The sequence below is a fragment of the Pseudorca crassidens genome, chromosome 3 (assembly GCF_039906515.1).
Source record: "Pseudorca crassidens isolate mPseCra1 chromosome 3, mPseCra1.hap1, whole genome shotgun sequence".
In the NCBI taxonomy this organism is placed as follows: domain Eukaryota; kingdom Metazoa; phylum Chordata; class Mammalia; order Artiodactyla; family Delphinidae; genus Pseudorca; species Pseudorca crassidens.
This window is the reverse complement of record NC_090298.1, coordinates 135,464,368-135,600,195: the sequence shown is the minus strand read 5'-3', so window position 1 is coordinate 135,600,195 and position 135,828 is coordinate 135,464,368. Positions and strand designations below refer to the sequence as shown.

General features: G+C 45.6%; 3 protein-coding genes and 2 non-coding genes across 16 annotated transcripts; 2 read left to right on the top strand and 3 right to left on the bottom strand.

Moving 5' to 3' along the window:
* Positions 1 to 30,285: 30,285 nt before the first annotated feature.
* Positions 30,286 to 30,357, bottom strand: TRNAE-CUC (transfer RNA glutamic acid (anticodon CUC)). The gene has a single exon. It is a non-coding gene; the product is annotated as a tRNA-Glu (tRNA).
* Positions 30,358 to 30,663: 306 nt separating this feature from the next.
* TRNAL-CAA (transfer RNA leucine (anticodon CAA)) lies at positions 30,664 to 30,769 on the bottom strand. The gene is made up of 2 exons: positions 30,732 to 30,769; positions 30,664 to 30,709 (listed from the first exon to the last, which is right to left on the bottom strand). It is a non-coding gene; the product is annotated as a tRNA-Leu (tRNA).
* Positions 30,770 to 53,563: 22,794 nt separating this feature from the next.
* Positions 53,564 to 62,123, top strand: ZNF692 (zinc finger protein 692). Of its 8 annotated transcripts, none has more exons than XM_067732433.1 (12): positions 53,564 to 53,698; positions 54,375 to 54,562; positions 54,845 to 54,876; positions 55,220 to 55,483; positions 56,025 to 56,073; positions 56,166 to 56,291; positions 56,634 to 56,855; positions 56,943 to 57,020; positions 57,118 to 57,196; positions 58,652 to 58,766; positions 61,407 to 61,506; positions 61,649 to 62,123. In XM_067732433.1, the coding sequence occupies exons 2-12, from the start codon at positions 54,387 to 54,389 to the stop codon at positions 61,944 to 61,946; spliced, it is 1,539 nt and encodes a 512-aa protein (XP_067588534.1). In that variant the 5' UTR covers positions 53,564 to 53,698; positions 54,375 to 54,386; the 3' UTR covers positions 61,947 to 62,123. The 8 variants fall into 8 exon arrangements, with proteins under 8 accessions (XP_067588534.1, XP_067588533.1, XP_067588531.1 ...); XM_067732432.1 differs by having other exon boundaries at positions 53,588 to 53,791; positions 56,637 to 56,855; XM_067732430.1 differs by having other exon boundaries at positions 53,589 to 53,791.
* A 494-nt stretch (positions 62,124 to 62,617) lies between these two features.
* ZNF672 (zinc finger protein 672) lies at positions 62,618 to 71,308 on the bottom strand. 4 transcript variants are annotated; one of them, XM_067732441.1, is made up of 5 exons: positions 71,101 to 71,303; positions 68,005 to 68,189; positions 67,295 to 67,450; positions 66,478 to 66,581; positions 62,618 to 65,188 (listed from the first exon to the last, which is right to left on the bottom strand). In XM_067732441.1, the coding sequence occupies exon 5, from the start codon at positions 64,948 to 64,950 to the stop codon at positions 63,550 to 63,552; it is 1,401 nt and encodes a 466-aa protein (XP_067588542.1). In that variant the 5' UTR covers positions 64,951 to 65,188; positions 66,478 to 66,581; positions 67,295 to 67,450; positions 68,005 to 68,189; positions 71,101 to 71,303; the 3' UTR covers positions 62,618 to 63,549. The 4 variants fall into 4 exon arrangements, with proteins under 4 accessions (XP_067588542.1, XP_067588543.1, XP_067588541.1 ...); XM_067732442.1 differs by lacking the exons at positions 67,295 to 67,450; positions 68,005 to 68,189 and adding an exon at positions 67,140 to 67,211 and having other exon boundaries at positions 71,101 to 71,308; XM_067732440.1 differs by lacking the exon at positions 68,005 to 68,189 and having other exon boundaries at positions 67,140 to 67,450; positions 71,101 to 71,295.
* An 8,835-nt stretch (positions 71,309 to 80,143) lies between these two features.
* On the top strand, positions 80,144 to 98,293 carry SH3BP5L (SH3 binding domain protein 5 like). Of its 2 annotated transcripts, none has more exons than XM_067732429.1 (7): positions 80,144 to 80,268; positions 80,724 to 81,338; positions 86,367 to 86,429; positions 86,599 to 86,727; positions 88,217 to 88,378; positions 89,848 to 90,021; positions 90,588 to 98,293. In XM_067732429.1, the coding sequence occupies exons 2-7, from the start codon at positions 81,156 to 81,158 to the stop codon at positions 91,032 to 91,034; spliced, it is 1,158 nt and encodes a 385-aa protein (XP_067588530.1). In that variant the 5' UTR covers positions 80,144 to 80,268; positions 80,724 to 81,155; the 3' UTR covers positions 91,035 to 98,293. The 2 variants fall into 2 exon arrangements, with proteins under 2 accessions (XP_067588530.1, XP_067588529.1); XM_067732428.1 differs by having other exon boundaries at positions 80,146 to 80,278.
* Positions 98,294 to 135,828: the final 37,535 nt, after the last annotated feature.

Sequence of the window (135,828 nt, the reverse complement as noted above, 5' to 3'; positions counted from 1 at the left end):
TTGTTTTTAAAAGACATATCTATGTTTCCACGAGTTTAACAGGACATTTAAATAAATAATAAAGTAAATTATTTTAAATTTAAAAAATAGAATAAAATACACTTAAAAATTTAAAAAGTAAATAGTGAGGGAAAATATTGGTAGAAAAGTCAGTAGGAAGCAGGACGTCAAGGTAAAGTATTAAGCATGGGAGACACTTGATGCCAGTTTAGTAGTTCTCAGCTAAGTGTAGAGACAAGCCTGTTGCCCAAGGCCCATGGATGAAGCTCTGGGCAGGGCAGAAGTGGCCTGGCCATCATTCTCCCTGGATTGAAGGCAGTGAGGGTGACAGGACTGAGCACAGAGTGCAGAGCTGGAAAGAGACCTTATCAATCATCTTGCCCAGAATCTCCAGACTCAGTGCTGCTGGGGACTCATAAGCCCCAAACATTCTTCAGCAAAGGTAGGAGGAGTGAGGAAGAAGGGAGCAGGGAAGACCCACACGAGCCTGGGTGCCACTGAGACGGGCCCACAGGGCACACAGTGGGCAAAAGAGCCCTCTCCTGTCTGAGGTCTGGAGGTGAATAACACTGACCAAACGAGAGATCAAGGAAGCAGCCCAGCCAAGGAGCGTACAGCTGCCGAAATCGCCACGGTTCAGGGTTCTATTGCTGGAGCCACATGAGGAGTAAGCAGGTCGGTCCACCTTCCCACCTCTCTGGGGCCTCTCCTCCCTCACCCTCTTCTTCCCCCAGAACCAAGGGGACCCCAGAGACCCCTTGACTGGCAACAATTCACCCTAAAGTGTTAGCTGCCCCTGACCTGTGAGTCACTGTGGGCCATCTCCTTCCCTCACACACTCCTACTGATGCTGGGAGCCAGAATGACAAAGAGAGTGACCAGGAACCAGGCTCTGCTGTCTCCACTGTTTCTAGCTGTGTGGTGTGGCCTTGCAGGTTACTTGGTGTCTCTGAGCCTTGCTTTCATCATCTGTAAAATGGAAGAAATAGAACTGTACTGTTAAGTGAATCACAGTGTGTAAAGCGCAGAACCTGGCTCAGAAAGAGTGGTCAACCACTGTGACTATTCGCACTGGAGCCAAAGCCCTGGGCACCCAGTTCACTTGCCTCTCGCACAGCTGTGAGCCAGCTCTGCCCCTCCCTGAGCCAGGCCAGGCCAGGCCCTGCCCTCACTTTTCCCCTTCTCCACTGCCCAGCACCACCCCTCCCTGAATCTTCTGCTCCCCAGGACCCCCAGAACACAGAAGGGACAATGGGCTTACTCAAGAAGATGACTGGAGAGACAAGAGGTGTTATTTACTTGAAAGTTTGTGTCTCTGCTGAATTCATTATGTCAAAGCCCTAACCCCCAATGTGATGGTGCTTGGAGGTGGAGCCTTCGGAAGGTAGTTAGGTTTAGATGAGATCGTGACGGAGGAGCCCCCTTGATGGGAATAGTGCCCTTAGAAGGAGAGGAAGAAACCAGAGCCTTCTCTTGCTCCACCATGTGAGGACACTGCAAGAAGGTGGCCATCTGCAAGTCAGGGAGAAACTGATGGTCCTGAGGACCCAAAACTCAACAGAGCCAGAACAGACCCCAGACCTTCCCTTCCAAACCCAGCCTCTGCCACATGCCTCAGGCCTTAGCAATGCAGATCTCAGAGGAGGACTATCTTCACTTCTTGATTTGGAATTCAGTTCAACACTTCCCATATGAGCCTTCTGAGCCAGACACCAGGCTAGGGGCTGGAGCTTCAACAACAAATGTGAGCTTTGTTGACCTGAAATAAATAGACTGCCAGATGTTTCTTGAGCAAAGATGGGTTCATTTGGGATCAGCAGAGAATTACAATTCGGAGTCTGCAACCATGTGCAAGTCTTCTGCACAGCAAGGGAAGGAGAATGCTTTTATTGAGGGGAAAAAAGAAGTTGGGTGGGCTATAGTAAACAAAGAGTCCACGGCTTTTTGTTAGCTGCATCCTTACCAGAAAATGAGTCTCTTCATCCTGTTGGGCTCTGCTATCATTGCAAGGTCTGAGAGCTCCCCCTTCTGCTCTCCCAACTCTCTTTAACTGAGGTTTCTGATGATTAATTTTTTAATATTTCCTCCTTTGAAGCAAGATCTTGCTCTGAAAGCATAACTGATCAAGAGTCAGGTTTTCTAGTCAGCGACTTTTTGTCTCGATGTCAAGAAAAACCTTTCCTGGGTATAGTGTCTCACGTTGGAGAGAAAGTGCACCGATTGGAGACCTATTAATGTCACATTCAAGTAACAAGGAGAGGTAGGAGAGAGATGTCTCACTTTTTACCTAAAGTTCAAGATCATAGACATCGAAGATCATCTGAAGTGTTACGTATCATCAAAGGTTTGGTGACAAACTTGCAACAGTCCTGGTCCAGATTCTTGGGAAAGTTGTCTCATCAGATGTCATCTGCTTCAGTTTAAGGAAATTTTTATTTTAAGGTCACCAGATGACGTGCAGGTCCAGTCAAGGTTTGGAACTTTTTTAGCTGTATCATGTGAATCTAAGAGTCTATTCCTTGGAGTTTGGCAGCACAAGGTTGGTTAGCAGTACCTGATAGGAGTCTTTTCAGTGAGGTTAAAGAGAGTTCTTCTGGAGGTGAATTTTCCAATATGAAATATCTAGGTTGCAAGGTATGATGCTTAAGGCTTTCATCTCCCAAGAGCACACTGTGAAAAGACTGCTTTACCAAGCAATGGTTACTTTTAATAGAAGCAATTAGGTCTTTGCAATATTGAAGCATATCTCCTTTTATCATCTGTGGGTCAAAAGAAGCAGGAGACAAGTGCATCGGGCATCCTGTGACTATCTCAAAGGATGAGAGTTTATGGGTTACAAAAAGAGTGATCTTGAGACTTAGAAGGACCAATGGTAATGCTTTTGGCAAAGGATTTGGAGGGCTTCTACGAATTTTTGCTGATTGAGTTTTTTATAAATATATTTATTTATTTTTGGCTGCATTGGGTTTTCGTTGCTGCGCATGTGCTTTCTCTAGTTGCCGTGAGCGGGGGCCACTCCTTGTTGTGGTGCAGGGGTCTCTCATTGCAGTAGCTTCCCTTGTCGCAGAGCACAGGCTCTAGGCACACAGGCTTCAGTAGTGGTGGCATGTGGGCTCAGTAATTGTGGCTCGTGGAGCACAGGCTCAGTAGCTGTGGCGCACAGATTTAGTTGCTCCGTGGCATGTGGAATCTTCCAGGACCAGGGATCGAACGTGTGTCCCTTGCATTGGCAGGCGGACTCTTAACCACTGCTCCACTAGAGAAGTCCCTGACTGAGTTTTAATAATGCCATTAGTGCATTCAACTAAACCAGAGGATTGAGGGTAATAAACACAGTGGAATTGTAAAACCTGCCAAATAGCACCGTTTATTAAAGTACTTACCCAGCAAATCAGGTCTTACCCCTCAATCACTATGAAGTTTGAAAGGAGTTTCTGAGGTAAGGGTAACTTTTTCCTGATGGAATTTAGCCACAGAAGAGGCAGTAGTCTCCAAGAGAAGGCTTCAGTCCAGTGTGAAAACACACAGACCATGACTAAAACATACTTATATCCATGAGATGAAGGAAGTTGAATGAAATCCATTTGCCAGACCTTGAATTGTCCATTGGGCCAATTAAGATGTCCTGGGTCAGGTACTTCCCTGCAGTCCAGTGATTAAGACTTTGACTCCCAGTGCAGGGGGTACAGGTTTGAACCCTGATCAGGGAGCTAAGATCCCATATGCCTCGTGGCCAAAAAACATAAAACAGAAACAATGTTGTAACAAAATTCAATAAAGACTTGAAAAATGGTCCAGGGCTTCCCTGGTGGCGCAGTGGTTGAGAATCCACCTGCCGATTCAAGGGACACGGGTTCGTGCCCCGGTCCGGGAAGATCCCACATGCTGCAGGGCGGCTGGGCCAGTGAACCATGGCCGCTGAGCCTGCGCGTCCGGAGCCTGTGCTCCGCAACGGGAGAGGCCACAACAGTGAGAGGCCCGTGTACCACAAAAAAAAATAGGCTTCCCTGGGTTGTACTTTATGTAAGTGGGGCAGTGTGGTAGGTAATTTTGTGGCCTTGTTAATTTTTCCCCACCAACATTGATTAATGAATGCTACCATTTTGTCAGTAGACCAGTGGCTTAATGCATGTACAGTGGTGAGGAGTGGGAATTTTAGAGTCTCTGGTAGGAAGGGGTTATTATGTGTTCTGAACCAGAGTTTTCTCTTTTTATCAAATCAACAATTTTGTTGAATTTCCAATCTTGTTTTTTCCTTCCTGAGGCCAATTGTTAAGTTTCTCTAGCCAGTTTTTCTAAGTTATCATTTGGGGAGATATTCCTTTGGCCCATGACAGAGGTTTGGCTGCTGTTGGCCCCTTTAAGGGCAACATTCCTTGCCAAAATGTCAGCAAGGTGATTTCCCTTAGCTTCCAGAAAGTCAAGTTTAGAATGCCCCAGAATCTTAATAATAGTTAAAGTGGCAGGTTAAAATATTGCATCTAATAATTCCTGCACATGGGGACCATTATAAATTTTATTTTCACTGGAAGAAAGGAAGCCACACTGCTTTTACAACATTCCAAAATCATGAGCTACACAGAAAGCATGTCTACTATCAGTATAACATTGGCGGTTTTGTCCTTGACTGAAGTACAAACCTGTGTAAGAACCTCTAACTCAGCCTGTTGGACTGAGGTAGCCATGGTAAAGATGCTGCCTAAACAACATCAAAAGGAGTTGCATCTGTATATCCAGTACAATATTTACCATTGTCACCTTTTAAATAGGAACCATCGGTGAACAGTGAGAAGTCACTGTTACTCAAAGAAATTTTCTGCAAATCATCATGAGGAATCAGAAAGTGATCCATCAGCATTCAACAGTCAGGAGGGACATCAGATGGAGGGAGGAGAGTAGCATGGGTAAGGATATTAGAACATAAAAGAGTTACATAAACAGCGTTAACCAAAGGACTTCATAGGAGGTGAGGCAGCTGACTGAGAAGTGTTGACTGTGATGAGGATTCTAGAGAGCTTCTATTACATGAGATACAAAAATGGTTAAAGGGGATCCCACAGTGATTTTCTCAGTGGTCTTAACCAAAATGGCTGTACCCGTAATGACACTAAGGCAAGGGGGGTATCCCTGTGCCATTGGGTCCAGTTGCTGGCTTATAATACCCTATAGGTTGCTGGTAGTCCCCGTATAGTTGGATGAACAGTCCAAGGGCATTCCCTTCCTTTTCAAAGACAAAAAAAGGTAAAAGGGAATCTGATAATTGGGATGCCTAAGGGGCAGGTGAGTTTATCAAACTCTTCTTTAAGGCCTTGGAAGCTCTGTTGTCAGGTTCTTCCTATAAAATTGGGACAGGGGTGCTATTCTTTAGTGAAATATGCAGAGGTTTGGTCATGAGAGAAATTTGGAATCCAGTTTCAGCAATAAACAACTAGACTGAGAAAACTTCCCAGTTGGTGCTTAGTTTTGGGTTTTGGGAAATGTAGGACACTATGAAATCTCTCTGGATCTAGGTTTAGCTCTTGTTCTGATATCAGATACTCTAAATACCAAACCTGGGTTTGCTTCATCCCCCAACACTGAAATCTGGTGAGTAAAAGGGGCCTCTGATGACCACCAGCCTCGTAAAGTGACAAATGTGAGGCAAGGGAGGTACAGGGTGAGTTGGGAGCGGACTAAGGCCTATCATAGACAGACTAGTCACAGGAGGCCCGTCCAATAGACTGCAAATTCCGAAAGTGATTAATGTAGGGCACAATATATATTCTTCATAAATATGTGTATTTAGGATATATTATACTTAAGGAATATTAGAATAGCCTCACTAGCTTTCAAATATTTTATCATCACCCAGTGAAAGAAGAAATATATCTTACATCTTTACCCAGTACCCAAGAGGTACCTATCCATTGATGTAACTGTATACCCAGCTACATCTAAGTTTTTAACGGAAACAAAAGTTCCACAAATAAATAAATAAAATATAAAATACTTAGTTTTAAGGGTGGTCACTCTAATTTTCTACTCAAATGTACTCCATTTTATTTAATTTAAAAGATAGCTGAGAATATATATAAAATCTTTAAAAATTAATAAAAAGACAAACCTGAACTCGTAGGTACAAAGAACAGATTGGTGGTAGCCAGAGGCAAGCAGTGAGGGGTGGGTAAAATGGGTGAAGGTGGTCAAAAGGTACAAACTTCCACTTATAAGATAAACAAGTCATGAGGATGTAATGTAAAACACCACATAGTGACTGAAGTTAACAATACTGCATTGTATATTTGAAAGTTGCTAAAAGAGTAGATCTTAAATGTTCTCCTCACAAGAAAAAAAATGTGTAACTATGTTTGGTGATGCATGTTGACTAGACTTATTGTAGTGATCATTTTGCAATAATACAAATATTGAATCATTATGTTGTATGCCTGATATGAATATAATGTTATACGTCAATTATAACTCAATTTCAAAAAACATTCTGAGTGTGTCTGTGAGTGTGTTTCTGGATGAAATAAAAATAAATAAATCCATTTAGTCATTCATTCATTAAAAGATTATGACTCTTCAATTCAAATTGATTTCAAAACTGAATGGTGTTGCAATATTTTACAAGTGTTGATCTAAATTACTTTGTCCAAGAGACAATAAATAAGCAAACTGATAAACTGAATAATCACCTAGTGTGCTAATTTCCTACATTTTTATCTTCGTACGTTAGCTGTAAATAGAATACATCTGCATGTTATATGATGAGAAAGAGAGAAAGAGAGGTTGGGATTGTTACTGAGTCCAAGCTCGCTCTGCTCACGGCATGACAGGCCAATAAATCAGAGACGAGGTGTTGAGGCAAGGAATACAACTTTATTCAGAAAGCTGGCAGACCGAGAGGATGGCAGACTAATGTCTCAAAAGAACCATCTTATTAGGGTTTGGATACCAGTTTCTTTTATAGAATAGAGAGGGCGAGGAGATGAGGAAGTAAAGTAAAAAGGCCATTAGGTTTTGCAAATGTCCCCTGGAATGGCCAGCCTCAGAGGGGATGTGTTAATTTCTTCTTTCTTGCAGCCATCCACAGGTGGACAGGGTCAGGATGCTTCCCTGAACAAAGGCACTTTTGTTTAACATTCAGGCAGAGGGGCAAGGTTCCCCAAGGCAGGCCATTATGTATAGACAGTATTCTTTTAGTGAACAAAAGCAGCAGAAAGCAAAGGTTTTAACCTTTAGTAAGAGAAACAGATCCAACATGTAGTCAAATTTGTCTCTTCCCTGTTACAGAAGGAGAGGGAGCGACTCTCCTTTGCCTGGAGTTCTCTGTGGTCCGGACAAATCTCCAAAACTCTGGGCTCGTACAGCAGAATTTAGCGGGGTGCATCCTACACTTGTGCACTCATGTGTATGTCCCATGACCCACATATAGTCTTAGAGATTAAAGGGAGGCACAGGCCCCCGGGTGTAAACATGAGACACCCACAAACATAATCACCTCCACAGTGGCTCCACATACACTCCCACATACCATCACACAGACAGAGCCTGCCATCTCTTCATTCAACACAAAATACACAATAATTGCCTCTAGCAATGTACACTTACAGCCACACTCAAGCACACAATGGGGAGACAATACTACCCCTGCTCACCCGAGAGATATAACCACCTACCGCCCCCTCTCTTCACCACCCACACCTAGCCAAACAGAGCTGCTAATTAAGAACCAGAGATACTCAAGTGCCTGGCCTCCAAGGAGGGGGCCCTGTGATGGGAAAGGGGGACACTACATGCTGAACACCTTGTGTTTTGGTAATTCCAAGGGGGCACCAGCAGCCTGGCCAGAGATGGATGGGCCAAACTGGAGCAACTGTAGTGCAGCCTCCTGCTGGAGGAGAGTCCCAGGTGGGGAAGGTCCCTGAGAAATGGGAAGGTCCCCACAACTCAGCTCCCTCTGTCCTAAAGATTCTGAAAAAAAAAAAGCTACTCTGCTGTCTCAAATTTAATGAATATTTTGAGCTCCCCGTTCAATAGATATTTATTGAGCACTTACTATGGGTCAAGAACTGGGATACAGCAGTGACCAAAATGGCATTCCCTGACCTTGTGGAGTTTCCATTTTCTGTAGAGGGAGACTATAAATATATAGGCTATTAGAAGATGACAAGTATTATAGAGAAAATAAAGCAGGAGGCAGGTGAAGCGTGGGGCAGGTGTGTGGTCATAGAAGGTATGACTGGGAAGGTAGCATTTAAGCAAAGGCTGTAGAAGGTGAGGGCCACTGAGAAACCTAGGGAAGACCATTCCAGGCAAAGAAAACAGCTCATTCAAAGGATTAGGCTGGAGCCAGCCTGCACTGTTCAGTGACCTGCAGGAGGTCAGTGTGCTTGAAGCCAAAGGCAAAAGGGGGAAAGAGTATGGACCAGGTGGAAGAGTACTGGGGGCAGAGCTTGGTGGGCACTTGGAGGGCTCTGCAGGCCCTCGGCTTTTCCTCTGATCAAAATGAAGAGGCATGGGGTTAGGGAGACAAGCAGAGTGGGCCCTTTTCTGACATATTTGAAAAGATCCCTCTGGCAGTCCTAAGGCTTAAAATCAATACGGACCCCATCCGGCCAGGTGTCCTGCAGGTCGACGAGCCTGAGGAGAAAACTGACCACTGGAGCAGCAGGCAGGAAGGTGGGAAAAATGGCCTCGGGTTCATCTCAGGCTTGGACGGACAGCACCATAGGTCACTGATTCAGGATGGGACCACCACCAGAGGCACCAGGAAGGATGCTTGTTGCACGGACACCCCAGTACCACAAACAACACCTCCACTACCACACCTCTCCAGTCTGCACAGCTCCATCACACATTCCTCCACCACACACAGCTCTACTGTACACACCTCCTCCACCATCCACCCACACACACCTCCATCACTCTGCATCTCCACTACATACACCACCACACACTCCAGATAGCCACCCAGGATTGCTACTTCACCTAAAACTGGAACCACTCCAATCACTTCTTGTCCCTTCCTTTGCTGTTTTAACCCTTGGCACTATCATCACCTAACAATGGAAGGTACATTTTACTCTTTCATTTTGTCTGTCCTTAGATTGTAAATTCCGTAGGACCCTTGATGTTTGCCTGCCTTATTCACCACCGTATACTCGGGGCCTGTACGCCACAGGTACACAGGCGTATTTGAGAGTGACAAAAATGAAGGAATGTGAATAGTGGAGTTATTGTTCAGTACAGCTGTTTACTGTATGCAGACAGGAATTACTCGAAGGCAGGGATTATTTTCTTGATCTTTTCAGTGATTTAATAAACGCTGTTATGTGCCTGCTCTTTGACCCCATGTGTCCAAATCCGGAAAGTACTTGGCATCCATCTTGCCATTTTTTCCCTCTTTCCCTCCCTTCTTTTTCCCTTCCCTCCCTTCTCATTTCCTCGCTTCCTCCCTCCTCCTGACCCTCCCTCTCTCTCTCCCCCTCTTCCCTTTCTCCTTTCCTGACTCTCTTCCTCCCTCCCTCTGGCCCTCCTTCACTTCCCTGTCCCTCCATCTCCCTCTCCCAGCCTTCCCTACCGTGCTGCATCCCTGTGCACAGAGCACCTCATAGGACAGAGGCACAGCCTTGCTTCTGAGCACCTCAGGGTCAGAAGCACCACTCTACATGGGACAGATGGAATTTGAGGATCAGTGGAGCCAGGATAAACCTCACTGAGCAAGTAGAAAATCTGTGCCAAATATATAAGCTGGTTCATAGGCAATGATAGTTCACTGGCAGCTTTTAATAGAAGTTCAGATTGTGGGGGGACATGAATCTTCTCATGTCAGGGCAAAGTGGGGTTCAGAAACAACAGACTGGACATGTGTGACGAGCCAAACACACAGCAAACCCAGGCAGAGAGCCAAGAAAGACAACGGGCAGGTGTTCCAGCCACCTCCTCCACAGCCCCACCCATCATGGGGAGGACAACACTGACCCCAGACGTGCAGGTGGGGTGAAAGGGTGGGAGAAATGGGTTTCCAGGAGGAAGAGAGCAGCTTGGAGACACACAGGCAAGGGCAGAGTGCAGTCTGGGCCACAGGCACCACTCAACTTGTGGACCTTCCACTGTGCTGCCTCATCCCTCAAAGGGGCACCTAAAGGCTGCTGGTCAAACCAGAACTTTTCCTCCATGTGCAGTTCTTGAGAGAAGGAAGACCAGGTTTCAAGATGGAGAGCTAAGCCATGCATGGGGCCACCCCAACCTACTCCCGGCAGAATTTGCTGGGAAACGAGCACAGGAGCTAGGTGGAGGGAGGTGGTGAGAAGAAGAAACCAAGGGTCAGCCCCACCCACCCAGCCTCAGGTGGCCTGGTCCTGCTGGGTCATTGATTGGTACTCTCTTGCACATGCTCCTGTTGCATCAGAAGGACTTCTTCCTAGACGTCTGCTGAGGGAAGGAAAACAAGCCTTAGCATTTTGTTTTGGCTAACAGCCCTGAAATCCCACCCTTTTCTCCTTGTACTCCAGCAGGGCCTGTCAGTGGAGATCTGAAAAGCAGGAGGAAGTGAGACCAGGAAGCCCAGCCACAAGGGGACAGGAACACAATGGGTACGTCCTTGCCCTGGACTCTGAACTCCTCCCACTCTCCCAGATGCTGATGGCTAGGCTCAAGCCCTGACCTTGTGCCCATGCCCCACCTCTAAGCAGGCACTTGGGCATGAGGCCCCTCACCTCCTCTCACAGCACAGCCTTTCAGGATGAACTTGGCAGACCCTGTAAGTAACCCCTCCTCTAACCAGCCTGCCACCCCTGAAGAGGGTGTGTTCACCTACCCTTGACCTGAGGCCTGGTCTTCTTTCATCTGGACCAGCACCCTTCCCTGGGACTGGCTTCTTGGTGAGCTGGTACAAGGGCTGGGGTGGGATGGGACATCTGTGACCAAAGGAGGGATGCCTCTCCCTGCATCCTGTCATTTCATCTTCTCATAAGGGTAAGATGGTCTTGGGGTGGCCCCAAGGACAATCTGTCTCCCTTTTTCCTGGGAGCTGATGTAGGCAGAGGAGGACGTGTCTCAGGGGCAGGTTCTACATGACTTGTGGGTGAGTCAGCCTCCATGGGGGTGAGGCAGGTGGGTCTGGAGCTATACAAAGTCAGGGTTTGTGTGTGTGCCACCCCCTCCTCCTGGTTCCATGTTCATTCTCCCCTCTCCCTACCCTTCATGCTCCACCCTTTCAAAGGCCTCCATGCAGTTTGTGAGGTTCTGCATTATGCTTGCAGAGGAGAGTGGGGAGGTGCAAGGCCCACGTAGCCCACCCACCATGTCTGTTTCACTCTACTTGACACCTGTACCAAGAGGAGGACACAAGGGCAGGGCTCAGTGATAATCTACTGTGTGGGATGCAGACAGCATGAGCAGGCCGGGCTCCAGAGGGCTCTCACACCCCAAGCCATGGGTGTGGAGGAGGAGCTGAGCAGGTGCAAAAAGAGGAGGGCAAAGGGCAGGGGGTGAAGGCCAGGGACAGGCCCTGTAGGACTGCAGGCAGGGCACCTACCCAGGGTCTCACCCTGCCTGTCTCAACGTCTTCCTCCTTCTAGTTATCGGAGCCTCCATGACCTGCTCGTATCTCCTCCCAGCCTCCAGCAGCCCTACCCTCAGTGAGCAGGTTAATCCCCAGGGGACTATGGAACAAATCATGTTCAACCCACCCTTCGAGGGGCCCCTTCCCTGAGTTCTGTCTCATCCCAGCAGATGGCAAGTAGGAAAGGCCCTCCCAGCACAGGCCCCTCAAGAACAGAGTCCCTCAGCACAGGTCCCCCAGTATGGCTCCCCCAGGATAGACCTCCCAGGATAGACTCTCCCAGTACAGATTCCTCTAGCACAGACCTCCTCCCAGAACAGGCCCCTCTCCAGGACTGACTCTCCCAGGACACATTCCCCCAGCACAGGCCTGAGGTCTTGCTAAACCCTCCCTTGACCAATGTCTTCATATTCAGGCACCCTGAAGACCCTCCTCTCTTCTGGCTCTGAGTAAATTGGAGAACAGGTCCAGGATGCTTGATGAGGCAGGGGCTGGGGGAACCCCCAAGCAGAGCTCACTCTGCAACCAAGGCACAAGTACCTGGGAAGCTGGCAGCCCTAGCCCACATAGTCAGGTCCCAGTTCTAGGAACATGGGTCCCAAGACACACCTGGGAAGCCCGGACCCCACCATCTTGAAGGGGTGTCCACCTCTCAGGACTGGGGTTCTGTGGCAGCCCTGATGCAGCACTGCCCACCCTTGAGAGCTAATCTGCTTGCTGGGTCTCTGGTGTGCTCCTCTGTGTGCACATCTGTTCTGTCAATGACGTACCAGGGCTTGAGTCAGATGTTGGTCACATTTTTTTCAGTCTAGACCTGCAAGAGTTCCCCCCAGGAAGAACAGCTCAGGGCATACTCAGAAGCCGGGCAGAGATGGACTCACCCTCAGCTCAGACACATGCATGCAAATATGACCAGGCCTCAGTAAGTCCCTGACTCCTTCCCATGAGCCTTGGCCTCCTCATGGGGAAACAGCAGTAGTAAGAGGACCGGCCTCCAGGTGTATGGGTGGGGAGTGAGTGAAATAACATCAGAGCTGGATTAGCAGGAGTGATGTCATACCTACACCCTGGGCCCTGGCAACACGGGGCACTCCTCCAAAAAGAATGAGGGTTCCCCAACAGTTCAATAGTGGATATTTTTTAAACATAAACCAGAATTTTGTTGTCCTCTCTTCTGTTGCAGTTTGGCAATGTTTTACTGAGAATTTCGCTTGTCAGTACTTGGGGTATCTAAAGCCTTAATTGGGTCTCAGAAGCGGTGCAGGTGGGCTGTGGGACAGGGAGGTCCTCAGCAGACATCAGCCTGAATCCCCACCAGCCTCACACCTGACTGCCTGCTCCCCCTTTCCCTCTGGGCTCCAGCCCTCCCCAGGTCTCCTCATGCCCTGTGCCCTCCTGTCTTTCTCCAGAATGCTTTTTGCCACCTGACATACTATTCACAGTTTTGTTTACTTTCTCTCTCCTGCACTGTTATCTCCTTCCTCCCTTTTTTTAATTTAGAAAAAAGCAATTTTAATTTTAGCATGTGGGTACTTTTTATGATTTAGAATTTGTTTTTACATTTTTACTAGGGTATAATTTATATATAGCATAGTGCAGATATCTTAATCGATGAAGTTGTGTATATTCACACACTCGAGTGACAACTACCCAGATGACAATATAAAACATTTCTATCACCCTAGAAGTGCTCCTTTCCAGTCAATACCCTCAAGAGGTAATCCCTACTGTTACTTTTATCCCCAGCGGTTAGTTCTGCATGTTTTTAAACATCATGTATGAAATAATATAGTATGTTTCTTTTGCTCAAATTTATGCCTGTGACATTCACCCATGTTGGTTGAGAAGTGTTATCAGTAAATAGTTTTGTTTTCTTTGCTTAATTGCTTTTTTTCTGCTGGGTAGTGTTGTATGAATATATACTTTATATATATTGTTTATCTATGTGAGTTTGAGTTTGGGGCCATTATGACACAACATTCCTGTCTGTGTCTTTGGTGGACATATACACTCATTTGTGGATATATACTAAGGGAGTGGAATTTCCAGATCATAGGGTGTACATATATGTAGCATTAGTAGATAGTGACACACGGTTTTCCAAAGTGACGGTACCAAGTTACACGCCCACCAACGCTGTATGAGAGTTCCAGTTGCTCCACATGCCGGCCAGTACTTCCTACTGTCAGTCTTTTAATTTCATCCATCTCTAATGGCTAATGGATGTTAAGAGGAATCTCACTGGGGTTTTCGTCTACCTTTCCCTGATGAGTAATGATGATGCCTGTTCATTTGCATATCCTCTAGTGGAAGTCCTGTGTGGTTTTTTCCTAAGGGATCCCAGGCACTTTAGTAGGGTGTGCAGTTAAGATGTGCTGAATGAATGAGTAATAAATGAATCAACAAATGAGTAAGAGCCATCAGAATAAGAGGCTTAGCCTCACCCCTGGCTGACACTATGCCTATCTCCAAAGATCTCCAGCACTTTGTACATTTGTCTCCTTTGGTTACTGTGCATGAGAGGTGTGGCAGAGTGGGGGCCCTTTGGGAGGTGATTAGAAAGGTCTGAAACAGGATGCCAGCATCCCTGCTGAACAGCTTGGCTAGTACCTTGCTAAGCACTGCCAAGCTTGAGGCCCCCTTCCATGGCTCTTGGTTTCAGAGAGCAGAGAGCAAGGTGTGCCAGGAGCAGGTGCTGACACATTTACACATTTACTACCACTTCCTACCCAGTCAAATCCCACCCTTTCTCTGCAGCCTAGGCTGCACCTGGCCTTTGTGCTCCACCACATCCTGGGCAACCCCAAATCCCCACCACTCAGCAAAGGGCGGGACAGAAGAGGGTGGCAGTTCTCAGAATGAGAGGACTACAGGAACTATAGCAGACTTGAGTCCCAGAAGTGGGAGGTGTGCGTGGAAAACAAAAATACACTGGGAACCCAGAAGAGGAGGAAGTGCAGGGCTCGCAACCAGAGGTAAACCCCAGGTGGGGAAATCTAACCTGAAAATCCTGAAGCACAGCAGTAGGGGGTGACCAGGAAGCCCTTGTGGGAGGATCCAAGTCTAAGCAGAGGTGAAAAGAGCAAGGGCACAGCCTGAATTCAGAGAAGTGGCATGGAATCATCCTCTGGCCTCGCTGCTGGCCGAGACGGGCACACAGCCCCACACCTCATTCCTGCATTCACTGCTAAAGCACTCTTTGAGCACCACTGCGTACCCACGCTTCACTAAGCACCCTGATACCACGTAGTTCACCTGCCAGCCGAATAGATAAAGGCATAATCATGCAAAATTAGAGCTTTAGTAGAAATAAAGGCAAAGTATACCAGAGGCCGGGCAGGGTTAAATTAAGGGGTTGCCATAACCTGACTTGCATTTTTAGAACTGTCCTTCTGGTGGTAGCCAAGGTAGAGAAGGGGAGAGCCTGAGGCAGTGACCATTGTGAGGGATGTGGAGAGGGTGTCTTGGCCAGTTTGGGGAGGGAGCCTTAGCAAAGAAGTTGTGGGGGCTAGTGAGAGGCCCTGGGGAGGCAGAGCTGAGGGGGCTGGAAACCTGGAGGCGAAGACCCTGGAGAAGGAGGACTCAAATCTACTTCAGGGTTTCTAGCCAAGGAAACTGGAGGGGCAAGTGTTCACTCAATCCAGGTAGGGAGAGGCAAGGAGAAGCAGGTCTGGCGGCAGGTGGAGAAGAGGAGAGCACTGGATTCTACCTGCTTATCCCCCCTTCAGTCTCCCCTCTCCAGCACCTCCCCCAGGCCCTAGAGCTGATGCAATTAAAAGGGTGGGAGCTGGGAAGTTCAAGGCAGGAGAGAATACAGCTCCTAACTCTGCCCACATCTCTCAGACAGACCTGAGCCCCAGCGGGACCAGCCTGGGGGCAGTGAGCTCTCTCCTGGGGGCCCGAGAACCATGCTGAGAGTCTGTGAGTACCCACAGCTATCCTGCCAGGCCACGGCTCTAAGCTGGGCCTCCCCTACTGCCCTGCCCCTGGGCCTAGGGCGACTCTACTTTCCAAACCAATAATGGAAACATATCATCTGACACGTGTATTTTGGAGGGGACAAAGGGAAAAAATTTCTTAAAGACCTAGGATGGGTGGTTTCCATATCTACACTGTCGACTAAAAAAATAGTCACAACCTCAAAGTTGAGAGTTATGTTTTATTTGGCGGGAATTTTTAGGACTTCAAGTCCATGAGGCAGCATCTCAAGGAACCCTGAGAGAACTGCTCCAAGGAGGTGAGGGAGAGAGCCAGGGTATATAGAAGTCTTGCAGTGAAATGGCAGGTAGTCTGACCATCAAAAGATTATTGTTAATTAAAGAAAACCAGATATCCCAAGATAAGGAATTTAGGGCTTTTCTGTGTATGGGAAAATGCAAGAGTCTGGGCTCACTGAAGTCATTCCTTTGATATGTGCCTCAGCTATCGGCCAGTATCCTGTGTTTTCACATCCCGAGTTTCCTCAGGGCTCACTGTAGGAGTGGCTGCAGTCTGATGGCTGCTAGAAGGCAGGTATTCTTTCCTTCCTGAGTTTCCTCAGGGCTCACCAGCTCATGTTGGAGGACTGCATTCACTGATGACTGTGACATTCTTTGTTTACTGATATGGCTGGCAATATTCTGTTTATCAACACCTCACTTACATTTATTCATTTATACAGCAAATAGTCACAGTGGAGCTATAGCTGTGCCAGGTGTGGGGCCTCACTGGAGTGGACAAGGCAGACCTGGTCTCTGGCTCTCAGGGCAGGCATCCGGGCTGCTCAGTGGTGTCTCCACCCCAGCGATAAGATGCAGCAGCTCTTTAAGGCAGTGGTTGATTAGTTCAGGAGGGTAAAGAGTGGATTGAGGGCTGTGGGTCTGGTGTCAACTTACCTTGGCAAATAATGAATACCTCTGTGGCACCAGGGCCAACACAGATTCCCTGGTTTGGTTTCTGCTGGGTGAAATCAGAGCTCAGCTGGATAATTTGGGCAGCTCCTTTAGCTCAAAGATGTGTTGTTCTGCTCTCCTCTTTAGCTGGGGAGCCCTCTGCCCAAAGGGACTGACTTTCCAGGACCAAGCAGCAGATGGGAAAGTGTAACTCCACGCAAATTTCCTCCACTCAAAGAACTTGTGTTTCCTAGAAGGCCCAGCTGTGCATCTTCTTGTTTCTTAATGGCTGAGCAAGATGCTGTAATTGCTTACAATATTAAACACTGCTTTCCAGCAATACAGCTCTGTGGTTAAAATATAAATATCACAAGCGGTAAGGAGACAAAGAGACAAAACTCACGACTTCAGGATGGGTCAGATTCCATTTCTCACCTCAAGGAAGGGAGAAGGGATAAGCCCCAGTCTTGTTCCTTGAAGAAAAGGTGGATGGCTGAGGGTGGAGGAAGGCTGAATTCTGAAATGTATGTGCGTGAAAGAAATTATAAAGTGAAAGTAATGATAAGTAAAAGAAATTATAAAGTCAGGCACATGGGTTCTCAGAGGGAGACTGAAGAAGCAAAGGAGGCCCTCAAGAGAGTGGGAGAGGCAGGGCAAATAGAGTCAACCTTTAGACTGGTAGACTAAAGGACAGACAGTCTGGGCTGAGCACTGTCCCCAAGCTTGAAATCTGTAATGAAATGCAGAGGGCAGAGGGAGGCATTGTAGGAAGCCCCAGAGGGTTTGCCCATGCACCCTTTCTTTCCTCTGTCCACCCATCTGTTCATTTATGTGTCTACCCATTTTTTCATCCATTTGTCTGTCCATCTGACCATCCGTCCACCCCTGCATTCCACGAATATGTCAAGTGCCCACTATGAGCCAGGCTATATGCAAAAGGGATTGATTTCTGGTCCAAAATGGAGAAGATAGGAGATTGGGCAACTGCCTCACATCTTGCTCTGTGCAGGAATAGAAGGAATCGCAGAAAACTGTTGATGGTGATAAATGGAACCCGGTGGGAAAGCGAGGCAGTGGGGGTACAAACGATTTGCCCCTCTATATTTTCTTTTTCTGTAATGTCACTATACCATCACAAACGAAGGGGGAAAGGTGGCCCGAATTAAACATAAATCCTGAGATTGGAATCAAGGATACTTTCACACATTGCTCGCGTGGATCCTTATATAAAAAAATGAATGCACATGTTAAAGGTATATGGTGGTGAGTCTGACCTGACAGCCAGAACCAGACCCTCACTTCTCCCTACCCTCGGGAAAGATACAGAGGGAAACTCGGTTACAAACTGTATCAGTCTGCTCAGGCCACAACCACAAAATACTACAGATTGGGTGGCAGAAGCAACAGAAATTTCTCACAGTTCTGGAGGCTGGAAGTCCAAGATCAAGGTGTCAGCAGAGTTGGTTCCCCCTGAGGCCTCTCTCCTTGCCTTGTACATCACTGCCTTCTCCCTGTGTCTTCACATGGCCTTTGCTCTGTGCCCACATCCCTGGTGTCTCTCTGTGTGTCAAAATGTCCTCTTCTTACGAGGACACTAGTCACACTGCATAGGGCCCACCTTAACAGTCTCATTTTAACTTAATCACCTCATTAAAGGCCCTGTCTCCAAATACAGTCACATTCTGAGGTACTAGGGGTTAAGATTTCAACACATGACTTGGTGGGGAGGTACAATTCAGCCCAGAACACAGATAATAATTTCAACAAGGACAACAATAAGAAAATGACAGTCACAAAACACACACCTTTCATAGGCTCCTAGAGGGAACGTATGAGCCAGAATTAATGGAACCCTGTCCAAGGCAGATGTGGAAATGCAGGCTTACAATTGGGCAAAGTCTTTAACTTCAGTGAGCCTTGGTCACCTCTGGGAAACGACCTCACGATGTCTCTCTGGGGCTTGGGAAGCTGGTACACTGCCATGCACATCTCAGAAACTGTTAACATTATTAAATGATGCCTTTATACTCTCTATCCTCACCCTATCCTTCCACAGCCAGTGAGTTAGGTCTTTTCACTGCAACAAATATTCTATCAACTCCAAGGGGGAAATGGGGCACCCAATGTGGTGGAAAGGTCCACCTCACCTGTCCCTCATTGGACTGAGGGCTTGGTCTCATGGATGGAAGTCCAGATGGCCAAGGGCAGGCACCTTGGGCAAGGCTCCATCCTGCATCATTCCTTGAGAGTGGGCGGCAAGGTGGCAGTGCTGACCATCTGGGGCGCTGGGGGCAGCTTGGCAGTCCTGGTGACTAAGACACCCTCTAGTAGGGAAGGAAGGGAATGGGAGTGCCGGGATGCTGCATCACAGGTCTAGCGATATAACCACTCCTCAAAGCAAGTGTTAAGACCAGCAGGACTTCTGGGTCCTCAGTCATTTGCTTGACATCTACACAGCCATGTGCACAGGCTGGCTGGCTCTCACCCTCCTGTCTGTGCTGAGCCTGGGTACCCAGGCCTTCAACAGCTGGCTTGTCAAGTGCTTTGAGGACCCCCAGTATGAAGAGATGCTGTGGCTGGCCCAAGACAGGCTGGGGCAGACAGCAGGAAGGAAACAGATAGTGGTGATTGGGCGGGCATGGTAGGGCTCACCGCTGCCAAGACCCTGCAGGACGCTGGCCACCAGGTACATGATAGGGTGTGGGAGGGTCCTGCATGGGGAACCTGGGAGAGAGGGAAGTGGACAGCCTCAGAGAGCTGGGGCAGGGGACTGGGTCTAGGGCTCTAGGTGGGGGTAGAAGGGCTAGGAGAACTGGGTGGTCTGACTGTATAACAAAGAGAGACCTGGGGAAGAGGCAGGAGGGCTGTGGGAGCTAGGTCTGCTAGGAGGGGATGTGTCCAGCCTCACTGATGTCAGGAAAGTGCTGTCTTTCTAGGTGACTGTCCTGGAGGCCTCAGGGCATGTGTGGGTGGCAGAATAGAGACCCACAGAATGCCTGGAGCACAATGGTATGTGGAGCTGGGAGCCATGAGGATTCCCACCAACCACAGGTACGGTCGGGGAAAGTGGGCGTGGGTAGGGAAGGCTGGGGTGTGGGCAGTTGTCTCATTTGTACTCTCGGGATTTTAGTTTATGGAGGTGATGAGTAGCCATGGAGAGGTTAATGCCCCTGTAAGAATTTATTACTTACATTTCCAGAGAGAAGGAGACAAACCACACCACACAGGGCCCTGGGGATACATTGGGATGGTCAGGAGGCAGAAGACAGGAGCAAAGAGAAGGCACAGACCGTGGTCTTTATTGGAGTTTCTGAGGGAAAGGAAACGTGGGACGAAGTAAACAGCTTAGGTTTGGCTGGTTTGAATAATTACAGTGGGCCCTGGGCTGTAGGAGTGGTCTCTAGTTGCCTGGTACCTGGCCCTGGGTGAGTTAGGGCAGGGGAGATATTTACTTGGTGTGTGGGTGGGAACATGGCCTTGGATCAGCCAGTCTGCTCACTGAAAGGAGAGCTCTAGGCAAGCTGACATGCAGGAGAGATGTGGTTCGGCCCTGTGATTCATGAGTATCAAATAGACAGAATCTAAGAAGACACAAAACACACAGTTAGAACACACGATTAGAACAGCAGTCAACACCAAGGCCAAGACAAAGAGCAATGAGTGGCCGTCTTTTCCTGGAAGTCAGCAGGCCTGGGTCTGCCCCAACTCACAGCCTCAATGTTTTAATGTATATACTGTGCATAATGGCACCTGCCCTGCCTGCTTAGAAGCCAATGTGGAGGATCCCAAAAGATAATTAGGATGGGAGAGCACCTTGAAAAGTCAAAAGTGGCCTGCTAGGTTTGCTAACAATGGGAATAATGAGTGTCCATCGAGGAGGGTGTGGTGTCTGGTGGGAGCCCTGGCAGAAACTAGCATCGGGTGACCTCATAGAGGGTCATTCTGAAGGGGGGCCCTGCTCCATGGAGAATGCAGGGTGGTGGAGGATGCTTCCTGGAGGCTTGGGAAGGATGCACGTGGCCTCCAGGGAAGATAAGCCCAGAGGACCCTGACACTGCTCTTCATGCAACCTCCTGGACCTTGAGGCCAGAGGTCTCAGACAAAATGACAGAGATCGTGGCCAGAACGGAGGACAAGCCTGGTGTGATGTGGCCACAAGAATGGTGGCCCTGTTCCCTCGTGGCCCTGCCGCCATTAGTGTAGTGACAAGGGGGTCTGTAGTTCTGTCTTTGGATAGAGGCCAGTAGCCCCAATAAATCTTTGGGGAGCAAAGAGCAGAGCCCCTGCAGCAGGGACGGCTGGCAGCTTCCTTGTCCCTGCTGAGCCGTCTCTGATTCACACCACAGGCTCTCTCATGAGCTCATCAGGAAGTCTGGGCTAAAGCTCAGTAAGTTCCGCACCTCCAACAACCAGAGCTGGGTGCTGGTCAACGGGGTGCCCAGCGCGTGGGGGAGGTACAGGCCTACCCGCGTCCGCTGGGCTATCAGGTCAGGGCAAGTGAGGAGTGGAAGACGGCAGAACAGCTCTTCCTAGAATCACTGCCGGGGAGTATGAACATACCAAACTCTCGGACCCCGCCCAGCCTCACTCTGCCACGGTGGCGCCAGGTTTCCCGCTTTGTCCGTACTATTCACAGTGGCCTCGTAGGCCTACAGAAATGTGTCCAATACCAACAAGGAGGTAGACTTCCCACCTCTGTAACTCCCAGGTTGGTGGGGGAGCTCTGGCCCCTAACTTTACAGCCCCGTAATCTGTCCAATAGTTAAGTGTCCACCTTCGGGACATTCAGACTAGTTGTGGGACAAAGTCCTTGAACCCAGGAGAGAACATATATAAACCAACCTTTGACGTACACACAAGTAGAAGCATGAGTGAGGGAGTGGGAACATCGGGGGCTGGACCAGGCTGAGGTGAGTGCCTGTGTGGGGTGGGGTTTTGTTCTCACTGAATGCCCCTCCTTCCTCCATGCCCAGGTGGTGGAGGAGCTGAAAAGCAGTAGCTGCAGCCAGGTGCTGGAGAAGTACGACTCCTTCTCCATCAGGGTCAGTCCTGGGACCCACTTCCTGCTGCCCACAGCCCACCCTGTCACAATCTATGGAAACCACGGCAGGACCACCCACCCTCTTTCCAGCTTGTAGCAGGAGAAACATGTTAACCCTTGACCCACCCTCCCCAGCAGGCAGCCAGAGGGAGCCTGTGCACAGACCCTGCCCCTGGGCATAGTCCCGTCTGTGGCTCAGGGCTGCCCAAGATGGAGAGGGGGTCTTTCCTCACCCACCTACTCCAACCTCTTGCTTTTTCGTACTCAGCCAAGCACACCCTCAAGGCCTTGGCATTGGCCGTTCCCTCTGCCTGGAATGCTCTTCCTGCAGATATCACACGGCTTGCCCCTCAACCTTCTTCAGGTCATGGCTCAAGTGTCCACTTTGAACTGAGGTTCCTCCCATCTGGCACCCTCCCATCTTCTTTTCTCTGCAATATTTTCCACCCTAATGCTTATCACACTGTAGTGAATATTTTACTTGTTTAATTTGTTTATGGTCTGCTTCCCCTGCTAGAATGTAAGCTCCTGGACGACAATGGTGGTGGGAGGGAGGGGAAGGAAGGGGGGGAAGGGAAACAGGGTGGGGGAGGGAAGGAAAAAGGGAGGAGAGGTACAGGGCTTGGAGAATAAGTCAAGCTAGAGAAGATTCTCAGTTGCCCACCCCTACCCCCCACCTTCCACACATCCCATGCACAGAGGTAGGGAACCTACCACCCTCTCTGGATTCTGGTTGTCTTCACTGCAGATCTTGAAGCGTGCCTCCGGGAACTTTGTGATGTTGTTTTTCCTGGGATGGTGGGGCCCTGCCGCCTTGTCTCTGGTTTAAACATGCATTTTTTTTTTTTTGTTTCTTTTTGCGGTACATGGGCCTCTCACTGTTGTGGACTCTCTTGTTGCGGAGCGCAGGCTCAGCGGCCATGGCTCACGGGCCTAGCCGCTCCGCGGCATGTGGGATCTTCCCAGACCGGGGCACGAACCCGTGTCCCCTGCATCGGCAGGCGGACTCTCAATCACTGCGCCACCAGGGAAGCCCTAAACATGCATGTTTGATAGAGGTTTTTGCCCAGGTTAAGGCGAGACCAGCCATGCCCTGTCATCCTGGCAGTCCCTGTCAGGACTGCCCCCCGAGTGCCCAGCCTCCAGGGCTGCTGCACTGGTGACAAGGGTACCAGATCATCCCTGGACACCCCTCAGCCCTCGGCAAGCTGAACAGTTGGTCACCCTAACAGGTGAAGCCCTCCTGGCCAGTTCTGTTGTGTGAACTCTGGCCTTGCTTGGGAGAAAGGAGCAGGGATGAAGCATAGGGCACAATCCTCAATGGGCACTTCCACAGGGAGAACTTCAGGGTCGCTTGCTGGTGGGCTAGCCAGGACCACAGTGTGATGGTGGGGGATGAGGGCAGGGTGAGAAAAATTACTCAGTACCTAGATTCCTCCAGATCAGTGTAAGCAGCCCAACATACTTGCAGTTGACAGGAAGACTGGGCCTCAGTTCCCCCACCTGTAAAACAGGGATAATAAGCTACTTCTTAGGATTATGTGAGGCTCGTACAAGTGAAGGGCTCATCAGAGGGTGTGTATGTGGGAAGTAGCACTGAAAGTTAGCTGTTTTCCTGTTATTAGGACAAAGGAGAGCATTTTGAGACTGTCAGAGCCTAGTACAAGTAGACCCATGGCAGCCCCAAGGGGCCCGGCCTTTCCACTCTGTCTAATTCTGTTTCTGCCTGTCCCTGGACGCAAAGCAAGGGTTCTCATGTTGGCTTCCAGACGATCTGACTCCCCTGCCTTCTCTCCTTGCACGTGGTCGGCTGGTTGCAGGGATACCTGATTAAGGCAGGGAACCTGAGCCAGGGGGCCGTGCAGATGACTGGGGACCTGCCGAATGCAGATGTTGGCTACTACGAGGCCTTCTTGGAGACCCTGCATGCCATCATCTCCCTCTTCCAGGAGCCTCAGTGGGAAATGGGGTGGAGAAATGGGAAAATGGGCATGGGTTAGCCAATTACTAACCAGGACAGTGGTCGAAAGAAAGTTCAGATAAATCTGGTGGAAAATCCCAAAAGAAATGGGGAAGAGGGGAAAGCAGGGGTTTCCAAACTCCAATGAGCCTCAGAATCAGTAGGGGTCTTGTTAAACACAGAAGGTTGAGCCCCACTCTGAGTCTCTGATTCAGTAGATCTGGGCTAGGACCAGAGAACATGCATTTCTGACATGTTTCAAGGTCTGCTGCTGCTTTCTGTCTTTCTGTCTAGGATCCCCACTTTAAGAACCTCTGGCTAAGAGGCAGTCACATCAGGAAGCTACAGATCTACTTTGCTCTGGGCCTCACCTGCTCTCTGGTTACAGAGATGAAGGTCCTTACAAGGGCTCTCACTGTCTTTCATCCCAGGAAGATGTATCAGGGGTGCTAACTCCAGACCCCAACCACCAAACCCCTGGTGGCTGTCAGGATGGTCTGGGGCCACAAAGATAAAATAGACCGGAATTCACTCTCCCTCAGGGTTCTGTGACCCAATTCCTGCCAAAAAAGGCTACAGATATTCGCGAGAGGGCAACAGACCCTGCAAGCCTTCAGTGGCCAAGGGGACTGGCTCAGTTATTTGAGCATCCGGTCTTCTTCTTTTCCCAATAACATCTTCTCCCTTCCTCCCAGAATTTTTTTCAGGGTAAATACATTTATATTCAGGCCAGGGACTGTCCTAAAGGGAAAATGGAAGGAAGAGGAGGGTCTAAGGCAGGCCGAGTGGGGTGACCACTTGAGGAGGCGGGGGGTGGGGTGTGTGTGTGACTGCGAGCCAGGCATGATGCATGTTTCAAGCCTGAGGCTATGGCAAGGGGCTGTACCTGCCCAGAGGGAATGCATTTTTCTGATTTGTCAGCCCCAAAATCACACCTATCTCTAGTTCCCTGGAGCTAAGAGCCACGCTACCCGGCATGCCCTCCTTCTGCCAATGGCTTACCTCCCTAGCACACAGGCTAGAGCAGGTCCATTAGCGGGCTCAGCCTCTGTACAGTCCAAATGGCCCATCCTCTGCCTGGCCTTGTCCATCAACCTGCTTCCCTGTCTCTCCCTTGCCTGCTCACTCTCAGGTTTGATGAAATCGCTGGGGGCTTTGACCAGCTCCCCCAGGCCCCGCATGCTGCCCTCTTGCCCGGGACGGTCCAGCTCCACTCGTCAGCAGAGGAGGTTGAGTCGTACGGAGACCACATCCACATCACCTACCGAATGCCTGACCCTCTGCAGACCAGGGCACGTCTGACCGCCAATTACCTGATTTTAGCCACCACAGCCAAGGCTGCCTGACTCCTCTGTTTCAGGCCACCTGTCTCCCATGGCAACTAGGACGCACTGCGATCCGTCCACTACAGCAGTGCCAGCAAAGTGATCCTGACCTGCACGCAGCATTTCTGGGAGCACAAAGGCATCTTAGGGGGAAAGTCCAGCACCGACCAGCCTTCTCTTCATCTTCTATGCCAACCACATCTTCCCCAACGGAACAGGGGTCATCCTGGCCTCCTATACCCTGGACGATGACTCCTATTTCTTCGCTGTCATGGACGTGCCCGGGCAATTGATATTGTCCTGGACGACCTGGCAGTAGTCCATGATCTCCCCAAGGAGGAGGTGTGGGCCCTGTGCCCCTATTCCACGGTCAAGCATTGGAGCCAGGACCCCTACTCCATGGGCGGCTTTGCCTCCTTCACTCCCCACCAATATGTGAACTATGCCCAGGAACTCTGCAAGCCAGAAGGACAGGTCCACTTTGCTGGGGAGCACGCAACCCCGCCCCCCAGCTGGATTGACACAGCAATCAAATCAGGGCTCAGGGCAGCACAGAACATCCAAGAGGCTGTGGGCATGGCTTTGACCAAGGACCCCAGAGACCCAAAAGAACCCCACTCCAAAATGGGGCTATAGCTACACCTGAAACACAATACCGTAAATCAACGATACTTCAATTAAAAAGAAAATGGAGCTATAGCCAACTTTACGACAGCAGGAATTGGAGTAACTCTGGTCACCATGGTCCATCAGGAAAAGTCTCAAAATCCACTCTCTCACTTTATCTCCACCTTTTTCCAAAGACGCCAACCAAGATGTGCCACATAAGGCCAAGGAACAGAGTCCATCTAATATTTGGCCACCATGACCTTGGATTTATTGGCAATGTCTCAACAACAACAACGTGTGATATAGTGATTAAAACAGTAAAGCATTCGTTAAGTTTAAGGCTATCACTAAGTGTTTTACCTACATTCTGGGTGGCATCTAAATAATTATAGAATTGAGTGCTGAGAGTTAGGGAGGGCTTTGATTGCCAAGGACCTTGTCTGGGGTCCTTGGCTCCTCTGTTATTCCTTTAATCTGAGTCTAGTCCTACCTCCCCTCCCCATGTCTACTCCTCCATCTCCCATGACTGTGAATTTTAAGAGAAGTTGGGAACTTAGATGGAGGCAACCTTGTGGCCAGCAACATGCTCAATGCTTTTCCACGTTATTAAAGCAAACCCCAGTGTACATATTCTAGTATTACTCCATTTTACAGATGAGGAAAACTGATTTTTCCAAGAGGTTAAATAACTTGCCTGTGGTCACAAATGCTGGTCCAGAGGGATCAAAACCTAAGTCATCTAACCCCAAATCTTCTTGCTTCTACACTCAGTGGCTCTGTCTTATTCTCTTTTTGTATTCCTGAAACAACAATTCACATTGTTGACATTCAGCAATGAATATGTTGAATGCTCGAGTGATAGAAGTTCTCAGAATGCACAGCATCAAACTGCATGGTCTGTCCTCCATCCTTTTCCTATCCCCCTGGATCTTCTTTGCCTGGCAGCGCTGAGGGGTGAGGAGGCGACAGATGGAGTCAATACTGATGAGAACTTTCAGGCAGACAGATGCATGAGGTCTAAAGAGGCCCATGATTTGGCAGTGACCTGGCCTGAATTATGTCCCTAAAGGACCTCTTGGAGGTATGAGTAATCACCCAGAGGGTCACAAGAAGGGGCCAGGTGACTATGAGGTTAAAGGACAGTTCATCACCAAAGGCAAAAAGGTACCTTCAGAACCAGCTGAGAAAGTGCCATTCTCTTTAGAGTCTGAGGCTAGGACAGAACAACACAGTTTCCAAGAACCCTCCTCCAGCTGGGAGGGTCTGGGATCTTATCCTACTTGTAAGCTAACAAGTTAGCTTGCCACAGTTTCATGGATGCTGGCAGAAGACTCATGGGTCAGAGGCAAAGGATTTTATTACTCATGCACAGCAAGTAGCATGAGCACCCCAAGCCACCAAGTCCCAATGGGGGCAATGCAGAGGTACCCAGGTAGACACCATGCATTGAGTGGCGTTGCACTGCAGCTGAGGAACACTGAACTCAGAAAATTGACCAGTTGTATAGAAAGCAGTAAGCATTTGTGGGCGGTGAGTAGGAGGTGGGGGAGGAGGCATTATCTCATCCCTCAACGTTGCTCACTAAAACACAGCTCTGAGAAACAGCCCGAGCAAAGAGCAGTCAGGGCCTTGCATTTTAAGCATATCCAACAGGAATGTGCAGAGACACTCAGGCCTCATTGGTGATTGACTTTCCCAACATTGACGGACCCATACCTCAACCACTTCCCTACATAGTGTGGCTTCTATCTCCTTCCTCGTGTTCACCTCCATAGGGGCTGGCACCCCCACTCTCACTGAGTCCCCAGTCTATCTCACTGCACACATGAAGTTCACATGGATTAAACAACCACTCTGACAGTGGCTCTGAAATCTGGTGAATCAGACCCAAATCCTGCCTTTGGTGAACTTGGAGACAAGCTTAGGGACTGTCTTATTCCATAAGGGCTGCTATAACAAAAATATAATAAACTGAGTGGCTTATAAACAACAGATATTTATTTCTTATAATCTTGGAGTCTAGAAAATCCAAGATTAAGGTGCCAGCAGATTCAGCAGATTTGGGCCTGCCTACTGGGAGCCCAGTTTCTTGCTGTGTCCTCACACAGTGGCAGGAGCAAGGGAGTTCTCTGGGGTCTCTTTTATAAGGGCACTAATGACATTCATGAGGGCTCAACCCTCATGAACTAATCACCTCCCAAATCGCCACCTCTGACTATCATCATATTGGGGATTAGGTTTCAACATAAGAATTTGGCGGGGCAACAAAAACGTTCAGTCCATAGCAGGGACTATGACACATGTTCAAATAAGTGTGACAAGTGACAGATGATGGTTTGTCAGAAATAAAATAGGAAAAACCTTGGGATTCCAGAGGTGGGCTTCTTCCTGGATTATATCTGCTGAAGGCTGATGTCATCCATTATGTAGGGAGCATGTAACAATCAAGATACAGAGCTATTTCATCAACACAAAGATCTCCCTCTTGCTATGCCTCTGTAGTCACCTCCACCCCACTCCCTACCCCCCAATAAACACAATCCCTAGCAACAACTAATCTGTTTTCAGTCACTATAATTTTATCATTTATAGAATCTTATATAAATAGAATCATGCAGTATGTGACCTTTTGAGATTGACTTTTTCACTCTACATAATTCCCTGAGGTATATCCAAGTTGTATCTTGCATCGATAGTTTATTTGTTGTTAGTGCTGAGTAGCATTCTGTGGTATGGTGGTACCACCATTTGTTTAACCATTCACCTATTGAAGGGCATTTCAGTTGTTCCCTGTTTCCCTGTCTTTTGGCTGTTACAAATAAGGGTGCCAAGAACATTTGTGTACAGGTTTTTCTGTGAATATCAGCTTTCACTGCTCTGGGATAAAGGCCTAAGTATGTAATTGTTGGGTCATATGGTAAGTTCATGTTTAGTTTTGTAAAATATTGCCAGACTCTTTCCTAAATGGCTATACCATTTACATTCCCACTAACAATGAATAAGTGACCTACTTTCTCTTCATCATCGCTAGCACTTGGTGTTATCACTGCTTTTTATTTTAGCTATTCTGAAAAGTTTGTGGTGATATCTCGTTGTGATTTTAATTTGCACTTCAATAACGTTGAACATAAATGTCTTGTCATGTCATTGGCTCATTTTCTAATTGGATTGTTTGCTTTTTTACCATTGAGTTTTGAGAGTTCTCTATTATATCCTAGATATAAGCCCTTTGTCAGATATGTCGTTTGCAAATTTTTTTTCCTGTTTGTTGCTTGTCTTTACATCCTCTTAACAAGGTCTTTTGCAGAATAAGTTTTTCATTTTGATGAGGTCCAATTTAATATTTTCTTTTGTGGATCATGTTTTTATTGTCATTTCTAAGAACTCTTCACTAAGCCCTAGGTCCTAAACGTTTTCTCTTGTTTTCTTATAAAGTTTTTATAGTTTTATGTGTTACATTTAAATCTATGACTCATTTTGAGTTGATTTTTGTGTAAGGTGTGAGCAATTTTTCAAATAAGTTGTATTATTCTTCTACTAATAAGTTTTATATACTCATGGTAGAAAAATCAGCAAATGCATGACATTACAGCAAAGAAAATTTAAATTTTTCATAATCCTACCACGTACAGAAAATCAGTTACATTTAGATGTATGTCTTCCCAGCTTTTAAAAAATCCTTTGTTTTTTATTTTTAGATTCCTTCCCATTCCTTTTGAAGATGAGGGAAGATTTCAAAATGAAACTTAAAGGTTAGATGGATTTTCATTCTCTTTCGTCTTCATCCTTTGATTGGCCAGTTTTATAGATGAGAAAACTAAAGCTTAGAGAGGATAGACATCTTGCCTTCTGAAAAGTCCAGTCAGAACTTGAACTCAGCTCAACCTGACCACCAGCCATCATTCACCATGCTATACTCCACACAAGGCTAGATTACAAAAAAAGCCATCTGTAGCACACAGAAAAGCAGAGGCAAAATTATTTGTCCAAGGCCTGGGGTCGTTTGGCAAGCCCGCTTGTAACTAATATGGAGGTAGAATATATCCTAACAGCTCTGGCCTGGAGGGCTAAAAAAGGTACCCAGGGAGAAATGAATACTTTGAAAAACAACAAATTAAGCATAGAGGGTCAAAATATTATACAACTATTAAGATAGAACTTAAGTGTGACCAGTGTTTTTATTATTAAAATAGATTATTTTCCGCAGGTGTCACAATAGAAAAATGGGCAGTGAAAATTTCTAGAATAAAAACGTTTAAAAAGCAGCTATAAAAGATATTTTGGGAACAATTAGGGGAAATTTGCACGTGCACTGGTATCTGATGATGACAAGTTAACGTTAATTTTCTCAGGTGTGACATGGAGTAGTGTAATACTGTCTGCAACTTTCAAATGGGTGGGAGGCTGGGGAAGCTCTATCTGTCTAGAGAGAAAGAGAAAATGTGGCAAAATATTAACCTATGTCGTATGTAGGTAGAAAGAACACCGGTGTTCGTTGGGTCATTGTTTTAATTATTTCAATTTACTTTCAAAATAAAAAGGTAGATGTTGGGGTGGGAGAGAATCTCCTGACTTCTTTTCATAGCAAAACTTGTCTGAGCCATTGTGAGGAGCTAAGACCTTCCTGAGTCCCCCTCTAGGTGACATCTGCCATTCTAATGGTAGTTTGGGCATTCGGGGAGATTTTTTTTAACCCTGGGCATTGGAAGACTGGCACTTGTGGCAGCACCAGTGTTTTCTTTTGGGATCATTTAGTGCTGTCCACAATGTTCTTCCCTTCCTAATTAAGGTATCGTAGGTATAGGACAATGATTCACACACAGCTAGCACCCGTTAACCAGAGTAACTCTCACCTCTGGTAATTCCTTTCTCCCAAAATGAAAGCAAATACTGTATCTTTGAGGTTTAGTTGAAACAAAAACAGAGCCTTCCCTGACCGGGAATCGAACCCGGGCCGCGGCGGTGAGAGCGCCGAATCCTAACCACTAGACCACCAGGGAGCACATGAGAGCTGCTTCTACATCGAGCTAGACTAAGTGTAGAAGGTGTGACGTAAACTGGGTTCGTGACTATGATTACATGAACCTCGGGTACTTACACCGCCTCCCTCTTCCACCTAGACAGTCTCTCGGCCACTGTAAATCCGAGAAAACAGGCAGTGGAGAACAGCAGGAACGGTAAAGTCTGAATATGGCCGCCTTCTCAGAAAACAGGAAAAAAAAAAAAAAAAAAAACCACGCCAGTAGCACGGGGTAAATGCGCTTACGTATGTTAGCCAGCTTAGCCAAAAGTAGTAAAAGAACGCCTGTCAGAAGTGGGATTCGAACCCACGCCTCCATTCGGAGACCAGAATGCCCACAGGGAAGGTACACACCTTGAGTCTGGCGCCTTAGACCACTCGGCCATCCTGACACGCTGTAAGCTGTTTACTCGTAGAGAGCCTGCTTCCTGCGGCAGTCTGCTGCGCGGCTCCGGCTCACGGTCCGGGCGGGCTGTTGCTGGATCCGCCCGGCCAGGGCGAAGGAGAACCGCCCGCTGGGCGCCGGCCGCCAGCCGCGGAGCTCTTTGAGGACACCGAGCACTCTGGAGTGCCCAACCTCGCTCTCCCGAGTGCCCAACCTCGCTCTCCCGGGCGAAGCCAGAAATCGAGCCGGATCTCCAGAAGCAAGGACAATCCCTCTAGAAAACCAGAGGGGTTAGTGACCACCCGGCCCAGCAAAGGAGGGAAACTATAGCAGCAAAGACAAAGAGAAAGCGCCAGGATGCAGCCCACCCGGGCTACCCGCCACTGCCAGATCCCGGGTTCCCGCCGCACATTCCTGGCCCTAGCTTCGAAAACTGGCTAGACGAGTGAATACAAAGAAAGCACTGGAATTGCCACAGAGTAAGCGACAGTGATTACTGTTGTTATTTCAAAATTATTAGGGCTTTCTGCCTTATTGTCCCTGGCATACCCATCCTCTTAAGGTGCACCCCTCTTCCTCTGCCAAGTCCCCCAGCCGTGGTTAGAGATAATGGGGAGATCAGTGTTCAAGAAAAAAAAATTCATTCATGACACTTGTCAAAGCACTGTAAGGAAGACTTTATTCAAGGGGGGAGTTAGCAAGATATGTGTAGGTACCACTGCACCAGGGTCTTGCAGTAGGGGAGGAGAGATTAGACTCAGCTCTGAGTACAACAAGAGAGAGTGGAAATTTATAGCCAAAGAGAGAGGTTGGGAGGGCGTCATTGGATGGAAAATTACTAAGGGGGGGATTCTGTACAAACCGATCTAACAGGGTTCTTGCTGAAGGTAGGCCAGAATATCAGATATCACCTGGCAGATGGTAGAGGACAAGGAGCCCCATTATATATTCAGGGTGATCATATATCAAGGATGGGGCATTCTGGTTAAACATATTTAGCAGGATTCTTGCTAAAAATGGACATTGTAGAGAGAACATGGAAGTCCGAAAGACAGGCCTAGTTTAAAAAGAGTTCAGGGGAGCAGTCAACAAAAGAGTGCAAAGATAACAAGAGTGCTTTAACATCAAATGGAAAGACCCTACTCCTGTGCTCCAGACCACATACCATTCACTCACTCACTCATTCATTTGTTCATTGAGTCGTTATTGATATAGCAGGGAACGAAGTCCCTGCCCTGGCAAGCTGACTGCCGGTGAAGGGCACAGTCAGCACAAACAAACATACAGGCTGTAAGGACAAAACAAAAGCAGGGCAATGAGATGGTGGAGGTCTATTTTTAGACCGGCTTGATCAAGTAAGACCTCACTGCAGTGACTTTTTCTAAAAATAATTTTCGAAAAGTAAAACACATGACTCCCATGCAAATATATGAATGATGCCCATGTATCAAGATTTTACTCAACTCATTAACGAGGGGCTCTGTAAGATGCTATAACCAATTCAAAGGATATTTTGAAGACATCATTTTTTTTAATTTTTTTTATGGCTGCGCTGGGTCTTCGTTGCTGCACGCAGGCTTCCTCTAGTTGCAGTGAGCAGGGGCTACTCTTCGTTGCATTGCGCTGGCCTCTAATTGCAGTGACCTCTCCCGTTGGGGAGCACGGGCTCTAGGCGTATGGGCTTCAGCAGTTGTGGCTCGTGGGCTCAGTAGCTGTGGCTCATGGGTTCTAGAGCGCAGGCTCAGCAGTTGTGGCGCACGGCCTAGTTGCTCGGCGGCATGTGGGATCCTCCCAGACCAGTGCTCGAACCCGTGTCCCCTCATATTGGCAGGCAGACTCCCAACCACTGTGCCACCAGGGAAGTCCCCATTATTCTTTTAATAGTCAGCCAAAGGAATGTTGAAAAGAGATTGCTAACTGATGGAAGATAGGTTAATATATTAAGGGTATAATAAACTGTGATGTTTAAGGTATGGTCACTACTTTGGGGTTGTTTTTTTCCACCAGAGATAAATCAGGTGCATCTCTTGACAAATTTTATTTGTATTGCTATAAATAGGAATCTTTGGCCTTGCACTCAGACAGAAACCATTTGCATTACTATCGGTTTTCTACAAGTTAATTTCTACCCATATGGAATTGTGAAATAAAGTCAGTAGAAGCCAATCAAAGGTGCACATGGAATCAGATAATCCCCAAAAGATCTGCTAGACAATGCTAAGCTGTAAGGACACCTAGTATCCAAGAGAATCAGAGCTGAATAACAGTTAAAGCATTAAAAACATATTTTATCCAGGAACTATTGCAATAGGGGAAAAGAGACCTTATATAATAGAACTGGGCTCAATTCCAAATACAGCAAGGAAAAGTGGGGATTTCTGGCTAAGGAGCACGGTGGGGTCTCTGGATGGAAAATGGCTGAGAAGAGACATCAAGAGTAGAGAGATTCTTGCTAAACTGATTTAATAGGATTCCTGCAGGCCTGGGTTATCAGATATCACCTGGAGAATGGTGGGGATGAGGAATTTGATTAGCTGTGGAGGGTGATCAGGTATCAAAGGTGGGGGGATCCTCACTAGACTAACTAGCAGGATTCTTATTAAAACTAGACTCTACAAGGCAGGACATGGAAGCGCAAGATCAAGGCCTAGTTGAAAAGAGGGCTCAGAGGAGCCTGACTAAATTTTGGTCAAAGAGGGAACTTTTGTCACACTAATAATCTCTTTTCTACTTTCAAGTTTTAGATAATCATTTCTTTCACATTGGAGCCTTAACTGAAGGGAGGACATAAGCACTGAGAGAAGGGGAGGGATATTTTCCCTCCCCTGACAATAATATCCTAATTTCTCTGGTGGTCTACTTGGCCTTCAGGAACGTCTGACCAGCCTGACCTTACCTCACAGTATCCCATGTACCCCAGTGAGCTAGCTGCTTTTTCCTCAACATGCTTGATCTGCCTTCATTCCTTCTAGCTCACCCAGAAAATCCTCTGAGACCCTGGAGGGCAAGGACCAGGGATACACCAGAGAAGAAAACAAAATGTCTGAGCTCAAGAAGCTCACATTCCAGCAAAGAAAGATGGAAAATAAACAAAATAATTATATGTGGGGAGTGATAAGTACCGTGAAGAAAAATAGAGAAAGAAGGGTAGAGAGAGATGTAAGTGGTTCAGAAGGCCTCTCAGGATGTGGCTTTTGAGCAGACATTTGAAGAGAGTCAGGGAGCAACCAGATAGAATATCTGTGGAGAGAGAGAACAGATGCAAAGGCCAGAAAGGAGTGCAAAACAGACAATGTGGCTGGAACTGAATGAGAGGGCCTGGTGCCAGGCTGAGTGAAGAGGAGAGCTGAGGTTTGGTAAGATATGGCCTGCTTTCCAAGGATCCTCTGCCTGCTATATGGAGAGTGGACCGCAGAGTGCATGAATGAAGCAGGGAGAAGAGTTGAGAGGCTAGTGCAAACTCCCTCGGATGGACGAGGGGAACAGCAGGCCAGATGGTGAGAGATAGTTGAATTCTGGATATATTTCTAAGATGGAGCCAATAAGATTTGTTGATGCACAAGAAGTAAAGAAGTGGCGTGTACCTAGAGGAATTTGGGCCTGAGCAATTGGCTAATAGGGAAGGCAGGGAGGAGGCAGACTGTGGAGGAGGGAGAGTATTGATTTTGATCTTCAAGTTTAAGATGCCTGTTAGTCATCACTAATCATTAGAGAAATGCAAATCAAAACTACAATGAGGTATCACCTCACACCAGTTAGAATGGGCATCATCAGAAAATCTACAAACAACAAATGCTGGAGAGGGTGTAGAGAAAAGGGAACCCTCTTGCACTGTTGGTGGGAATGTAAATTGATACAGCCACTATGGAGAACAGTATGGAGGTTCCTTAAAAATCCAAAAATAGATCTACCATATGACCCAGCAATCCCACTACTGGGCATATACCCTAAGAAAACCATAATTCAAAAAGACCCATGCACCCCAATGTTCATTGCAGCACTATTTACAAGAGCCAGGACATGGAAGCAACCTAAGTGTCCATCGACAGACAGATGGATAAAGAAGATGTGGTACATATATATACAATGGAATATTACTCAGCCATAAAAAGGAACGAAATTGGGTCATTTGTAGAGACATGGATGGATCTAGAGAGTGTCATACAGAGTGAAGTAAGTCAGAAAGAGAAAAACAAATATCGTATATTAATGCATATATGTGGAACCTAGAAAAATGGTGCAGATGAACTGGTTTGCAGGGCAGAAATAGAGACACAGATGTAGAGAACAAATGTATGAACACCAAGGGGGGAAAGTGGCAGGGGGTGGGCAGGTGGTGTGATGAATTGGGAGATTGGGATTGACATTTATACACTAATATGCATAAAATGGATAACTAATAAAAACCTGCTGTATAAAAAAATAAATAAAATTAAATTAAAAAAAATTTTAAATGCCTGTTAGAGGAGTCAAGTAGCAGATAGATACAAGCATCTGGAGTACAGTGGGAGATATGAAGTGGAAGGTCATTGGCCAATAAATTGTATTTACTTGTATCCCTGCCATAAAACAGGGAATTCGCTGGCAGTCCAGTGGTTAGGACACCGCTCTCCCACTTCAGGGGACACGGGTTCGATCCCTGGTCGGGGAAATAAGGTCCCGCGTGCCGCCTGGGGCAAAAAAAAAAAAAAAGGCATAAAACAGGATGAGCTCACCTAGAAAGTGGGTATAGAGGCCAAAGACTGAGCCCTGGGACATTCCAATAAGTTGAGAAAGAGGAGGAAGCAGCATAGAAGGCTGAGAAAGAATGGCCAGTCGGAAAGAAAGAAGAAGAGAAGACTGTGGTGTTGTAGAAACCATGTGGAGAAAGAGGGTAGAGGAAAAGAAAAGTGATCAACCGTCCAATGCTGCTGAGGAGAGTAACTTGAGAACCCAGTGGAGCAGGGTTCTGGTGAGCTTGGAGGACAGACTGGAGGTGATGACAGTACATATTGATGCCCTTTGGGAGGTGCTCTGCCCTAAATGGCATCAGCAATACGGAATGCTAGCTGCAGGAGACCACAGAATCAAGGTTTGGGTTTGTTTGAAAACAGACATTACATGATGTGTTGTATTGATGGCAATGATCCTGTGTTGTTATACTTCTTAGCATTCTCTGGACCCCTCTGGCCGTGTGGTGAAGACTACTTCTCATGGTTTTTGTTTGTTTAAAAAAAAAAACTGAGGAGGGACTTCCCTGGTGGCACAGTGGTTAAGAATCCACCTACCAATGCAGGGCACATGGGTTCAAGCCCTGGTCTGGGAAGATCCCACATGCAGCGGAGCAACTAAGCCCCTGAGCCTGTGCTCTAGAGCCCACGAGCCACAACTACTGAAGCCAGCGCACCACAACTACTGAAGCCCATGTGCCTAGAGCCCGAGCTCCGCAAGAAGAGAAGTCACTGCAATGAAAAGCCTGCACTCCGCAACGAAGAGTAGTCCCCACTCGCCGCAACTAGAGAGAGCCCGCGCACAGCAACGAAGACCCAACACAGCCAAAAATAAATAAATACATTTATTTAAAAAAAACTGAGGAGAAATTGATATAACATAAAATTAACTATTCAAAGTAGCATTTAGTACATTCACTATGTTGTACAACCACTATCTCCAAAATATTTTCATTATCACAAAAGCATACCTTGTACCTGTTAAGCAGTTACTCCCTGTCTTAGTCAGCTTGGGCTCCTGTAATAAGATGCCATAGACTGGACGGCTTAATAAAAATTTATGTTCTCATGGTTCTGAGGGCCCCACCCTCATGAACTTGTCTTAACCTAATTAGCTCCCAAAGTCCCCATCTTAAAATACCATCGCATTGGGGAGTAGGGCTTCAACATGTAAATTTGGGGTGGCACAATTCAGTGGCCAGCACTCCCCATTCCTGCCTTCCTCTAGCCCCTGGCAACCACCAATCTTCTTTATATCTCTGTGAATATACCTATTCTGGACATTTCATATAAATGGAATATTATATACAATCTTCTGTGCAGGGCTTCTTTCACTTAGCTCACACACCAAGTAAGTGTGCCTCCATATTGTAGCATGTATCACTACTTCATTCCTTTTCATGGCTGAATAATATTTCATTGTATGGATATATCACAATTTGTCCATTGATAGACATTTGGGCAATTTTAGCTATTATGAATAGTGCTCCTATAAACTGATGTGTACATGTGTTTAAGTACCTGGTTTCAATTCTTTGGGTAAATACCTAGGAATAGAATTGCTGGGTTATTGGTAATTCTATTTTGGGTCATTAGAATCTATTTTCCACAGTTGTTGAACAATTTACATTCCCACTGACCATGTATGAGGATTCCAGTTTCTCCTATTCTCTCCCCAGCTGTTTTTTTTTTTTTTTTTTTTTTTTTTTTTGATTATAGCCACCCTCCTGGGTGACTCACTGTGGTTTTAATTTGCACTTCCCTAAAGACTAATATATTTTCATGTGTTTCTTGGCCATTTGTATGTATTCTTTGGAGAAATGGCTATTTCTTTGTCCATTTAAAAACTTGGGGTGTTTTTTTGTTATTCAGTTGTAAGAGTTCTTTGTATATTCTGGATACTAGACCTTTATTAGCTATATGACTTGCAAATATTTTTTCCATTCTGTAGGCTGTATTTTCATTCTTTTTTTTTTTTTTTTTTTTTTTTGTGGTACACGGGCCTCTCACTGTTGTGGCCTCTCCTGTTGCGGAGCACAGGCTCCGGGCGCGCAAGCTCAGCGGCCATGGCTCACGGGCCCAGCTGCTCCGCGGCATGTGGGATCTTCCCAGACCGGGGCACGAACCTGTGTCCCCTGCATTGGCAGGCGGACTCTCAACCACTGCGCCACCAGGGAAGCCCTTCATTCTTCATAATGTCCTTGATGCACAAATTTTTAAAATTTTGATTACGTGTAATTTATCTAGTTTCCTTTTGTTGCTCATGCTTTTGGTACCCTAAGAATCCATTCCCAAATTGGAGGTCATAAAGATTTATCCCTATTTTTCCTAATAGTTTTATTATTTTATCTCTTATATTTATGCTGTTGATCTATTTTGAGTTAATTTTTGTGTGTGGTATGAGGTAGGGGTCCAACTTCATTCTCTGCATGTGGATATCCAGCTGTCTTAACACCATTTGTTTAAGAGACTATTCTTTCCTCATCATTCAAAATCCATTGACCCTAGATATATGGGCTTATTTCTGGGCTCTCAAATCCATTCTAGTGGTCTATATGTCTATCTTTATTCTAGTAACACACTGTCTTGATAACTTTTTTTATAGTTTTGTAATAAGTTTTGAAATCAGGAAGTGTGAGTCCTCCAATTTTGTTCTTTTCTTCAAGATTGTTGAGGCTATTTGAGGGCCCTTGTAATTATAGATGCATTTGAGTATTGGCTTTTCCATTTCTGAAAAAAAAAAGCCATTGTAATTTTGTTACAGATTACATCACTTTGGGTAGTTTTGACTCTTAACAATATTGTGTTCCAGGCAATGAATATGGGGTATATTTCCATTTATTTATGTCTTTAATTTATTTCAGTAATGTTTTTTAGTTTTCAATGTAGAAATCTTTCACCTTTCTGGTTAAATTTATGCATAGGGGGCTTCCCTGGTGGTGCAGTGGTTGAGAGTCCGCCTGCCGATGCAGGGGACACGGGTTCGTGCCCCGGGCCCGTGAGCCATGGCCGCTGAGCCTGCAGGTCCGGAGCCTGTGCTCTGCAACGGAAGAGGCCACAACAGTGAGAGGCCCGAGTACCGCAAAAAAAAAAAAAAAATTATGCATAAGTATTTTATTCTGTGGGGGCTATTGTAAATGGAATTTTCTATTGTAAATGGAATTGCTGGTGTATAGAAACACAACTGAATTTTGTGTTTTGATCTTGTACTCTACAATTTTGCCAAACTAAACTTGTTTGTTAGTTCTAATTGTGTGTGTGTGTGTGTGTGTGTGTGTATTCATTGGGATTTTTAATATATAGGATCATGTCATCTGTGATGACAGAAAGTTTTACTTCTTCCTTTCCAATTTTGATACCTTCTCTTTCTTTATCTTGTCTAACTGCTTTGGCAAGAATTTCTTAGCACAATATTGAATAACAGTGGTGAAAGTGGACATTTTGTCTTGTTTCTGATCTTAGAGGGAAAACTTTCAGTCTTTCCCCATTGGCTATGCTGTTAGCTGTGGGGTTTTCATACATGCCCTTTATCATGTCACGGAAGTTCCTTCACAATGCTTTTATATTTTATTTTTCTTTTTCTGGCTGTGTTGGGTCTTCATTGCTACACGTGGGCTTTCTCTAGTTGCGGCGAGTGAGGGGCTACTCTCCGTTGCAGTGCATGGGCTTCTCATTGCGGTGGCTTCTCTTGTTGCAGAGCACGGGTTCTAGGCACACAAGCTTCAGTAGTTGCAGCACACAGGCTCAGTATCTTGTGGCTCATGGGCTCTAGAGTGCAGGCTCAGTAGTTGTGGTACACGGGCTTAGTTGTTCCGCCACATGTGGGATCTTCCCAGACCAGGGATCCAACCAGTGTTCCCTGCATTGGCAGGCAGATTCTTAATTACTGCACCACCAGGGAAGTCCCCCTCACAACGTTTTTAAATACATAAGACAAAATACATAGAGTTACAAAGGAAACTAATTATGTTGAAATTGTTATCAAAATACTAAAATTAATTTGTGCTATAGTAATATGTGTGCTTATTTATTAACACATTAAATAACGAGATATAGTAGCATTTTGAGTTAGTGATAAATATAACTGACATTCTGAAATATCTGCAACAACTGTAACATGGTATGAAAATATCTATGATTTTTATTTGTGACAGTAGGTCCTGCTAATACTACTGTAGTTTGTTGTCTCCATTGTTAATGGAAAGAGATGCTCAATTTTAGCTAGAGTTTAGTGAAGATAAAGATGTAAATTGTTTCCCATCCAAATTCATGGGCCCCTGAATTCTACCCACTGGAATCCCAAGTTAAGAACCTCTCAAGTTGGGAGAAAATTGGCGATAGAAAAGATGGACATGATTGGGATGGAGGTGTGGGGAAGCAGCAAGCTGTTGTGCCCAGGAAAGTATTGGCCTCAGATTTCCACATAAATGTTACAGGGACAGTAGCAAAGATTTCTTGCCAAGGGATTAAGACACAAGGAGAGGGGGCAAGGACATAAGGGTGAGCACTAGGGGAGTGACTACAATGGTAGAACCTGGACTGGAAGCTGGGCAAAGTGAGGAGGGAGGACAGAGGTGGAGTGGGTCAGTAACAAGGTGGCAGGCTGGAGTTCCAGTGGGGTCAAGAGTGGACCAGAGCAGCCCAGCGCAGCCCACCTGCCCACGCATGTGCCCGCCAGACCTGCAAACTTGTGCCACTGGCTGTGCCCGTCCCCGGGGAGCCCGAGTGCCCGCAGCCCGTGCCTCCCACCCATCTCCAGCCATGGCCATGTGGCTGACAGTGTCTTGGTGCTCTGGCCAGGTGTCAGGCCTGAGCCTCTGAGGTGGGAGAGCCGAGTTCAGGACATTGGTCCACCAGAGACCTCCTGGCCCCATGTAATATCAAAGAGCAAAAGCTCTCCCAGAGATCCCCATCTCAACGCTAAGACCCAGCTCTACTCAACGACCAGCAAGCTACAGTGCTGGACACCCTATGCCAAACAACTAGCAAGAGAGGAACACAACACCACCCATTAGCAGAGAGGCTGCCTAAAATCAAAATAAGTTCACAGACACCCCAAAACACACCACTGGACGTGGTCCTGCCTACCAGAAAGACAAGATCCAGCCTCATCCACCAGAACTCAGGCACTAGTCCCCTCCACCAGGAAGCCTACACAACCCAGTGAACCAACCTTAGCCACTGGGGGCAGACACCAAAAACAACGGGGACTACAAACCTGCAGCCTGCGAAACAGAGATCCCAAACACAGTAAGTTAAGCAAAAAGAGAAGACAGAAAAAAAACAGCAGATGAAGAAGCAAGGTAAAAACCCACCAGACCAGACAAAGGAAGAGGAAATAGGCAGTCTAACTGAAAAAGAATTCAGAGTAATGATAGTAAAAATGATCCAAAATCTTGGAAATAGAATGGACAAAATGCAAGAAACATTTAACAAGGACCTAGAAGAACTAAAGATGAAACAAACAATGATGAACAACACAATAAATGAAATGAAAAAGACTCTGGATGGGATCAATAGCAGAATAACTGAGGGAGAAGAATGAATGAGTGACCTGGAAGGTAAAACAATGGAAATAACTACCGCAGAGCAGAATAAAGAAAAAAGAATGAAAAGAATTGAGGACAGTCTCACAGACCTCTGGGACAATATTAAACACACCAGCATTCGAATTATAGGGGTCCAAGAAGAAGAAGAGAAAACAAAAGGGACTGAGAAAATACTTGAAGAGATTATAGTTGAAAATTTCCCTAATATGGGTAAGGAAATAGTCAATCAAGTCCAGGAAGCGCAGAGAGTCCCATACAGGATAAATCCAAGGAGAAACATGCCAAGACACATATTAAAAAAACTGTCAAAAATTAAATACAAAGAAAAAATATTAAAAGCAGCAAGGGCAAAGCAACAATTTACACAAAAGGGAATCTCCATAAGGTTAACAGCTGATCGTTCAGCAGAAACTCTGCAAGCCAGAAGGGAATGGCAGAACATACATAAAGTGATGAAAGGGAAAAACCTACAACCAAGATTACTCTACCCAGCAAGGATATCATTCAGATTCAAAACTAAAACCTTTACAGAGGAGCAAAAGCTAAGAAAATTCAGCAGCACCAAACCAGCTCTACAACAAAGGTTAAAGGAACTTCTCTAGACAGGAAACACAAGAGAAGGAAAAGACTTACAATAACAAACGCAAAACAATTAAGAAAATGGTAATAGGAACATACATATCAATAACTATTTTAAATGTAAATATATTAAAGGCTCCAAGCAAAAGACATGGACTGGCTGAATGGACACACAAACAAGACCTGTACATATGCTGTCTACAAGAGACCCACTTCAGACCTAGGGACACATACAGACTGAAAGTGAGGGGATGGAAAAAGATATTCCATGCAAATGGAAATCAAAAGAAAGCTGGAGTAGCAATTCTCATATGATACTAAATAGACTTTAAAATAAAGACTATTAAAAGAGACAAAGAAGGACACTACATAACGATCAAGGGGTCAAACGAAGAAGAAGATATAACAATTGTAAACATTTATGCACTCAACATAGGAGCACCGCAATACATAAGTAAATGCTAAGAGCCATAAAAGGGGAAATTGACAGTAACACAATATTAGTGGGGGACTTTAACACCCCACTTTCACCAATGGACTGATAATCCAAAGTGAAAATAAATAAGGAAACACAAGCTTTGAATGATACATTAAACAAGATGGACTTAATTGATATTTATAAGACATTCCATCCAAAAACATCAGATTACACTTTCTTGTCAAGTGCTCATGGGACATTCTCCAGGATAGGTCATATCTTGGGTCACTAATCAAGCATTGGTAAATTTAAGAAAATTGAAATCATATCAAGTATCTTTTCCTACCACAACACTATGAGACTAGATATCAATTTCAGGAAAAAATCTGTAAAAAATACAAACACATACAGGCTAAAAAATACACTACTAAATAATCAAGAGATTACTAAAGAAATCAAAGAGGAAATCAAAAAATACCTAGAAACAAATGACAATGAAAACACGATAACCGAAAAGTTATGGGACACAGCAAAAGCAGTTCTGAGAGGGAAGTTTATAGCAATACAATCCTACCTCAAGAAACAAGAAACATCTCAAATAAACAATCTAAACTTACACCTAAAGTAATTAGAGAAAGAAGAACAAAAAACCCCAAAGTTAGCAGAAGGAAAGATATCAAAAAGTTCAGATCAGAAATAAATGAAAAAGAAATGAAGGAAACGATAGCAAAGATCAATAAAACTAAAAGCTGGTTCTTTGAGAAGATAAACAACATTGATAAACCATTAGCCAGACTCATCAAGAAAAAAAGGGAGAAGACTCAAATCAACAGAATTAGAAATGAAAAAAGAGAAGTAACAACGGACACTGCAGAAATACAAAGGATCATGAGAGATTACTACAAGCAACTATATGCCAATAAAATGGAAAACCTGGAAGAAATGGACAAATTCTTATAAAAGCACAACCTTCTGAGACAGAACCAGGCAGAAAGAGAAAATATGAACAGACCAATCACAAGCACTGAAATTGAAACTGTGATTAAAAATCTTCCAACAAACAAAAGCCCAGGACCAGATGGCTTCACAGGCAAACTCTATCAAACATTTAGAGAAGAGCTAACACCTATCCTTCTCAAACTCTATCAAAACATAGCAAAGGGAAGAATACTCCCAAAATCATTCTGCGAGGCCACCATCATCCTGATACCAAAACCAGATGTCACAAAACAAGAAAAGATGTCACAAAAAAAGAAAACTATAGGCCAATATCACTGATGAATATAGATGCAAAAATCCTCAACAAAATACTAGCAAACAGAATCCAACAGCACATTAAAAGGATCATACATCATGATCAAGTGGGGTTTATCCCAGGAACGCAAGGATTCTTCAATATACGCAAATCAATCAATGTGATACACCATATTAACAAACTGAAGAGAAAACCATATGATCATCTCAATAGATGCAGAAAAAGCTTTCAACAAAATTCAACACCCATTTATGATAAAAACCCTCCAGAAAGTAGGCATACAGGGAACTTACCTCAACATAATAAAGGCCATGTATGACAAACCCACAGTCAACATCATTCTCAATGGTGAAAAACTGAAACCATTTCCACTAAGATCAGGAACAAAACAAGGTTGCCCACTCTCACCACTATTATTCAACATAGTTTTGGAAGTTTTATCCACAGCAATCAGAGAAGAAAAAGAAATAAAAGGAATCCAAATTGGAAAAGAAGAAGTAAAGCTGTCACTGTTTGCAGATGACATGATACTATATATAGAGAATCCTAAAGATGCTACTATAAAACTACTAGAGCTATCAATGAATTTGGTAGGGTAGCAGGATACAAAATTAATGCACAGAAATATCTTGCATTCCTACACACTGATGGTAAAAAATCTGAAAGAGAAATTAAGGAAACACTCCCATTTACCACTGCAACAAAAAGAATAAAATACTTAGGAATAAACCTACCTAAGGAGACAGAAGACCTGTATGCAGAAAACTATAAGACACTGATGAAAGAAATTAAGGATGATACAAACAGATGGAGAGATATACCATATTCTTGGAAGGGAAGAATCAACATTGTGAAAATGACTATATTACCCAAAGCAATCTACAGATTCAATGCAATCCCTGTCAAACTACCAGTGGAATTTTTCACAGAACTAGATCAAAAAATTTCACAATTTGTATGGAAACTCAAAAGACCCCGAAGATCCATAGCAATCTTGAGAAAGAAAAACGGAGCTGCAGGAATCAGGGTCCTGGACTTCAGACTATACTACAAAGCTACAGTAATCAAGACAGTATGGTACTGGCACAAAAACGGACATATAGATCAATGGAACAGGATAGAAAGCCCAGAGATAAACCCACGCATATATTGTCTCCTTATCTTTGATAAAGGAGGCCAGAATATATAATGGAGAAAAGACAGCTTCTTCAATAAGTGGTGCTGGGCAAACTGGACAGCTATATGTAAAAGAGTGAAATTAGAACACTCCCTAACACCATATACAAAAATAAACTCAAAATGGATTAAAGACCTAAATGTAAGACCAGACACTATAAAACTCTTAGAGGAAAACATAGGTAGAACACTCCATGACATAAATCACTGCAAGATCTTTTTTGACCCACCTCCTAGAGAAATGGAAATAAAAACAAAAATAAACGAATGGGACCTAATGAAACTTAGAAGCTTTTGCACAGCAAAGGAAACCATAAACAAGGCGAAAAGACAACCCTCAAAATGGGAGAAATAATATTAATATTTAATGGGAGAAAATATTAATATATAATGGGAGAAAATATTTGCAAACGAAGCAACTGACAAAGGATTAATCTCCAAAATTTACAAGCAGCTCATGCAGCTCAATATCAGAAAAACAAACAACCCAATCCAAAAATGGGCAGAAGACCCAAATAGACATTTCTCCAAAGAAGATATACAGATTGCCAACAAACACATGAAAGGATGCTCAACATCACTAATCATTAGAGAAATGCAAATCAAAACTACAATGAGGTATCACCTCACACCTGTCAGAATGGCCATCATCAAAAAATCTACAAACAATAAATGCTGGAGAGGGTGTGGAGAAAAGGGAACCCTCTTACACTGTTGGTGGGAATGTAAATTGATACAGCCGCTATGGAGAACAGTATGGAGGTTCTTAAAAAAACAAAAAAATGGAACTACCGTATGACCCAGCAATCCCACTACTGGGCATATACCATGAGAAAACCATAATTCAAAAAGAGTCATGTACCACAATGTTCATTGCAGCACTATTTACAATAGCCAGGACATGGAAGCAACCTAAGTGTCCATCGACAGATGAATGGATAAAGAAGATGTGGCACATATATACAATGGAATATTACTCAGCCATAAAAAGAAACGAAATTGAGTTATTTGTAGTGAGGTGGATGGACCTAGAGACTGTCATACAGAGTGAAGTAAGTCAGAAAGAGAAAAACAAATGCCATGTGCTAACACATATATATGGAATCTAAAAAAAAAAAAATGGTCTGAAGAACCTAGGGGCAGGACAGGAATAAAGACTGAGACATAGAGAATGGACTTAAGGACACCGGGAGGGGGAAGGGTAAGCTGGGACAAAGTGAGAGAGTGGCATGGACATATATACACTACCAAATGTAAAGTAGCTAGTGGGAAGCAGCCACATAGCACAGGGAGATGAGCTCGGTACTTTGTGTCCACATAGAGGGTTGCGATAGGGTGGGTGGGAGGGAGCCGCAAGACAGAAGAGATATGGGGATGTATGTATATGTATAGCTGATTCACTTTGTTATACAGCAGAAACTAACACACCAGTGTAAAGCAATTATACTCCAATAAAGATGTAAAAAGAAAAAAAAAAAAAAAAGGAGTGCACCAGAAGGAGTGGACTAGAAAGAGAGGTGGTGTTAGAGCAAGACACTTGAAATACCTAGAATACCTTTTGAGAGGAACTGAAATGTTGCCAGGTAGCAAGAAGATGCAGCTTTTAAGACTGCTGGGCAGGACTGAGGAAAGCTTTAAAGCTATTTGGCTAAATTCTACTACTGATGTGATATTTTCTTTTCTAGATTCATTTATTCTAGCTTTATCAATTTTAAAAAATGTTCAAATTCCATAAAATATTTCATGCATAAACTAAAATCTGTGCTCACCAACCATATTACACTTTGTCGTTTACACTGTTTCGCCACTTTAGCTTCCAGGCAAGTGGCTACGTAGAATGGCAGAATTGTTTAACTCAAGCTGAATCTCCATCTTTACAACCACTGTGCTACGGTTTATTTTGAATCCACTATTTAAATACAGGTATATGTGGTACCTTAAGCCATGGAGATGCTATATGTGCCCAAAGTGAGCTCAAATGCTTCCAAACCAAACTGTTAGGAACTTACTTTGGAAGTGAGCATGTGTAGCCGAGTGGGCCAACCCAGCAATGGGAGTTCTCCAAATGAACTTCCAGGTAGAATATAATGTTTATTAAAGGACAAACAAGAATGTGCTACTTGAAGCATAAGGATCTTGAGATAGACTAACTGAACTGTAATTCTACAGTTGTTTAGAATTTAGACCACTAGGAGATTTTACCTGGGCCAAGTGTTTTATCACTAACATTGTTTATGATTGATAGGGTATGATGGTAATTAAAAAGCACTGACTTATCTGCTTTTATTTTGTATTTAAGCTCTTTACAGGCAATGCCCCTGACTCTGGTTCTAACTCCATTTGGCTGCCTTTTTGCTGTTTCACCTCCTGGAAGTAGATGCACATGTACAAGATAACAATGCCCTGGGACTTAAGGTGTCTTCTTACCTTGCTGTAGGGAGCTGGGTGAAGTGGAGATGATGGGCAGAGCAAGAATTGGGGTCAGGCTGAGGAGGAGGTAGTGCCAGGCTAGGGCAGGGTAGGAGTTATGGGGTGGAGGATGGAACAATAATGAAGAGTCAGGGTCATCTGATTTAGAGGAGTCTTTTCTTCCTGCTCTTGGAACTTTGTCTCCTTAGTGCCTCAGGGTCCTTCCCCCAAGCTTCCCAGTTGTTTCTCTGATCTCCTTTGACATTCCCTTTCCCCTGTCCTGCCCACCCCCAAGACAAGATTCCTTCAAGATAAGCTGAGCTTTAGTAGATGAGCAAGGCCTAGACCCTCAGCTAGTAATGGCTTTGGATATCCTGGAGGACTTACCAGCATCACATCTGCTGTCTCCTAGGCTCCAATATATGGTGCTGCCAGGGAGTAGGTGACTCAGTAGGTCTAGATGCTCGGGTTACAAAGAGGGTCTTATAATAGCTTCTAAAAAGCCTCCCACAGTGCTCTGCCAACTCTCCTCCTCTCTCGGTGTTGGACTTCAGTGGTGCACATGGTAAGGGAGAAAATGTTTCCTGCAAGCCATTCCCCATGACCACCCCCATATCATTGTTCATTCTGTTGTCATGACCTTAAAGTGCTCCAAGAAAATAGACTTATTTTCAAGTCTCAGTGGAGATGTGAATCACCTCACTTGTCTCCAACAATTTTCTTGTATGCCCCTTGAACACCATCCACTTCTTGCTACCAAGCAACTTTCAGATCCCATCTCCTTTTCCCGATGTCCACCAAGAGCTCAGTTTTGCTTTCTAGTCTGAAATTACTGCCTTCAGAATATCAAGACTTCATTTAATAAACTTGAAATAGTCATCTCAACAGATGCAATAGCCAGACTTGGGTTTTCTTGGTGGAGAGGGCTGAGGGGTAAGCATCTTGTTTTAGGCATCATATTGGGTGTCTTTACAACCCAGGGAGAGGGTTGGCATAATCAGAAGCAGGCCTTACAACAAAAGTTTTTCCCAACACATGTCCTCACCTACTAAACATGCTTCTCACCTTATTTTACTACTGGGGCTGTTAGCAGGTTACCTCCTTTCCTCCTTTTCCAGGCCTTCTAGATAAACAGGGCTATGGGAAGGACACTGATGGGGAGCATTTTTACACACAGCTATAGCAGGCTTCTAGGATTCTTAAGAGTTGCTTTCTGATCAAGTCCTGTCTATTTAGCTCTCAAGGTAGAGCATTTTCATTAGGGTTTTGGGCTAGGAAAAGAGGGATGGTGTGGTTAGCCTCTGCATGAATTTCAGAGAAAGCCTAAAGGGTGTCAAGGCTAATGAGGCATGAAGACCAACAGTCTAATCCAGCAGACTGCAGTCTCTGCTCAGGGCTCCCAACGGGAAGTTTAGCCACAGCTGTTTTAGATACTCCTGGAGAAAGTAAACTGAAGATTGACAATGAGGGAATTCCAACCATGTTTCCCAGTTCTCACTGGTGGAAGTGGCTTCATTTCTCACCAGTTGAATGGACAGTCTGTGGAGGGCAAGATTCACCAGGTCCTGGGGAGGGTGGAAGCAAGGAGAGATGGTTCATTTGGGAACCATCCACATATGGCCTGGTGAGTGGACTGAACAGACCAGGAGGGGAATGCAACAAGAACAGAACTAGAAGAAAGGACTTCAGAATGCTGGTAACTCACAAATTCTTCTGTATTAGAAGCCTGATGCTGGGAGATGGCAGTAGAGGATTGGTTGGATCCATTTTTGGCCCAAATGTAAAACTTTCTAGGTACAGAGAAAAATAGATGAAAGACAGGTAAGGAAAAGGGGAGAAGACAGAAAGAAAAGGGAGGCAAGAATATGCATTGAGGGCCAGAAAGGAGGAAAAAGGGGTAGTCAGAAGTAAAACAGAAGAAATGACAGTAGATGGAGAGAATAAAACAGGAATAAGAGAGAACAGAAATGAAAGGGAAGGAATAAACCCAGGAAGTGGAGCAGGATGAGAGGTAAGCAGCAGGGAGTTCTAGGTGGGGAGTCCTAGCTTGCCAGGAAATAGGAGAAAAATGTAGGGGGCCTGTGTGGGAACGGGAAGGACTCTTCCTTACCCTTCAGTCCTCATTTCAGGCTCCTCTTCCCCTAGTAAGCTTGGTTTGGGTGGCTAGTGTTTTGTCAGCACTCTCTACTTGCCCTTCTGGCTTCTTCACCTCTCATCTACATTTGAATACACAAGCAAGACAGTGCAAAGACCTGGTACAGGGGATGAAGATGACTAAGAGGAGAAATACTGAACTAGGGATGGAGGAGAGGAGACAGGACACTTCCTCTACTGGAGGAGCCCTATCTTTGTCTGAGCTTTCCTCACCCATCACATACACCCCACAAAGCAGCACATTAAGAAGCCAGGTTCTACTGAGAGCAAATCAGATTTCCCTTTATTTCCATCTTCACCAGGGGGTGAGGCATAAGGAGTGGTCCAGGTGCCTGGATTCTAACCTCCCACGTTTGCTTGGACCTTTACCGGAGCCCATGACATCCCTGCCTGATTTTAAATGTTTCTTCCTTTTCTGGGTATTTACTCTGCAAACACCTTCATTTCTTCCCCAACACACCAAAGGCCCAGGTGCACGTATCTCTGCTACAGCCTGGATGATAACCTAGTTGTATCTGTAAATCTGCGATTTTCCGCAAGCATTCGGCAGCAGGGCCTGTCCCAGGGAGACCCCAGGCGGAGCCCGCTCCTCCGGACTCGAGCGGGCAGCGCGCGGAACACCCTCCGGCCACACGCCAGGAAGGAGGACGTGCGGGCACGAAACGCAGCTCTCGCGGACAAGAGCGACGGGAGGGCGGCACGGATCTCAGCAGTCCCGGTGGCCCGACGCTCGTCTCGTAGGTCCGCGCCCTCCCGCCTGAGCCGGGTCACCTCGCGCGCTATCTGGTTGAAGAGGCCCCGTTCCACCACGTGCAGTACGACCACGGCGTCGCTGGAGAGCTGCTGCTTCAGCACCTGGAACACAATGTCTCCCTGCGACCGGCGTCCTGTGCTCCGCCGCGCCCCCTGCCGCAGCGGCCGAAAGCACCCCTGCTGCTGCAACATTCCCGACGGCGAAGTCTCCCGAGAGCCGGCCTCCTTCTCCTTCATGTCCTCCGCCCTCCCGGGCTGGGACTTGGGTCTCCAGACGCAAGGCGGGCGAGCTATCCTGCCAAGAGCAGAGGCGGCCCGCGACTCTTATCTACAGTCCCGCCTCGCCCGCATGGCGTCAAGGAGAGCAGTGGCGGGCCATACTCGAGTGTGATTGTCCTCAGAACGCAGGCACCGCCCACTGATGGTCAGGGGGCGAAGACAAACGGGACAGGGCTCCTCGAGATGGTAATTGGCTGGAGAAAACAGATGCCGGACGTTGATTGGATGAGGGGGAGACAAAGGGTGGGAGGAAGGACTCGTGCATAGACTTGGGGCCTGAAAAGGTCTAATACTGTCTGTGGGTCTCATGAAATTTGGGGCATAAACTGCCTGTGGAGTGCTCCTTCTCCACTTCAAATGAGCCTTCTCAGGATTTCGGATCACCGGTTTGTTACAACGCTGTAGCAGTTTGGCTCTTCTTGGACCAGGGGAGTGGAAGGTGGTTTTTCTATTTAGAGAGAAGATACTGAGAACTAAGAGGATACAGCAGTATTATTAGATATGGCTTTTCCCAAGGCAGGGGATAAGGAGGAAGCTAGGTTACCATCTGGAGTCCAGGAAAAATAAATGTCATGAGGATAAATGTAATGCCCCCCATGGATCCCGTCACCTAGCTCACAAGTTCTTCATAGGGAGACTTACGAACTTCCCGTGAAAAAAAAAATTGGCAGTTTCAAGAGACTGTAAACTCTGTGTAACTCAACAGAGCTAAAGCTACAAAAAGCTCAAATTTAATCTTAACCTTTGCAATGGGGTGAAAGAATGGAACTCTTAAAGTCTCAGATTGGGCTAAGGTATCACTAAAGGCAGAGAACAAATATAGAGAATCCCCCCTTCCCCTCCATGCCAAAGAAGTTAGTGCTTCTCTTCAGGATTTATTACAAAGGATGAGGCTTGGCTCATCCCTTACTTCAATGATGTAAGAAATGGAAGAGAGGCTGAGAGAAAAAAAGAGGATTTCTTTGGAGAGGGTTACTGGAGGATTAAGGAGTTTAGAGCTTTATTATTTTGAACAGTATCAGACTGACAGAACCAAGAGTGTTCTTGGGTCTCAAATCAATAAAGGACTTTTTATTATCTAAGTGTAACCAAGAATTATGGAACTCGCTTGTGATTTCATCCATGGGACAGAGAAATCAGGATTTTGCAGATGTCTAGTAAGGGACCATGAAGGGAAAGAATAAAGTCTTTTTTTCTGTTTGTCCCCTGTGGAGTCCTGTTCTTTTGATTAATGAAAGATCATCATTAATTAGTAAAGTATCTGGAATAAGGTGGGTGATCTTTCTTCCAAACTTATACTGGGCAGACAAATATCATGTTGAGTCATTGGTACCACAATGCAAGAGTATGATATCGGCAGGACATAGTGGCTTCATCCTAAAGGGTAGCTTATGATCGGACAGCATGTCATTTGGGCTGTTTAGGCCACAGAGGAGAAGCTTGGGATAGCCGACAATCATCATATACGAACAACAAACACACAAGCAAATAAGTTCCTAAACTGATTTCAGAGAACTATGAGTGCTATGACGGAGAAGGAAGAAGACACAGTGGGGCAGAGAATGACAAAAAGGATCTGAGTAGGTGATCTTGGAGCTAAGATTTACGTAAGAAGGAAACAACACCATGAAGAGCTGGGGAGTGGATGATCCGGAGAGAAGGAACTCCCTCCAGCATGCTTGGTACATTTGAGAAATAGCAAAAAAGTGGGAATAGTAGGACGGAGTGGACAAAGTGAGGAAAGGTGGGGTGGCCGAGAAGCAGCCAAGGGCCAGACCACACAGGCCTTGAGGCCATAATAAGGGTTTGGGATTGTACTGGTAAACATGAAAGGTTTTAAGCAGGAGATTTGCTCCTTCCTGCTTTGTGAGGGTGAGAGTGAAAGAAGCAGATCAATCTGGCAAACACTTTGCAGATGTGATTATTTTAGGATATTGAGTTGGAGAGATTATTTGGATTATCTAGGTCAGTCCAAATACCTTCACAAATGTCCCTATAAAAGAGAAGCAGAGGGAGATTTGATACAGACAAAAGAGGAGGTAGCAATGTGACCAGGGAGACAGAGATTGGAGTGATGTGGCCACAGGCCTGATAATGCCAGGTCATCATTAGAAGCTACAAGAGGCAAGGAAAGGATTTTCCCCTAGAACCTTTGCCGGAAATATGGCCCGGATGACAGCTTGATACGAACTTCCGGCCTCCATAACTATGAGTGAAAAAATGTCTGCTGTTTTTAGCCACCAAGTTTGTGGTGATGTTACAGCAACCACAGAAAACTAATACAGGTGACTTGGAGTAAGGTTTTAGCAGTGTAGAGGGCCAGAAGTGATTGGATTCAAGATATATTTTTACAGATAGTATCAGCAGGACTAGCTGATGTATCAATATATGGTGTTGGTATTACAGAAGAGTCAAGGATCATTCCCAGGTTTTTGTTCTGAACAAGTGAGTGGATGATGGCAACATTTACTGAGATAGGAGAGGGGCAAGGATTGTTAAGTGTTATGTGTTAGCCACACTCATGTTTGAGAAAATATCAATTAGCTTTTGTCACTGCTCTCTATGTGCCAGGCACTGTTCTAGTTCTTAACTCAATTATCAGTGTAAAGTGGGCAGTTAGATATGAGTCTGGAGCTGAAAGAAGGCTAGGCTGGAAATATAAACTGGGAGTCATCAGTGTACTGTATTTAAAGCCATGGGGCCAAATACATCAAACAAGAAGAAATATAAGAGAGGACTTTGTCCAGGGCCAAAGCCCAAACCAGAGGACACTCAATCTGTTTTGCCTAGACAGTGGATAAAGATCCAGCAAAGGAAAGGAGGAGCCGATGAGGAGGGAGGAAAACCAGGAGTGTGTGAAGTGACAGAAGCCAACCTGTAGTGGAGGTTGGGGCGTTGCATGGAGGGAAATATCTACATTGTCAGATGTTGCTCTAGGGGTAGAGAGGCAGAGAACTGACCGCTGCCTTTAGCAAAGTGGCTATCCCAAGTGGCCTTGACAAGCGCCATTCCAGTGGCTCGGTGGAGAGAAAAGCTCCATGCGAGTCAACTGAAGAGGGAATGAAATGCGGAATAGTCCGCTGCAAATCTAGGCAACTTTTCGGATGACTTTTGACGGGAAACAGAGGGAATGGGCCGTAGGTGGTGGTTGCCTTGGGGGTCTGGAGAGGGCTCTAATTGGTTTTAAAGGTATCTGATTCTGGGGCTTCCCTGGTAAAAGTGGAAGAAGCAAACACGTGTTTGCTTCTTGGTGGCAATTGGGTGGGGGCGGGGGAAACGAAGGTGAAGTACAAAGTAGGAACAACTGCAGAAGCCACGTCCCTGGGCAGGTTGAAGGGGCTGGGGTCGGCGCACGGGAGGAGGGCTTCGCCCTACTTATTCCATTTCCCCATAACTTTGGTCACCAAGCACAGGCGGTTGCCGCGGAAGCGACCCGTCCACAGCCCCCGCAGGGCTCAGCGACAAAGCTGAACACTTTGTGTGGGAATCAAGGCTCCCAGCAGGCGTTGCGCTGGGCGGTTAGTGCGCAGGCGCGCGCAGCCAGCCTCCGACTCTCCCCTCCCCGGCAAGCCCCGGCCCCAGTTCCAAGCTGGAGCCACCGACGCGAAGGGGGACGGGTTCCTCTTAAAAGAGAAACGGAGGCGGCGCGCGCTAGGTGGGCCCCTGTCCTCCCGCCGCTCTCCGGGCCTGCGCGCGACGCTGGGGAGGCGCAGGCGCAGTCGGGATGAGGGCGGGTGGGGGCGCTCAGGTAAGGCCGGGGTGGGAGTGGGCCGCGGCGGGAGCTCTGGGCGGCCTGGGAGCTGCCTTAGGAATTGGCCCATCCGACGCAGTGTGAGTGTTCAGTGGGGCGGCCCGAGACGGAGTGGGCCCCAGACCCCCCCTTCCCCGCCCTCCTGTCCCGGCTCCACCCACAACGACCCAACTATGAGGAGCTCTCCCAATGCACACGACCTCTCCTTCCCTCATCAACCAGTGAAGACCCATGCCCTTTTGAAGATGAAACTGTTACCTTACCCTCTGCCCCTTCCTAGTCGAAATTTCCTTACCCATAGCTCCAGTTCTTCACGTCAGTGGGCCCAGGATCAGGCCATTCTGACTTTGATGCAGTACCCCTGCCTCCCACCCCCAAGATACCCACCCCATAGCGCTAATTTACACGCCCTGTAATGGAAGCAGAAGTGGTTTGGACCCAGTGGCAGCGAATGCTATTGCAGTGGTTTAGTTCTGCCCCAATTCACCGTTGAGGAAACTGAGGCCCCAGCGGTGGGTGGAACCGGGGCCTCTGGCCTCGGATCAGGTCGGCCCACACGCGTGTCTCCCCGACCCCGCAGGCCCTGGTACTCATGGCTGCCTCCCCTGCGGACGCATCCCGCAGGCGGCGAGAGAAGCGGCGGCAGCTGGACGCGCGCCGCAGCAAGTGCCGCATCCGCCTGGGCGGCCACATGGAACAGTGGTGCCTCCTCAAGGAGCAGCTGGGCTTCTCCCTGCACTCGCAGCTGGCCAAGTTCCTGTTGGACCGGTTAGGGGCCGGGTCAAGGGTTCTGGCGGAGGGCACCCAGGCTGCAACACCCAGCACCCTACCCGCCCCCTTTCCCCCACATCAAGTGCTGGCCTGCTGCTCCTTCCCACTGGCAGATTTATCACTTCAGCAGTAAGGCCAGTGTGATTTGTGGCCTCCCAGGGTCTCCCCCCACCTCTTGGTCCAGGAGAATAGGGGACCCCGTAAGTGTGTGAATGCCCAGAGCTGAGGGCAGTTGGCCACATGGGCCCCCACCTGACCTGCCTCTTGTCCCCCTGGCAGGTACACTTCTTCAGGCTGCGTGCTTTGTGCAGGTGGGTAGGGAATGGCTAGGGGTAGAGGATTAGGAGCCAGAGAGAGAATAGGGGCAACAAGGAGTTGTGTGACCCAGAAACACCCTCCCTAAGGGGATTGGATAAGAGGGAGCCTTGAGTGAGTTTGGGAAGAGATGGGGGAGTTGGGGAGCCCAAGGAGGCAGCCTGTGGAGAAGGGAGCAATATCTCAGAACACTGGGGTTTGGGCTCTGAAGAATGGTAAACTGGATTAGGGACCAGGGTTGCCCAGGGGGTGGGGGTACAGGGCTGTCTGAGTGTGGATCTCCAGGATGAGAGGAGAGGACCTCCCAGCTCACCCTGACTGTTGCCTTCACTGCTCTAGGTCCTGAGCCTGTGGCCCCCAAGGGTCTGCAGTATCTGGTGCTCCTGTCTCATGCTCACAGTCGAGAGTGCAGCCTGGTGCCTGGGCTGCGGGGACCTGGGGGCCGAGATGGGGGGCTTGTGTGGGAGTGCTCAGCCGGCCACACCTTCTCCTGGGGCCCCTCTTCAGGCCCCACATCTCCAGAGGAGCCCAATCCGGTCCCCCTTGCAAGTACTGGCCAGAGAAGCTGGTGCCCAGAAGCCAGGAGTGGGCCAGAGCCCGCAGGTAGGCTGGGGGAAAGAAGAGTTATGGAGAAAAAGGAGGGAAAAGTGTTCTTGTCCCTGTAGCTCAGAACCCCATTCTTTAAAAATGATCCTTTCTCCGTGGAAAAACTCTATGGTGACAAGGAAATACATCCTCAAATATACTTTTAGGTATGAAAAGCAAAATACAGAATTGGATGTATGGTATATTACCGTTGGTGGAAAAATAAGAGGAGAAAGGAAAATATTTGTATGTACTTATGAATGTATAGGATATTTCTGGAAGGGCATGTAGGAAACCAGGTTACCTGTAGGAGGAATGAGGTGGCTGGGGTATAGTATTGGAAAGGAGACTTTTCACATGGTTCAAAGAAAAAACCCTGTTTTTTGAACCATGTGAATGTACCATCTCTAAAATAAAACAGCCCCTCCCACTCCAGTAGCCTCTGCCCCCTCTTCCTCCTTCCTAAGAGTCTTCCTACCACTTCAGACCTTAGAACTCCACCTGTCCTCATCCCTCCAATACAGGGTTCCTTCCCCTTTGACCCTACCTATGCCAACAGGTTTGGAATCTAAGCATGATGAGAGGACTGAGGAGGCCAGGTTGCCCAGGTGAGTTTGGGGTTGGGGGGGACAAGATAGACCTGGGTGGACAATGGGAGTGAGGGAGCACGACCTCCTGCTTGCCTTCCTTGGACCTGCAGAGAGGTGGGACCCCCGCCAGAGGCCTTCCCATCCCTAGGAGAAGAAGACGGGGAAGAGGAAGATGAGGATGAAGAGGAGATGCTCAGTGATGCCAGCCCATGGACCTACAGCTCCTCCCCAGATGAGCAAGTTGGGGCTGAGGGAGGGTGCTGAGCAGAGCAGGAGGAGGGAGGGGGTGACTGGCTGGGGAACCCAGAGCTCTGCAGACTTGAGGGAGGGGCTTGTTGGTGGAGAGGGCAGGGTAGGCTTTGGAAAAGGCAGAAAGAACTAGAGGCTTTGGATTGGGTGGAAAGGAAGTTAGGCTCTGGGGGAAAATGAAAGCTGAAAGTAGGTATGAACAGGGAGCCTGTGGTAGGGGTAGGGTTGTTCTGAGTTTGGGATCTTTGCAGTTTAGGGGTTGGGGTTGGGCTGGGGCTGGCTGAGAATCCAGGGAGATAATGCCTTCCTCTTCTTCATTCTCCTTTCAGCAGTGAGCCAGATGCTCCCAGACCACCCCCTTCCCCTGTCACCCATGCACTTAAGGATGGGGAGATACCCCCGGCCCCTGCAGCTGTCCCAACTCCTCTTGCTTCGCCATCCTCATCAGCATCCTCATTGGGTTCTGGAGCTCCTCTGCCTGTGGAAGTCAGGATACAGCCAGAGCTCAGTGGGACCCCTCAAGCAGACCAGCAGACTGAGCCCCTGGCCAGGTAACCTGATGGCTGAGACAGAGGGCAGGGGCATCCTGGGACATGGCCCTCCCTCGAGGCCCTCTGCTCCCTCTTTGCTGCCCGTAGCCCTGGGAGTCAGGCTCAGTCTGCTCTGGCCTCGGCATGGGATGAGGACACTGCTCAGATCGGCCCCAAGAGAATTAGGTAGGACTGGGGGAAGTGGCTCTGGGTGGGGAAGGGAGCGGAGCGAGGTGGAGGAGAGCCTGCACAAGTCCTCATGCTTCCTATTCTCCTCCCCCAGGAAAGCTGCCAAAAGAGAGCTGCTGCCCTGTGACTTCCCTGGCTGCGGAAGGATCTTCTCAAACCGGCAGTATTTGAATGTGAGGATGTGAGGGGTACAGGTTGGGTTCTGTGTAGCCTCATGGGTGGAGGAGAAGGGCTGAAGGAAAAGCTGAGGCAAAGAAGCCTAGGGTGTGGGGGGAGTTCAGAGCCAGGGAGAGAAGAGTTGGGATGGATGTGCAGAGCTTGCCTATAGTTAATAATCACTAATCCAGATGACCGGTAGATAAGGCAGAAAACCAAGCCCCAGGTGCGCAGCTGCTGCCCACTACTGCTTGTTACACAGGCCCTCTGATGACCACATGGAGATGATGGTGGCATTCCTCAGGCTTTTGGGGTGCTAGTGACTATTCTAAGCACTTGATATGTGTCAAGTCTTTTGATCTTCTCGGCATTCCTATGAAGTGGGTGCTGGTACTACTCCTGCTTTGCAGATGAGGAAACCAAGGAAAACAGAAATGTCAAGCGTTGCCCAAGGCTTCTCAGCTAGTGTGTCATGGTGTTCGGTTCCTCACTCCATCGGGCTGCCTCGCCCTGCTGTCTCATGTGGGTGGTCCTCACTCCAGGAGGATTAGGGGACAGACCTGTCCCCAGCCTCACGGCAGGAGAGGTTTGAGGCACAGAGAGAGAAGAGTCCCAGTCCCACACTCAGCCAGAGCCCTCACAGGGCTCTGAGGCCGGGAGAGGACCCAGACCCGAGGGATGGTGAAGCCTGGGTGGATGGGATTTGGGAGAGGGGGAAGGTCCCCAAGTGGTGGTGAAGCTCTGGGCTTCTGAGAAGAACATTCAGCAGGGCTGGTCAGACATACTTGAGTCTATTAATGGAGGAGACTGAAGTAGCCCCCAGCAGCAGTTTAATTACGGGAAAATAGGATTATGGAGAAAGGGAAAGCGCATGCAACTTAGTGAGCCAGGATGTGAAATTAGACCAGATAAAAAGAGAAATATTTCCCAGAAATACTTGGGGAGTTAAGGTTGAAGAACACACTATCCTTAAAAGTGTTCCAGGTTGAGAAGGAGTGTGTGTGTGTGTGTGTGTGCTTCCAAAGCAGATTTAGGAGAAAATGATATAATCCCATGGTGAGCTATTAATAAAAAGTAGGCCATCTGAGTGATATTGTTGTACATTGATATTGATATCAAGGAGAATAATCATACCCACCAAAAAATGTGTTCCCATCCCTGGCAGATGGCAAATCCATAGTTAGGGAACCAAGAGTGTCACCAGAAGTGCACTTTTTTCAAGGACCTGGGCATTGCAAGGTGAGGTTGTGACAAAGAGGTGAGATAATGGAACTTGAGGGCAGGATAGGGTGAGGGCAGAGTTTGGGGTCAGGAAGGGATGGGATTGGGGTGCTTATGTATAGGTGAGGACTGGCCAGGATGATATGAGCTGGCGGTGACAAGGAGAACTGTTGTGGGAGACGGCAGAAGAACCTGCCTGCTGGGTCAGCTCTGGTGGTTGCCCTGAGGAAACCATGTGCTGCCTCCCCTAGCACCACAAGAAGTACCAGCACATCCACCAAAAGTCCTTCTCCTGCCCAGAGCCAGCCTGTGGGAAGTCCTTCAACTTTAAGAAACACCTGAAGGAGCATGTGAAGCTGCACAGTGGTGAGTGGTGGAAATGCATCCTCACCTGCCCCTGTGGGTCCCTTCCCCTCCCTCTGTGAGTCCCTTCCCCTCCCCCATGAGGCCAGTCATCTCCTATCTGCAGGTCTTGTCACACTGCTCTGGGATAACTCTCACTCACACACTCATCCTGCACTCTCTGTGTGTTTAGATCCTCCCTGCTTGAAACTGTTCTAGGTGCTGGGCTACAGCAGTGAATAAAGCAGGCAGTACTCACCTAAGATGTCCACTCTAGTGAAGGGCTACAAAGAGCTGTGAAAGGTGCTTTGAGCAAAGACCTAAGTGAAGGGAGGAATGGAGGCTTCGCCACATCCACATGAGAGGCAGCACATGAGAGGACCCTAAACTGGCATATGCGGGCATGTTCCAGGAATGGAGAGGAGGCCAGGAGATTAGAAAGGAAGGAAGAGAGGTCAGATAGGTGGTAGGGGCCTTCAAGACCACCATCGGTTGGCAGATGTGATGGGCACCAGTGCGGTGGAGGGAGGGACAGAACTGATTTTAAAAGGAGCATTGTGGCTGCCATGTGGAGAATAGGGGATAGCAGGAATGTGCAGTGCACAGTGATAGTGACCTAGACAGTCAAGTTGATGAGAAGTGGCTGGAGACTGACAAGAGAGTGAAGATGGAGCCAGGGCTACTGTGGGAAGAACAGATTGTCCATGGGTAGGACTGTGGAGTCAGGGGTGACTTGGAGGGTTCCAGCCTGAGCCAACTGGGCAGAAGGTGATGTGACTTCCTGAAAGTGAGGGAGAAGCAGGCCTCAGGAAAGGCACATGACATTTGATTTGGGACATGCTACTTAGGTATCCCAGAAAACGTGAATCTCGTGTTCAGGGGAGATGTTGGGCAAGAAAAAAGTGTTCATCATGAGCATATGGGTGGTGTTTAGAGCCATGGGTGGAGTGTTCCTACAGGGAGAGAGTGAACATAGGTAGAGAAGAGGTCTGAGCAGGGCAGGTAGGAAGGGCAGCTGCAGAGGTGCTGTTGGGGCAGGTGAAGAGAGCGGTATCTGAGGAGCCAAGTGGAGAAAGTGCTCCAGGGAGGAGGGAGGGGTGAGATGTGCCGGTGCTGCAGAGCTGAGTGAGATGAGGATGCGCACAGGCCACCAGGCAGGGCGATGGGAAGCCATCCTTGACCAGATGACAAAATGGCATGTGACAAGGGAGATGACAGCCAGAATGGACTGGGTTCAGAGCAGAGACGAGCTAAGGAAGTGTAGACAGCAAGTATGGACAACTCTTCAGAGTTCTACTGTGAAGACAAGCAGAGAAATAGGTGTAAGTTGGAGGGCTGTGAGCCTGAGCACAGAGATGGGAATGATCCCACAGAGAGCTGTCCCTGGCTTGCTGATGCCAGGGTGGGTTGAGCAACCTTAAGTCGTTGAGGAGGGGTGTATCTGAGCACAGCTGGAGGGCAGCCACAGGGAAGCAGGGACTATTCACATATATGGGCACAGAAGCAAGTTGGCTGGTAGATTAGGTGGGGGGAGGATGTGGGCATTCTCTCCTGGCTCCTCTTCTTGGTGACTTATAAAAAACGAGGTCACTGCTGAGTGAGGTTGGTAGAAAGAGGTCATGTGGAAAATGCCCTTCTGAACTCTAGAAAGTGGGAGAGTGAACTGACCAAGGAGATGCAGAGGCATTGTGTGTGTGCGGCGGGGGTGAGGCTTGACACTTGTAGTTGTGTATGAAAGTAGAGCTCAAAGTGGGGTGAGGGTGGGGTGTTGTAGGTTGTGTTTCCGCCCCCCTTGGCGTACGTGTGCCGGCCTGGATCAGGCCAAGGGTTGTATTTATCCTGAGTTGGGCTTTAACCAAGCAGGCACAGCTGAGGAAGAGCGGGACAGGTGAGTTGGTAGTGTGAGTGGAGGAAGGCTACAAAGATGCCCTGGAAATGAACTGGGCAAAGAGAGGGGAGGGGGACAGTGGGAAGGCAGTGGGCTGCTGGACCGGCAGCCTGGAACTGTGGGATAACTGTAACAGGACAAGGTAGGGGGCCCTGGCCGGAACTGGGATGTCTGAAATTGTGATTTCAAGGTGGTGCAGTGATGGGGCATGACCTGGGAATGGTGGCTGAGAAGGGTTGTGGGGGGCGGCCAGGTCAGTGAAGGTCAGGGAACAGGGGAGGGGAGTGCGGGACATGTAGAAAACAAACTGACAGCAGTGGTGATGGCTGAGGAGAGGGCCTGGAGCCAGAGCTGTGTGGAGTGCAGGAGCGTGACGGGGATGAAGGCTGTAGGGGTGTGTGTGGTCTGATGGCAGGGTATACAGAGCAGCAGTGGTACAGAGGTCTACAGGATGCCATGAAAAGCAAGGCTACCTCCTCTGCTGCAGGAGGTGTAAGAGAAAAACCACAGCAGGCCTGTGAGAACTGCTGGAGATGGGCGATGGGCAGGTGCTGTTAGAGCTGGCAGGGGGGCAGGTTCAGGGAGGAAGGAGAGGGGATTGGCTCTTGACACCCACAGGGCATCTGACAGGTCACACGGCACTGTTGGGGGGTGGTGGGAGGAGTGAGATATGCAGGCTGAATAGGGACAGTACTCCTTTGGGGGACAGTGGGGGTGGACCAAGGAAGGGCCTCAGCTTGGGGATGGATGCTGGGCTGTCCCCCATGTGCCCACAGATACCCGAGACTACATTTGTGAGTTCTGCGCCCGGTCTTTCCGCACCAGCAGCAACTTGGTCATCCACCGGCGCATCCACACTGGAGAGAAACCCCTGCAGTGAGTGTGGGGAAGAGAGCCCAGGGTGGGGGGAAATGGGGAGGTGCTGGCAGGACATCGGGGCAGTTGGGACCAGGAGGAACCCCTGGGGAAGTCAAGATGGGCTGAGGCCCGTTTCTTCCCCCTGCTGTCCCTGGCTCAGGTGTGAGATCTGCGGGTTCACCTGCCGCCAGAAGGCGTCCCTGAATTGGCATCGGCGCAAGCATGCAGAGACGGTGGCTGCCTTGCGATTCCCCTGTGAGTTCTGCGGCAAGCGCTTCGAGAAGCCAGACAGTGTCACAGCTCACCGCAGCAAAAGCCACCCCGCCTTGCTCCTGGCCCCACAAGAATTAGCTGGTCCATTGGAGTCCTGTTCCAGCATCTCTGCCCCTGCATCCCTGGGGACCGACGAGGGAGCCAGGCCCTCTCTGGCTCCTCAGGCTCCCACACTGCTCCCTTAGCAGTGAGCACTCCCCAGAATTTGGGGAGCCAGGGACTGGAAAGGAGCAAGAAGGGCCAGATGACTGGGCCCTGGGGACTAGGGTGATGGGGAGTGCAGGGCAGGGGCAAGACTGTGCTCTAGGGGAGCCAGGCTACTTTAGTCTTCCTAAAGGACAGAATAAACCCAGTATTTTACATGGACGTGTGTGAGCAGAGCAGCAGAGCGAGTGTTTTGGCACCTGAGGTATAGGAATCTTGATTCCTTTGGAAGCAGGCTCTCCTGGAATGTGCCTGAGTGCACCCTAAGTGCAGGCCTTATTCTTCTCTCTGCAGACCCCCACCTGCACCCACCCTGAAGACCCAGCTTTCTTTCCCAATTCGCTTTGGCACTCCTTCCACTCTTGCATTCAAGGCACTAGGTAATTCCAGAGGGTTGGGCTGGAGTAGGATTAGAGGTATGTGTTCCTGGGCCACATTTGTACTCTCCACTAACCAAGAGAACCAAATGTATAGGGGCCCCTAAAGAGTCTTACCTTCCAGTGCAAAACTGAGGGGCCTATATGTGCAAGATTGCTGAGCTAGCTTGGGAAGGGACCAGAGACCTTGGAATTTTGAAAGTGCCTGTCTCTTGGGTGACTCCTGAAGTCTGCAAATACAGCAGCCTCAGGTTTGACAAAGGGAGCTCTTGGCATCTGGAACTCAAATAATTCTTTATTTCACCACCTGCAAGCAAAAAAATCGCCGGCCAATTACAGGGAATTTTCATCCCTGCACTGTGGCCTCTGTGGAGCTCAGTTTCCTCATGGCTGCAAGCTTAATTTGTGTATAGCGTTCTTACTGCACTTGGCAGTGCCCAGCTTTGTGGACCCATGTGGTCTTGACTCAGGTCCCAGGGTTGATGTCCCCCACCTGGAGAACACTGTCCTGAGAGGCACCTTGATCTGTACACCAACAGGTCTGTCCCATGGGACAGGTGGGCAGCCACGCTGAGAGCTCCTGCCCACCTTTACATGGTGTGAAGCACTTCTCCGGGTGCTTCTGGCGTGGAGATATCTTTCAGTGAAGTGAGCTTTCCCACTATCTCTCCGCAAATTTCCCATCTCTCAGAAGCTGAGGGAGAAAGCAGCAGAGAGACTAACAGTCAAGTGAAAGGAAGAGGCAAGAAAACCACAGGGCCTGTGACTCCAGCCACATCTGTGGTCATTAACTGAAGAGGCAGTACACCAAAAGTATCTAGAAAGAAGAGGTAGAGGACACTCAGGCTGGAAAAAGGAGATGGGACAAGAGAAGACAGGATGCTGATGGGAAAACAGGAAACACCTGAGAGCACAGCAGCAGGGATGGGACACACCAATACTTGGGCGCTCTCCCACGTGTGGGGTCTGAGAGGTTCCCCCTGCACCTACATCTCAGAGGGGGAGAAGGACGGACAGAGAACAGGCAAAGAGCTGACAGGGGAAGCAGGTGTAGGGGTGCAGCGAGAGGCCAGGTGAAGTGCTACCAACAGAGATGGAGAAAGGTAATATGCCACGCTGTCTTTCCACAGAACTCCATCTGCGAGTTGTCCCACCCATCCCTATGGCACTATGAAAGTGCTTATCAAGCCCACTCCGGAGAAGACTCTCAGCAAGTCTTTCTCAACTGAGACACAAAAAGCCCTGGCTTTTCCTGTCCTGCTTGCCCAGCAAAGATGAGGGCAGTGCCCGCCTTGGCCTCAGTGGCAGCGGCAGCTGTAGCTGCGGCGGCGCGAGCACGTGTGTGGGCCCGCTGGTGTTGCGACAGGGAGCGGCTGTGGCTGAAACACTTGCCACACTCCGCACATTCCGCCGGCCGCTCGCCCAGGTGCGTTTTGCGGTGCAGTGCCAGCTTGGAGCCCACACTGAAGGCTTTGCCACACTCAGGGCACTTGTGGGGCTTGTGGCCGGCATGGTTGCGCCGGTGCACGTTGAGGTTGGACACGCACGTGAAGTGCTTGCCGCACAACTCACAGCGGTAGGGCTTCTCGCCTGTGTGTGTGCGCCTGTGCTTTGTGAGGTCCGAGCGGTCGCTGAAGCAGCGGCCACACTCGGTACAGGGGAAGGGCCTCTCGCCTGTGTGGATGCGCTGGTGCACCACAAGGTCGGAGCGCTGCCCGAAGCCCTTGCCACACGTGGCGCATGCGTGTGGCCGCTCTCCCTGGTGGCTGCGCCGATGGCGCAGCAGCGTGGAGCTCTCACTGAAGCGGCGCCCGCAGTCGCTGCAGGCGTAGGGCTTCTCGCCCGTGTGCGTGCGCTGATGGCGCACCAGGGTGGCGCTCTCCAAGAAGCCCTTGCCGCACTCTGGGCATTTGAAAGGTTTCTCACCCGAGTGCGTCTGCAGGTGTCGCGTTAGTGTGGAGCTCTTGCCAAAGCTCTTGCCACACATACTACATTGGTGTGCGTCCGAAGTGCCTGGCTGCCGAAGTGTGGAGTCACCAGGGCTCCTGGCCGTGTGGACACGCAAATGGCTCCGAAGTCCCGCACCGCTGCGGAAGGCCCGCGGGCACTGAGTGCATTGATGGAGCGTGTCAGCGGGCACGGCCGGTGTCCCCCACGGGTGTGCCCGTGCCTGGTGGAAGCGCAGTGCGCTCTGGCGGAAGGCACGAGGGCACAGCGGACAGCGGCGGGGCAGCTCAGGAGGGTGCCAGTGGCGCCTGTGCAGCAGCAGAGCCGGGAGGTGTGGGAAGCAGCGGCCGCAAGCTCGGCAGCGGCAGGAGCGGCTGCGCCGCCTGTGCGCGCTCTGGTGTAGGTCAAGGCGGCCGCTGTGATGGAAGCTCTGGCCACACTCATTGCAGATGTAGAGCGTCTGGCCCGCATGAGCACGTCGGTGCGCACGGAGGTCTGCGGCCTGTGCGCAGCGCTCGCCGCACTCTAGACAGCGGAAGCGGCTGTCGCCACCATGGGCGCGCTCATGCCGCAGCAGCACCGAACTGTAGCGGAAGCTCTTTCCACACTCACTGCACCCATAAGGCCTGCCGGCTGCTGCCTCTGAGGCAGCAGCGAGCATGATGAGGGCCAGGCCGGGCGCCCTCAGGGTGCAGCGTGCCACTCACACTCTGGAGTCCACCTCCTCCAGCTGAGAGTTATTTTCAGTTTTCTTAAGGCCTAGAAAGGGAACGGTAGCAGAGGGAAGAGAGGGAGGCCCGGAAAACTGGTCCGCGGATTCCGGGGTTCCTTCTCTCACAGCAGGTGCTGTGGCTGTTTCAGAGGTGGGCTGCAGCTAGGTTTACCATGTACTGTGAGCCCTGCAGGGAGAAGGTCACTGTGAGCCCCAGCAACATCTATGACAGCTACACCTTGGGGAATGGAGGGGCAAGCACAGGCTCCCTGTTTTCTGTACCTTCCCCAGCTAGACCATCTCTGGAGTTCCATTCTCCAAGAGGAGGCAAAGCCATGGGAGTCCTAGAAATATGGGGGGGGAGGGGTCCTTGTGCCACCAGGAAGGGCAGTAGGGACTCAAGAGGGGAGCTTTCCTCCAGTACACTGTTCGGGAGGGAAGGAAGAGTGTCCAGCTTGTTTTATGACCTTAGCCCAGGGACCTAGGCCTGGAGATGCACTAGGGAACGACCAAGGAGGGATGGGAAATGAGAAGTCCCCTGGGCCTAAACCACATCAACACCTTCCTCTGAAGACCCAGGGTTTCCTGAGTAACCAGTGTGAACCCAGCCAGGCCTGGGTTGGAAGCGGTGAAGCATAAACCTATCCAGCAGCAGCCTGGGCAAAAGGCTCAGGAACGGCTGGGATCTGGGCAAGGGAAGGTATCTGAGAAAACCCAAAGTATTGCTCCTTGGCTTTGGACAGCACCTGATACACAATCATACCACATCAGTACACAGTCTCAAAGTTCTGTGGCCTAGCCTTGAGAAAGCAACTCAGGACCCAGGAAAGGGGTAAAAGGAAGCATGGATAATTCACAAAGAATATTATCAAAAGTTGATGGCATTATCAAAGAAGTGATCTTCCCATTTCTAGGGAAGGCTGGGGAGAAGGAAGGGACATCCTTTCTAATTCTCAGGGCATTCAAGTTGTTTGCAAACATTCTGCAGACTTTCCTCATTGCCCCAGCTCCAGGGATCTGAGAACCTGCAGTAGCAAAGAAGCCCCTTTATGGGGATGGAATCTGCTCTGCCGTTTTATCTCAAGTGGTATCCCTGAATCCTTCTGACAAGTTGGTCCAGGTGGCTCTCTGTGAGCAGGGTCAGCATTTGTGCACAGAACCTCCTGTGCCCTTTATTTAGAGCACAAATTGGGCTGCTCTCCTCACCTGACTGGCCTCACCACTGACTGTTCCCCTCAAGACCCATGGATCTGTCCCCAGTTCAGTTCAGTGGGACACGGGAGACAGGTATAGTCACTATGCCATGTCACCCAACAGATCAGTGAGAGTAAGCAAACAAAATAGTCATCAGTCACTTTCTTATTAGCAGATGGAAACTCAAATACCCAGAGCTGTGGTTAAAACACCCCATAGATGGGGTCCTCATCTTTTGGACGCAAATAGGGTCAATTGAAAAAAGCCTTTAAAACTACAGACCTGCAGGGGTGGGCTCTGAAGCTTCTGTTCCCCTCCTTCTTGGGAAGGAGTGGTGGATATAGCATGTTCTCTCCCTGTGCCTCTGGAGCAGGATGTGCTGTGCCCTGCAGGAAGGATAAAATAAGAGGGACAATGTGAATTTAAACTGAGCAAAGGGGACAGATGCAGGTAGAAGAGAAAGAAGGAAACATTTCTTGGAAGAGAGTATTTTTAAAATGGATATTTTCAAATATAAAAAACTAACAAGAATAGTACCACAAATCACTCACTCACCTTCAGCATCTATTTACATTTTGCTATTTTGTTTCATCTATGACACTCCCCCCACCCTACCCCAGCCCATACACTATTTTTTTTTGGGGGGGGTGTCTGGAGTATTTTAAATCCTAGACATCTTATTCAAAGAGGATGAGTTTTAAACAAAATCTGCAAGCAGGGGCAAGAGCCCCTCTGCAGACCTGAGAGCAGACTTTAGAGGGAGTTTCTTGGTTCTTCCAGAGACAGTTTTCAGCCCAGGCACTTGCTTGGGCTGCTAATTATAGCTGGTCAAATTCAGAAGAATGTTCGCCCTTGTGTGAATACAACCTTCTCTCAAGGGTCAGTGGTTGATCCCAAATGGCAAAGAGAGCAATGCTTATGTCCTAGTGAGTATTCCCCCTCACCTGAGTGTCTCTGGAGACCCTGGCACCTCTCAGGCCAAGTTTCTGGGATTACACCCTCTGCCAGGCTACTGCCTTCAAGGGCACATGCCCAAGGAAGGAAAGACAAATGCACAAATGAAAACACACACACATAAATGACATATAAACAAAGATACCATTTTGCCCCATCACAGACATGGAATAAGAGACCCTGGTCAAGGGTGCGGGTTTTGTGCTTGAGTGCCAGGGTGTATCCTTCAAGTCCCTCTTCTGTACCTCACCCCATGCTGGAGCTTGCCCTGGAAGGAAAGGGTCTATGCTTGGGAAGAAATCTGAAAGAAAAAAAAAATATTACTGTGCCAAAAGAAGAACAATTTCTAGACTGTCCTAACCATCATTTTCCTGATTGAGTTCTGAAGTTGCTATACCACCAAATTTCTTTGATTTTTGGAAAAAAATAAGTACAAGGGAGGCTTCGAAAGAGGGAAGGGGGTAATTACGTGTGAATTGATGAAAAGTCCTAATTGTTCAATACTTTAAAGTATTTTAGTACCTTTCAAGTATTTAATACTTACAAACTTATACATAATTAATTAAAGACAATTACTAAGAAGATAAGCTAATGGCAAAAATTAATATTCACAATAAATGTTTCGTATACCATGAAACTTTTTTCTTAATAGATATTGCAGGCATTTCATGCCATATCTAACTGTTCACAGGAGTGTTGGACTTAATCAGGATTTAGTACGTTTACTAACAATCTACTGTGAGAGAAATGTAGTTCTTTTTCTTCTGAGTTGTGTTGTTCAGTCAGTATAAAGATTTTCCTCCCTGGTTATCTCTTCTGCCAGGCCAACATTTCTGGGGCAAGTGATCATCTCACAATTCCTCCATCTTGAAGCCAGAGTTGGATAAAACTGGTCTGGGCTGCAGGAGTGGGTCTGAGGGCTGTCTCAGCTGTGCTGTCTGCTACAGTGGCCACAAGCCACATGTGGCAACTGAAACTTGAAATGTGGCTGGTCCAAAGTGAGACGTGCTATAGGTCAAATACACTCCTAACTTCAAAGACTTAGTATGAAAAAAGAATACAAAATATCTCATTAATAATGTTTAATGTTGACTATATATTGAAATAATATTTTATATATATTGGGTTAAATGAAATATAGTTTTAAAATTTATTTCACCTGTTTTTAAGAAAAGTGATGATTACAAATGTGGCTCACATTTCTGTTCTATTAGATAGTGTTTGCCAAATGGCCTTTCCAAACGCTGGAACAATGTACAAAGGGAGGCTGACCCACCTCACAGTCCCTGAAGGGGACTGCATGGGAAGAGGTCACCAACTGCCCTGACCCTTAGTGCCTCGGTAACCAGAAGATAGCCACTCTCCTCATCTCCTAAGATGTGGGGCTCTGGCCATACCCTCCAGAGGGCCCATCTGCTCTTCAGGAAAGTGAATATCCGTACTGCCATCTAGGAGACCTGGTTGGGACTTGGGGTTATAACTCATGCAAAGCCTATCACTGCTGCTCTCCAGTTATTACTAGCATCAATATGGAATGGCTCTCATATGTCTCTGTGTATGTACCCCTTTCATCCTCCCAGTAGTCCTTTGAGGTGGGTACTACTGGTTACCCCTGTGTGACTTGAGGTTACCCTGTGGTGCAAGCTCATCCAGAGCCACAAGGATGGCAGGTGGGTCCAGGGACAGGAAGGGGATGGTAGGCTGGGAGGCCCGTCTCGGGCTCTCCCCGATAGTCCCCAACCCTTCCTGGCCCTGGCCAGCTGGCAGCAGTGCAGCAGGAAGCCCCTGGCGGCCCCAGGGACCACCATGGGACCGGGGCTCACTCTGTGTACTCTGCGGTGGATTCCTTTGCGGTCCTGGTAGAGGAAAGGAAACGGTCAGCCTAAGAAGTGGTTTGGGGAGCAGTAGCTGCATTCGGGAGAGAAGATTCTTCTGCTGGCCTCTCTATATATACTTAACCCCCACCCTGGTCCCAGTCCTAAAGTCTGTTGCCCAGCCCTAATGACAATGTAGTCTCCAGGACTCTGAGACACCCCTAGAGGCTGCTGAAATTTACATCCATCTAGAAGCAAATAACCCACTTCTCACTGTTGGGAGGAGGAGGGGGGAGGAACTGGATGGATGGAATCGTTTCCCTGACCCTCTGGAGCCTGCTTTGGGGCCTTTCCACTTGTAGTTCTTTCTACCTGAAAGCCCTTTCTCCTCCTTCATTCAGGGCTCTGCTCCAATAATCCCTCCTCAGAGAAGCCCTACTGAGCACCTTCACTCCTCCAAAACAGTGATTCCCAATCTACTCTGGAAAGGTTTCGGTCTCTTTTCTAGGTGAGCATGGGGTATGAAATCCAGAGCACCAGAATGGCCAGTCCTCACTTCCCTTTTTCCCATAACAGAAACAAGGTCCAGTACTTTAAAAGACATTGCCCCTTCCGGCTTCGGATCCAGTCTGACATGTTCAAGGAGTTGGTGGAAACAGGAATGACAGCTCCCTCCCCATTCCAAGTACCCAAGCCCGATCATGATCCAAACAGATTCTTTTGCAAGGTTTTTTCACAAAGATTTTCCTGTGAAATCTGGGAAGTGTGGAGAATGTATGTATGTTAACAGGGAGAGAACATAGTAGGATAGATTATTCTCTATGTTCCTTTCACACATGGGCAAGACTACAGACCAGAAGAGCCAGAGGAGCCCAGAACTGGGATAAGGAAGGGACTATATGGTACTTTTGCACTCTTCCTATAGGCCTAGCAAGAAGTTGGGCACACATAAGGCATCTAATACTTTTTTTAAATGATGTATTAATCTGGAATACAATTCTTTCAAACGTTAGGTTCCTGGAGGAGAGGGCGTCTCTCTAGTCATCTTATCCTCCACAGCCCTATCCACTGCATATACTGCAAATACTCTGGCTTGGTTTACTAAGTCCTTAACTGCAACCTGTGTAGGAGACCGGAGAGGCAAGTGTCCAAATTCTGGGTCTTCCATTACCAGCTGTGTGACCTTGGACAGGGGACCTGGGGTGTCTAACACTCCTGCCTGAGAAAACTCAGTGAAGGAAGCTGCGATCATGTTTCCTATGAAAAGAGGGAAGGTGTTAAGTCTGAGAACTGCAGTTGCCGAGTTTTTAGGATTTACTCTCCCCAGGTAAATTTTATGGAACCCTGAAAAAGAGGTCTGACTCTTACCACCTAAGCATCCTAAACGTTCTGCAAGACCTTTTTTAAGTCTTTTCCCCCCGACCCACCCCCCAAAAGAACACTACTTAACAGGATTAGAGCAGTGTGGGGCTTTCGTAGACCCTCCCCACACACCGGCAGCTTCGAGAGTAAGTAGTGACATTGGTTACTCATTTTAAGACTTGGTGCCTAGTACTTAACGGGAGCTGAGCACAACTATTCGAGGAATGAGGAACGCCCCACAGGAGCAGGTCGCCTTCCCTGGCCCTCCCGCAGCGCAGCCAATCCCGGGTGCATCAGTCAGTTTTCGTCACGAGTTACTGGTCAGATTCTCCTTGCACGAAACTTCCCACCCCGGGCCCACCCCAGCTCTTCACACTTGGCGCCAGCCCACGCGAAGGGCAAGACAGGGCACCAAAAACGTAGTGGAGAGTAGGGAGCGTTTAACATCGACCGAGCCCAGAGGCTGCCGCTGCCCTTTTAAACTGACTCAGCCTGGCGATGTCCGCATCGTGGGGCCGCCAGCCACGAAGGTCACCAAGGGAGGACTGGCGAGGACATACGGAGGGCAAGGCCTGGGAGGAGCAGGCCGCGAGGCAGCGGCGGGCGTGCGCCGGCCAATCGCTTGCTCCGCTGCGGCGCCGCGTCACTCGTTGCCGGGGCGTCGTTCTCGACGGCTGCAAACCCTAGTCGCCCGGAGCGGAGGGAAGAAGCCGGGCGCAAGTTGGGGACCACTGCCCGGCGCTAACCCTCCCTCCCGGCCCTTCGGTCCCCTCACCGGTCGCCGACTGGATCCTCGGACACCGCGCGGCTCGCACTCAGCTGGCTCGCCGACCCCAGCCTGCCGCACTGCGGGACTGGGGCGGGGAAAGGAGGGAAGGAGCTGGCGGAGCGCGGGGCCGCCGAGTGGGGGGAGCTGGGAGGCGCCTCGGGATTGGGGGTCACGCTCCAGCCCCGCTCTCCCGGTTTAGCCAGTGGTGTGCCTCATGAGGGCCGCGTCACCGGTTGCTGGGAGGACTAGGAGACGTAAGAAGGCTCCACTAAAGGTTCAGCCTCGCCTGCCCAAGCTAGAATTCCCAGTAAGGGGTCGGAGCTAAAAGGCGGAGCCTAGGGAGACTCCGGTCCCGCCTCCCTCCCTTGTCAAGGCCCCGCCTTCTTCCCAGGCTTAACCAGTCTCTGCCTCCTCCTTTGTCCACGTCCCCTCCCCGGGTCTCTTCCACCCCAATCAGAGGAAAAGGCGCTGACCCACGTGCACCGCCTCAGCATCCAGTGGCTGGGTCCAAATGCCCTGTATGGCCTTCCTGCAGCTCACAGGCGCCCGCTGGGTCGCCAAAGGGGGTCCCCGCGGGTGCTACAGCCGGGGATACGGGTGCCCGGCGCTGTGTGGCCTTGGGGGCCACCCGCCCGAACAGTCCCGGCAGTAAGTTAGTGACTTCTTACATTGAGACTAGACTTCATACCTATTACCTTAATCCTCGCCACAGCTCTGCCAAGGAGGCACCCACAAATTAATGACCTTTCCAGGGTCGCACTGCCAGGGTTGGGGGTACTCCTGGCCTGCTTGCCAATTGTCTCTACAAGATCTTACTGGCTGAGCTCTCTGTGCAATGTCTTGTTCCACTGAGATGTGCTGTTAGTGTTGGTTTCCGGAAACGCTTTGGGGAATGTGACTATCCCCTCTTCAGGGCTGCCTATCAGACTCTGGATGATGGCTCTCAGGACCATTGTTTACCATTTCTAATCTTCCTTTCAAGGTCACTTAGTACCACACATCCTGCCACTCATCCAGAGCTTCGACCCCTCTTCTCTGCTCAGGGGTTCCCTAAATCAGTGTACACTTAGATCCCTCAGACCTTCCCCTTGCTTTTTTATAAACTAAACAAACCCATGCATAAGCACACATATTAAGAAATGGAATATTTCCAGAACCCCAGAAAACCCTTTGGCCCACTTCTTGTCTCTACTCCCACAGAAAGGGTAACCATAATCCTGACACCATAAATTAGTTTGGGCTAATTTATAGTTTTGACTTTATATACACGGAATCATACTATATGTACTCTTTTTGAGTCTGATACTTTTGCTTAACTTTACATATGTAAGGTTTATTCGTATTGTTGAGTGTGGTTGTAGTTAGTTCATTTTTGTTGCTGTATAGTATTCCATTGTGTGACTATACCATACTTTACCTGTTTTACTGAATAAATACAGCTGATGGACATTTGGGTTGTTTCTAGTTTGGGGCTTGTATTAGTTTCCTAGGGCTGTTGTAACGAAGTACTACAAACTGAGTGACTTAAGCAACAGAAGTTTATTTTCTCACAGTTCTGGAGTCTAGAAGTCTGAGCTCAAGTGTCAGCAGGGTTGGTTCTTTTGGAAGGATATGAGGAAGAATCTAATCGATGCCTCTCCTCCTAGCTTGTGGTGGTTTTGGAATGCAATTGAACTCTGCTTTGAAATCCACACATTCTTAACAGTTTAGTCAAATGCCATCTCCATAAACCTGGAGATGCCTATGCTAGAATGTGCTTTTCTCCCCCATAGTTTAAGGGAGGGGCTTTGCCCTACTCATAAACAATGCCCTGAAGCATGAGCACAGTACCTGCTCATCACAGATACTCAATGAATGTCTGCTGATCCATGTATAGCATCATGGTGTAAGGAGTACAAGTCTGGCAGCAGGAGGCAAGTAAGTGGAAAACAGACACAGGATGCAGGCCTAGGGTGATGACAGCCTGAACCAGAAAGGAATGGAGGTGGGAGATGTAGGTACATTTTAAGGTAGCATTGTGTAGAGCAGTGGTCCCCAACCTTTTTGGCACCAGGGAACTGTTTCGTGGAAGACAGTTTTTCCACAGACCAGGGTGGGGGGTGGGGGACAGTTTTGGGGTGATTAAAGAGCATTACATTTATTGTGCACATTATTTCTATTATTATTACATTGTAATATATAATGAAATAATTATACAACTCACCATAATGCAGAATCAGTGGGAGCCCTGAGCTTGTTTTCCTGCAACTAGATGGTCCCATCTGGGGGCAATGGGACACAGTGACACCCGAAGTGTGTTGCTTATGTCCAGCCTACTCCGTAATCTCATTTTGGTCGCTGTCACTGCAGAAAACCCTGCTTCACAAAGATAGGATGCTGGAAATGGAATCAGGCTTTTCAGTGCTTTTGTGGCAATCTCAGGATATTCGGCCTTGACTTTAATCCAGAATGTATGGAGATTTGAAGTTGTCTCAAACATACTTTTAAGGGCACTGTCACTTGCGATCTCAAGCAGTTTATCCTCTTCTAGCATGAAGTTGATTCACCTGGCTTATTCACAAATGGGTCGAGGATCCATTCCTTCCCAGTTCGGGGATCTTTTGTGGTTGGGAAGTAATGCACAAACTCTTCTGAAAGCTGAGATAGGTGATCATGCACCAGCTGGGAGAAAGAAGGCCCTGACTCAGTCTCTTTCAAAAATCTCTGCTGATGTTTAAATGTCAAAAATCCCAATGTTCACTCATTGCCCCCTTAATTCCAGTTTGGCTTTGAATGCAGCCACTTTATCTGCTGACTTGAACACAGTTGTCGTTCTCCCCTGAAGTGACAGATTGAGTTCACTGAGCAGGTTGAATATGTCACACAAGTAAGCAAGTTTTGCAACCCATTCTGTGTCACTGAAATGTGCTGCCAGTGGTGACTGTTTTTCTAAAAATCTCTGGAGCAGCTCTCATAACTCAAAAACTCTGGCCAGTGATCTACCTTTAGAAGCCATCTCACTTCTCTGTATAAGAGAAGACGTGTGTGCTCTGCGTCCATCTCCTCACAGAGCTACATGAAGAGATGTGAGTTAAGGGCATGTACTTTAATGTGGTTGATGATTTTAATCACATCCTGAAAAACGTTAAGTCCAGGTGACATTTTTCAGCTAGCCAGCATTTTTCTATGGATGACACAGTGTGTAGACTCACATTCAGAAGCAAACTCTTTGACCCAGGTAGTGAAACCAGAAAGCCATCCAGTCATGGCAGCTGCTCCGTCCGTGCATATACCAACACAAAATGACCAATTCAGTTTTCCTGATATGTAATCATTCAAAGACTTGAATAGTTCTGCAGCTGTGGTGTTGGCTAGCAACAAAAGTGCACATAACATATCCTGATGCACATCCTCCTGAAAAATACATTGCACAAAAACAAGCATTATTGCCTTGTTGTCAACATCAGTAGACCTGTCAACCTGGATTGGGTACCACGGTGACTCATTACCCCTAACAATTGTGCCTCAATATCTTCTGCTACTTCATCAATTCGTCTAGTTATGGTGCTAGCCAAAAGAGGAACACGTGCCACCTTTCGAACTGCAGGGTCTCCTAAAAGTTCACAACAAATGTCCTTAGCAGCAGGCAGGATCAACTCTTCACCGATAGTAAAAGACTTCTCAGCTTTAGCAATGCAGTTAGCCACTAAGAATGATGCTCTCAGTGTAAACACATTTGATGAAGTGGTGGCCTTCAATAATTGCTTCTGTTCTTCGTGTTCACATTTTTTTCTCTTGAAAAACCCCAAAGGCTTGTCTTTTAATGCAGGGTGCTTGGTCTTCATGTGGCAAAGCAGTTTTGAAGGTTTCATGGCTTCGCTGCATAGCCAGTCGCCACATATTATACAAAGCGGGCTTGGAGAATGTGAATCACCTGTTGCAATGAACCCATAATTTAAGTAGGACTCCTGGTATTTTCTTTTAAATGCAGCTTTCTTTTTGTTGGCGTCTTAGAGTCTTCTGCTGTCCCATCATTGGGTCTTTCCCCCTTTTCAAAGAAGCTCTCCAGCGACATTTGTTTTTTACTCATTTTGGCTAGGGTTAGCTTGTGGGCTTACCAAAACATGACTGAGACAAGTGTGGGAAAGAGGCGCAGATGGAAGTGGTAAATAAAATAATGGGCGGGCCATGCGTGGACTGAAATGTGTCCTATTCTGACTTAAAGTCTGCCAGCAGATGCAGCTGTACAATTGAAGTACATCAACTCACTTGCCACTATAAAGCCTGCCACCAGATGCAGCTTAATTGTCACTTGCCACTCACTGATAGGGTTTTGATATGAGTCTGCAAGCAATTGACTTATTGTGGTCTCTGTGCAGTCAAACCTCTGTTAATGATAATCTATATTTGCAGCCATCCCCCAGCGCTAGCATCACTCCCTCAGCTCCACCTCAGATCATCAGGCATTAGATTCTCATAAGGAGCACGCAACTTATATCCCTCACATGCGCAGTTCACAGAAGGGTTCGCGGTCCTATAAAAATCTAATGCTACCGCTGATCTGACAGAAGGCGGAGCTCAGGTGGTAATGCAAGCGATGGCGAGCGGCTGTAAATACAGATGAAGCTTTGCTTGCTTGCCTGCCACTCACCTCCTGCCATTTGGCCCAGTTCCTAACAGGCACGGACCAGTACTGGTCCGTGGCCCGGGGTTTGGGGACCACTGGTGTAAAGGATGACTGGTTGAGGATAATTCCAAAGCTTTTCAAGCCAGATGAATGGACTAATTAGGATATTTCTGGACTCACTGTTCGGTATTGATGTCATGCATTTAAGTGACATTGGCCAGTCCCAGAGGAGTGACTAGGATGGTGATAGATACATCACATAACTGAATGGGCTGAGAATATTTAACCTGGAAAAGAGAAATTTGTACATGATGACTGTACACAAGGTTTGACACACATGTGAAAGAGGGCTCGATTACAGAACTTTCTTTTGTGTAGCTATGGAGGGGAGAACTCAAACCATGAAGAGAAAATACAGGAAGGTGTATTTTTGTTTCTTATGGGAGTCATTATAGAGGGGAATGATAATTGGAACAGTAATAATGAGTGTAGTGAGAGAAAGTTAGAAGGTCAAGAGTAAAGTTATGGGCATATTTGACAACTTGAAAATATTGGATCCCAATGGTTGTCTTTCTCCACAAATCTACATCAATAAATAACTCCCAACATGGTTCCATAAATATTCAAGATATTTATGGAGGGCCTACTATATGCCAGGTAGTGTTCCAGGCATCGGCGAATACAGCTATGAACTGCCATATGAATTTCCCTAAAATAAGCTCTGGCTGTGTCGTACTCCTGCTCAAAAACTGTCAAAGGTTTTTATTAACCACTAAATGAAGTTTACTCTCCTGATACGATATTAAGTCCCTTTTTCACCTGTTCCAACCTGCCTTTCCAGTCTGTTCTCTCCAACTCTCCACTAAACTGGATCAAGTTATTTAACCTCTAGTTCCTTAATTGTAAAATGGAGGTACAATATACCTCAGTTTGTTGTCATGAGGATCAAATGAATAGATATAAACTGCTCAGAACAGTGCCTGTACAAGATAAGCACTGCATAAGTGTTTGCTTTTTTTATTGTCAAATGACATGAGCAAGTCAGGGAAAATAATTTACTTCTGGAAAACCCAGTAGATTTAACAAGGGTAGAAATAATTCTGGCATTTGAGTAAAGGCTGTCCCTTTTATCAACCTTTATTGGTAGACTCTATTTCTGGGAGCAGCAAGTATTCAATCAGATTTTTTTAAAAACAGCTTTACTGAGGTATAATTGACATACAAAATTTCAGATATTGAAATGTAAAGTTTGAAAACTTCTGACAAACGTATACACAAATCAAATCTTCCTAACAATCAAGATAGAAAATACATCCCACAAGTTTCTGTGTGCTACTTTGTAATCTCTCCTACCACTCCCCTAGGCAACTACTGATCTGCTTTCTATCACTATACACTAGTCAACTAATATGTTTAATGAGCAACTGATGGTGGTATTTATTAAATATTTGACTGATAGTAGGAAAAAACCCATAAAAGGTAGTTTCTACTGGTAGAAAAAAACAAACTAATAAAGGTAGCTTTTAAACATGAAGATAACAGAGTTTTTGTATGAAGAAATTAAGTTACTAATAAAAGAGATGAGTTGTGATGCTACCTAGTAATTGGTGATGTTACTAACATCTTTATATGGCTTTCATATTTTTATATTTCATTCATTCGTCAACAGGGGTTGGTTGGTTGTTTATTTGTGTCAGGGACTGGAAGGCGGTACACTTGTGGTGGGGAGAACATTGATATTGTGCTGTCCAATATATTAGTCACCAGCCATGTATGGCTATCTTAACTTAAAATTTTAGTTCCTCAGTAGCACTAGCCACATTTTAAGCTCTCAAGCACCCCTCACATGGCTAGTGGCTACCATATTGAACAGTGTGGTTACAGAAATCAGCATCATTGCTCAAAGTTCTATTCTACAGAGCTAATTTAGAAGATTCTTGAGGTATATTATCTACAGGGGAGGTGAGGAAGGTCTAAGCTGAAGCAATGGCAATGAAATGGAGAGGAGAGATCTCTCTGAGATACTTAATGTGATGCAGAGTGAAGACAGGGGGATTCATTTAGGATGTCTTCTAGGTTTCTCATTGGAGTAAATAGGTTGATGATTAGAACCATTCACCAACAAAGTAAATATAGAAGCAGCAGCAGGATTTGGGAAAAGGGGATGAAATCAGATTTGTACACAATGAGTGAGAGGCAGCCATGGACTGGCCAGTGGTCTGAGAAGCTTCTGGATCTCAGAATGTGATCTGTGGGGATTCTGGGTAGAGACAGAGGTCCAAGGAACGAGCAGTAGCCATGGGTAGGAGTCAGAGCCATGCACTTGGTAGAGGGCTTTCAGAGAAATTAGGCTGCATGAGGTAAGAGGCTAGCATCAGGGCCTGGGAAGCACTGACATTTAGGGCAGGGTTTTCAAACTGTGAGTGGCTCATGAAATCAACAGAATAGGTCTCCACCAGCATTAAAAATAATAGTATAGCAAATATTAATACGGTTTGCATAGAGTAAAGATCTTTTCCTGAAACTTCTGTTATGAATATATTTACATACATATATGTATACTAGGTTGCAAGGTAAAACATATTTCTGAGTTGTGATTAGTTTGAATATCGCCAATTTATAAAATGAGCACCACAGACTATAAGTTACATGCTGCTAGTTCCTGGCATGTAGCAGACACTCAGTAAACACACTGTATGAAGGAATTAACCAACAGGTCAGAGAAGTAAGAGGAAACCCAGGACAAGGGTGACTCAGAAGCTAACCTCTTGCTACCTGAAACATTATCCAAACTCAGCAGAAAAACCGCTGGGGATATTACAGTCTATACATGATGAGATCACTTTTGCTCTTGGTGAGTGAGAGTTAACCCTGGGGGAGGCCAGTGGAGACATCAGGGAGGCTACTGAACCTCAGGATGTGATCTAGGAGCAGTCTGGGCATTACATGTATTTAAGATGTTTTCCCACCAAATGCAACAGATATGTGACAACTTGAAGCTCATGCCTGCTAAGGAATGAATGCACAGGCAAAAGACGCTGTGGGACAAAATATAAGGATAATAGATATTGTAGTAGTGCTGAACAGGAAAGGTTTAGAAAATTCAGGTTAGGGTACACAGAAGATGGTAGGTTAAATAGAACCATTACAGTGAAACTCCAGTTTTGCAAAATTAATGAGACTGGTAGATAACAAATAAGTAGTTTCTGATTTCTGTATGTAATTTTCATGGTTTTTGTACGGCACCTTAATAACAAAAAGGAATGTGATATGTCTGAGGCATCATTATCCATCAGATCTGTCTACTTAGAACTGTTAGGGTCTCGCTGATTCACTGGAGAAAAATCACTTCTGGAATTTAAAAAATAAAATTTCCAATTTTGTTGAAAAACATCTTTTAAATCATAATATATTAAACATCTTTTAAATCATAATATATTAAAAAATATATTTGGCTCTACTTCTTTAAAAAATTTGTTTTTTTTCCCTGATGTGGTTATTCATGGGGCAAGGGGATGTAGGGAGGAGTTCCAAAGGGAAGAAGGAAAAATTCAGTCCATTTGACTTGTTCACCTCAGAGGAAGTTAGGTCTTTTGCAAAAATAAAACATCCATCCTGAAGCCTTCCCCTTAGGCCTCTCCTGGCGACACTCAGAAGTGATGACTTTAGGTCAGGTCCTTTCATTGATACACAAAGCCATGTAAACAAACTCCTCCTCCTCGCGGGCTTTTGAGCAGCGTGCACGAGAGCACTGAGTTCAGACTAACGAAACTTCTAAACAGTGCTCATGGGGTAATCAGTGACCCCACTGCAATGACGTTCAGTGGGACAGGGCCTGGCTCGGGAAGGGGCTGGCGAAGTGCAGCGCTGGGGCCATGGGGGGGACGCCGGCAGGAGAGATTTACCTATCAGAGCTGCCGTTTAGACCCCGTTACGAACTAAGGGCACCGCTGACTTCACTTGAGTGAGGACAGTCATTCCTGGAAAACTACCCCTCGTCCCAGGAGCAGAGTCCGCTCGCGCCTGCCTTGAACGACGATGACTGATACGGCCGGAAACTCACAGGCCCACAAGCCCACTTCCGACTTCCGGGGCAAGGCCGGAAGTGACTTTGGGTGTAACCAGAACCCAGCGCCGTAAAGTAAGATGGCAGCAATCTCTTTGAGACGATTGTCCAATCTCCGTTTTATTTCTAGCACTTCCTTATTCACCAGGGATTCTCGACTTCCATTACCCACCCTAGTTTTTCTCAGCACAACCCTCTCATATTTCAATGTCATTTATCAGTGGTGGAGGATGGGCCGGAGGCAACGTAAGGTGAGCGTCAGCGCCGTGAGGCACCATTTCGTACGGAAACTGAAGGCTGGGCGGGGATGAGTGCTGGGGATATCCAGATGTGGCCTGGTTAGCGGGCGAGCGTGAGGGGGAGGGGCGAGAGGGCAAGAGGGCGTTGCTACAGGATGATGTATTTCCGTTTCCTCGCGGCCTTGTTGTACTTGGTTGGACAGGCTTGTTGCGGGAGGGCGGGGGAAGATTGTTCGCAGTGGAGAAGGTCCGCGCAAGGGAAGGTAAACTGAGGTAATGCCGAGAAGAGGGGCGCCTTTGCGCCCGGCTGCGTAGGAGGTCTGGGGCTAGGGTCCTTGGGATTTAGGAAGAGCGGGGTTGGAGATGGGAGGCTCGGATTGTCCACAGGGTTAGAGAGAGAAGAGGAGGTGGGGTGGGGCTGGGGGTTACAAGGTGATTTGCAGTGCTGGGTGGGGGTGGAATGGGGCGGCCAGAACAGAAGCGGGGAGGGTTGGAGGAGACGGTGGAGAGAATGAGAGTGCGGAGGGAAGTCTGGAAGGCGCTGGTGGGGGAGGGGCTGGGGCCGAGAGCCTGGAACGCGGGAAAGAAGTTGAGGGGGTTGGTCGGAATGTGGGGGTGTGGGAGGAAGGGAGCCGGGTTCTTCGGAGGCTGAGGGGTTGGAAGGGGCTGGTGGCCGACGTTCGAATGCTGACCATGTACTTGGCCTTTGTTTCCCCAGCAACTCCCCAGAGACTCTCATCCAGCAGCCTCTGCTCAGGCCCAGCCTTCTCTCCAGTTGCCACCACAGCCTGGAGGCGCCTGCCTCCGCCCTCCCGAATGGTGCTCCTCCTCGCAGGCCTCGGCCCAGGATCCAGGCCCCCTTTGCCTCCTGCCTCGGAGCTGTTGCTCCGGGTCTCTTCTGGTGGACTCCCCGTGACGGGGAGGGAAGGACTTTTGCACATACAAGGCTATAGCTCTTGGGACCCCACCGGCAACTTGAATCTCGGCCTCTAACCCAGTGTGAGGTTCTTCCTGTGCCCTCTTTTTCCACCCTTTGAGAAGAGAAACCCTTCTTCTTGCCACCCAGAGCCCAGGAAGCCCCAAGCTGGGGCCCTGGTCCCAGCATGTCAGTCCTCTTTTTTGTATAGGGCTGTGCCCTCTCCCCATCAGCATGGCTGAACTCAGGCAGGTTCCAGGGGGACGGGAGACCCCACAGGGGGAGCTTCGGCCTGAGGTTGTAGAGGATGAAGTCCCACGGAGCCCAGTTGCAGAGGAGCCTGGAGGAGGTGGAAGCAACAGCAGTGAAGCCAAATTGTCCCCAAGAGAAGAAGAAGAACTGGATCCTAGAATACAGGTCAGAAGACTGAGCTGGGGGAGAGATAGGGAGATTAGATTCCAGCTTTTCTGAAGAGCTGTCAGATAAATGAGGGGTTAGACTTACTCTTTTCCCAGTGCACGGGCAGGAAAGGAAAACAAGTTTGTCAACAAATCATTGCAGTATAGTGTGACAAGCGTGAAAAGAGTGTGAGTACAGAGAAAGACCCGGCCTGAGTGCCTGGGGTGTGTTGCTGAAGGCTTCACTGATGAAGTGAAGTGACAAATTGGCAATAGATGCAGGAAGCACACTTTAGGTCAGTAGAGAGTAGAACTGTTGTTTCTTTTCCAAATAAGCAAAGGGGCTGTTGGCTCAGAGATGTAGCATGAGTGGGATGTGAGAGAAGATGGCTTTGAGATCGGGAGGCAGTTTTGAATCTTTTCCTCTCTCCTGCTTTCTCATCAGTGCCTCCCAGGGACATTCATATTTGTGAGAGGTGAGACCTTTCATGTCTTATAAAGGTGGCATCAGGCTTAGGCCTGTAAGGAAATCTGATGTGTTCAGAACGTTGTATCAATTGTGGTCAGTCCTTAATAATACAGATTTCTGGCTCTGAGGATGCTGGGTCAGTCAAATGAATGGAAGAGCTGATTTGTTGCCTTGGAGCATTTACAGGCTACTTGGTAGAAGGGCAGAACTTTGTGAAGGAGACCTCAGAGCAGTGGGGGAGGAGGACAGGTGCCATGTGTAGTAGATGCATGGCCAAATGAGGCTGGATCTCAGTGTTTCTGGGCAGTGGCAGGGAAGGGCTTCCTGGAGAAGCTGTTTGGACAGGTGAGGGCCAGGGTGCTCCTGTGTGTTTGGGGCCTGAGTCTGCCATTTGGTATGGTAGCATCTCCAGGATTCTGATGTGGAGGTGACTCACACCTCTGTAGGTGAGCAAGAGCATCCCGGGGCTCTCATTCCTGGGCTTCTCTGTCAACAGACCTTTATTAGATTATTTCAGTGAGTCACGGAGATTTCAAAGCTCATCCTAGCATCTTCCTGCTCTCTCTTGGTGGGGTTTCCCAGGATGTGTGTGGAGAAACCGTGTCTGTGCTTATAGTGGAGCAGTAATGAGCCATTTGTTTACTGACATGAGTTAGTAATTTATTTCTGCTGTGTTTCATGGGCACTGTATTGAGAACAGCTCAATTTCTCCTGCTAGTTCTTTATAGATTTGTTGTCCACTGAGGAAACAAGTTGTGAAAAAAGCATTGGGCTGAGATTCAAGCAGCCTCTGGCCGGATGATTTGTGATTTTCATGTAAGTTATGTAACCTTTCCAAGCCTCAGTTTCTTCATCTGTAAAGTGAAGGGTTGGTCTAGCCGATTTGCTCAACTCATTTCTGCTCTGCTCTGACATAGTGCTATGATTCTTTTCTTTCACAAACTCTTTTGCCTGTCTTCTTTTTTTTTTTTTGCCTGTCTTTGATGAAAGTTCATAGGCTGTGCTTTGAGAAAGAGACCTCTGTCTGTTTGTCAGGGAGGAGGGCCTGGTTGTCGTCCTTCATACACCCCTCTGCAACATTCCTTGCCCCCTTCCAGAGGAGAATCCACTGCAGTTTCTTTGCTCAGTCGTTCCTGTGTATTTTTCCATTGCCTACACAGGCAAAGGTGGTAGTATGAAAAGGCAGCTTTCATGTTGTGCTGTCCAGTAGAGTAGCCACTAGTTGCTTTTGGATACTTAAATCAACTAGGAATAAATAAAAATTAAAAATGCAGTTCCCCAGGTGCTGTTGGCAGTTGCAGATGTAGAACATTTCCATCATCACAGACGGTTCTGTTGTATGAGCTCTGTGAGGGTTGGAGACTACTGAGCAGCAGTAAGATTCACCTCGCCTTCAGTGAGCTTGCAGTGTTACTGGAGCAAGAGGGGCAGGCGGACCTTAGTCTCTCTTGCTAAACTGGAGGGCACATTGTGGAATGTTGTGGGCTACGTAGGGAGGCAAGGTCATGTTGTAGAGGCCTCCCTCGCTGATGAAGCTGGGCCAGTGCTCTGACCTCAGCAGGCATTCAGCGTCTTCTTGCCATGTGGGAGAGGCAGCTTGGTGTGAGGGGTACCTTTCATGGAGGAGGCCGGTGGCATTCAGACCTTCTGGGTTTGGGCTCTTCTGGATGAGAAAGACGTTGGGGTATGTGTCTTTTGAGTTTCTTTTTAGTGTTGACAGTGTACAAGATCATGTTATCCTGATACTATATTTCAGCACTTTGAATGGATCAGTGCATTCAGTCCATCAGAGCCTACCAGGGAACTTTAAAAGCACCCATTCCTGAGCTGTGCCCAGATATGTGAATTCTCCTTCTGGGTGGGGCGAGAAGTGCTTCTAATTGTGGCCTGTGAGAGTCCACTGATCCAAGGATATCCCAAAGGTGGAGACCCTATTCAGGTATTTTCTCAACTACCAGAAATGGTCCCTTAGGGCAAGGCTCTTTCTGATGTGGGGGGTGGAGAGTCTTGGCAGGCAGGCAGCTTGTGCCTCCTTGTCTGGTGGGATCCTTCTGGAAGTTGGAGGGAAGCCAGGTAGAGGCCAGCTCTAGGCCTGCGTGGAGTGTGCTGCCCCCCAGGGAAGTCCACTGGATGTGTCTCTGTGTCTTGACCTCAGCATACTTCTCTGAGGCCTCCAGCCTGGTCCTCAGCTTTCTGAGAGAGACAGAGTCCCAGTGGCAGGAAGGAATAAAGGAGGGTTGTACTAGGATGGGCCTGGGTCTCCTCTCCTATGACTTTTCTCAGCCCCCTTTATGATGGCACATTCTTTCCTCAGGTAAGTAGATGTGTTCACTCACCTGCTTCTCCTCAGAGTGACTCTGCAATCTCTGCGTCGTCTGACGTGTCGGTTTAGCTTTCTCTGGGCAGTCATTTTTACCTTATTTCTGAGTCTTTGGGTCAGGTATCACCCTGGCCCTGCTGATGACTGTGGGCTTGAGTGTTTTTCTTTTTAATTGAGATATAGTTGATTTATAATCTTATGTAAGTTCCAGGTGTACAACATAGTGATTCACAGTTTATGAGATTATACTCCATTTTGGGCTTGAGTGTTTTAATGGCTTGCACAAGTTGGGCAGGAACATCTGTAGCCCAAGCGCCCGTGCCTTTGACTCAGTGGCCTGGCATCGTTGGAATGCGCCCGGTGTGCTCTGAGGAGGCCGCCCTCCCTGCTGGCTGCAGGCTCACTGATGGATGATGTACGCTGACTCAGACTTCATCCTCCTTGAATTCCATTTCAGCCGGGTGCCAGGAGTCCCCTGGTGGAGCAGGCCAAATGGAATGTGTTGCCAACGGCCCAAAACAGAGCCCTGGCTGCTTGTTGGCTTCCTGCTCTGCTTTGCCCTGGGTCTGCCTCAGCCGGGCTGCCCCCATCCCCCACCCCCTTGCCCACCTTGCCCTCCAGCCTGCTCTGCTCCCCAGTCTCTTTGTCCTGCTAGAAAGAGCTTTGTGACTCCGCGGGGCAGACCTCAGAGTCAACAGGAGGCCTTTTTTTAAATTGCTGGAGGTGCTTCGTGGATATGAGTTTCTGTATCGAAAGACATGCCTGCTTCTGTGGGCCAATAGCCAGAGCCTTTCACATGCCTGGATTTGTTATATGTTTCTTTCTTTGTGTTCTACCTTATACTGTAATTAGAGCACACAACTTGGTTTCTTAGATTCTTACTTGCTGACTCAAGTTTTTTAGGGCTGGAGATGGGGTATAGAAATGGACTAAAGGGGGATCACACACTGGGTTGTTGGAAGGGCCAAATGAGGTGTGAGAGCAGTGATGGCAGTGTCACTCACTACCAAGTGCAGGTTGTGTCTGGGCCATGGGCAGTAAGCAGACACCATGCTGGCTACTGCCGGCCTGTCCAGGGGCTGCAGGGCTCCTGGAGGAGGATCCTGTAGCCGAGCATCAGGCATCTCTCTGGGTATTGCTCCTCCTCAGGAGTGTCATTGGCTCACTGGACCCCAGGAACTTGACCAAGGGGAGGGGAGGATACTCAAGGCCAGCACCCTCCCTGCTCTCTGCCACTGAAAGGCCCGGGTGGCTTGCTTCTTTTGCCAGCCCTGGGACCAGTGAGGCGTTCAAGCCAGCGTGTCTGGTGACTTCTTCCTGAGCCTCTCTGTCCCTCCCTCCCACAGGATCTACCTGGGGTCCTGTCACCACTGCCCAAGCAGGCCTAGAGGCCTCTTGAACCATGCATTCTTCTCTAATCTTGACCTTAATTGTCCACGAAGCCCTAATGATTTTGCATCCTATATTTCCCTGGGGTCTGCCCTCTCCTCTCTCACCTGGAGAACTAGAGACAGCCTCCACTTTTGTCTCCCTGGCCCCTCCAAGCTTTCCCTACATTGCCCATCTCTGCCTTCCTAAACCACCAGGTGGCATTAGTCTCTGAGGGGTTCCCCCTGCCATTGGGAGAAGCCCTAGTATCCTGTCCCTGTGCCACAGCCCCTCTGGCTTCTCACCCAATAATCTGCCTTCCCTGGGCACCTGCTCTCCTTTTGATTCCCAGCCCCTACCATGCCCACCCCTCACGTGGCTCCTCACACCACTGAGGGCCTGTTGCTTACTTATTGGGCCGGAGCTGCCACCTCTTTGTGTTCTGAATCCTCAGGTCTCATGGTGCTGAACTGTGATAAGTGTGTAGTAAAAGTATGCTGAGTGAATGGCCCAGCGGGTTTGTTCTCTCTGGGACAGAGACCGTTAGCTCTGAAGGAGACTCCTGGCTGGAGTACGAGGAGGAGGTGGTGCAGTCTGATGGAGAGAGCACAGGCTTGTTGCCACTTTGCTGTGTGCATAGGAGTTTTCCATACTCTGAACCTCAATTTTCTCATCTTTAAAATGGGGGTTTAGAGGTGGAATTGTGAGGATTACAGGAGGCTATATATTATTCTGTCTCTGACAGGAGGCATTTGACAATGACCTCCTGCTGCATTTCTTCACTTCCCTGGTTGGCTGGGCTTTCCCTCTGTGTACTGTGCTCCTGCCCTGCCTGGTTCATGTGAGGCTGCTTACTTCCACTGCTCTAACTTTCTGCTCCTCTCTGGCAGGAGGAGCTGGAGCATCTGAACCAGGCCAGTGAGGAGATCAACCAGGTGGAGCTGCAGCTGGATGTGAGTGTTGCTCCTTTTCCACACACTCCTGGGCTGGTACCAAAGGTGTTTTCATCATTTTCCCTCCTCTTTCAGTACAGTGGCAGGGGAAGAGGCATGTATGGAAAACAAGAGGGGCTGGGACCCACACGCATGCCTCCCTCTGCCCATGTCCCTATCCTTTTGCCAGGAAGCCAGGACCACCTACCGGAGGATCCTGCAGGAGTCAGCAAGGAAGCTCAACACGCAGGGCTCCCACTTGGGGAGCTGCATCGAGAAGGCCCGGCCCTACTATGAGGCTCGGCGGCTGGCTAAGGAGGTATGACCCACATTCTGAGGTAGGGGCCGCATGCAGAGCCTGGCCCTGTACTCTTCTATCTCTGTATGGGGTGTGAGATAGATCACCATTCTTTTCCTCTTCTGTTCCCCTTGGTTCATGTCTCTCTTTTCTTTGTTTGCTCCTCCACCCCATTACCCATTTCCTTCTTTTTAAATTTCTCTTTGCGCAAATAATGTGGGCTCACTATTGGAAGGCTGTAATTGTAACCTGTAACTATAAAACAAGGTAGGAGAAGAAAACCGATATTTCCCCAAATCCAACCATGTGCATGTTTCATGATTTTTGTACCTGGGATTTGTTTAGTCAAGTATGGTAAGGTGACAGACACAGAGACAGCTGCCTTCAAAGAAGAATTTATGACTTAACAGTTCCTAAGAGAAAAGGACCTGCCACATCATGCAGGGCTACATGGGGAAGTACCTGAGTGGGTGAGGAGGCAGAAAATGTGAGGGGAAAGCTTGGCTTAGAGCTTTTATTGTAGAGCCTTTATTGTGGTTTTTATGGGAAGGAATGGGTAGGGCAGGGTAGGCAACTTTGAGCCAATTTAAGATTGGCTAGTTTGAATAATTGAGGCAGGTTCTGGGCTATAGGGTGGTCTCTAGTTTTCTGGTCCTGGCCCTTCAGTGATTTAGGGCAGAGGAAATACTGGCTTGCTGTGTGATAGATGGGCTTTGGATTGGTTGGTTTGCATATGAAAAGTGTGCTCACATTCCTAGGAGTGTGTCTGTAGGAATTAGCCAGCCCTAGGAGAGCCAGCAAGGCCTCCAAGATATCAAAGCATCATAAAACATAGAAAATAAAAAACGTGATTAATATAGCACAAATAATTCCTTTAATTTTTTTTTGTATATATCCTGCCAATATGGGATCACATATGTACAATTTTTATTCCTTTATTATATTAGGACATGTTTCCATGTCAAGAAATACCCATACTTGCCATTATTTTTAAGGGCTTCTTAATATTTCTTTATATTAGATGTACTGTTATTTGTTTAACCAGTTCTCTGTAACTGAAAACTTAGGTTTGTTTCCAGTTTTTTGTTTGGTAAATATGGTTGTGATGATATCTCCAAGCACTTGTCTGGTTATTTCATTCAGTTTACCTGCTGGACTGGAGTTGATGGTCTCAACCATCAACTAACCACCTTCCCACTAAAGGTAGTGGATCTTTCTTTGTTCTCCCTAGGGCAAAAGGCCAGCAGCCTTCGAGAGCGCTGGATTTACACACTCACCCTCCACTGCAGTATCCTTCTTTTTCTACATATATTTCTTCTCTGAGCTATATCCTTGCAACATATTCTTCATAGAATTTTACTTCCTCAGCATTTATTCTTAGTGCAGTTTGGGAAGTGAAGCCAACATTGCAGTGGGCCTTCCTCCTTCTCTTGTCCTTGCCCAGGGCGGGTCTCCATGGGCAGCCAGGGGTCCTTTGAGGCTCCCTATCCTGATGGTCCTTTCCCTCCAGGCCCAGCAGGAGACACAGAAGGCAGCACTGCGGTATGAGCGGGCTGTGAGCATGCACAACGCTGCCCGGGAGATGGTGTTTGTGGCTGAGCAGGGCGTCATGGCTGACAAGAACCGGCTGGACCCCACGTGGCAGGAGATGCTCAACCACGCCACCTGCAAGGTGAGCCAGGCAGTGCCAGTAGGTCCCTCCTGCCAGTTCCTGTACTTCCTTTCCTTTCCCTGCATCCTGTCACCTTCCTTAATCCTTTCTCTCCTGCACTCCAGACTTCCCTCCGTTTTGATTCTGTTTCAGGCAAAATCTGGTCCTTGCTCTCTGCCTGTTTGGCCTCCAGTGTATCCCATATACACTTCCTTCTGACTTAGAATGTCTTTCTGGGTTCTTCTTGAACCTTTGCCTCCAGATGTGTGACTAACCCAAATAGTTCATTCCTGCTGATTGCTCTGGATTCAACACTCTTTTGTTATGTTTAGCTGTGACCCCTTGCTTCTATTAGCTGAATGTTCTCCCTTTCTTGCTTTTGAGCTCTGCCAGTGTACCTTGGTTTTTGAAGTACGATTTGTGTATTATTTTCAAGCTACTCTATGGCTACCAGGGAATGGGAGGACCCCTGGCATCAGCTCTAGTCTGCCACCTTCACCTTGTAAAGGGCAAGTGTCTTAGTCTATTAGGGCTATTACAATAAAATAACAGACTGGGTGGTTTAAACAACAGATGTTTATTTTTCACAGTTCTGGAGGCTAGGAAGTTCAAGATCAAGGCATAGGCAGATTTGGTGTCTGCAGCGGGCCTGCTTCCTGGTTCCCAGATGGCCAGCTGTCTTTTCACTGTGTTCTCACATGGCCGAAGGGGCTAGGGAGCTCTCCAAGGCCTCTTTTATAAGGAAACTAATTCCATTTGTGAGAGCTCCCACCTCTTGACCTAATCATCTCTCAGAGGGCCCACCTTCAGGGTTAGGATTTCAACATAAGAATTTTGGGGGGGTAGAAACATTTAGTCTGTAGCAGTACGTGTCAGCTCCTGAGGAGTAGTCATGTCTTGAGGTTCTTTGTGTGCTCCTTAGTCCAGGCCCATGGCCTCACGCAGAGCAGGAGCTCCACTTCCACTCTGGAACTCACACAGAGGAGAGCATGATACCGAGGGAGGGGTTGTTGAAACTGTGTGTAGGCGGGGTCAGCCCCTTGGTCCTGGTAGATGAGGTGGCTGGAGCCCTTGCCTGCTACCTGCTCAGGCACAGAAACCTGGAGAACTCAATGCAGAGCTGTGGCTCCCCACAGTGAGGCTCCTCCCTTCCCCCAGCCCTAGCCCCCAGCACTGAGGGCTCTCTGAGGACCATGGCTGTGGCAGATGTGCTCACAGGTGGACATTCCCTACACGCTCACAAGTGGTCCAGAGGGCCCCGGCACCTCTTGGTAGCAACGAACCTGAGAGGCGGTTGGTACAGGTAACAGTAGGCAGGTACAAGGACTCACTGTTCTCTTTTGTGTCTTGGGAGCTCAGTGCTCTCTCCAGGCTCTGCAGTGGGGGATCTCCCCCAGGGTAACATTTGGAGTGGCAGCCTGAGCAGGCTATAGGGGCAGGAGGGTGGGACCGAGTTCAGTGATGTGTGCCCTCCATCCCACCTGGGCCAGGTGAATGAGGCCGAGGAGGAGCGGCTTCGTGGTGAGCGGGAACACCAGCGGGTGACGCGGCTGTGCCAGCAGGCTGAGGCTCGGGTTCAGGCCCTGCAGAAGACCCTCCGGCGGGCCATTGGCAAGAGCCGCCCCTACTTCGAGCTCAAGGCCCAGTTCAGCCAGATCCTGGAGGTAGCTGAGTGGGAGAGGGGGAGGGTGAGTGGACGGAGGATGGGGGAGGGGGCAGGCATAGAAAGGGAGGGCAGGTAGAGGGGACACCAGTCTGCTTTTCTGGGCCATCCACCAGGCCAGTGCGGAGGAACAGGTGTGCTCAGAATGACCCCGCAGGAGTGGGAGGTGGGGTTAGGGAGTGAGTGCTGGCAGAGAAGGGAGGTGAAGGACAAAAGGTGAGAATTGGGGGAGACCGGGGAGAATGGGGCAAAGGAATCGGCCAGATAGGGAAAGGGAACAATGGGGAGAAGGGGAAGAGCGGGTGGGAATGAAGACCTGGGAGGAAGGCCCCGGAAGGTCAGGCAGGAGCAGGGAAGGTTGCTGGGGAAGGAGGACCCCAGGAGGAGGAGGAGTGGAGAGAGGCTGGGTGGAGCACTGCAGATTAGTGGTTGGTGGTGAGCAGAGCTGAGGGCCTGGGACGGGAGACCCCAGTGCAGAATTCTGAGTGGGCCTGACAGGACTTGGCAGCTCCAGGGGCTTCGGATAGTTGCCCAGAGGGTCACCTGACTCTGACCCTCCCTCTGCAGGAGCACAAGGCCAAGGTGACAGAGCTGGAGCAGCAGGTAGCCCAGGCCAAGACCCGCTACTCAGTCGCCCTGCGCAACCTGGAGCAGATCAGCGAGCAGATTCATGCGCGGCGCCGGGGCCAGCTCCCTCACCCCGCGGGCCAGCTGCGCTCTTCCCCAGTGGGGGCCGAGGCCGGGCCTGATGGTGGCGAGGATGGGGACAGCGGGATCATCGAGGGGGCCGAGGGCGGGGGGCTGGAGGAGGGTGTCAGCCTGGGGCCTGGCCCTGCCCCCGACACGGACACGCTGAGCCTGCTGAGCCTGCGCACTGTGGCTTCAGACCTGCAGAAGTGCGACTCCGTGGAGCACCTGCGGGGCCTCTCGGACCACGCCAGTCTGGATGGCCAGGAGCTGGGTCCCCGGAGTGGGGGTCGTAACGGCCGCCACCAGCGCAGTATCAGCCTGTAGCCCTGTGCTCAGGGTGGCTGGTGCAGTCTTAACCACCACTGGCCCATGGAGGGCCCTGCAGGCTCCTAGCTCCCTCTCCTCGGGCCCTCGCTTCCCCCAGAGAGGTCAGGTTGGCTGTGTCTTGAGTCTGTCCTGTCTTCCTCACCCTGCCCTGCCCCCGACAGGTGGCAGCTCTCTTTGCCTTACCCTTTCAGAAGGCTTGTCTTTGGCTCTCACATCTCCCTTCCGCCTGCTGGCCCCTCACAGTCTGATACTGTTTGCTGCCCTCTTTTTGACTTCTTCCATCTGTCTGGTTTTTCCCCTCAGGGAAATTTGTCTAGAAGGCACAGGGACACCATCAGAGAAGGTGGGTGCTGGACCTGGGTCCTGGCATCTTGGCCCCCCCAAGCTTGAGTGAATGGACGGGTGCCCCTCCCACCTACCCATCTCCCGAGTGGTCCCGAGTGGCAGGGATGCTGCCGAGCCCTCCTAGCAGCCCAGCGCCCCAGTCCTCTGTCCCAGCCTGCCTGTGTGTAACATGTAAGATGCACTGTGGGACTGTGTGACTCTGGAAGACACCACCCATCCCTTTAGTGCTCCCTCCTCATGACCTAAGCCACTTTGCTATGTGTGCCTCAAAGCAGGACTTGAGGGATACTGGTGTCAGGGAAGGTGAAACCCAATCTCATCATTGATAAAGGGGGCACCACCAACTCCAAACAGACTCCCGTGTGTGTGGTGTTTCCCCAGCTTGGCTGGGTCCTTAACATTGCCAAGGTGCTAGTGAGTCCATGTTGGGGGATGGAGATGTAGTGAGGTCCTGATGGCTGAAGGCCTTGCCATTCCTGCTGTGGAGTTAGGTTAATTTACTTTTTCTGGGTAGAGGATGCTGAACCAAATCTCAGCATCCTCCTGCAGGGTAGAGTTGGGGAACTTGGTGCTCAATTGCTCTCCCTCGCTCTTCCCCAAACCAAACAGTACCTAGTCCATGATCCCTTGGGGGGTGCTCAGGTTTGGCTGCAGAGCCTCCACTGATATGGGGAAGGTTTGGCCTGGGGTGAGGGAACCCGCCCTCCATAGGGAGCTGCTTCAGGTGTCTGGTGGTACTCCTGTGCTGCGTGGGGCGGGGGAAAGGTAGGGAAGCCACACTGGATCTAGGTGCCTTGGGAGCACCAATCCTCCTGTCCCACCCCAGGAGGGCTGAGAGCTGGACTCTGGACTGGAGAACTTGTGCCTAGGCCTGTGTGCTGCTGCCGTTGACTGGGGGAGGAGCAGGCCTTCGAATAGAAGGTGTCTCCCTGTCCCAGGGTTGAGGCAGTTTGGTCATGATGAGAACTGCCAGGTTTGAGGTGGCCATGGGGGGAGGGAAGAAGGGGGAGGACGTGGGCGTGCGTGCGTGCATGCATGTGCCTGTGTGTATGGGGGAAAAGGGTCTGCCCCTGATTTTATTTAAATAAAATAGTTTATGTAACAGTAATGTTTATTGTCCCTTTCAGGGAGGGAAGAGGAGAAAGGGGTGAGGATGGAGAGTGGGAAGGAACAGGGTGAAGTGGGATGCTCTTTTGATGGGGTAGTCAGAGGTCTCTTGGGAGGTGAAGGTTGAGATGGATCAAACCCAGGCAATGAGAGGAGGGAAGGCTTATGGCCACAGGGCTGGGGTGAACGCGCACCAAGTCGGTGGTGCCCTGCAACCCCCTACCCTTCCAGCTTACCCGCCAAGGAGGGCTCTGCAGGGTGGAGTGGGTGTTGTCAGCCGCTGGTGGTGCAGACAAGATGATGGTGCCAATCCTGGATGTGAGCATGAAGAAAGGGGAGGGACAAGTAGCGTTGTGAGATTTAGCAAATATACAGGATGCCCAGCTAAACTTGAATTTCAGAAAAACGATGTTTTTGGCCCCTGCAGTGTTAAGGACATACTTAGATACTAAGTTGTTTGTCATCTATCTGAAATTAAAATTTAACATAGATAAAAGGTGACTCCCAAGTCAGGGCTTGACCTGTTGGTGGGTCAGGAGGGGTTTGAATACATTTGGACCCACTGCCTGTGAAACATCTGGTGGAATCAGGTTGGGGAAGAGATGAGAACTTCAGGAGCTGAGGAAGTGGAGAGTGAAGGCTCTCGACGCCAAAATACTTCCTTTATCACTGGAAAAGCTGCTGTGACTGTATGTGTGGTCTGTGTCCTTGGGCAAGTGGGCTTTCTGAGATGATTCCCCAGGGTCATACTTCCCTACCCAGTCTGTGGCAGTGTGGAACCTGTAAGGCTCCTGGTGCAAAGGAACCCTAGAAAAGAAGGGCAGGCTGTGCCCACCCAATTTCTCCATGCAGAATCACCTACCAGAAAAGGCAATAGTGGAGAGAGAACATGAGGGTTGGCGCTAATGGCTAACCATGGCAAATGTGCCCCCTAGCCCTATCGTAACAATAGTGGATTGCACTCACCCAGTGTATCTCACATGCCAGGCATATGCATCGATCCATTTAGTACCCATAACAATATTATGGGGTAGGTAGCACCACAGTTGCTTTTTTCCAGGTAAGAATACAGGCATAGTAGGGGTGCCCATTCTGCCCTTAGCCTTGTAGGAGGTAATGGAGGCAGTTGGACTCTAGAGTCTAAACTCTTCAGCCCTTGAGTGAAGCCCCTCACAGGAGCTAGAGGTGAGAAAGTAGAGGGAGTGTGTGTAGTCAGCTCTTAGGAAGTTTTACTGGGAAGGGGAGCTGAGAAATAACAGGATGGTCAAGGAATTTTAAAGTAAGCAAGAGATGGTCAAGTTATGGGGGATGTGGAGTCTCTTCTCCCCATGTCATATGTCCTAGTGGTAATGACTTCTTTTGAGCTATGTCCCCCTCAAGTGAGCAGCTGGGCCTCAGTCTCCCTGGCACCCAGCTCACGCCCAGCACCTAATAGATGCTCAGAAAACGCTTTTGCATCTCCCTTCTCCCTGCGCCGATCCAAATCTATACCAGATTATAGGTTGTCCCTGACCTATGATAGTTTGACTTGATGTTTTGACTTTACAATGATGAGAAAGCAGTACACATTCAGTAGAAACCGTACTTCACATTTTGAATTTTGATCTTTTCCTTGGCTAGTGATATGAGGTACAATACTCATGATGCTGAGCAGCGACAGCAAGCTGTAGCTCCCAGTCAGCCACACGATCATGAGGGTAAACGACTGATGCACTTAGGACCATTCTATACTCATACAGCCATTCTGTTTTTCAGTTTTCAGTACAGTATTCAATAAACTATGAGATATTCAACACTTTATTATAAAACAAGCTTTGTGTTAGATGTTTTTGCCCAACAGTAGGTTAATGTAAGTGTTCTGAGCACATTTAAGGTAGTTTAGGCGAAGCTATGATGTTCAGTAGGTTAGGTGTATTAAGTGCATTTAAAAAAAATATTTATTTAGACGCTCTGGGTCTTAGTTGTGGCACACGGGATCTTTGTTGCGGCTTGCAGGATCTTTAGTTGCGGCATGTGAACTCTTAGTTGCAGCAGGTGGGATCTAGTTCTGTGACCAGGGATTGAACCCAGGCCCCCTGCATTGGGAGCACGGAGTTGTAGCCACTGGACCACCAGGGAAGTCCCCTAAGTGCATTTTTGACTTAGGGTATTTTCAACTTACAATGGGTTTGTCAGGATGTATCCCCATTGTAAATCTAGGAAGATCTGTACTTTGTTAGTACTGCAGTTAGGAGATAAGATCTGTATCCACAGTCCTAGGAACTCCATGTCTCCAAGTGGGGAGTTCCCAAGTTTCTCTATGCTTCAATTTTATGACCTGTATGATGAGAAAATCTACATGTGCGTAGCGCAATGCCAGGTTGATAGCCACAATGATGCATGTTAGCAGTTCTCTGAAGCTTCAGAAGGCAGTGAAGTTCATGAAAGGAGGCCTCGTCCCATCTTGTGCTAAACAAGGAGGCTGTTTATAAAGACCCCACTGAGGGCTGGGTTTCCCCCTTTGGATATGATTTTGGAAGTCTTCCTGACTCTGCCTTGTGCGTGGAGGGGAGATGGGCTTCTAGTGCTGTCATGGTCCTGCTCTGTCGGCAGGGGGCAGCAACCACCAGAAAGCAGGCGAAGTGAGATCTGGGTCTCCAGCTCTGTGGGCTTTACTGTGTTAGTCCTGCAGGACTACGAGGTTTACCTCTTGGACACTGGGCAGCAGGGCCTGGGAGCATGGTGGGGTACGGGTTAGGGTCCATACTCCAGAGTTGAACCCTGTCTGTCCCGACACAGACAGGGGCTTCTTGCCTCCCTGCATGTCACTGGAACCATCAGCTGTGTGAAAGCTGGGCCAGGTCTGCTGGGGCTGGTGTCATTTGAGACCAGATGTTCTGTGCCAGTGGTGTGCCCTGTCTCTTCAGAGCTCACTTCTTTATTGTCCTCGCTAGTATCCTATCCCTTTCCCTTCCTCACCCTCCTTCCATTTTCCCCTCTTGGGAAATCCCACTGGCTTCTCCCTACCACCACTCCTGAGCCCCAGACTACCACCCTGTGCCATAGCCTGAACGAAGGACACCAGGGGACCATTTCACTGGCTGGCGAAAATATGTGTGGTTTATTAAGAAATATTTACCAGGATCTTTCAGATTGCAAAACACCGTGGTAGGGCTTGCTAGGAAGACCAGAAAATATAATGCCGTGGGTGGGACATCCAGGTAAGGAGCACGGGGGTGCACATAGCTAATGGGTGATGCAGGGCAGTAAAAAAATAGATAACTAAAGAGGGATGCAATCAAGAGGGCTCTGGGAGGTTATTTGAGCTGGGGATACTCTCTGAAGCTCTGAACCAGCCCCTGGCCTTAAGCTAGAGAGGTGGTAGCAGGAATCCCAGTTCCTCTCCTGCCCCCGCCCCCCGTGACCCCCACCTCCAAGTCCTCCTGTCCCCATGCTTCACTCTTCTGAAATCTGGCATGAGTTCTTCTAGCCAGAGCCTGTGTCTGCCCGATCTCGGTGTTCTCAGGGCCTGGCATGTGGCACTCTCCACCAAACATCTGCCCACAGACTTGCTTTCACTTGTGCTACTCTTGACACAAGTTTCCCCCCTGCTTAACCTGTTAGACTTCTGCCTGTGGCTTGAGGCCCAGCTCATGTGGAATTTTGACCAAAGGCCTTTCTGGTTCCCCAGCTCTCCAGCCAGGTCTGAATTAATCCTACCACCCAAGTTCCCCAAGGCTCATTTGACTTATTGTGGGGCTGGCCCAATGTCACCCTTGGGGTCTTCCCTGACTCCATCTTACTCAACACCTAACATGGTACAATAGACATTGTGACTATATGTCACTTAATACAGTGACTCTATGTCATGTATGCATGTATGGTCTAAAGTGGGACACTTGAGGGAATTCCCTGGTGGTCCAGTGGTTAGGACTCCGAGCTTCCACTGCAGGGGGTATAGGTTTGATTCTTGGTTGGGGAACTAAGATCTTGCAAGCTGCGCGGCCAAAAAAAAAAAAAAGTACACTTGAGTGTGAAAGGGGACAGATGTAACTCAGGACTGAAACGCACTGACCACACTATCCAGAGGGCTGTCATTGACCTGCCTCTGCCACAAGGGGGTTGTGTGCACATTGGATGAGCCACTCAGCTCCTCTGGGCTTTGGTGTTCCAGTCTGCAAGAAGTGGGGCTGAACTGGGTAGATAACCTCTGAATGTTATCTAAAACTAAAATTATATGGCCAGTGGAGGAGGTTGGGGCCTGTCAGGTGTTTTGGTGGAGAATGTGAGATAGTGGATGTGTTTGGGGTCAGAGCATGAGCACACCAAGGCTAGGGTTGATTAGGGCCCAGCCCAGAGGCAGTGGAGGGCTGCTGGACATTACTGCTTTGGGCATGAGGTGATGACTGTCCACTGTGGTCAAGGAATTTGGAATGCTGGGCAGTGGTTTCTCCCTCCTGATGGCAGGCAGGTGGTGGTCACGACACAGCAGGGATATACCAGCTTATTCATCAGCATAGCTGGGAAGAGGTGGTGGCAAAATGAGTTTCTTTCCCATTTAGGACAGAGGAACATTTTGATATAGGCTGGAATGAAGATCAGGGCCATGGAGTTTGGCAAAAGAAGACAAACCCTTCCTTAGTTGCTGCTTCATCTCACATGCCTTGTGTGCCACCATGTTCCTTTTACCCTCTCCTTATGATTTCCATGATAACATGCAGAAGGGACGGGTCCTCTCCACATCCAACAAGAGGGAATTTCAGTCATGCCTTCTCCAGAGGTGATGCAGGAATTCTTACAAGTGTTGGGGGGACTGGGGGGAGGAGTGAGGGAGTAGTGGAAGCTCCTGGCATGAAGGGCTTCCTGGCAGGAGGCTCTTAGGGCCTGCTGCTATTTAGGGGAGAATGAGAGGCCCTCACTTAACATCACCTCTCTCTCCTCCTTCTAACCTCAGTGTTGCTGCTGTGGTTTCAGCCTCACACTCTCCTCAGAGAGAGAGGCCAGGATCCCACCTGCCCCTGCACCCCAGGGTGGGAGTGTGAATTCCCACTCTCCTCCCATTTGGCCTTCTTCCAGCTGATCCTTACCCAACCTCTGTTTCCATGTTGCACAGGATTTCCAAAGCCTTGAATCACAAGCTATTGCTTCTCTCTCAAACAGTTGCACTTAGCAGAGGGACTGTGGCTACCCAGTAGGAAGGGACCTGTCAATAACAAGAAAGTCATGAGGCCTTAGAGGAAAGCTATGTCTTCACAGAACCAACAAAAACCAAACTCAAGGTTAAAAAGAGAAAAAAAAAATGCAGCCAGGTATTTAGTTAACCAGCCATCTTAGGTATACTATTCATTTTTGCTCTGAATTGAATTATTTTTTTTAAATCTATTTTAAAGACACATCCAGAGAGTATGTGACAGGCAAAAAGGCAGAATCTGAAAGACAGGAAAATTGATCTGGACACATACATGGAAAGGGATAAGAGGAAACACTGCAACTAGAGAAATCACAGGAATTGGAGAAAGTGAAAGAAGTGTAGTAGAAGAGAGTAAGAGAGATGTAAAGATAGCTGTGTGCACTCAGCTGGGGGAGGGACCACAAGGATAAGAAGAGGAAATCGGGCTTCCCTGGTGGCGCAGTGGTTGAGAGTCCACCTACCGATGCAGGGGACGCGGGTTCGTGCCCCGGTGCGGAAAGATCCCACGTTCCGCAGAGCGGGTGGGCCCGTGAGTCATGGCCGCTGAGCCTGCGCGTCGGGAACCTGTGCTCCGCAGCGGGAGAGGCCACAACAGTGAGAGGCCCGAGTACTGCAAAAAAAAAAAAAGAGGAAATCACCCCCAGGTGACTGAGCTAGTAGCAAAGTTGGTGCTTAGAGGTGCCTGGACATTAATCGAGCCAAGTCAGATTTATAGCCCTCCCTTATCTTGACCTGTCTTAAGGTTCATAGGGGTGGGACCATTCCTGGCGCTGCCTACCTTCTGTAGCCGTCTGCTGGCCAGAGGTTTGTGGCTCTGACGTCAGGGAAATTACTGATAAATCTTGTCTTAGACGTGCACCACCCTCCATTGGCTCCAAAAGTGTTTGATATCAGTAATAGAAAACCAGATCCTGTGAGTTGTTAAAAAGCAAAATTCAACTGAGTAAATTTTAAAGACCTTATTCAATGATTCATGAATCATCATTCATGAATCATGATTCAGGCATCATCCCATGTAGCAGATGGAAAGGAGCTCCAAGGAGCTGTACAAATGAAAGACTTTTATAGGCAGAAGGGAGCAGGAACAAGGAAGACATATTAGCAAAAAATGGAATGGTTGTGACAAGGTCACCTTCCTTTAGGGGCTGCAGAGGTCTATCAGGCGGATTACTTCACTAGTGCTGACCAGGTAATTCCTGGTTGGTTTAAAAGTCCATTCCTGGGAGAGGCCAAAACTACTTTAAGTCCTTGGGGTTTAGCATAAGTGACTATATTTTGGGCCTGTTGTCTTGCTTTTAATAGAGTGAATTCAAGACATAGGCCGGGCCCATGGAAGACATAGGGGAGAGGGGGGTGCCATCCTAGGAAATTCTTGAATTCTTTCTTGGAAGTAGCTATCCTATTACCAGGTAGCAGAGGACCAAAGGGAATGTGCCTTAGGACAAGCCCAAGGACCTCTTGGCAGCTCTGCACTATTAATTCTGTGAGGATCTGTGTGCCTGGAACCCAGCCAAAGCTGAATAAGCCTCTCTAATCAAAATATTGTTGTTTTCTTGAGGACTTGTGGGTTCTGAGAATTTTGTGCTTCTTTGTGGGATATGCTCTTTCAGTTATGAGCATGAAAATCTCAGTGCAATGAGGACAGAAGAAATATTTGCTTCTCACCCATCCTTCATCTTAAACATGGCTCAATAGGGAAGCATCGCCCAGAGAATCTGGCCCAGAGAAGATTCTTCTAGAACACTGGTTCCTAAAGTATATCCTTCAGACCAGCAATATAAACATCACCTGAAACTTGTTATAAATGCACATTCTCAGGCCCCACCACCTTACACTAACCCCACCACTCCAGAGGTACTGGATCAGAAATTCTGGGGTGGCACCAAGGACCTGCTTAACAAGCCCTCCAGGTGATTCTGATGCTCACTGGAGTCTGAGAATAGGCAGGTATAGGGGATGTGGGAAATGTGTACGGGGCGCCTAAGACTTGCACTTCATTCACTTTTTATTCGCCAAAGTGAGTTACTTGGCCTAACTTCAAAGGATTGGGAAGTGCAATTTACAATGTGCCCTGGAAGAGGGAGTTCTGGGTATTTTAGGCCATAGATAGTGTTAAATAACAAAAATTAAACCGAGTAAATTTTCAAGATCTAATTGGCTTTATTGAACAAGTCATGAATCAGGCATCATCTCATCTAGCAAGTAGAAAGGAGCTCCAAGATTGGAAGAACTAATATTGTTAAAATGACCATACTACCTAAAGCAATCTACAACTTTAATGCTATCCCTATCAAATTACCCATGACATTTTTCACAGAACTAGAACAAATAATCCTAAAATTTACATGGAACTGTAAAAGACCCAGAATTGCCAAAGCAATCCTAAAGAAAAAGAACAAAGCAGGAAGCATAACCCTCCCAGATTCCAGACAATACTACAAAGCTACAGTAATCAAAACAGTGTGGTATTGGCACAAAAACAGACATATGGAACACAGGAACAGAAAAGAGAGCCCAGAAATAAACCCGCACATCTATGGACATTAATCTTTGACAAAGAAAGCAAGAATACGCAATGGAGAAAAGACAGTCTCTTCAGCAAGTGGTGTTGGGAAAGCTGGACAGCGACATGTAAATCAATGACGTTTGAACACACCCTCTCCATACACAAAAATAAACTCAAAATGGGTTAAAGACTTAAATATAAGACATGACACCATGAAACTCCTAGAAGAGAACATAGGCAAAACATTCTCTGACATCAATCGTAGCAATGTTTTCTTAGGTCAGTCTAAGAAAACTTCTATCGCTACTTCCAAGGCGATAGAAATAAAAGCAAAAATAAATAAATGGGATGTAATAAAACATAAGCTTTTGCATAGCAAAGGAAACCATAAACAAAAGGAAAAGACAATCTACAGGCTGGGAGAAAATATTTGCAAACAGTGAGACTGGCAAGGGCTTAATTTCCAAAATATACAAACGGCTCACATAACTCAATAACAAAAAAAAACAACCCAGTCAAAAAATGGGCAGACCACCTAAACAGACATTTCTTCAAGAAGACATACAGATGGCCAATAGGCACATGAAAAGATGTTCAACATCACTAATTATTAGAGAAATGCAAATCAAAACTACGATGAGGTACCACCTCACACCAGTCAAAATGGCCATCATTAAAAAGTCTACAAATAATAAATGCTGGAGAGGGTGTGGAGAAAAGGGAATCCTCCTACACTGTTGGTGGGAATGGGAATTGGTGCAGCCACTTTGGAAAAAAGTATGGAGTTTCCTCAAAAAACTAAAAATAGAGTTGCCATCTCATCCAGCAATCCCACTCCTGGGCATATACCCAGACAAAAGTATAATTCAAAAAGATACATGCACCACAATGTTCATAGCAGCTGTATTTACAATAGCCAAGACATGGAAGCAACCTAAGTGTCCACTGACAGATGAATGGATAAAGAAGATGTGGTGTGTGTGTGTATATATATATATATATATATATATATATATATATATATATATGTATGTATACACACACACACACACACACACACACACAATGGAATACTACTCAGCCATAAAAAAGAATGAAAAAATGTCATTTGCAGCAACCTAGAGATTATCATACTAAGTGAAGTAAGTCAGAAAAAGAAAGACAAATACCATATATCACTTATGTGTGGAATCATGACACAAATGAACTTATCTACAAAGCAGAAACAGACTCATAGACATAGAACAGAACAGACTTATGGTTGCCAAGGGGGAGGGGGTTGGGGAAGGGATGGATTGGGAGTTTTGGATTAGCAGATGCAAACTATCATATATATATATATAATATATATTATATATATATAATATATATATGATAAATATATATATATAATTGAATCACTTTGCCGTATGCCAGAAACTAACACATTGTAAATCAACTATACTTCAATGAAATATATTTTAAAAAACATTACAAAATTTAAAAAGAATGGAGCTCCAAGGAGCCGTACAAAATGGAAAGCTTTTATAGACAGAAGGGGGAAGTGATAAGGAAAGAGCAGATTACGTCTTCCTTTTGGAGATGGAAAGGGTGTGTGTGGCAGATCACCTCTTTGGTGCTGATCAGAAAATTCCAAACTGACTGGTTAAGACTACATTCCTGGGGAAGGTTGAAACTGCAATTAGGTTAGGTATTAAGCCATGGTTTGGTGATGTGGGCTTAGCACAAGTGACTCCATTTTAGGCCTGTTTTTTTTAACTGTAGGAAAAAACAGTAGCCTTGAACATTATCAGGGGAGGTGGCAGAAGCTTGGCTTTGCTCTTTCTATTTTCATAATGCATTTCTGAAAAATAGGGCCTTTGGAGCATAAGCACAGTGTCATTATAATTTCTTGGTTTTATCTATTAGGCCAAATTAAAGCTTCCCCAATTACCTCATAAATGCCCCATTTACAGTGGGTGGTCTTCAGGGTCCAAACATTGCACTGGGGATGTTAAGTGGCTTTAGTGTTGTCTGTGTCTCTGAGGTGGTCATTTCCACGGATCAAGTGGGGACATTATTAACACACTGTGGAAAAAAATTTTCCACAGTATTTTATGGCAAGGCAAAAAAACTTTAAACAACAAATTTTCTCTGCCCTTTGGCCTCTTCTCTCCTCTCTCTGTGCATTGTGTATCTGCGTTATGCATCAACCAAACCTCTCCCATTGGCAGAAATACCTGCTCAACCCTAAAGAGCAACATTCTCCTAGCATCAACAAGACAACTGCTTAAAAGATAAACCACCTTCTTGATTTTGTAAGGGGTCACATGACCCACTACTTCATACTTGCAGATTTGGATTGTGTAAACTGTCGATAATACGTCATTTGATATACAGCCCTCTGTCTCAAAAAACTTATATAAATGTGCTTGACTTCTATTGGGCAGAGCAGTTCTCAGAGCTTTCTGAGATGCTGTTCCTAGGTTATAATCCTCAATTCGGCTCAAATAAAACTTTCCATTTCTTTCGTAGACTGACTGATTAAGTTTTTGTCGACAACACAGATTCTGACTTAGTGGGTCTGGGGCCAGAGTGTCTGTGTCACACTTGGAAGAGTGAGGCCTTAAGTCCTTTCCAGAGCCCTATTGCAATGCATGCAACAAAATTCCTGCTAGCAAGGAGCTTCCAACTAGCTGTGCACCATACTACATGGTTTATGTTATTAAAAAGACCCAGGCCTGGGGAATATATCTGTGGACAAAGAATGTCACCTGCCATTTCAGTAAACAAAATATGTTGTGGACATAAAGTCATCAGCCACTGCAGCTGCCCTGAAGGTACACCCTGAGGGGAACTGGAGAAAAACAGAACAGTTAAGGTGCATATCAAAGGAATAACTTCAATAAGCACAGACTTTTGCATCTTCCCATATACAGAAAAGCAGTAAAATCATTAACTTGAGATGTCTGTTTTTTGTAATTAGCAGTAATATTTTGATGTCCGACTACATTTTTTTTTTTTTTCAGCAAAAACTCCTATATATCCTGGCTCTTTCCTTACCTCTTTGGAACAGTTCCTCAGAGCTGTCTGAGAGGCTATATCTGGGGCTTAAAGTCCTCAGTAAGTCTGCCAAATAAATCATAATTCTCAGCTTTTAGGTTGTGCATTTTTTTCAGTCAACATATTGATTTTGGCTTTTGTGGTATTGTGATTTATAAAATATATAGATATACATTGGTCTTCCTCCTGTTCCTGGCACAGAGCCCCTAAAACTCTTGGAATTTCCTAAATGATAAGAGCTATAAACGTGTCTTTCATTATATTGATGAGGTGACTTTTGGAAAGCCTCTAGGTAACTCAAGGCTGGGGGCCGGTTGCCAGGAGAACCAACCATGTGATTAAAGAGTTGGAACTCTTAGTCCACCCCCACCCCCAGTCTTCTAGGAGAAGAGAGGGACTAGAGATTGATTGAGTTCAATCATCAGTGGCAAACCATGTCTATGTAAAGAATCCTCCATAAAAACCAAACAATGTTTGGAGAGCTTCCACGTTGGTGAACATGTGGAACTTTGGGGAGAATGGAGATTCCAGAGAGCATGGAAGCCTGCACCCCTTCCCACATACCTTGCCCTATGCATCTCTTCCATTGGCATTTCCTGAGTTATATCCTTTTCTAATCCAGTAAGTAAAATATTTATGTGTTCTGTGAGCTACTCTAGCACATTAATCAAGCCCAAGGAGGGGCCATGGAAACCCATCTATAGCTGATAGGTCAAAAGCATGGGTGACAACTTGGACTTAGGATTGGTGTCTGAAAAGGAGGTGGGGGCAGTTTTGTAGGACTGAGCCCTTAACCCGTGGGACCTGGTGCTATCTTCAGGTAGATCGTGTCAGAATTGAGTTAATTCCTTAGTGATGTTGGAGAAAATACATATCAGAGAGACTTCCCTGGTGGTCCAGTGGTTAAGACTCCATGCTCCCAATGCAGGGTGCCCGGGTTCAATCCCTGGTCATGGAACTAGATCCCTCATGCTGCAACGAAGATCCCTCATGTGGCAACACAGATTCCACATACTGAAACTAAGACCTGGTGCAGCTAAATAAATAAATATTTTTTTAAAAAAAGAAAGAAAATACATATCAGAGGTTTGTTCCTCTAGAAATTATATTTTGATTTAGAAGAAACCTAAAATTTTTCAAAATAAACTGATACATTAATAAAATTCTTAGAACCATATTGATTCATTAAATAACTAAAAAAAAACCCCCAATTTCTCGAATATATAGCAATATACTATTATTAAGATCCCTATCCTAGAAGACTTCTAATTTCAACTCAGACATGTAGAGAACTTGGAGTTCTTACAGTCCTATCCATACACCAAGAAAAAGCTGGACAAACTGAAAATCAATGACTTTTCTTGGACTCATCAGAGAACTGAGTTTCAGAGAAAATTGCCAACCCCAAATCTGGAGAGACAGGCAAATCAGAGGACATAGCCAAGATCTGTTAACCTGGAAGGCACTGGAGCCATAATCTGGTAGAAACACTTATATGGTATTTTTGATGAATTGCCTGAGTTTGAGTGTGGATCAGTGTGAGATTGAGAAACTCCTGGAGCCACAATCTCAGGGGACCCCTTACTCTTGCGGGCTTCACCTCCAGAAATCCCAAGAGGTTTGCCCAGGGCATTCTACATAACAGACTACTATCCAGGGAAAACACATTACCAGAGCTTATTCCACCAGGGGAAGGGCATTTTTCCAACCCCAGCCCTTTCTAGTTTTCCTATCTCACCTAAGGAGGGAGGGTTTTGAAGCTATAAAAGAAGAAACATTTGTGAAGGTCACAGGCTCACTAAAAGATTAAAATTTAATTGGAAGATTATAGAATGCTCCTCCTCCCCACACCTTGCTACCACAACAATGTGCTCCAATATACTATTCGTGAATTACAGTTAAAAGAGCTACAAGACAAAGGCTGTCTCTGAGGAGGAATACTTAGGGAAGCCCAAAGTAATAAAGGTCACAAAAACAAGGAAACTAGTGGAATTTGAAGCCTCTAGTATCTATAAATTTAGAATGCATTAAACAAAGCCCAACTCCAAAGCTCAAATCCTAGTCAGGTTAATTGAAGTCCTCATACTAAAGGATTTACCTCAGTTCCTATTACTGGATAAAACATTTTAAGATTTCTACGAAATGTTACATATCATGCAAAAAGGCAAAAAAAGAGAAAAACAGTCTAAAGGGACAAAATAAGCATCAGACCAGACTCATATGTTGAAATTATCAGAGAATTTAAAATAACTATTATTAACACATTAAGGGCTCTAGTGCAAAAGGTAGACATCATGCGAGAAGAGATGGATAATGCAGAAGAAAGAGGGAAACTTAAGAAAAGATAAAAAAGAAAGGCTAGATGTAACAGAAAATCCAGGAGAAAGAATAAAAAGGGAGAGTGATGTAACAGAAATAAAGAATGGCTCCTCCAGTTGTCTTGACAGGGCTGAGGGAATATGGTCTTCCTAAATTGAAATGCAACAAGAAAAAAGAATTGAAAAACATCCAGAACACCCAAGAACTGTGGGACCATTTAAAAGCATTTAACATATGAATATTTGGAATACCAGAAGAAAGAAGAGGAGACTGGTGCAAAATAAGTACTTGAAGTAATAATGGCCAAGAACTTTCCAAAATCAATGGAAGACATTAAATCATAATTCCAAGAATCTCAGCATCAAACAGAATAAATACCCAAAATAACTACACTTAGGTATTATATTCAAATTGCAGAAAATCAAAGAGGAGAAAATCTTGAAAGAAGTCAGGAAAAAAGAAAACAAAAGCCAAACCAACCTACCTTGACTATAGAATTACAGCAGGCTTCTAATCAGAAACCATGCACGCACGAAAAGAGTGAAGTGAAATATTTAAAGTTTTGAAAGAAAAAAAACCTGTAGAATTCTATATCAATAAAATTATTTTTCAAAAGTGAAGGATAGATGAAGACTTTCTCAGACAACTGAAAACTGAGGTGATTCACCAGCAGAAATGTTAAAAACATTTTCTCAAGGTAGAAAGAAAATGACAAAGGATAATGAAGGATAATGAAACTTGGATCTATATGAAGAAAACAAGAACACTGCAAGAGAAATAAATTAAAAGAAATCTTTTCTTGTAATTTATCTAAAATATAACAATTTGTTTAAAATTATAAAATAGCAACAATATATTGGATGATTAAGCATATGGATAACTGTCATCCATGTTCTTGCACTATGTATAAAGTGGAATAGTGTCATTTGAATGTGGATTTAAATTATTTAAAAATGTATATTGTAAGTTCTACAGCTAATTTTTTTTAAATTTATTTTTGGCTACGTTGGGTCTTCATTGCTGTGCACAGGCTTTCTCTAGTTGCAGTGAGTGGGGAGCTACTTTTCATTGCAGTGCATGGGCTTCTCATTGCAGTAGCTTCTCTTGTTGTGGAGCATGGGCTCTAGATGCATGGGCTTCAGTAGTTGTAGCATGTGGACTCAGTAGTTGTGGCTCACAGGCTCTAGAGTGCAGGTGCAGTAGTTTTGGTACATGGGCTTAGTTGCTCTGCAGCATGTGGGATCTTCCCAGACCAGGGCTCAAACTCATGTCCCCTGCATTGGCAGGTGGATTCTTAACCACTGCACCACCAGGGAAGCCCCAACAGCTAATTTTTTAAGGAAGTAGAAATGAGAAAGAAGAGATCAAATAGAATTATTTCAAATGCTCAATTTACACCAGAGAGGGCAGATAAAGAAACCTCTAGCAATGAATAGAAAAAAGTTACAAACATGGTTGATATTAATTTAAATATGTCAATAATTACTTTAAATGTGAATTATCTTAGTATGCCAATTAAAAGACAAAATTATCTTTTGGATAAAAAAAAAAAAGACCCAAATATGTACTAACAAGAAACTCTTTTTAATATAAAGACCCTGATGACTTACAAAGTTAAAAATAAAAGAGGGAGAAAGATATAGGATGCTAACACTAATCAAATGAAAGCTGGAGTAGTTATATTAATTTTAGACAAAGAGAATTTAGAACAATGAAAATTATCAAGAATAAAAAGGAATACTATTGTTAATAATGATAATGGGGTCAGTTCTCCAAGAAGACAGCAGTTTTAAACACGTATGTTACAAAAGAGTGTCAAAATGTGTGAAATGAAAACTGATAGAACTAAAAGAAATAGACAAATTCACTTTTATAGTTGAGATTCCAACACCTGCTGTCAGTAAGTGACCAATCAAGCAGGCAGGAAATCAATAAAGATATATTTGACCTGAATAGAACTATGAAGTAACTAGATCTAAGTGGCATTTTTTGAATACTCCATCCAACAACATGTCAAACTTGGGTGGAATATTCACTGAAAAAGACCACTTCTGGGTCATAAAAATTACCTTTCCAGCAACTCCACTACTGGGTATATAGCCAAAATAATTGAAAGCAGAATCCTGAAGAGATATTTGCACATCTGTTTTCAAAACAGCACTCTTCACAATAGCCAAGAGGTAGAAGCAACACAAATGTCCATTGACAGATGAATGGATAAACAAAATGTGGTATATACAATACATACAATGGAATATTACTCAGCCTTAAAAAGGACATTCTGGCACATGATACAACATGGATTAACTCAGAACATTACGCTGAGTGAAATAAGCCAGTCACAAAAGACAAATACTGTCTTATATGAGGTACCTTATGTGAGTAGACAAATTTATAGAATCAGAAAGTAGAATGGTAGTTTCCAGGAGATGGAGAGAGGAGAAAATAGGGAGTTGTTATTGAATAGGTATAGAGTTTCAGTTTTGCAAGATGAAAAAGTTCGGAGATTTGTTGCATAGCAATGTGAATATGCTTAACAAAACTGTACTTTACACTTAGAAATGGTTAAGATGGTAACTTTTATGTTATGCACATTTTAATACTAACAAATTTGAAAGGGTAGAAATCAAAGTATAGTTTCAGACCACAATTTGTAATTATCAGTAATCAATAACAGGAAGCTGGAAAATCTTCATATATTTGAAAATGAAACAAAGAACTTTTATCTATAAGGGCAGAGAATCTGAAGAAGAATATATATATATATATATTCTGAATTGCTGTGCTGTACACCTGAAACTAACACAATATTGTAAATCAACTATACTTCAATTAAAAATTATCATTTCAAAAAAACAAATAATATATTAAGAAGTCTAAAGATAAATCAAAAATGTTTTTGAAATAAATGAAAATAAAATTTATCAAGTTTTGTGAGATGCAGTGAAAGTAATGCATGGAGGGAAATTTATAGCATTTAATGTATATATTAGAAAAAAATCTAAAATCAATAACTTAAGGTTTTCCCTTAAGAAACCAAAACAGACAAGCAATAACCTAAAGCAAGCAGAACAAAGGAATAATAAACTATAAAATTAAAAATGGGAAACCAGTAGAAAACAAAATCAAAGGAGACCAAACCTGGTTCTTTGAAAAGATCAGTAACATTGATAAACCAGGCTAACCAAGAAAAAAAGGGAGGAGACACAAATTACCAGTATCAAATGTTCATTACTGATGATCCCATGGACATTGGAGCGATAATAAACCGATACTATGGAAAACTCCATGCTCACAAATTAGATGATTTTAATGAAAAGAACCAGTTTCTTGGAAGATACAAATTGCTAAAACTCACAAAGGAGAAATAGATAAGCTGAATAGTTCTATATATATTAAAGAAATGGAACAAGTAATTATTAAACTTCCAAAAAAGAAAACACCAGACCCAGATGATTTCACTGGTGAATTCTAACAAACATTTGAGAAAGAATATATAACAATTCTCCACAGTCACTTCCAGAAAATAGAAGCAGTGGGAACACTTCCAAACACATTCTATGAGGCCAGCTTTATCCTAATACTAAAACCAAATAAAGACATCACAAGAAAGGAAAACAACAGACCAATATCTCTCATAAACATAAATTCAAAAAATCCTCAATAAAATAGTAACCTATCAAATCAAACAAGGTAGTTATATACCACAACCAGGTAAGATTTATTCTCAACCAGAAAATAAACAACTCAATTTAAAAATGGGCAAAAGATCTGAACAGACAGTTCACTGAGAAAGATGGCAATTATTTGAACATATGAAAAAGTGCTTAAGATCATATGTCCTTAGGGAGCTGCAAATTAGAACAACAATAAGATACCACTACACACTTATTAGAATAGCTAAAATGCAAATAACTGATACTACCAACTAATAGAAAGGATGTGGGGCAAAAGGAACTCTCACTGTTAATGAGAATGCAAAATGGTACAGCTTCTTTGAAGACAGTTTGTCACTTTCTTACAAAACTAAACGTAATCTTACCATATGACCCGCGATCATGCTCCTAGGCGTTTACACAACAGATTTGAAATTTTATGTCCACACAGGAACTTGCATGTGAATGTTTATAGCAGATTTATTCATAATCACCAAAAGTGGGAAGCAAGCAAAATGACTTTTAATAGGAATGTATAAACAAACCGGTACATCCATACAGTGGAATATTTTTCAGTGATAAAAAGAAATGAGCTACCGTGCCAGGAAAATAAATATATAAATCTTAAATGCATATTGCTAAGTGAAAGAAGCCATCCAGAAAAAGCTAAATAACAAAAATTTCCAACTGTATGACATTCTGGGAAAGGCAAAATTGAGAGACCTTCAACAGATTAGAGGTTGCGAGGGATCTGAGGGAGGAAGGAAGGGTTGAATAGGTAAAGCACAGGAAAATTTTTAGGCTGGTGAACTTCTGTGTAATATTGTAATGGTGAATAAAAAACAGTAACCATTTGTCAAAACCCATAAAACTATAGTACAAAGAGCAAACCTTAATGTATAAAAAATTTTAAAAATAATTTAGGAGATGAGGAGAACCCCTAAAAGAAATTAAGATTCTTACAAAGTAATCTAAATTTATTATAAATGTATGAGGCAACATCACTGAAGGGGGTGAAGGAATAAGGTGCTGACCTAGATAAGTAACTTCAGAAACAGGTGGAGTCTGTAAGCCTAAGGCAAAAGGAACTGTTCACAAGCACTCTACTCTAGTTGATAAAGCGATTTTTCATAGGGATAACAATTCCAATACTGCTATACATGTTTATATTAGAACTGAACAATTAAGAAAAAGGATGGCCAATGGTGGGAGTCCTGTTGTTGGACTAGGAGCTTAAGATAAGAAAGGGAAAGAGGCTAGTATGATCTACGTGTTAATGGAGTAGAATTTGAGACATTGGTGTGAACTCATGTTTAGCTTAATATAGGTACTGACAGTTACGTATAGAAATATTTATGGATATATGTATATACATGTGTTAGTACACACACATGTATCTCCTTGTTTTGTTAGCTGAGAGAGTCTAGTAGCAATGACATGCCAGTATTAAAGCAGAATCACTCACTGGTGAGACTCGAGATCTTGGCATGTTCCTTCTGATGCATGAGATATCCTTGCGGTATAAGATGTAGAAAATGACACATACATCAGCACAAGACTCCTGACTACATCCTCTATTCTGACGCAGCTTCCCCAGAAAATTCTCCATCCTTAAAGCAAACTGAAAGCCTTTCATGTGTACCTCACTCCCATCCCCATTGCTTTACAAGAGAAACAGCTGCCTAGATAACTTGGCACCAGCTTACAGAGGGATTCTGGGATGATAAAATGAGAAAAGCCCTTTCACCAACTCACGCAGCACCAGCTCAGGCAGGAAAAGGAAACTGCTCAGTGGGAGCTTCTTTTCACATTTTAGCTGAAGCATCCACTCTAGCAGATATCACGGAACAAAGAACTTAGAAGTCTTAGTGCAAGAAAACTTCTCATGGCTTGTAAGTGACATTTTTAACTTCTACCAATTAAAGATAAATAAAACCTGAGGGTCAAATATCTGCAGAGAACCCTGTCATAAACATTCTGCAAGGAGGCTCCAAACTATTGATTTTTTGTTGGTATTATTTTCCTGCTTGGTAGTGCTCTAAGTGGTTAGAGGGAAATTTAACATCTCCACTGTCATTGTGGAAGACATCCAGGAAAAATATGGGAAAAATTAGAATTTATGAGGACATTTGGGGAAAGCACCACATTTGCTGAATCCCATATATTTGGTATGTTGTGTGTTCATTTTCATTTATCTTAACTATTTTCTAATTTCTCTTTTGATTCTTCTTTGACCCATTGATTATTTAGGAGTTTGTTGTTTAATTTCCATGTATTAGTGAGTATCCCAAATTTCTTTCTGTTATTGATTTCTAATTTCATTTCATTGTGGTCAGAGAACACACCTTGTATTATTTTTAGTTCTTTAAATTTATTGAGGTTTGTTTTATGGTCTGGCATATGGTCTATCCTAGAAAATGTTCCAGTGCACTAGAGCAGAATATATATTCTGCTGTTGGTGGTGGAGTGTTCTATAGAAGCCTATTAGGTCTAGTTGGTTTATAATGCTGTTTAAGTCTTTTATTTCCTTGTTGATCTGTCTAGTTTTTCTATCCATTATTGAAAGTGGGGTTCAAGTAGAAGTTTCCAACTATTATTGTTGAATCATCTATTTTTACTTCATTTCTGCCATGTTTTTGGTGCTCTGTTGTTAGGTGCATATGTGTTAATAATTTTTATATCTTTCTGATGGATTGACCCTTTTATCACTATAAAATGTTCCTCTGTATCCATGGTACTACATCTTGCCTTAAAATCTACTTTGTCTCTTATTAGTGTAGCCACTTCAGCTTTCTTTTGATTTCTGTTTGCATGATATATCATTTTCCATCCTTTTACTTTCAGTCTCTTTGTATTTTTGAATTTAAAGTATGTCTCCTCTAGACAGCATATTGCTGGATCTGTTTTTTAAATTGAGGCTGATGATCTCTGCCTTTTGATTGTATAATTCAATCCAATCATTTAATTTTATTATTGATATAATTGAATTTATATCTGCCATTTTACTTTTTGTTCTCCATATGTCTCATATCTTCTTTGTTCTTCTATTCTTTTTTACTACTTTATTTTGCATTAAGTGAATATTTTCCAATGTAGTATTTTATTTAATGAATTTTTCACTACATATTTTTCTGAATTATTTCCTAAGTTGTTGTTATAAGGCTTCTTATGTACATCTTAATTTATCAGAATCAGCTTTGTATTTGTGCTAACTTCTATTGATCATAAAAACATCACTCCTATGGAAAAACAAATACCGTATGCTAACACATATATATGGAATCTAAAAAAAATTTTAAAAGTGGCTCTGAAGAACCTAGGAGCAGGACAAGAATAAAGACGCAGATGTAGAGAATGGACTTGCAGACACGGGGAGGGGGAAGGGTAAGATGGGATGAAGTGAGAGAGTGGCATGGACTTATATATACTACCAAATGTAAAATAGCTAGCTAGTGGGAAGCAGCTGCATAGCACAGGGAGATCAGCTTAGTGCTTTGTGACCACCTAGAGGGGTGGGATAGGGAGGTTGGGAGGGAGACACAAGAGGGAGGAGATATGGGGATATATGTATATGTATAACTGATTCACTTTGTTATAAAGCAGAAACTAACACACCATTGTAAAGCAATTATACTCCAATAAATGTTTAAAAAAACACAAAAAACATTACTCCTATGTAGTTCTATTGTGTTTTACCCTCATTTTTAGGAACTACTGTTATATGTATCATATTGACAAGTGTTAGAAACATAAAAATACATTTATATAATTTTTACTTTGTATAACTTCATATCCTTTAAAACAGGAAAGAAATGAGAACAAGTACATATTTATGTTTTATCATTTGTTTCTCTTGATTTGTTCTTGTAGATTTGAATAGCCATCTTATTACATTTAGATATGTTATAGGCACAATAATACATTATATACATATTGTTTTTGTTTTTATCTTTTTTTTAGAAAGGAAGTTTAATTAATTAATTAATTAATTTATTTATTTATTTTTGGCTGTGTTGGGTCTTCGTTGCTTCACAGGCTTTCTCTAGTTGTGTTGAGCAGGGGCTACTCTGTTGTGCATGGACTACTCATTGCAGTAACTTCTCTTGTTGTGGAGCACGGGCTCTAGGTGCTTGGGCTTCAGTAGTTGTGGCATGTGGGCTCTTGAGTGCAGGCTCAGTAGTTGTGGTGCATGGGCTTAGTTGTTCTGCGGCATGTGGGATATTCCCAGACCAGGGCTTGAACCTATGTTCCCTGCATTGGCAGGCGGATTCTTATCCACTGAGCCACCAGGGAAGTCCTACATATTGTTTTATACCATTGCTTTTTAAATTACTTCAGAGAAAGAAAGGAAAATAAATATGCCTTTATACTTTAATAATTACATAATTACACTTACCACTGTCCTTTGCTTTTTTTGTTTTTTTGTTTTTTTTTTTGGATGGATTTCATTAACTGTCTGGCATCATTCACTTCCATCCTGAAGATATTTCAGTATTTCTTGTAAGGCTGGTCTGCTAGCAACAAATTCCTTCTGTTTTTGTTTATCTGAGAATGTCTTTATTTTGCCTTCATTTTTGAAAAATAGCTTTATTGAATATAAAATTCTTAGTTGACAGTTGTGTTTTTTTCTTTGAGCATTCAAATATGTTATCTCACTGCCTTCAGGCTTCTATTACTTCTGATGAGAAGTCAGCTGGTAATCTTATTGGGGTTCCCTTGTAAGTCACAAGCAGCTTTTCTCTTGCTACTTTCAAGATTTTTCCTTAATCATAGTTTTTCAGCTTTTTTTAAAATTTAATTTTTAATTTAATTTTTTACTACTATATGTCTGTTTATGGATCTCTTTGTGTTTATCCTACTTAGAGTTTATTAGCTTCCTGTATGTGTAGATACATTTTCAAAAATAAATTCAGGAAATTCTGGGACATCCCTGGAGGTCTAGTTGTTAAGACTCTGTGCTTCCACTGTAGGGGGCATGGCTTCGATCCCTGGTTTGGGAACTAGGATCCCACATGCCACGTGACCAACCAACCAACCAACCAACCAACAAATAAATAAATAAATTCAGAAGTTTTCAGCCATTATTGCTTTGAATATTTTTTCTGCTTCGTCCTTTCTTTTCTCTTCTCTAGCTGCTCCCATTATGTGCATGCCTGTGTGCTTAATGATGACGCACATTTCTCTGCTACAGCCTTCACTTCTCTTTATTTTAAAATTGTCTCTTATATTCAGATTGCATAATCTCTATTGATCTATCTTCAATTTGCTTTCAACTTTGGCCAGTTCAAATTTACTGTTGAACCCCTCTTGTGAATTTTTTCTTTATTGGAGTATAATTTCTTTACAATGTTGAGTTAGTTTCTGCTGTACAATGAAGTGAATCAGCTATATGTGTATGTATATCCCCTCCTTCTTGGACCTCTCTCCCACCCCCCATCCCACCTATCTAGGTTGTCACAGAGCACCGAGCTGAGCTTCCAGTGATTATAGCATGTTCCCACTCTCTACCTATTTTATGCATGGTAGTGTATATATGTCAATCCTAATCTCCCAATTTATCCCACGCTCCCATTACCCCCCTGTGTCCACATGTCCGTTCTCTACATCTACATCTCTATTCCTGCCCTGCAAATAGTTTCATCTGTACCATTTTTCTAGAGTCCACATATATGCTTAAATATGAGATACTTGTTTTTCTCTTTGTGGTTTCAGTCTGTATGACAGAGTGAAGGTCCATCCACATCTCTTACAAATGACCCAATTTCACTCCTTTTTAAGGCTGAGTAATATTTCATTGTATATATGTACAACATCTTCTTTATCCATTCATCTGTCATTGGACATTAGGTTGTTTCCTTGTCCTGGCTACTGTAAATAGTGCTGCAATGAACACTGGGGTACATGTGTCCTTTTGAATTATGATTTTCTCAGGGTATATGCCCAGTAATGGGATTGCTGGGTCATATGGTAGTTCTATTTTTAGTTTTTTAAGGAACCTCCATACTGTTCTCCATAGTGACTGTATCAATTTACATTCCCCTCAACAGTGCAAGAGTGTTCTCTTTTCTTCACAACCTCTCCAGCCTTTATTGTTTGTAGATTTTTGATGATGGCCAGTGTGAGTTGATACCTCATTGTAGTTTTGATTTGCATTTCTCTAATAATTAGCAATGTTGAGCATCCTTTCATGTGCCCCTTGGCAATCTGTATGTCCTTCTTGGAGAGATGTCTATTTAGGTCTTCTGCGTATTTTTTGATTGGGTTTTTTAGTGTTTTGATATTGAGCTCCATGAGCTATTTGTATATTTTGGAGATTAGTCTTTTGTCTGTTGCTTCATTTGCAAATATTTTCTCCCATTCTGAGGGTTGTCTTTTCATCCTGTTTATGGTTTCCTTTGCTCTGCAAAACTTTTTAAGTTTCATTAGGTCCCATTTGTTTATTTTTGTTTTTACTCATTACTCTAAGTGGTGGGTCAAAAAGATCTTGCTGTGGTTTATGTCAAAGAGTGTTTTTCCTATGTTTTCCTCTAAGAATTTTATAGTGTCCAGTCTTACATTTAGGTCTTTAATCCATTTTGAGTTTATTTTTGTGTATGGTGTTAGGTAATGTTCTAATTTCATTCTTTTACATGTAGCTGTCCAGTTTCCCCAGCACCACTTATTGAAGAGTCTGTCTTTTCTCCATTGTATGTTCTTGCCTACTTTGTCACAAATTAGGTGACAATATGTGTGTGGGTTTATCTCTGGGCTTTATATCCTGTAACCATTGATCTATATTTCTGTTTTTGTGCCAGTACCATACAATCTTGATTCCTGTAGCTTTGTAATATAGTTTGAAGATGGGGTGCCTGATTCCTCCAGCTCTGTTTTTCTTTCTCAAGATTGCTTTGGCTGTTCAGGGTCTTTTGTGTTTCCATATAAGTTTTAAAATTTTTTTGTTCTAGTTCTGTGAAAAATGTCATTGGTAATTTGATAGGGATTGCATTGAATGTGTAGATTGCTTTGGGTAGTATAGTCATTTTCACAATATCAATTCTTCCAATCCAAGAGCATGGTATAACTCTACATCTGTTTGTGTCCTCTTTGATTTCTTTCATCAGTATCTTATAGTTTTCTGTATACAGTTCTTTTGCCTCCTTAGGTAGGTTTATTCCTAGGTATTTTATTCTTTGTGTTGCAATGGTAAATGGGATTGTTTCCTTAATTTTTCTTTCTGGTCTTTCATTGTTATTGTATAGGAATGCAAGAGATTTCTGTGTATTAATTTTGTATCCTGCAACTTTACTAAATTCATTGATTAGCTCTAGTAGTTTTCTGGTAGTGTCTTTACGATATTCTATGTATAGTATCATGTCATCTGCAAACAGTGACAGTTTTACTTCTTCCTTGCCAATTTGGATTCCTTTCATTTCTTTTTCATCTCTGATTGCCATGGCTACGACTCCCAAAACTATGTTGATTAATAGCAGCAAGAGCAGACATCCTTGTCTTGTTCCTGATCTTAGAAGAAATACTTTCAGTTTTTCACCATTGAGAATAGTTTGCTGTGGATTTGTCATATATGGCCTATATTATGTTGAAGTAGGTTCCCTCTCTGCCCATTTTCTGGAGAGTTTTTAATCATAAATAGGTGTTGAATTTTGGCAAAAGCTTTTTATGCATCTATTGAGATGATCATATGGGTTTTATTTTTCAGTTTGTTGAGATGGTGTATTACATTGATTGATTTGCATATATTGAAGAATCCTTGCATTCCTGGGACAAATCCCACTTGATAATGGTGTATGATCCTTTTAATATGTTGTTGGATTCTGTTTGCTAGTATTTTGTTGAGGATTTTTGTGTCTATGTTCATCAGTGTTATTGTCCTGTAATTTTCTTTTTTTGTGGGTGGTGTCTTTGGTTTTGGTATCACAGTGTTCATGGCCTTGTAGAATGAGTTTGGCAGTGTTCCACTCTCTGCAAGTTTTTGGAAGAGTTTGAGAGTGATAGGTGTTAGCTCTTCTCTAAATGTTTGTTAGAATTCACCTGTGAAACCATCTGGTCCTGGACTTTTGTTTGTTGGAAGATTTTTAATCACAATTTCCATTTCATTACTTGTGATTGGTCTGTTCATATTTTATATTTTTTCCTGGTTCAGTCTTGGGAGGTTATACTTTTTTAATAATTTGTCCATTTCTTCCATGTTGTCCATTTTATTGGCATATAGTTGCTTGTAGTAGTCTCTTATGATCCTTTGTGTTTCTGCAGTTTCAGTCATAACTTTTCCTTTTTCACTTCTAATTTTATTAATTTGACTCCTCTCCCTTTTTTTCTTGATGATTGTTTCTAAAGGTTTATCAGTTTTGTTTATTTTCTCAGAGAACCAGCTTTTAGTTTTATTGATCTTTGCTCTTGTTTTCTTTGTTTCCATTTCATTTATTTCTGCTGTGATCTTTATGATTTCCTCCCTTCTGCTAATTTTGGGTTTTGTTTGTTTTTCTTTCCCTAGTTGCTTTAGGTGGAAGTTTAGGTTGTTTATTTGAGATTTTTCTTGTTTCTTGAGGTAGGATTATATTGCTATAAACGTCCCTCTTAGAACTGTTTTGCTGCATCCCATAGGTTTTGGGTTGTCAAGTTTTCATTGTCATTTGTTTCTATGTATTTTTTAAATTTCCTCTTTGATTTCTTCAGTGATATCTTGGTTATTTAGTGGCACACTGTTTAGCCTCCATGTATTTGTGTTTTTTACAGTTTTTTTTTCCCTGTAATTGATATATAGTCTCATAGTGTTGTGGTCGAAAAGATACTTGATATGATTTCAATTTTCTTAAATTTTCCAAGACTTGATTTGTGACCCAAGATGTGGTCTATCCTGGAGAATATTCTGTGTGCATTTGAGAAGAAAGCAGTATTCTGCTGCTTTCAGATAGAATGTCCTGTAAATCAGGGGTCTTTATTTTAAAGTCTACCTTGTCTGATAGGAGCACTGCTATACTTGCTTTCTTTTGATTCCCAATTGCATGGAATATCTTTTTCCATCCCTACACTTTCAGTTTCTATGTGTCCCTAGGTCTGAAATGCATCTCTTGTAGACAGCATATGTATGGGTCTTGTTTTTGTATCCATTCAGCTAGTTTGTGTCTTTTTGTTGGAGCACTTAATCCATTTACATTCAAGGTTATTATTGATATGTATGTTCCTATTACCATTTTCTTAATTGCTTTGGGTTTGTTTTCTTAGGTCTTTTTCTTCTCTTGTGTTTCCTGCCTAGAGAAGTTCGTTTAGCATTTGTTGTAAAGCTGGTTTTGTGGTGCTGAATTCTCTTAGCTTTTGCTTTCCTGTAAAGTTTTTGATTTCTCCATCAAATCTGAGATCTTGCTGGGTTGAGTAATCTTGGTTGTAGGTTTTCCCCTTTCATCACTTTAAGTATGTCCTGCCACTCCTTTCTGGCCTGCAGAATTTCTGCTGAAACATCAGCTGATAACCTTTTGGGGATTCCTTTGTAGGTTATTTGTTGCTTTTCTCTTGCTACTTTTAATATTTTTTCTTTGTATTTACTTTTTGTGAGTTTGATTAACATGTGTCTTGGTGTGTTTCTCCTTGGCTTTATCCTGTATGGGACTCTCTGCACTTCCTGGACTTGGGTGGCTATTTCCCCTTGTTAGGGAAGTTTTCAACTCTAATCTCTTCAAATATTTTCTCAGGCCCTTTCTCTTTCTCTTCTTCTTCTGGGACCCCTATAATTCGAATGTTGGTGCATTTTATGTTGTCCCAATGGTCTCTGAGACTGTCCTCATTTCTTTTCATTCTTTTTTCCTTATTCTGCTCCTTGGCAATTATTTCCACCATTCTGTCTTCCAGCTCACTTATTCGTTCTTCTGCCTCAGTTATTCTGCTATTGATTCCTTCTAGTGTGTTTTTCATTTCAGTTATTGTGTTGTTCATCTCTGTTTGTTTGTTCTTTAGTTCTTCTAGATCTTTGTTAAACATTTCTTGTATCTTCTCAATCTGTGCCTCTATTCTATTTCTGAGACCTTGGATCATGTTTACTATCATTACTCTGAATTCTTTTTCAGGTAGGTTGCCTATTTCCTCTTCATCTCGTGTGATTTTACCTTGCTGCTTCATCTGCAACATCTTTCTCTGTCATTTCATTTTTTGTAACCTACTGTGTTTACAGTCTCCTTTCCACAGGCTGCAGGGTTGTGGTTCCTCTTGCTTCTGTTATCTTCCCCTTGGTGAATGAGGTTGGTCCAGGGGCTTGTGTAGGCTTGCTGGTGTCAGGGACTGGTGTCTGCACTCTGGTGGTTAGAGCTGAGTCATTTTCCTCTGATTGTCAGGGCCACGTCAGGTGATGTGTTTTGGGGTGTCTGCGAGTTTAGTACAACTCTAGGCAGCCTGTCTGCTGATGGGAGTTTCTGTGTTCCTGTCTAGCTAGTTGTTTGGTGTGAGGTATCCAGCACAGAAACCTTCAGGCAGTTGGGTGGAGCCAGGCCTTGGTGTTGATATGGAGGCCTCCGGGAGCACACACACTGATTAATGTTCCCTGGGCCTGGGAATTTTCTGACGTTCTAGCCTCCTGGACTTGGTGCTTCCACACTGGAGGCCTAGGCCTGACCCCTGCCTGGGGAACCAAGAGCCTCAAAGCTGCACATTGTGGCCAGAGAAAAATGAAAGAAAAGAAAAGAAGAAGAAAAAAGGAAAAGAAAAAAGAACTGAAAAGAAAACAAACAGAGAAACAAAACCGAAGACAAATAGCAAAAACCAAAGCAAACAAACAGCAGCAACAACACAACACACACACAGAGAAAAAAAATGAGAACAAACAAACAAACAAAAGAATTAAAAAATAAGAATGGTCAATATGGACTAAACTAACAAAACAAAAAATGAAAAATAACACAAAAACAGAATGCAAACAATAACAAGCAAAGAACGCATAAAATATACACATAAAAACCATTAAAAGAAGAAAAAATAAAGCAAGAAACATAGAACAAAACAAGAAAAAAACACAAAACAACGAAAAATAAAGTAAAAATAGAAAAATAAATAATATATATTAAAAATAATAAATATATAAAAAATAAATATAAAAAATATTAAAAGCAACAACGCCAGCAACTGAACAAAATGAGACAAACAAAAAAATAATTGTAATAAGAATATTTTTCTGGGCCTCTTTGGTCAGTGTCCTTTTTCCCACAGTGAGCCAGAGTCAATCCCTGCCTCACCAGGAGGCTTTCCAATACCTTTAGGGTGGTCTCTGGCCTTACTGTGGGCACTGTGGGACCAGCTCAGACTCTGACCTGACCTGACTCCCACGTGTACTTGCCCCTAAATTCCACTGCTGCAAAGGCTAGACCGGTCTCAATTGTGGGAACATTCATTGTCTATTCAGGTATTTCACAGATGCAGGATTTACCAAGCTGATCTCAGGGATTTAATTTGCTGCTCGTGCAGCTGCACGGAAATATTTCCATTCCTCTTCCTTAGTCACACTGCCCTTGCATCTTAGCCCCACCTCTGCATGTGCACCACCCTCAGGTGTCTGTTGCTTGCCCATGCAAGAGGGAGAAAAAACATCGGCTGATAGGTACACACTTACTCACTCAGGCCAGGGAGAGGTACGGTGGCCACAACTGGGGGGCAGCTACAATTAGGGTGTGTGTGAGTTGCCTGTGGCAGCCTGGACCAGTAAGCACTTGCAATAGACTGTGGCACACTCGCTTTGTTGGGAGTCCTTCCCAGTGCCTGCAGAAGCAGGAGCTGGCATGTGAGGGTGATGGCATCCCCACCCCCCCTGCTCCACTCAACAATGGCACCTCACTTTCCAGGCAGACCGTGCTTCCTCTAGGGGCATTCCTGGCCATGCATGACCTCACTCCAGGCCCCTCTGCTGTAACCGTGCAGCTAACAGCACTCCTCTCCCTGGCTCCATTCTCCTAACTGCATGCTTTAGCACTCAGCCCCCACCAGCATTGGAGGACTCCCGTCCCAGGCAGGGGTGCCCAGGGATGATTCTTAAAGAGGCTTTGGGATGGGTGGCCCTCAGGCCCCCAGAGACCATGTGGTTGGAGGAGACCCCAGCCCAAGGGCTGTGTGGCCCCCTCATATGGAACCCCCTCCCAGTGCCTGCAGAGGGTGAAGAAGCTGGCGGGTGGGGAAAGGGGTTGTAACTGTAGCCCCGCCCCTTGCACGCTACTCAACAATGACACCTTGCTTCTGTGGTGCTCTGGACTTTTTCCGAAAACTTTCCTGGTTGTGGAGTTCGTTACTCCTGTCCCTTCAGGCTGTCTTTTCACAGTTAACAGCTGTGTCCTCCCTGGGTCCATGCTCCAAACCCCACTTTCCAGCACCCAACCCCCCTTCACAACAGGCAACCCACGACTCAGGCTGGAATGTGCAGAGCTGTGGTGTAGACCATATGTTTGCAGTTCTTACTTTGTCCTGCCTTCCACAGATCATCTGCTGCATTCTCCTTTGGTCTCCCGAAGGTCCTTTTCTGTCCCAGCTGATTTCACCATCATGAGGGAGTTTTTCTGAGTGTGGTGAGGACTCACCACTCACTTTCAGCTTCCTGCCAGGTTGCTGGTCCCTTTTTTAACTCCTCTTTTCTTTTTTTCTTCTTTCTTTCATCCTATCCAGTTGTGAGGGGATTTTTCTTGTCCTTTTAGGTGTCTGAAGTCTTCCGCTAAGGTTCAACAGGTGCTCTATGAGAATTGTTCCATTTGTAGATGTGTTCTTGATGTACTTGTGAGAAGTGATGAATTCTGGGTCCTCCTATTCTGCCATCTTGATTCCTCTCCCCATTCATCCATTATTGACACTTAGGCTGCTTCCATGTCTTTACTATGCTGCTATGAATGTGGGGGTGCAGATATCTTTTTGAGTTAGTGTTTTAATTTCTTTTGGATAATGTTTTCATTTCTTTTGGATATATTCCCAGATGTTGAATTGCTGGATCATATGGTAGTTCTATTTTTAATTTTTTGAGGATCCTCCATACTATTTTCCATAGTGGCTGTACCACTTTACAATCCCACCAATAATGCACAAAGATCCCTTTTGTTCACATCCATGCCAACATTTGTTATACTTGTCTTTTTGATGATGGCCATTCTAGCAGGCATGAAGAGATATCTCATTGTGGTTTTGATTTGTGTTTCCCTAATGACTAGTGATGTTGAGCTTCTTTTCATGTACCCGTTGGTCTTTCATTTATCTTCTTTGAGGAAATATCTATTCAGGTCCTTTGCCCATTTTAAAATTATGAACCCCTAAATTCTGATGACTCTTCTTCACCAGTGGAAGCAGTCTTCCAATCCCATCTGAGATTGATCTTGCATTGCCTGAGGAAACTATAATCGCCTCCCGGAGGGACTTGCATTGCAAGACACTGCTGATTCTCCTTAGGACCCACCCCACTTACCACTTACCACTCTTTATTTCTAGACCTCTAACTGGACTGGAGTCCTAGCCCCTTTAGACCCCTAAAGGTGAAGTATGAAGTGTAATCCATGAGGAGGTGTGCTACACTCTAAAATAAGTACTTGATTTTTCCAATTTATAGAGACTGAAATCTGGGGAATGTGTGTGGTAATGGATATAAAGAGTATGGGATAATGGTGGAAGAAACATAAATTTGGATCAGGTCAAATTTACTGATGTGGGCCCACTAAGCATAGATCATGAATTAATGTTGCAGCTTAGGGAGTTAGAATGGGCTGCAAAATTTGGTTGGTTGACTGAACCATGGACTGAGAGGTGGCCCACAGTGAGTGAACTTGAAACATTAGACCTGCCTTGGTACACTGCAGAGAGAGTAATCAAAGGCTTATGGTGCTTGGAATGTTAGAATGGATTTGTCATCTAAGACCTATCATCGATCCTGGGAGAGTTCAGAGGACACACTTTTCACCATGACTGTGAGAAATAAATTTGTGAGGGTTGCCCCAGCATCTTGAAGAGCTCTGTTACCACTCTTCTCTGTAGACTGGGAACTTAGTGAGAACTGTTGCCAGTGAACTGGGAAAACTAAATGTAATGGGTATAATTGGATCAGGAGGTGGCAGGGGCCATGTGGCTGCAAGGTGGGTGTGGTTACCATAATGAAGAGCAGATTTAAAGCGGAAATTAGAATAGCTTGACTTTCAGAGGCCTGTGGTATTGGCTAGTTGATCATGGTGTTCCAAGAAGTGAAATAGATAGGCAGTCAACAAAATTTTTACTTTATCTGTATAAGTATATTTCTAGGTCAAGTAAACAAAAATCTAACTTGAATCATAAGAACATAGAGTCATGACCCCTCAATCAATTCTCAGACTTGATCCTGTTTACAGGTCCAGAATTCCTGGAAGGAAAGAGAGGCCAGGTTTCCTTGAGGAAGAACCATGATATACTGCCAAAAATTTATACTGTTAATCTTCCTCCCAGCCTTCCCCAGAGAGACATACAGCCTTTTACAAGGGTGACTGGGAAAAAGGAAATAATCAGACCTTTTGGGAACTACCAGACACTTACTCTGAACTCACACCGATTCCAGGAGATCCAAAATGTCACTGTGGTCCAGCAATTAGAATAGGGGCTATGGAAGGCAAGTGGTCAATGGAGTTTTAGCTCAGATCTATCTACAGTAGGCTCGATGGGTCCCTAACCCCATTCTGTGGTTATTTTCCAAGTTCTGGAATGCATAATTGGAATAGACATACTCAGCAACTGGCAGAATCTCCACTTTGTTTCCCTGATCTCTGGAGTGAGAGCTATTATGGTGGGAAAGACCAAGTGGAAGCACTAGAACTGCTTCTACCTAGAAAAATAGTAAACCAAAAGCAGTACTGCACCCCTGAAGGGATTGCAGAGAATGGTACCACCATCAAAGATTTGAAAGTTGCAGGGATGGTGATTTCCACCACACCTCCATGATTCGACTCGCCTATTTATCCTGTGCAGAAGATAGATGGATCTTGGATAATGACAGTAGATTATTGTACGCTTAACTGGTTAGTGACTGTACTTGCAACTGCTGTACCAGATGTGGTTTCATTGCTTGAGCAAATTAACAAACCCCTGGTACCTTGTATGCAGCTACTGATCTGGCAAATAATCTTTTTCTCCATCTCTGTTAGTAAAGACCACCAGAAGCCGTTTGATTTCAGCTGGCAAGGTCAGCAGTACATTTTCACTGTTCTACTTATATCAACTCTCCAGCCCTATGTCATAATTTAGTTTGTAGGCTTGCCTTTCCTTCCGTAAGACATCACACTACTCCATTACATTGATGACACTGTTATGATAGAACCTAATGAGCAAGAAGTAGCAACCGCTCTAGGCTTATTAGTAATACATTTTTGTTTCAGAGGGTGAGAAATAAATCCAACAAAAATCCCAGGGTCTTCCACCTCAGTGAAATTTCTAGAGGTCCAGGGGTGTGGGGCAAGTCGAGATATCCCTTCTATGTGAAGGATAAGTTGTTGCCTCTGGCCTCTCCTATTACCAAGGAAGAGGCACAACCCCTAGTGAACCTCTATTTTTTCTTGGCCATGCCATGCAGCTTGCAGAATCTTAGTTCCCCAACCAGGGATTCAACCCAGGACCATGGTAGTGAAAGCACTGAGTCCTCACCACTGGACCGCCAGAGAATTCCCCTCTAGTGAACCTCTTTGGATTTTAGAATCAACATAGTCCTCATTTGGGTGTGTTACTCTGGTCCCTTTACCAAGTGACCCAAAGCTGCTAGTTTTGAATGGAGCCCAGAACAAGAGAACAGTCTGCAACAGATACAGCCTGCCATGCAACCTGTTCTGCTACTTAGGTTATGTGATCCAGCAGATCCAATGGTACTGGTGTCAATGGCAGATAGTGATGCAGTTTGGGTTCTTTGGCAGACCTCTATATGTGAATCAGAGCATAAACCCAAAACGGAGCAAAGCCCCTGCCATCCTCTGTGGATAACTACCTCCTTTTGAGAAGCAGCTTTTGGCTTTCGATTGGTCCTTAGTAGACAGAATGCTTAACCATGGAAAGCCATGTTACCATACAATGCGAGCTGCCCATCGTGAACTGGGTGTTATCTGACCCACTACACCATAAAGTTGGGTGTATACGGCAGCACTCCATCATCAGACAGAAGTGGTATATATGATATTAGCCCTGGGAAGGCCCTGAAGTCACCAGAAATTTACATGAAGAGGTGGCCCAAATACCCGTGGTCCCTACTCCTGGTACACTGCCTTCTCTTTCCCAGCCTGTAAGTATGGCCTCATGGGGAGTTCCCTGCCATCCCTTGACAGAGAAAGAGAAGACTTGAGCCTGATTTACAGATGATTCCTCACAATATTCAGGCATCACGCAGAAGTAGACAGCTACAGCATTTTAGCCCCTCTCTGAGACATCCCTATAGGACATTGGTGAAGAGAAATCCTTCCAGTGAGCAGAAATTTGGGCAGTGCACCTGGTTTTTCACTTTGCTTAGAAGGAAAAATTGCCAGTTGTATGATTATATGCTGATCATGGGCTGTGGCCAAAGAGTTGGCTGGATGGTCAGGGACGTGGAAGGAACATGATTGGAAAATTGGTGACATGGAAGTCTGGGGAAGAGGTATGTAGATAGACCTCTCTGAATGGATGAATGACATGAAGATATTTGTGTCCCATGTGAATGATCACCAAAGAGTGATCTCAGCAGAGAAGGATTTTAATAATCAAGTGGATACCATGACCAGTTATGTGGATGTCAGTCAACCTCTTTCACCAGCCACTTTTGTCATCGCCCAATGGGCTCAGCAACATGGACTTTCATTCATCAAGGTTGACGTGATTAGAGCCACTACTGAGTGCCTAATCTGTCAGCAGCAGGGACTAACACTACGTCCTTGATATAACATCATTCTAGGGTGATTAGCCAGTAACTTTGTGGATTTTACCACTTCCATCAGGGAAGGGGCAGCGTTTTGTTCTTACTGGAATAGACACTTTAGAAACAGATTTGCCTTCCCTTAATGCTATGCTTTTGCCACAACTACCATCAATGGGCTTACGGAATGCCTTATCCACCATTATGGTATTCTACATTAACATTTCTTCTGTTCAAGGAACTCACTTCACAGAAAAAGAAGTGTAGCAATGGGCCCATGCACATGAAATTTACTGATCTTACCATATTCCCCATTATGCCGAAGCAGCTGATTTGATAGAATTAGTGGAATGGCTTTTTAAAGACACAGCGACAGTGCCAGCTATGTGACAGCACCTTGCAGGGCCAGGGCAAGGTTCTCCAGAAGACTGTATATGCTCTGAATCAGTGTCCATTATATGTGCTGTTTCTCCCATAGCCAGGATTCACAGGCCTAGGAGTCAAGGTGTGAAATGGAAGTGGCACCACTTACTATTACCCCTAGTGACCCACTAGCAAAATTTTGGCTTCTTGTCCTCAAGACCTTATGCTCTGCTGGCCTAGAGGTCTTAGTTCCTGTGGGAAGAACAATTTGACCAGGAGATATAACAACAATTCCATTAAGCTGGAAGTTAAAATTGTCACTTGGCCTCTTTGGGTTCCTCATGCCTCTGAATCAATAGGCAAAGAAGGGAGTTGCTGTGCTTGCTGAGGTGTTTGATCCGACCGCCAAGGGGAAATTGAACTACTATTCCACAACGGAAGTAAGAAAGAGTGTCTTAGTTCAGGCTGCTATACTAGGGTACCACAGACTGGATGGATTAAACAATAAACATTTATTTCTCACAGTTCTGGAGGCTATAAGTCTGAGATCAGGGTATCAACATGGTTGGGGTCTTGGTGAGGACCTTCTTCCTGATTATGTCCTCACATGGTCTTCCTTGGTGCATGCATTCAGAAAGAGAAATCCTGTGTCTCTTCCCCTTTTGTAAGGGCATTAACCCCATCATGATGGCTCCATTCTCATGACCTAATCTAATCCATATTACCTACAAAAGGCCTCACCTCCAAATACCAGCATACTGAGAATTAGTGTAAGCAGATGGATTAGGGGGTCTTTGGAGAAAGCGAACCAGGAATGGCTTTCTTGACATAAGAGAACCCAATTTGGCCTAAGACATTTTGTGACCTAAACCTGGCTGCAATGCTTGCCCTTGAACAGGTCTCAGTAATCAACAATCATAAGGGGAAAAAAGAAATGCAGGAACAGAGAAGAGGCGGTCAAACAACAGTACAGTGATAAAGCAGAGTCCTAGCTCCTCCTCAAGGGATATACATAATAATATATCTTTGAGTTCTGTAGGAACTAAGGCTCCCACCCAGGTGAAGGATGGAATGATGATGTTGACCCTCCAGACTTCAACTAAAGCTCAGACTCTGTTGACCTTTACCCAATTCTATGCTGAATTCTCTCTCAAGTTCCTTCATAAATATGCACATACCCTTAGATTCAAATTTCCCCAATTTTGCTGTTTGGGAACATACTGCTTTGGGAAAGAGCCCCAGTATTCTCCTTATTTGTTGCAAGTAATAATAAATCCTTCCTTCTCCCATGCCTTGGCTTGGTTGTATCTTTTGGCTCAATACCTACCAAAAGGTGAACCCAGTTTTCAGGTAACATTAGGATTTTAACCTGTGTACTTTGGGGGGACACATTCAGCCCATAGCAAAGAGTATGCCTGGAATCCCTTGGGGCATCTCTCAGTATTATCGTGTCCTGTGGTTAAAGTCAGTGGAAGATACAACAACTCAGGACTACTAATGGCCCAGGAATGGAAGTTTGGGTCACTCCACCAGGTAAAGAATTAAAACAAGCTGAAGTGCCTAATGAAGGCAAAGGGAATGCTGAATGGGTAGTAGAAGAAGGTGATTATAAATACCAGCTACAACTACAAGACCAGTTATAGAACCAAGGACTATGACTGTCATCAGTATTTCTTTCTTATTTTGTTATAAGTATGTGTGTGTGTTTGTGTTTGTGTGTGTGTATCTCTACATATTTATATAAAACAAATATATTTGTTTTCTTCTCTATCTTTCTTATCCTCTTATCATATAAGATAAGATATATCGGCTTTACATAACAGTATTTAAGTATTGCTAACATTACATCATAGTATTTAAGTTATGGAATATCAAGGGGAAGAGTAAACATAACCCAAAGACTTTGTATCCTCTTCTGGAGAACAGCTTAGGGCGATTTTCCTTATATGTAAGATGGTTGTATCAGGTGGAAGTGTGACCTTGTTATTGTCTTTACTTGGAGATGTAGTATGAGTTAATGAGATGTGTATGGGTGCCTAGTTGACAAGGAGTAGAAATGTGATAGTTACTTTTATATGTTGGGGACGTAGGAATAAATTGGGAGACTGGGCTTGACAAATACACACTGCTATGCAATAGATAACTAATAAGGACCTACTGTATAGCACAGGGAGCTCTTCTCAATATCTGTAATGACCTATATGGGAAAATAATCTAAAAAAGAGTGGACATATGTATATATATAACTGACACACTTCACTGTACAGCAGAAACGAATGCAATATTGTAAATCAACTATACTCTAATAAAATTTAATTAAAAAATAATAAAAGAAATACACACAATATTAAGTGGGGATAATAAAATTGGTCATTATGACTTATCATAGACTTCTTATAGAATGCATATTTTACAATCTTTGAAGCAGTTTATTAGTGTCAATGACATTGGGAAATAACACTTGTCCTATTGTTACCAGGCTACTGTCCCAGAATGAGACCCCTGTCTGATTTTTGTGTGTCAATTTGGCTGGACCACAGTACCCAGATATTTGGTCAAACATTCTGGGTGTTTTTGTGAAGGTATTTTTTAAGGTAAGATTACCACTTAAATCAGTAGACTTGGTGTCTAATGCAAGTTTGTGTGCCTGGCACACTGTGAGGCCAAACAAACTGAAACACTGGAGTTTGGAGCAGAGAAAGGTTCCTTGCATGACCAAGCAAGGAGAACACGTGGCTCATGCCCAAAAAATCCAAACTCCCTGATGATTTTCAGGGGAGTGTTTTTATAGGCAAAACTTAGGGTGAGGGCTGCAGGGTGTGTGACTTTCTTTTTTTTTTTTTTATGTAACTGACTTTATTATGCTTTTCTTGACATACATAATCATATTAATTAATATGTGAGAAATTCACTGTAGACGACATATTCCCATAATCACCCCTGATTCAATTTCCATTACAACATTTCAAGTCAATATTCTAAATACACATGTGCTTAATTTCAGGTCTTTTTTCCAAATAAGTATTTTTTTTTCTCATTTTGGTAGTTTAGCATGTTGAATACATGAATACTGAATGATCATGGTGGAACTTATTGAATTCTAGGTTTAAATTAATCAAAATAATTAAATATGCACACTTAACACACTTCCAAATTATTGCACTTCTGCACCTTATTCACCGTGATTTCTTCTGAAATTACAAAATCACAGGTGGCATGACTATGTTTGGTTTATTCCAATCATTTTCTTCAGGCATACAGGGTTTTGTAAAGCATTTCCTTCTACTAAAAATGATATTCATTTTAAGCTGCCTCTTCAAAGTCATTCCCTAAGATTAAGATACTGTTTATGTTAACATTCCACTCTATCACTGCTTTAGTTTCACCAACATGCTTCCGCATTTTGTCAATGCCATGTTGTACTCTGAAATTCTGTCCCCAAATAGCATACTACCTATCAAGATATAAACAATATTGCTTTTTTTTTTTTTTTAAACATCTTTATTGGAGCATAATTGCTTTACAATGGTATGTTAGTTTCAGCTTCACAACAAAATGAATCAGTTATATATATACATATGTTCCCATATCTCTTCCCGCTTGCGTCACCCTCCCTCCCACCCTCCCTATCCCACCCCTCCAGGCGGTCACACAGCACCGAGCTGATCTCCCTGTGCTATGCGGCTGCTTCCCACTAGCTATCTACCTTACGTTTGGTAGTGTATACATGTCCACGCCTCTTTATTGCTTTGTCACCGTTTACCCTTCCCCCTCCCCATAGCCTCAAGTCCATTCTCTAGTAAGTCTGTGTCTTTATTCCTGTTTCACCCCTAGGTTTTTCATGACATTTTTTTTTTCTTAAATTCCATATATATGTGTTAGCATACGGTATTTGTCTCTCTCTTTCTGACTTACTTCACTCTGTATGACAGACTCTAGGTCTATCCACCTCATTACAAATAGCTCAATTTCGTCTCTTTTTATGGCTGAGTAATACTCCATTGTATATATGTGCCACATCTTCTTTATCCATTCATCTGATGATGGACACTTAGGTTGTTTCCATCTCTGGGCTATTGTAAATAGAGCTGCAATGAACATTTTGGTACATGACTCTTTTTGAATTATGGTTTTCTCAGGGTATATGCCCAGTAGTGGGATTGCTGGGTCATATGGTAGTTCTATTTGTAGCTTTTTAAGGAACCTCCATACTGTTCTCCACAGTGGCTGTATCAATTTACATTCCCACCAACAGTGTAAGAGGGTTCCCTTTTCTCCACACCCTCTCCAGCATTTATTGTTTCTAGATTTTTTGATGATGGCCATTCTGACTGGTGTGAGATGATATCTCATTGTAGTTTTGATTTGCATTTCTCTAATGATTAGTGATGTTGAGCATTCTTTCATGTGTTTGTTGGCACTCTGTATATCTTCTTTGGAGAAATGTCTATTTAGGTCTTCTGCCCATTTTTGGATTGGGTTGTTTGTTCTTTTGTTATTAAGCTGCATGAGCTGCTTATAAATTTTGGAGATTAATCCTTTGTCAGTTGCTTCATTTGCAAATATTTTCTCCCATTCTGAGGGTTGTCTTTTGGTCTTCTTTATGGTTTCCTTTGCTGCGCAAAAGCTTTTAAGTTTCATTAGGTCCCATTTGTTTACTTTTGTTTTTATTTCCATTTCTCTAGGAGGTGGGTCAAAAAGGATCTTGCTGTGATTTATGTCATAGAGTGTTCTGCCTATGTTTTCATCTAAGAGTTTGATAGTTTCTGGCCTTACATTTAGGTCTTTAATCCATTTTGAGCTTATTTTTGTGTATGGTGTTAGGGAGTGATCTAATCTCATACTTTTACATGTAGCTGTCCAGTTTTCCCAGCACCACTTATTGAATAGGCTGTCCTTTCTCCACTGTACATTTCTGCCTCCTTTGTCAAAGATAAGGTGACCATATGTGCGTGGGTTTGTCTGACTTTCTTCTTACTGGTTGGTGGTGAGGTAACGGTGGTATTCCAGGAATCCTGTGCTCAGCATGCAGTTATCATCCTCCACCTGGGTGGGGGCCTTAGCACCTGTAGAAGAAGAACTCAAAGATAATTATTATGGATATCTCTTTAGGAGGAACCAGGACCCTGCTTTATGGCTGCACTATTGTTCCGTGACTGCTCCTCCTTTCTGCATTCCCTACAAACAAGAAACGGGGGACAAGGAAAGGCTTTTGTACTTGGAAAGTTCCCACAGAGTCCTGCTCAGTTTCAGACTGTGTAAAGCAGATTACGTACCATAATGTGGATGAATCTCATCCAATCAGTTGAAGGCCTTTTTAGAAAAAAACAACCTCCCAGAAGATGAGGGAATTCTGCCAGCAAGCATTTAGACCTGAACTGCAGCTATACCCTGGGCCTCCAGCTGGCAGCCTACTCTGCAGACATTGGACTTGCCAAACCTCCACAATCACATAAGCTAATTCTTTAAAATAAATCTTTGTCTATGTATATACAACCTGTTGGTTATGCTTCTCTGGAGAGCCCTGACTGACATCATTCATACAGGCAGTTTCTCTTGCCTGCTTTTCCTTCAGTGCATGGGTCATACTTTCCTGTTTCTTTGCATGTCTCATAATTTTTTTTGGAAATTGCACGTTTTAGATACTATATGGTAGCAACTCTGAGTACTATCCCCCCTACCCCCACCCCCTGCCGATCCCAGGGGTTTGTTATTGTTATTTGCTTGCTTACTTGTGTGTAGTGACTTACTTGGCTGGATTATTTTCATGATGTCTGTTACCCCTCCTTCTCTTTTTTCCCCCATCTCCACAGGGGGAAGTCTCTAAGGATGCTCCTCAGGGGACATTATGTATATGCACCTTATGTAAGGCCACAGTCCCCCCTGGGATGACAGTGGTTTTAGCAGTCTTTATTTGACTATCTTTTTTCCTGACTATGCCCAGCTATTACAAAGATTACTCTATTGTTTTCAATGAGTCCTGGGAATAAATGGCCTCATAGACTAATCCAACCAAATTCAGACTTCTTTTTTGAGGGAACAGAGAGTAGAGGTGGAGAGGACAGTGAAGATTCGGAAACCTTCACTTGCCTAGTGAGGAGCTAGAGAATGTTGTCTATGGTTAGTGAAAAGCTTTAAGTGTATTGATTATTACTGCTGTTAGATATAATTGAAAACACAGTTAAAACACAGCTAAAAATATCAATATAACTATGTAGGAGGTAGTAGTGGTGAAAGAACCTAAATTCTTTCTATTATAGTAGGAAAATAACCAATGTCTATTGGTTAATGAAGAAATAGTGATTCGACCCAACCAAAAGATATTGAGGTGACCATAAAAGAATTGAAGTCAGAACAAGTTAAAAGTGGTTACCTCAAAGGAGCAAGTCTAAAAGGCAGGGAAACTCATTTAGAGGCCCTCATTCCCTCTCCCTTTCTTCTCTCCCTCCCTTCCTCCCTTTGTCGTTACACCTCTCCCTCTCTCTCCCTCTTTTTTTCCTTTCCCTCTCTCCTTCTTGCTCTCTCCATCTTTTTTTAACTCTCTCTCATTAGCCTTTCTGTACTATTTTATATGTTAAACATGTGCAGTTATTACTTGCATTACAATTTCATTAAAATATTTAAAGATTTGCTCAGTAAACATTAGAAATTAGATTACTCAAGAGAACAAGGGTTTTTTTTTTAAGTACTTGAGGGTCACTCAATTATTAAGTGATATGCAAGTTATACAACATTCTTATCTATTTATTAAGGCATGTCCCCATGTACCTTAGGATATTCTTAATGTGAGTCATTATAGACCATTGTCTGCCCTTAGAAATACTAAAATTGCATTCTTTGAGATGATCCACCCACCAAAAAAAACCCCAACCCCCAAAGCAACTCTCCCTCCAAACCAAATTCTGTGTCCTTTGAAGAAATAGTTCCCAAAGTCAGTGTTTGAAATTTGTTCTGACTCCAGAGGGCTCTTCATAGCTTTCTCTTTTCCTGTTCTCTCTGTAAACCAGTGGACCTATAGTTTAGTCTGTATCTCCAATGAATACATCATTTACTTCCCAGCTGCCTTTCACCACAACCTTCACTGTTTTTAGAACACCCTTAGGTTTAAACATTTCTCACTCTGTTGCAAATGAAGTCAGTTCCTTTGGGAAGATATTTGGAGCTCTCTGTTCTGTGGTTTGCTTCTTTCTCTGTTCTCTGGTATGATTCTCCCCCCGGGCAAAATCTCTGAGCAGTGACTCTTGTGTTGGAGGTGGGAACAATGTCAGGCTTCTCTCCAAGTGACACGCTTGCATTAGGAGCTGAGTGCTCATTGGAATGGTGGGCAACAGTCTCAGAACTTTTCTTGCTTCTCTTGGCATGGAAACTTGTTCCATGAGCTGGGTAAGGGGTGATCAGGGCTCCAGTATTGGAGTATTCTCAAGGTAGAGCCTCCATCCCAGGAGTGTTGGTTGTGAAGAAGAAGGGAACCCCTACCTTTCAGCCACACTCCCCTGGAACTTATCCTTAGCAAGAAGAGGCCAAGGGCAGGATGAGAAATGTTGACTTCTGCCTCTCCCAGGAGGACAGTCCTCTGACTGGGAGGAAGGGTGAGAAGGAGCTCTGTGTTCTTGACTGTAACAGTATGGAGTAAAGTTTCCATCTCACTGAGCTGGGAGAGGGGATGAGCATGGATTTTGGTTCAAATAATGTTTCAACTATTTTTACTGAATTTTAGTAAATTTTCTTGAATAACTTTTAAAATTTACTATACGCCCTTAGGACCATTTGCAGAGACTTACATTTAAAATATAGTAATTTTCAGTAGTTGACTGGTCTGCAGAGCTTTTCACACTGTTGCGCTAGAAGTGGAACTCTCAGCCGGGTGCCACTTTAATTTGTTCTCAGGAGTACCCAGAGCCTGCTGGAGCCAGGGCATGCTGATTATATGTGAGTTCAGAATTAAACCACCATTTCCTGTTGTGGTTATGTATGTGGGAAAGGATGGTGTAGGGAGAGTCTTCCAAATGCTTATCAGACCCAGAGCATGGCAGGTGACTCACACACATGTGCATTGTCTCCTCCCTCCCTCCCTTCCTCCCTCCCCCCCCTTCCCTCTTCCCACTCACACATTCACAACAACCTATCCAACCACACCAGCTCATGGCAATCCTACCTCACCCTGTCACCCAAGTCCAGCCTTGTCATCCCACACACCACTTCTATGTTGGCCATAGTGAGAATGATCAAGTGGAAGAGGCTCCAGTGAGGAGCCTATCCTTGGACTCCAGGAGACGCCTCAGTGGGCTGAGCCCCTCATTGTCCATCCTGAGCCTCTTCCACTCCTGGCTGGGTGGAGTTGTGGACAGGGTTACAGGTCCCAGGGATTCTTCTATGGTTGTGGCCCAACATACTGGCTGCTACCAGAGCAAAGGGGGACCTGGGTTCCCCATGTCCCAGCGCGGAGACATATATGGAGATGAGGGTCCTTGAGTGACCAGGAATGGAGCATGTAGTCTCTTTGAACTCAGATATTCTTCTACCGTGGACACCTTAGAGGGTGGGCAGGGACCAAACCTCCTTCATTCATTTCTGTCCAGATAATCCACTGAGTCCTAGATCATCTTTCAGTTTCAGATCATCTCCCCTCACAGCACACAGACAGGGACAGCCCTTAGCACTCTCCTCAGAGACTTCCATCTCCTGTTCAGCTCTCTCTCTATAAATAATTTTTGTGACAGAAATGTGTCAGAGTTGTTTGGTGTGGTGGAGAAAGAATGTGTCCAAGGTCAGAAGGTGGAGGTGTAAGCTCCTTCCCCTTCCAAGTGTGTGGCCCCGGACACCAAATAAGGTCACACAATACCCTCAATGTCCATTCATGTCATCACAAATGGCAGGATTTCCTTATTTTTAATGGCTGAATAGTATTCCTATATATATAATATATTATATATCTCATTTTCCTTTCTTAAGTAAAGTATTTTATTGAAGTGTAGTTGCTGTACAATATTATGTTAGGTTCAGCCATACAACATAGTGATTCAACAATCAAATACAGTATGAAACAATCACCACAAGTCCAATAACCATCTGTCACCATGCAAAATTATTACAGTATTATCATATATATGCCTCATGTTGTACATTACATAACTATGACTTATTTATTTTATAACTGGAAATTTTTATCTCTCAATCCCCTTCACCTATTTTGCCCAACCCCTACCCCCTTCCCCTCTGGTAACCACCAGTTTTCTCTATCTATAAGTCTGTTCCTGTTTTGTTTTGTTTCATTTTGAGTGAGATTATATGGTATTTGCTTTTCTCTGTCTTACTTATTTCACTTAGCATACCCTGTAGGTCCAACCATGTTTTTACAAATGGCAATATTTCATTTTTTTTATGACTGAGTAGTATTCCATTGTATATCTATGTACCACATCTTCTTTATCCATTCATCTATTGAT

Excerpts from the sequence above, each read along its gene's own strand:
- ZNF692 (XM_067732430.1), top strand. The coding sequence starts at position 53,768 with ATGAGGGCGGGTGGGGGCGCTCAG. Across the intron at positions 55,484-56,024 it reads GAGTGGGCCAGAGCCCGCAG|GTTTGGAATCTAAGCATGAT; the intron begins GTAGGCTGGGGG and ends CTATGCCAACAG. Across the intron at positions 58,767-61,406 it reads GCATGTGAAGCTGCACAGTG|ATACCCGAGACTACATTTGT; the intron begins GTGAGTGGTGGA and ends ATGTGCCCACAG.
- ZNF672 (XM_067732442.1), bottom strand. The coding sequence starts at position 64,950 with ATGCTCGCTGCTGCCTCAGAGGCAGCAGCCGGCAGGCCTTATGGGTGC.
- SH3BP5L (XM_067732429.1), top strand. The coding sequence starts at position 81,156 with ATGGCTGAACTCAGGCAGGTTCCAGGGGGACGGGAGACCCCACAGGGG. Across the intron at positions 86,430-86,598 it reads AGGTGGAGCTGCAGCTGGAT|GAAGCCAGGACCACCTACCG; the intron begins GTGAGTGTTGCT and ends TCCTTTTGCCAG. Across the intron at positions 90,022-90,587 it reads AGTTCAGCCAGATCCTGGAG|GAGCACAAGGCCAAGGTGAC; the intron begins GTAGCTGAGTGG and ends CTCCCTCTGCAG.